Source organism: Somniosus microcephalus, chromosome 5, assembly GCF_052327205.1.
Source record: "Somniosus microcephalus isolate GS21.2 chromosome 5, FLI_Smic_1.0, whole genome shotgun sequence".
Classification (NCBI taxonomy): domain Eukaryota; kingdom Metazoa; phylum Chordata; class Chondrichthyes; order Squaliformes; family Somniosidae; genus Somniosus; species Somniosus microcephalus.
In genome coordinates this window covers 244,486,505-244,623,237 of record NC_140991.1, presented here as the reverse complement: position 1 = coordinate 244,623,237, position 136,733 = coordinate 244,486,505, and the positions used below count along the sequence as shown (strand labels likewise).

Genomic DNA, 136,733 nt, shown 5'->3' with positions numbered 1-136,733 from the left:
CCCATTCTTCTTCATGAATCTCTGGAATTCTTCTGACACGAACTGCGGTCCGTTGTCTGAACATATTTGTTCCGGCAATCCATTTCTCGCAAATATCGTTCTTAACACCGCAATCGTCTTTTCCGAGGTAGTGGTAGTCATCTTAATCACTTCTGGCCATTTAGAATGTGCATCCACCGCAATTAAAAACATGGAGTCCATGAATGGACCAGCAAAGTCAATATGTACACGTTGCCATGGGGTTGAAGGCCATTCCCATGGATGCAGCGGTGCAATCGGAGGTGCATTTTGAACTTTTTGGCACCCTGAGCAGCTTTTCGGCAGCTCCTCTATCTGTTGGTCGATACCCGGCCACCACACATAAGCCCTAGCAAGGCTTTTCATCTTGACTCCCCCCAGATGACCTTCATGCAGTTCCTTTAGAACTCTCTCTCTTAACTTAGGAGGAATAATCACCCTTGTTCCATACATCAATGTTCCTTGACAGACGGACAGCTGTTCTCGTCTTGCTGAGAATGCCGGTAACAGTGGATCACCATGTGCTGGCCATCCCTTCACTGTCACTTCGTAGACCCTGGACAGTGTCGGGTCGTTCCTGGTTTCTCTTTCAATACTTGCATTGGTGACTGGTAAACATTCGATGATGGTCGAGTGAAATAACTCAACAGGGTCAACCGTCGGTGCCTCCTTCTCTGTAGGTAGTGGCAGGCACGACAGCCCATCAGCATTACCATGCTGCTTTGTACCTTTGAATTCTATCTGATATTGATGTGCCCCTAGGAAAAGGGACCATCTCTGGAGTCTCTGTGCTGTCATCACCGAAACACCCTTCTTAGGGTTAAAAATGGATACCAACGGCTGGTGGTCTGTCAGAAGCGTAAACTTTTGGCCCTGCAGGTAATGATTAAACTACTTTACTCCCCACACAAGGCTGAGAGCCTCCCTATCTATCTGAGCATAGTTGCACTCAGCGGAGGTCAATGATCTGGATGCGAACACAACTGGCCTCTCCTGGCCATTTGGCAACTTGTGTGAGAGTACTGCCCCAATACCATATGGAGAAGCATCACAAGCCAAACGAATAGGCAGCGTTGGGTTGAAGTGAGCCAACACTTCCTCTGAGGTGATCAATGCCTTGCTTTCGCGAAAGGCCCTCTTACAGTCCTCGCTCCACTTCCATGGTACTCCCTTCTGCAAAAGAGCGTTCAGCGGGTGCAGCACCGTGGATAAATTTGGCAGAAACTTATGGTAATAGTTAATCAACCCTAGAAACGACCTCAATTGGGATACATTATCCGGAGCGGGAGCCTTCACAACAGCTTCGATCTTGTCAGGAGACTTATGAAGCCCCTCCTGGTCAATGACATGACCACAGTACGAGATCCGCTTCTGAAAGGATTCACATTTCTGGCGATTAACTCGAAGACCATATTCTTTCAATCTGGTGAGCACCAGTTCCAAGTTTGCAAGGTGTTCCTCGTCATCATCTCCTGTAATCAGAATATCGTCCAGGTAACATTGTGTACCTGGAATTCCCTGTAATACCTGCTCCATGGCCCTCTGCCAAATTGCTGGAGCCGATGCCACTCCAAAAACCAGTCTATTATACCGGTACAAGCCTCTATGCGTGTTGATCGTGAGATACTGGCGTGACTCTTCCTCAACTTCCATCTGTAAGTACGCCTGCGCCAGGTCTATCTTGGTGACGTGTTTCCCGCCAGACAATGAAGCGAAGATATCCTCAATCCGTGGAAGCGGATACTGCACCGTGTGAAGCACCGGATTAACAGTGATCTTGAAATCACCACAGATGCGAACCTTCCCCGGTTCCCCCGGCTTGTTGCTCGATGAACGCTTCATGACTGGGACAATGGGCGTGGCCCACTCACTCCAGTCTACCTTAGACAGTACTCCTGAACGTTCTAGCCCTTCCAGCTCAGCTTCCAGAGCAGGTCGTATGGCTTTGAAAAATTTCGGGTTTGCATGTTCTTCAATCTTGATGTTTGCCGTAATTCCTCTCAGTGTTCCCAGTCCTTGTTGGAACAGCTCTTTAGCATCGTCCAATATTCTGGACAATCGTTTAGGTTTGACATCTTTTGTACCGGAATCTACCGTTAGTGCTTTTAAGGAATGCCAGTCCATATTTATTTTCCTAATCCACTCCCGTCCCAGTGGTGGTGGACCTCCCTCAGGTAGCACATATAAGTCCATTCCTCAGCTTTCTTTGCCCTTGTGGACCACCTTTACCTCTATCTTCCCGATGGGGTATACTCTTTGCCCCATGTATGTTTTCAATACAATCTCCGTATCCCGTAGGGGAATATGTGGGAATAACCTTTTGTAATCTTTCTTATTCATGACCGTCAATGCCGATCCAGTGTCCAATTCCATCTTCACTTGGACTCCTGCTATCTGAAGTGTGACCCAAATTGTTTGGAGGTCTGCTTCCTTACCAACATTGTGTACTCTTAGACTACCCAGTTCATTACTGCTGGAGTCTGAATCTGACTTCTGTTCGTTCGAACTGTTCTCTGTCACCTTGTGTACCTTTTTGTACTTTTCCTGCGGTGACTTTTTGTTGCTGGTCTTCTTTCCTGACCGGCATACTTTAGCTATGTGACCAAGCCTGCCACATTTTCTGCATTCCCGATTTTTGAACCAGCACTGGTTCTGATCGTGCGTTGTCTTTCCACAACGATAACATTTTGCTGTACTCAAGACCATTTGATTGGTGCAGAGTTCCGGTGACCGTAGCTGCATTTCCGCAGTGCCTCTTGCTGTGGCTTCTTGCGATGCTGCAATAGTGACAGCTTTATCAAGCGTAAGATCATTCTCTTCAAGCAGTCGCTTTTGTGTTCCTTCTTTTAACAATCCACACACAAATTTATCTCAGCGCATCTGCTAGCCCTGTCCCAAACTGACAGTACTTCGATAGCTTACGTAGTTCAATTAAAAATTCAGCGTTGCTTTCGTCTTTCAACTGTGTTCTTCTGTAAAATTTAAATCGCTCCGCTATCATCAGCGGCATGGGGTTTAAATGATTTTTCAGGACAGTAACAATATTCGCGAAGGTCTGATCCGCTGGTTTATTTGGTGATAGAAGGTGCTTCAATAGCCCGTATGTCTTCGCCCCCATTGAGCTTAATAAGGTTAATGCTTTCTCATCATCTGGTACCCTTATTTGCTTTACAATAAACTTCCAGGCGTTCTACATACGTGGTCCAATCTTCGACATCACTATCAAAGGTATTAATGCTCCCATGTTTAGGCATCCTTGCAAGTTTTTAAAATTTTTAAAGTTTTTTTTAAAAATAGCGGCTTCCCGCGCTTGTCTTCTTCCCCCGCCTACTAAAATGGCAGCTTCCCGCGCTTGGCGGTCTTTCCCGCGCTCATCTTCTTCCCCGCCGACTACAATGGCGGATTCCCGCGTTTGCCTCCTTCCCCCACTGGCTGCAATGGCGATTGCCTTGCTGCTGCCGTTCTCGCCTCCCCAGCGGTTCTCACTCCCCGACGCTGCTTTGCTTTGCAGCCCCGCTTGCAGCCCGGTCCTTTACACCAGCTGCGTTTGAATTCTCCGCGGCTCTCGTGCCTTAAGCTGCCCCAGTCGCTGCGCCTCTCGGCCTCGATTGCAGCCCGGCCCTTTCTACCGGCCGTGGTCGAGCTCTCCGCCCTTATTCCTCCGTTTTCCCTCCCCTACTCCACAGTCAACGCGGCCGACTTTCTGCTCGTGTCGCTGATCGGCTTCCCTTCTACCACGGTGGTGGGTATGATCACTGCCTGTCGCTGCTGGAGGGCTTCGTGGTCAGAATTCTTTTTCTTTTTAACCCAGGTTCTCGATGCCTCCCGTGCGATGGTGCTCAGCAGGATGATGAGGGCGGATGCCTCTTCTTGACGTCCGTTTTGAGGACGAAGCTGCCTTGGATGTAAATTTGCCGCAGGGTAAGATCGGACTCGTCGCCACTGTTGAGTCTGTATGTTCCAGTTATGTTTAGGATCAATCACTGGACACAGACAACAAGAATAACTTTTAACAGGTCTTTACTATTCGGAGGTCAGGGCTGAACTGCCCAGCAACTCCTTGCACAACACTTATATACCGGTGTGGTCACCACCGGTATTACAGTATACAGCAGCCAAGAGAAAGTAGTACATCTCTTAAGGTAGTTCTCTTAAGGTGGAACAGGTTGCGTACACCACAGGGAGGCCCTTGGATTTTAGGGCGAGCATGGTGGTCTTCCACACCGTTGCGTTCTCCCTCTCTACCTGTCCGTTACCCCGGGGGTTGTAGCTGGTAGTCCTGCTCGTGGCTATGCCCTTCTCGAGCAGGTACTGGCGCAGCTCGTCGCTCATGAACGACGAGCCCCTGTCGCTGTGGATGTAATTGGGGAAGCCAAATATGGCGAACAGGTCATGGAAGCACCTGATGACTGTGGCACTTGTCATGTCCGGGCAGGGGATGGCGAAGGGGAAATGGGAGTACTCGTCAATAATATTGAGGAAGTACATGTTGCGGTCAGAGGAGGGAAGGGGCCCCTTGAAATCAACGCTGAGACGTTCGAAGGGGCGGGTGGCTTTAATCAGGTGTGCCCTGTCTGGCCTATAAAAATGCGGTTTGCATTCAGCGCAGACCTGGCAGTTCCTGGTCATGGTCCTGACCTCCTCGATGGAGTAAGGCAGGTTGCGAGCTTTAATAAAGTGGAAGAACCTGGTGACCCCCGGGTGGCAGAGATCATTGTGGAGGGTCCAAAGCCTATCGACTTGTGCGTTGGCACATGCCCCACGGGATAGGGCATCTGGGGGCTCATTAAGTTTCCCGGGCCGGTATAAGATATCGTAGTTGTAGGTGGATAACTCGATCCTCCACCGCAATATCTTATCATTTTTGATTTTCCCCCTTTGTCTGTTGTTAAACATAAATGCTACTGACCGTTGGTCAGTGAGCAGGGTGAAACGTTTACCGGCCAGGTAATGCCTCCAGTGCCGTACAGCCTCCACTATCACCTGGGCCTCCTTCTCGACTGAGGAGTGTCGAATTTCGGGGCCCTGGAGGGTCCGTGAAAAGAAGGCCACGGGTCTCCCCGCCTGGTTAAGGGTTGCGGCTAGGGCGAAGTCGGATGCATCGCTCTCCACTTGGAAAGGGATGGACTCATCCACTGCGTGTATTGTGGCCTTCGCAATGTCCTCTTATGAGGGTGAAGGCTGCACGGACCTCTGCCGTCAGGGGGAAGGAGGTTGACTTGATGAGGGGCCGGGCTTTGTCCGCATAGTTGGGCACCCACTGGGCGTAGTAAGAGAAGAACCCTAGGCATCTCTTCAGGGCTTTTAGGCAGTGGGGGGGGGGGGTAGTTCCAGGAGGGGGCGCATTCGGTCAGGGTCGGGGCCGATGACTCCGTTTTCCACCATGCAGCCAAGAATAGCGAGGCGCACGGTGCGGAACATACATTTTTCTCTGTTGTATGTCAGATTCAGCCGTTGGGCCGTACGGAGGAATTTTTCTAGGTTGGCGTCATGGTCCTGCCGGTCATGGCCGCAGATGGTGATGTTGTCTAGATAGGGGAAGGTGGCCTGCAGCGCGTTCACAGAATCACAGAAACCCCACAGTGCAGATAGAGGCCATTTCGGCCCATCGAGCCTGCACCGACACATATCCCACCCGATCCCTGTAACCCCTACACCAACACATATCCCACCCTATCCCCGTAACCCCACATATTTAATCCCCCTAACACTAAGGGTCAATTTATCATAGCCAATCAACCTAACCCGCACATCTTTGGACTGTGGGAGGAAACCGGAGCACCCGGAGGAAACCCACGCAAACACGGGGAGAATGTGCAAACTCCACACAGACAGTCACCTGAGGCCGGATTCGAACCCGGGTCCCTGGCGCTGTGAGGCAACAGTGCTAACCACTATGCCTCCATGTTGGTCAACCATCCGGTCCATCTCCCTTTGGAAGACCGAGACCTCGTTGGTGACGCCGAAGGGGACTCGGAGGAAGTGGTAGAGGCGACCGTCAGCCTCGAAGGCCGTGTACTGGCAGTCCTCAGGCCTGATGGGGAGCTGGTGGTATGCCGACTTCAGATCAATCGTCGAGAATACCCGGTATTGTGCTATCTGGTTGACCATGTCAGATATGCGGGGAAGTGGGTATGCATCTAATTGCGTGTATCGATTGATCGTCTGGCTGTAATCAATAACCAGGCGCTGTTTTTCGCCGGTCTTTACTACCACCACTTGGGCTCGCCATGGGCTGGTGCTGCCCTCGATAATCCCTTCCCTCAGGAGTCTTTGTACTTCTGATTTAATAAAGCTCCTATCCCCGGCACTGTCCCGCCTGCTTTCAGTAGCAATTGGCTTGCAGTCTTTGGCGAGGTTAGCGAACAACGGGGCGGGGGGGGGGGGGTTTGACCTTCAGGGTGGACAGGCTGCATACTTTGCGCGGCGCCGTGCTTAAATTCTGCTGGCTGCAGACTGTAAGTGGGGGCAGGGGCCCGCCATATGCCATCGTGACGCTCTCCAGGTGGCACTGGAAGTCTAATCCTAGCAGTACGGGAGCACAGAGCTGTGGCAGGACGAGGAATTTAAACTCTCTGTACTCCACGCCGTTCACTGTCAGAGTCGCTACACAGTAGCCGCCGACATCCGCCGTATGGGACGTTGAGGCCATAAAGGCCTGGTGGCGTGTGCGCATAACCGATAGGGAGTAGCGTCGCACCGTGTCGGGGTGGATGAAGCTCGCCGTGTTTCCGCAGTCGAAAAGGCAATTTGTGGCATGGCCATTTACCTTTACGTTCATCATGGACCTGGCTAGTTGATGGGGCCTAGATTGGTCCAGGGTGATGGAGGCCATCGTCGAGGTCGGTGGGTCGCTGTAGTATTCGCCCGCGCCAAGGGCCTGGTCCCAAGATTGTGTCCAAGATGGCGGCTCACCCTCGGCTGGTGGTGTCCAAAATGGCGGCCCGCACAGCTCACACGTGGTTGGTGGGGTCCAAAATGGCGGCCTGTACGGTTCACACGCGGCGCTGCTGGAATTGGGGGTCAATTTCGCCTTGCACACTCTCGCATAGTGGCCTTTCTTGCCGCATTTGGAGCAGGTCGCGTCCTTTGCTGGGCATTGCTGTCTGGGGTGCTTGGCCTGGCCGCAGGAGTAGCATTTCTGGCCTCTGGTCATTGCAGCTGTAGTTGGGCTGCTGGCGGCTTGTGGCCTTACCGGGTCCCAAGATGGCTGCTCCCGTGGCATCCACGTGGCCATCCGGTCAGGGGGGTAGGCGTCCATGTTCTGGAGGGCCACGTCTAACGAGTTAGTGAGGGCCACCGTCTTCTGCAGGTCGAGCCCCCTCTGTTCCAGCAGCCTCTGCCGAGTATAGTTGGACCTGATGCCGGCTACGTAGGCGTCTCGGATCAGGTCTTCCGTGCATTCCTTGGCCGTCACCGCTTTGCAATTACAGTCCCGGCCGAGGACTCTCAGTGCCAGTAAATATTCAGTGCCCGATTCCCCGGGGCGCTGTTTTCGGGTAGCCAGGAGGTGTCTGGCATAGACCTCGTTAACAGGCCTCACGTATTGTTCCTTTAGCGTCGCGATGGCGGCCCCGTAAGTAGTAGCGTCTCGGATGATCGAGTAGACTCGGTGGCTCACCCGTGAGTTCAAGACAAGCCGTTTCGCGTCATCTGTAGTGACAGTAGTGCTGGAGGCCTCCAGGAAGGCTTCGAAACAGCTCAGCCAGTGTTCAAAGTTATTGGCTGCATCTGCTGCTTGAGGATCCAGGTCTAAATGTTCCGGCTTCAAGATTTGCTCCATGTTGAAAATTAGTCAATAAAATTGATGCGCTATCAACAATACCAAAGACTATGAAATGGACTTATATGAAGTAGGCTTTTATTGACTAAGAACTAGAGCATGCCTCTGCTAGTGAATCCATCCTAAGAGCTCCCGGGAAAAGGGTGGTGAGTCACCTTTATACCCGGGCTTAGGGGTGGAGCCAGGGGCTGAGACATGCCTGGACTTGTACAGGGTTAACAGTGGTTTACCACAACAGTAGAGGACACTAAGAATATCTGGACAAACAGGGGGCTCTCGGGGGAGGAGCTAAATACGATTAAAATCACGAAGGAAGTGGTACTCGGTAAAATAATGGGACTCAAGGCGGATAAATCCCCTGGACCTGATGGCTTACACCCTAGGGTCTTGAGGGAAGTGGCGTTAGGGATTGTGGATGCATTGGTAATAATTTTCCAAAACTCCCTGGACTCAGCAAAGGTCCCGGCCGATTGGAAAACTGCTAATGTAACACCCTTATTTAAAAAGGGTAGTAGGCAGAAGGCTGGAAACTATAGACCTGTTAGCCTAACATCTGTGGTTGGTAAAATGTTAGAGTCCATTATTAAGGAGACGGTAACGGGACATTTGGATAAACATAATTTAATAGGACAAACTCAGCATGGTTTCATGAAGGGGAAGTCATGTTTGACAAATTTGCTTGAGTTCTTTGAGAAAGTAACATACAGGGTGGATAAAGGGGAATCAGTGGACGTAGTGTATTTAGACTTCCAAAAAGGCATTTGACAAGGTGCCACACAAAAGATTATTGCTCAAGATAAAAAATCACAGGATTGGGGGTAATATTCTGGCATGGGTGGAGGATTGGCCTCTCTAACAGAAAGCAGAGAGTTCGGATAAATGGTTCGTTCTCAGACTGGCAATCAGTAACTAGTGGTGTTCTGCAGGGGTCAGTGCTGGGTCCCCAACTCTATATTAATGATTTGGAGGAGGAGACCGAGTGTAACATATCAAAGTTTGCAGATGATACAAAGATGGGAGGGAAAGTAGTGAGTGAAGAGGACATAAAAAACCTGCAAAGGGACATGGACAGGCTAAGTGGGCAGAGATTTGGCAGATGAAACACAATACTGGAAAGTGTGAGGTTATGCACTTTGGCAGGAAAAATCATAGAGCAAGTTATTATCTTAAATGGCAAGAAACTGGAAAGTACTGTAGTACAAAGGGATCTGGAGGTCCTGGTGCACAAAACTCAAAGTTAGTATGCAGGTGCAGCAAGTGATCAAGAAGGCCAATGGAATGTTGGCTTTTATTGCTAGGGGGATAGAATATAAAAACAGGGAGGTATTGTTGCAGTTGTACAAGGTATTGGTGAGACCGCACCTGGAATACTGCATACAGTTTTGGTGTCCATACTTAAGAAAATACATACTTGCTCTCGAGTCAGTACAAAGAAGGTTCACTCGGTTAATCCCGGGGATGAGGGGGTGGTCATATGAGGAGAGGTTGAGTAGATTGGGACTCTACTCATTGGAGTTCAGAAGAATGAGAGGCGATCTTTTTGAAACATATAAGATTGTGAAGGGGTTGGATCGGGTGGATGCTGTAGTGTATGTGCTTTTAAGAGCCCCCTGTGTACTGTAATGCCGGTAATGGCCACTCACAGAATCACAGAAACCCCACAGTGCAGATTGAGGCCATTTCGGCCCATCGAGCCTGCACCGACACATAACCCACCCGATCCCCTTAATCCCTACACCAACACATATCCCACCCTATCCCCGTAACCCCACGTATTTAATCCCCCTAACACTAAGGGTCAATTTATCATAGCCAATCAACCTAACCTGCACATCTTTGGACTGTGGGAGGAAACCGGAGCACCCGGAGTAAACCCACGCAAACACGGGGAGAATGTGCAAACTCCACACACACAGTCGCCCGAGGCCGGATTCGAACCCGGGTCCCTGGCGCTGTGAGGCAACAGTGCTAACCACTATGCCACCGTGCTGCCACTCGGGCTATATAAGCCTGTATATTGTGTTGTATCAGTTAGTTCACCTCCAGACTTTGTTCAGTAAACACCTGTGAAACCAACTCCTGCCTTCAGTGTCTCTATTAACACACGGACACAACAGTGGCGATGAATTGGAAACGGACTTACCTGCAATTCGGCAGCACCTCAAGGACATCGATTCCTCAGATGTCCAAAGTTGAAGAAAAGCAAGAAAAAAAAAGCTGTGGACTCACCAGCTAGCCGAACTGGTGGCAGGTACTGCAATAATCCTTCCTGGGCGGCAGGCTGGGGCTCCATTGGCTGGCTCTGCAGCGAAGCCAAGCAGCGAAGGCGGAGGCAAGCAAAAACAGACGGGGGGGGGGGGGAGCACTCGGAAGACGGCCGGCGCTGCAAAGCAGGTCGGCGTTTGGACCTAGCAGAGAGTGTCCGGCGGGAACAAGTCTCCACCTGTAAATAAAAGAAACCAGCAGCGGCGGGAAAGCGCCATATCTTTTCTGCAGGAAAGAAAGAAAAGCGCGGGAAGCGCCATTTTTTTTCCAGGATGCCTAAGGCTGGCAATATTGATGCTTTTGATAACGATAGAGAGGATTGGACCACATATGTAGAAAGAGTGGAGGTATATTGCACCACAAATGGAATAGAAAATGATAAAAATGCGTCAGTACTTCTAAATCTAATGGGCGCAAAGACATACGGGCTGTTACGAAACTTAATCACTCCAGCCAAACCAAAGGACAAGAATTTTAAGGAAATTGTTGATACCCTACAGGAGCACTTAAACCCAACACCGCTGCCGATAGCGGAACGATTCAAATTCTTCAAGAGGAATCAACTCAAGAATGAAAGTAACGCTGATTACCTCACCGAATTAAGAAAGCTATCAAAGCACTGCCAATTTGGGGCAGGACTGGCAGATTATCTTCGAGACAAATTCGTCTGCAGTCTCCTAAGTGAAGGAACACAGAAAAGGCTGCTTTCTGAGAAAGATTTGACACTGGACAAGGCTTTCAGTATGGCTGTATCATACGAAGCAGCCACAAGAGGAGCTGCAGAGATACAGCAAAAGACACAGGACTTCGGCACCCATGAAATGTCACAGGGTTTCGAGAGATGTTATCGCTGCGGCAGATCCACCCATGACCAGAGGGACTGCTGCTTCAAGGACAAAGCATGCAGGCAATGCGGAAAGATTGGACACATTGCACGGGTATGCCGATCTGGACAAAAAAATTCACCGACAGGAAAAAAAAAAATCAATAAAGAAACGTACAGAAAGGTACAAATGATGACGGACAGTAGCTCCGAAGACCAGAAGAGCGATAGCAACTCCGGAAACAAGAGACTAAGCTGTCTCAAATTACATAATGTAATTGCCAAAGAAGATTACCAGACCATTTGGGTTACCCTCACAATAGCAGGGTCCCCAGTTAAAATGGAGCTAGATACAGGATCAGCTCTGACCGTCAGAAATCGACGGGATTACGAGCGGCTATTTCCGCATATACCTTTAAAAGACACATCCATTATCTTGAAAACATATACGGGGCAGAAAGTATACCCCAAAGGAAAAATAAGGGTGCCTGTTGTATACAACGGCAAGGAAATACAGAAGTTGTATTTATACGTTCTACAAGATGGTGGTCCACTGCTGTTGGGACGTGAATGGATCAGGAAGATACGTTTAGGCTGGCACTCCATTCAGGCACTGACAGTGACCAGTAAGGAAAAAAATGATGACGTCATACCTGAACGATTAAAAGACATCTTGGCCAACGCCAAGGAAGTGTTTCAAGAGAAACTAGGAACCTTGAAAGGCATCACCGCCTCAATAAAAGTGGAAGATGCGGCAATTCCCAAGTTTTTTAAGGCAAGGCCGGTGCCATACGCAATTCGTCCAGCAGTCGAGGCAGAGCTGGAGAATTTGGAAAAGGCAGGCGTATTATCCAAGATAGATTGGAGCGAGTGGGCAACACCCGTCGTCCCGGTCATGAAGAAAATGTTGAATAATAATAAATCTGAAGAACAGAGAAAAATTCGCATCTGTGGAGACTTCAAGGTGACTGTTAACCCGGTCCTTCACACATTACAGTATCCTCTTCCGCGGATAGAAGATATTTTCGCCTCACTATCCAGAGGGAAACGTTTCACCAAAATTGACTTGGCACAGGCATATCTACAGATGGAAGTTGAAGAGGCCTCTAAAAAGTATCTCACGATAAATACACACAAAGGCCTGTACCAGTACAATCGACTGGTTTTTGGAGTAGCATCAGCTCCAGCTATCTGGCAAAGAGCTATGGAGCAAGTCTTCCAAGGGATTCTGGGGACTCAATGCTACCTAGACGACATCCTTGTAACAGGAGAAAACGACAACGAGCACCTTGCCAATTTGGAGCAGGTGCTCACTAGGCTGAGAGAACGGGGCCTACGAGCAAATCACCCCAAGTGTGAATTTTTCCAGAATCAAATATCATATTGTGGCCACATAATTAATAAGGAAGGGTTGCATAAGTCACCTGAAAAAATTGAAGCGGTCATAAAAGCCCCAGCACCTGAAAATGTTTCACAATTAAGGTTGTTCCTGGGATTAATAAATTACTATCATAAATTTTTACCGAACTTATCAACTCTTCTGCACCCTCTTAATGAACTGCTACAAACAGGAGTAATTTGGAAATGGAGCGAAGACTGTAAACGTGCCTTCCATAAATGCAAAGACTTAATCACGTCGAAGGAAGTTTTGGCTCATTACAACCCATCACTGCCAATCAGACTGGCGTGCGATGCATCCCCTTACGGAGTAGGAGCGGTATTATCGCATAGATTCCCTGATGGCTCGGAACGGCCGATAGCTTTTGCGTCACGCTCATTGAACTCAGCTGAGCGTAACTATGCCCAAATCGACAGGGAAGCACTCAGCCTGGTATGGGGAGTGAAGAAATTCAACCATTACCTACACGGACAAAAATTTACCTTGTTGAATGACCATCAACCCCTCATCTCCATATTCAACCCTAAAAAGGGTGCTCCCATTATGACAGCGCAAAGGCTACAGAGGTGGTCCCTTTTTCTAGCGGCACACCAATATAACATAGAATACAAAGGATCAAAACAGCATGGGAATGCTGACGGTTTATCGCGCCTACCGTTGCCAACGGTAGAAGAGGCACCTACAGTAGACCCAGTGGAGATGTTCCACTCTACCATAGTCGAATGTCTACCAGTAACAAATTCTGCCATTGAAAGGGAAACGAGAAATGACCCGACTCTCTCACGAGTCTACGATTTAACAGTGAAGGGATGGCCAGCACATGGCGAACCACTGTTGCCAGCATTCTCGCAAAGAGAACAGCTGTCAGTGTGCCGAGGAACCTTGATGTGTGGATCCAAAGTGGTGATTGCACCCAAACTCCAGGATAAAGTTCTAAAGGAGCTTCACGAGGGGCATCTGGGTGGAGTGAAAATGAAGAACCTAGCCAGGACGTTTATATGGTGGCCAGGTATCGATGGAGACATCGAAGAAATGACCAAGAGCTGCCTCGGATGCCAGAAGGTCCAAAACGCTCCACCACAAGCCCCTCTACATCCATGGGAGTGGCCCTCATCTCCATGGCAAAGGGTACACATCAACTTTGCTGGTCCATTTATGGACTCAATGTTCTTAATCGCGGTTGATGCACACTCCAAGTGGCCGGAGGTAATAAAGATGTCCTCCACCACCACGGAAAAAACCATCACAGTATTAAGGACCATATTTGCCAGGAATGGGCTGCCTGAACAGATCTGTTCTGATAATGGACCGCAATTTGTGTCCGAAGAATTCAGGAAGTTCTTAAAAAACAATGGGGTTAAGCACTACACGTCCGCCCCATACCATCGCGCCACCAATGGATTGGCTGAAAGGTTTGTCCAGACCTTCAAGAAGGCCATGGGTAATGAAGACATAAAACTTCAGCATAAGGTGGATAACTTCTTGTTTGCATACAGGAATGCAACACATATGGTTACAAACCAAACTCCCGCCATGATGTTCTTCAATAGAAGCCTAAGATGCCGGCTGGATTTGATCAAGCCAAACTTCAGAAGGGACGTGGAGAACCGGCAATTTCAAGGCATGAATGAAAGGACAACTAGAACCTTCCAGATAGGTCAACAAGTTTTGGCCCGGGACTACCGTACCGAGAAATGGCAGCCTGGAACTATTTGCACACTAGGACCGCTGATGTATACCGTGGACATTGGAGAAAGCATAATAAGGTGCCATGCTGACCAGATCATAGTCATCCGAAAAGGGACAACCTACACCACAACTCTATACGCCTAATGATGAAGTAGAGATACCCATAGTATCTACCTCCGATCCGGTGATACTGGAACCAGATGAACCCGACACTGGCATTCAAGCCGAATCAGCCTTGCCAAAAGAACCTACAACACCACCAGAAACTACTATACCACCGAGGCGTTATCCGGACTGAGTCAGGAAGCCTCCAGAGAGACTGACTTATAATTGATTAACTGCAGCAATGTGTAGATTATTGTTCTTGTAACATGTAATTAATTACTTAAAATATTATGTACTGGTTGGCTAAAAGGGGAGGAATTGTAGTGTATGTGCCTTTAAGAGCCCCCTGTGTACTGTAATGCCGGTAATGGCCACTTGGGCTATATAAGCCTGTATATTGTGTTGTATCAGTTAGTTCACCTCCAGACTTTGTTCAGTAAACACCTGTGAAACCAACTCCTGCCTTCAGTGTCTCTATTAACACACGGACACAAGAGATGCGGTGAGGATGTTCCCAATGATGGGTGAAACTAGAACTAGGGGGCATAATCTTAGAATAAGGGGCTGGTCTTTCAAAACTGAGATGAGGTGAAACTTCTTCACTCAGAGGGTGGTAGGTTTGTGGAATTTGCTGCCCCAGAAAGCTGTGGAAGCTACATCATTAAATAGATTTAAAACAGAAAGATAGTTTCTTAGAAGGGAATTAAGGGTTACGGGGAGCGGGCAGGAAATTGGACAGGAGTCTAGGTTCGGAATGGTCATGGCCCTATGGGTAGTGGAGCGGGCCCAGGGGCCATGTAGCCTGGTTCTGCTCCTACTTCTTGTGTTCTAATTCTGTGTTAGATTTCAGGAGATGGTTTTATTCCTGTTCCTGGCTGGGGTGGAGATCGCCTTTACAGAAGGTAAGTACTGTAGAAAATATAGGGACAGAGTGATCGCCTGGACGAGTTTCGATCGCCTAGATGGGTCGAAGAGGAATTTCCCAGATTTTTTTCTCCCAAATTGGCCATTGGGTTTTTTATCTGGTTTTTCACCTGTCCCGGGAGATCACAGGGGTTCGGGTGGATGGAGAGTGATAGAAGATTTGAGGTTAGGATCAGATCAGCCATGATCTTATTGAATGGTGGAGCAGGCTCGAGGGGCCGATTGGCCTACTCCTGCTCCTATTTCTTATGTTATGATCAGCTCCGATGGGCGGGTCACATTGTCCGCAGGCCCGATACGAGACTCCCAGAACAAGCGCTCTACTCGGAGCTCCGGCACGGGCAGAGAGCCCCAGGTGGGCAGAGGAAACGCTTCAAGGATACCCTCAAAGCCTCCTTGAAAAAGTGCAACATGCCCACCGACACCTGGGAATCCCTAGCCCAAGATCGCACAAAGTGGAGGAGAAGCATCCGGGAAGGCGCCGAACAACTTGAGTCTCTTCGCCGGGAGCAAGCGGAAGCCAAGCGCAGGCAGCGCACCCCACCCACCCCTTCAACCACCGTCTGCCCCACCTGTGACAGAAACTGTAGGTCCCGCATTGGACTCATCAGTCACCTGAGAACTCATTTTTAATGTGGAAGCAAGTCATCCTCGGTTCCGAGGGACTGCCTAAGTAGTTACTTATACTAGTACCTACTCACTTCTGAGTTACATTGCAACTATGCCATTTTGAAACTAGCACTGAAGCTACTTCAACTAGTGGAGTCTAAAGGATCGATTGAATCTCGAGATGCCATGTCAACGTTCAATGAAAAACCAATTCAGGATCAACTCGGAGGTTAAAAAGCAACTAGCATATACCCTGTTCAATTTAGAACCTAGTCAGATCAGTGAAATTAACTTTAAAAGACCAGAATGAATAAAATCACAAATTTCAAACATTATCAGTCCAAGAGCTAGATTGAAAGGAAAAAAGCATGAACTTTTTTTATAAAATAGGAGTCTTTAACCACATGTGAATACAACAAGCAAATGCTACTGAATAATTATCTATTTGAGGTTTCTAATTTTGAATTCAGGATTTGAAAGGAGAACGGCGTTCAAAGAACATTTGCATCCAATACTATTCTAGCTATACCCCTCTTGAAACTTCTATTTACCCACAATAGGCGAGGTAAAAAGACTTGCATTTATATAGCGCCGTTCACGACCACCGACGTCTCAAAGTGCTTTACAGCCAATGAAGTACTTTTTGGAGTGTAGTCATGGTCAACGCAGCAGCCAATTTGCACACAGCAAGCTCCCACAAAGTGTTGAGGGATAAATATTGGCCAGGACACCAGGGAGAACTCCCCAGCTCTTTTGAAATAGTGCCATGGGATCTTTCACCTGAGAGAGCAGACGGGGCCTCGGTTTAACTTCTCACCCAAAAGATGGCATCGCCGACAGTGCAGCATTCCCTCAGCACTGCACTGGAGTGTCAGCCTAGATTTTTGTGCTCGAGTCCCTGGAGTGGTCTTGTCTTAAAATACTCCTGTGCAGCCCCTTGGGACGTTTTACTACGTTAAAGGCGCTATATAAATACAAGTTGTTGTTGTTGTGGGACTTGAACACACAACCTGACTCGGAGGAGACGGTGCTACCCACTGATCCCCAGCTGACACAGGTATGGGGGTGGGAATAGAATCAAAAGAGCTGGCCCTTAGCACAAACACTAAATTCACCACCAATGTCATATGTTGGACCCCAAAGCATATTTCAGAATTTTCTTTTGGTCAATTTTCTTTTTCTCCACCCCACCTCTTCTTTCCTCTCCTGACCAAACCGACTTGCTGGATTAGTTCCACAAGTGCCAGCAGCCCTCTATTACTTCCCTCAAGTGGCTATTCTTCATGGGTAAGCCTACACAGTAAATGTCAACGGTCTGTTTAACCATTAAAAGCATCACAGCTGATTTGATCAGACATGGAAAACCAATTCTGATTCTTTTCCTCCCCAGCCCATAGCAGCTACCTTATCATGGGAAGATGGCAATTGAAACTAAACAAAGGCAATTCTTCAGAGTTAAGAAATGTTAACACGGAGGGCGTATGTGCCACTAGAGGCTTAGTTCCTTATACAGAACTCCATTTCAGAAACATAACAGATTTTACACCTTTTAACAAGAATTATTTTCCACACATAGTGAAGTGCAAACTCCTACCTATTAAAGCAGGACTTTGCCATGAGTTTGAAAACTATAATTTGATAATTGCACTTAAAATTCCTAACATGACAGTAATGGTCTAGCCAGTTACCATCTTAATATTCTGGGTTTGTGCTCCCAAGGGACTAACCCTAAGAAAGAAGTCTGTTCAGAGAATATTAATATATCTCAGTATCCTCCACATGTCCACTGTACAAACATGAAACCACAAAATAGGTCTTCTGATCATCCATAGACAACATATGGCTGCATATTATAGTCACACTAGAGGGAAGGGCTCATTTCAATCTGGTTTATTGTTTCTTTTTCTTCCTCCTCTCCTTTGTTTCAGCACCCATTTTCCTCTTATGTAGAATTTGGCGCTCTGTCTTTTTTGGGTGTTCAGCTCCATCCAAGGGTGTCAATTTTATTTTATTTTTATTTTCTTTACAATGTTTATTGGTAGCTGCATCTTCTGTAACAGAACAAAGGCAGGGAAATAATTAGAAGCACTCAGCAATCAGACAGCCATGAAATACCAAATGAATATTCAGTGACAGTAGTATTCTAGCTCTTCACATTTGGGATGCAAAGATCATATACAGTAGGATTTTGTATTAAAGCTGAAATGTAGGTTTGTTATTTTGGTGATCAGACATTTATGGAAATACAGATTATAATAACTACAAATTACTTTCAATTTATAAAGCAATAAATCACAGATCTAATTTTCATTTGTTATGGCTTTGGTAGTAATAATCATGGGAGAAGTGAAAAAGAGAGGAAGCATTTTAGACTTTCACCAGGAAATTATTTCTGTTCACGAAATTAAATACCAAATTTAAAGTGTGAAACACTGGTTGAGTTCACAAAATTTACTATTAAACAATTATAAAACAGTTATATAGCAACAGGAATAGGCCATTCAGCCCCTTGAGCCTGCTCCACCATTCAATATCACTGATCTGTACCTCAACTCTATTTACCCGCCTTGGATTCATATCCCTCAATACCGTCCCCTTTGGGTAAGATGGAGGGGGTCTGGGGATGGTAATAATTCCTCAATTCCACTAACCTTTGTGAAAGACAGAAAGAAAGATAGAAAGAAATACCATAAGAACATAAGAAATAGGAGGTCAGTCGGCCCTTCGAGCCTGCTCCGCCATTCAATGAGATCATGGCTGATCTTCTGCCTCAACTCCATTCATTGGCCCTATCGCCATATCCCTTGATGCCTTTACTAGTCAGAACTCTATCGACTTCTGTTTTGAATATACCCAATGACTGAGCCTCCACAGCCCCCTGGGGCAGAGAATTCCAAAGACTCACCACCTTCTGTGTGAAGAAATTTCTTCTCATCTCAGTCCTGAATGGCCTACCCTTTATCCTGAGGCTGTGGCCCCTGGTTCTAGACTCCCCAGCCAAGGGAAACATTCTCCCAGCATCCATCCTATCAAGCCCTGTAATAATTTTGTATGCTTCAATGAGATCCCCTCTCATTCTTCTGAATTTACGAGAATACAGGCCAAGTTTACTCAATCTCTTCTCATACGACAGTCCCGCCATCCCAGGAATCAATTTCTTGAACCTTCGTTGCACTCCCGCTATGGCAAATACATCATTCCTTAGGTAAGGAGGCCAAAATTGTACACAGTACTCCAGATGTGGTCGCACCAAGGCCCCATATAATTGGAGTAAGACTTCTTTACTCCTGTACTCAAATCCTCTTGTAATGAAGGCCAGCATACCATTTGCCTTCCTAATGGCTTGCTGCACCTGCACATTCACTTTCAGTGACTCGTGTACAAGGACACCCAGGTCCCTTTGAGCATCTGCATTCCCCAATCTTTCACCATTTAAAAAATACTCTGCCTTTCTGTTTTTTCTACCAAAGTGGATAACTTCACATTTATCCACATTATATTCCATCTGCCACGTTCTCGCCCACTCACTGAGCCTGTCGAGATTCCCTTGAAGCCTCTTCACAACTGACACTGCCATCTAGCTTTGTATCATCAGCAAATTTGGAAATGTTACATTTAGTCCCTTCAACCAAATCATTGATATAGATTGTGAATAGCTGGGGCCCAAGCACCGATCCTTGCGGTACCCCACGAGTCACAGCCTGCCATCCTGAAAAAGATCAGTTTATCCCTACTCTTTGTTTTCTGTTAACCAATTCTCAATCCTTGCTAGTATATTACCCCCAATTCCATGTGCCCTCATCTTGTTCACCAACCTCTTGTGCAGGACCTTATCGAAGGCCTTCGGAAAATCCAAATACACCACATCTACCTGTTGCCCTTTGTCTACTCCACTAGTTACACCCTCAAAGAACTCCAATAGGTTTGTCAAACAGGATTTCCCTTTCATAAATCCATGTTGACTCTGCCCAATCTTACTATTAGTTTCTAAGTGCCCAGTTATTGCATCCTTTATAATAGATTCCAGCATTTTCCCAACTACTGATGCGAGGCCAACAGGTCTGTAGTTCCTCGTTTTCTCTCCCGCCTTTCTTAAATAGCGGGGTTACATTTGCTATCCTCCAATCTGCACGAAACGTTCCAGAATCTATAGAGGCAGAAAGAAAGACTTTCATGACCACCGGACGTCCCAAAGTGCTTTACAGCCAATGAAGTACTTTTGAAGTGGAGTCACTGTTGTAATGTAGCATACGCGGTAGCTAATTTGCACACAGCAAGGTCCCACAAACAGCAATGTGATAATGACCAGATAATCTGTTTTTGTTATGTTGGTTGAGGGATAAATATTGGCCAGGACACCCTGCTCTTCTTCGAAATAGTGCCACGGGATCTTTTACATTCACCCGAGAGCAGACGGGATCTCGGTTTAACGTCTCACCCGAAAGACGGCACTTCCGACAGTGCACTCTAGCTTTATGTGCTCAAGTTCTTGGAGTGGGACTTGAACCCACTACCTTCTGACTCAGAGGCGAGTGTGCTACCAACTGAGCCACTGCTGACACTGAAAAAATGCTTCCTGATTTCACTCCTAAATGGCCTAGTTCTAACTTTAAGATTGTGTCCAGTGTTCTGGATTCTCCCACCAGAGAAATTAGCTTCTCTCTATCGACTCTATCAAATCCTTTTATTATTTTAAACACCTCAATTAGATCACCCTAATCTCAAGGCAATACAACCCAAGATTATGAAACCTGTCCTCATAATTTAACCTCTAAAGCCCTGGTATAATTCTGGTGAATCTGCACTGTACTCCCTCCAAGGCCAATATATCCTTCCTAAGGTGTGGTGCCCAAAACTGAACACAGTATTCCAGATGGGGTCTGTCCAAGGCTCTGTACAACTGAAGCATAACTTCCTCTGCTTTGTATTCCAACCCCGAGATAAAGGCCAACATTCCTTTTTGTAGCTGGACACCCAAATCAATTTGCTCCTCCACAGTTTCTAATCTCTTGCCATTAAGAAAATATTCTGATTTGTCTTCTTTGGATCCAAACGATTTACTTTACTCTTCCCCACATTGAACTCCATCCGTCAGAGTTTTGTTCACTCACTTAATCTGTACGTCTCTTTGCAACTTTCTGCTCCCATCTACACACCTTACTGTGTTTCCTAATTTAGTGTCATCTGCAAACTTGGATATACAACTCTCTATTCCTGAGTATATATGGTAAAAAACTGACATCCCTGTAAAGATCGCTGGGGAACACCACTTGTCACATCCCGCCAATCAGAGTAGATTCTCTTTATCCCTAGTCTGTATCCCAACTAATTATCAATACATGTCACAAGGTTACCATGGGCTCTCATTTTTGCTACTGCCATTTATGATGTTTTTTTAAATCGAGTATTTATGGTCAATGTTGATGAATGGAACACATTTCTAATTTGAGCAACCAAGCATTTCCAAGTCAGATATGGTGGAGACCAGACCCAAAATAAAATCTCTTCTAGGCTTCCAACAACCACCTCCCTTAATCTGAACCTCTGGAGAGTCACTTGAATTGTACAATTAAAGAGAGTCCATTTCCCAGACATCTGCCGCCTTTTCTAAGTTAGCAATGGGCATCGGTTATCATAGAATAACACAGCTTAGAAGGAGGCCATCCGTTCTGGCTCTTTGAAAGAGCTCTCCAAATATTAGTCCCAATCCCCCACTCTTTCCCTATAGCCCTGCAGTTTTTCCCCCTTCAAGTATTTATCCAATTTCCTTTTGGAAGTTACTATTGAATCTGCTTCCACCACACTTTCAGGTAATGCATTCCAGATCATCATAACTCGCTGCGTAAAATTAATTTTCCTTAGGTCACCTCTGGTTCTTTTGTCAGTTACCTTCAATCTGTGTCCTCTGGTTACCGACCCTTCTGCCACTGGAAACAGTTCCTCCTTAGTTACTCAACCATTGATAATTTCAAACACTTATTAAATCTTCTCATAACCTTCTGCCCCAAAGGGGAATAACCCCAGCCTCTCTAGTTTCTCCACATAACTGGATACTCGCATTCAAGTGCCATTCAAGTGAATCACCTCTGCATCCTCTCCAAAGCCTTGACATCCTTCCTAAAGTGAGGTGCCCAGAATGGAACACAATACGCCAGCTGGGACGCAACCAGTATTTTATAAAGGTTTAGCATAACTTCCTTGCTTTTGTATTCTAGGCCTCGGTTTAGAAAGCCAAGGATCTAGTATACCTTTTTAAACAGCCTTCTCAACTAGTTCTGCCACCATCATAGATTTCTGTATGTACATCCCCAGGTGTGTCTGTTCCTGCACCCCCTTTAAAATTGTACCATTTAGTTTACATTGCATCTCCTCATTCTTCCTACCAAAATGACTCACTTCACATTTCTCTGCGTTAAATTTCAACTGCGATATGTCTGCCCATTTCACTGGTCTGTATGTCCTCCTGAAGTCGGTTACTATCCTCCTCACTGTTTTACTACATTTTAGAATTTTGTGTCATCTGCAAACTTTGAAATGATGCCCAAGTCCAGGTCATTAATATATATCAAAAAGAGCAGTGGTCATAATACCAACCCCTGGAGGGCACCACTGTATACTTTCCTCCAGTTTGAAAAACAACCATTCACCACTCTGTTTTCTAACCCGTAGCCAATTTTGGATCCACATAACATTTAATCTTATGGGCTTCTAATTTTACTAACAAGTCTATTATGTGGCATTTTATCAAACACCTTTTGAAAGTCCACGTACACAACATCAACTCTCATTAATCCTCTCTGCTACTTCATCAAAGAACTCAATCAAGTTAGTCAAACACAATTTGCCTTTAACAAATCAGTGCTGGCCTTCATTTATTAACCCATATTTTTCCAAGTGCTAATTAGTTTTGTCCCGGATTCATGTCTCTAAAAGTTTCCCCACCTCCGATATTGGGTTGCCTGGCCTGTAGTTGCCTGGATTATCCCGCTCCTTTTTTTGAACAGGGGTGTAACATTTGCAATCATCCACTCCTCTGGCACCACTCCTAAATCTAAGGAGGATTGGAAGATTTTTTTTTTTTTTTTTTTTTTTATATTCGTTCATGGGATGTGGGCATCACGGGCAAGGCCAGCATTTATTGCCCATCTCTAATTGCCCTCGAGAAGGCGGTGGTGAGCCGCTTTCTTGAACCGCTGCAGTCCGTGTGGTGAAGGTACGCCACAGTGCTGTTAGGGAGAGAGTTCCAGGATTTTGACCCAACGACGATGAAGGAACGGCGATATCCTTCCAAGTCAGGATGGTGTGTGACTTGGAGATGGTGGTGTTCCCATGCGCCTGCTGCCCTTGTCCTTCTAGATGGAAGAGGACGTGGGTTTGGGAGGTGCTGCTGAAGAAGCCATGGCGAGTTGCTGCAGTGCATCTTGTAGATGGTACACACTGCAGCCACGGTTTGCTGGTTTTGGAGGGAGTGAATGTTTATATTTATCGATAGGGTGCCAATCAAGCGGGCTGCTTTGTCCTGGATGGTGTCAAGCTTCTTGGAGTGTTGTTGGAGCTGCGCTCATCCAGGCAAGTGGAGAGTATTCCATCACACGCTTGACTTGTGTCTTGTAGATAGTGGAAAGGCTTTGGGGAGTCAGGAGGTGAGACACTCGCTGCAGATTACCTAGCCTCTGACCTGCTCTTGTTGCCACAGTATTTATATGGCTGGTCCAGTTAAGTTTCTGGTCAATGGTGACCCCCCCCCACCCAGGATGTTGATGGTGGGGGATTCAGCGATGATAATGCTGTTGAATTTTAAGGAGCGGTGGTTAGACTCTCACTTGTTGGAGGCCAGAGCCTACGTAATTTCCACCTTTACTTCTCTCAGCAACCTAGGATGCATCCCATCTGAACTGGGTGACTTTTCTACTTGAGTGCTGCCAACCTTTTAAGTACCTCCTCTTTATCTATTTTTAACCTATCCAATTTTTCCACTACCTCCTCCTTTACTGTGATATTGACAGCATCCTCTTCTTTCGTGAAGACCGATACAAAGTACTAATTTAGTACCTCAGCCATGCCCTCTGCCTCCACAAAAAAATCTCTTTTGGTCCCAAATCGACTCCACCCTTCATTTGACTACCCTTTTACTATTTATATGTTTATAAAAGACTTTTGGGTTCCCTTTAATGTTAATCTATTCGCTCACACTCTTTGGGCCCTTATTTCCTTTTTCATTTCTTCTCTGTACTTTCTGTATTCAGCTTGGTTTGCAACTATATTATCAACCAGACATTTATCATAAGCCTCCCTTTTCTGTTTAATTTTAATCTCCATCTTCCAGGGAGCTCTAGCTTTGGATGGCCTTCCTTTCCCCTTCAAGGAGCTAATCTGTACCCAAACTATATCCACTTTGAAGGCCTCATTGCTCAGTTACTGTTTTACCTGCCAATCTTGATGCCAATCACCTGGGCCAGTGCCCTTTTCAACTCACTGAAATTAGCCCATCTCCAGTTGAATACTTCCACATTTGATTTTTCCTTTTCCATCTACTCTAAACCTAATGATAGTGATCACCGTTTCCCAAATGCTCCCCTACTGATACATGCTCCACTTCATTCCCCAGAACTAGATCCAGCACTGTTTCCTTCCTTGTTGGGCTGGAAACATACTGATCAAGAAAGTTCTCTTGTACACATTTCAGGAATTCCTCTCCCTCTTTGCCCTTTACACTGTTATTTTCCCAGTGTATATTAGGATAATTGAAGTCCCCCATTATCATTACTCTAATATTCTTGCACCTTTCTGAATTTACCTGCAAATTTGCTCCTCCATCTCATTCCCACTATTTGGTGACCTCGCATACACCCAGCAACAGAATAGCTCGACTTCTCCTTAATTCTAACCAAATAGATTTTGTCTTTGAACCCTCAAGTGCATTACCCCCTTCCAGCGCTGTAACAATATCTTTGATCAATACGGACATCCACACCTCCGTTTTTCCTTCCTTATCTTTCCTGAATATCTTGTAGCCAGGAATATTAAGTTCCCACCCCCACCCTGGTTTGAGCCAGGTCTCCGCTATTGCCACTAGATCATAATCCCACGTGCCTACAGTTCACCAACTTTATTTACCATGCTCCCTGCATTTACGCACATGCATTCCAAATCCACCAGTGTGCTTTGCCATTCTCCCCTGTCTGATCCCGACTATTTCTGAACTACTCTTTATTCTAATGCTGTTTGACTCTCTGGTCCTCTGTGCACCTTGTTTCCCTTCTCTAATGCTTCATCCTGATTTCCCTCCCCTTGCCAAATTAGTTTAAAATTGTGACTCCAAATTAATGCCCGTTGATGATGTCGAGGGCCCATGGCCACAAAGAACTGAATTAAAGATGCCTAAACTCATTTGTAAAAGTAATTTAAATAAATGCCATTCAAAGTTTTTTTTCTTCTAATAACAACCCTTGAGTATTTTAGAAGTCAAAAGACCTGAAGTGTATATATTTATGGCTCCGTGAATATTCTGTAAACAAGGACTGAGCACCATCTTTGTTAGCTGCGCAGTCTAGCAAGATTGTTACAGGGTTGTTAACCATGAGGTTGTCAGTAGGTCCAGGGAAATGCTACCATGGGCCAGTCTCTGAAGTTTTCAGCTTATGCACTGATGAAACAAACACTAAAATTGCAGTAATTGCGGTCCCCGCCACAAACTCCGTTCCCTAGTCACTGACTCCATCCCCCTCCCTAACATCTGTGAGGCTGAACCACACTGTTCACAACCTTGGTGTCATATTTGACCCTGAAATGAGCTTCCGACCACATATCCGTGGCAGAACTAAGACCGCCTATTTCCACCTCCGTAACATCGCCCGTCTCCGCCCTTGCCTCAGCTCATCCACTGCTGAAACCCTCAACCATGCCTTTGTTACCTCTAGACTTGACTATTCCAACGCACTCCTGGCTGGCCTCCCACATTCTACCCTACGTAAACTTGAGGTCATCCAAAACTCGGCTGCCCGGGTCCTAACTTGTACCAAGTCCTGTTCGCCCATCGCCCCTATGCTCGCTGACCTACATTGGCTGCCCGTTAAGCAATGCCTTGATTTCAAAAATCCTTGTTTTCAAATCCTTTTAGGACCTCGCCCCTCCCTATCTCTATAACCTCTTCCAGCACCCCCGCCCAGAGATATCTGCGCTCCTCTAATTCTGCCCTCTTGAGCATCACGAATTATAAATCGCTCAACCATTGGTGGCTGTGCTTTCTGTTGCCTAGGCCCCAAGCTTTGGAATTCCCTGCCTAAACCTTTCTGCCTCCTTTAAGACGCTCCTTAAAACCTACCACTCTGACCAGGCTTTTGGTCATCTGCCCCAATTTCTCATGTGGCTCAGTGTCAAATTGTGTGTCTTTGGGACGTTTTACTACATTAAAAGCACTATATAAATGCAAGTTGTTGTTGTTGTTGTTACCAAAATGTTGAGGGTAGTTTAATTACTTCAGTGGTAATTCTTTACAGGGCTATGGGGAAAGAGACAGGGAGTGGGACTAATTGTATAGCTCTTTCAAAGAGCTGGCACAGGTACAATGGGCCAAACTGCCTCCTTCTGTGCTGTAGCATCCAAGAAATAACTTGAAACAAAAAAGTCTCTTCAGACTGGTGTTAGAATAACTGGATACACTTCTTATTTGCTCATGCTCTTGGTTCCCTGCGGATGTTATAACATTCTGCACCGTGGCGGTGACCGAGCTGTCTGCGTGCTAGAAAAGTTGTTGACGGACTCTGATAATCTACCCTAGGCTCACCCCTAAAGAAAGTAAAAGATATCTAAAGAGCTTTTAGCACAGACGGTGAAGGGAAGGGAAGAGCTGTTCGCACACGCCAGCCGTCTGTCCGACTGGGACGGATACCAGCTGCTTGTCACAGTCATATGTCTACTACGTCTATCTTGATTGCGTGTTGTACTTAACTTAAACTGCTGCGCTTTAATAAAACGCCTCGCAACTCCCAAGACCCTCTGGGTAATGTGTGTGTGACCTGTGATCCAAAATCTTACACATCCAATGATTCTATGAAAATCAATACTAAAAATAAAAAGAAACATTTCTTCTACTTGCCCTTTTTGTGCATATCCTTTGAACCATTGGAAGCAAGACTGTAAAAAGTGGCCTCTAACTGGCTGAAAACCAGCACTGAAGACCACTTCATGACCATTTAAGACCTAGAACTTGGAAGGGTGCCTTGGTTGCATTTCACAGCCAGGTTAATCTTTTGACAAAATGTTCTTGCATCAAATGGATGAGTCACTTCATCCCCAACACCAGTAGTATAACTGTAACTGCATGCGATAACTTGCCCATAACAGTGTGTTAAGCATAATTTTTCCTAATCACTAATGCAATGTTTAAAGGATGATAACTTTTAAAAATCTATGATCCCAGGTACATAGAGTTCACTGTCCCAAGTAAAACTGCCAGACTGTTATTTAAAATAAGTGTAGTGGAATTCCCCCCCCCGTACCTTTACAGTGTGTGCCTTGCTCTTCAACCTCTTGTGCAATACTTGCAGGGTTTGACAGCCACACAGCCAGACAGGTCAGCCGGGCTGAAGTATTTACTTCACTCAGCAGTAAGGGACAATTCTGAACCTGGAATGTACACAACAGACAAGAATATAAATTGCATGCATTATCTACAAAAGTAGCTTTAAACTAGCAATTCTGTTTCATATTTAAACATCACTTCCTCAAGCCTGAGGGGGGGAATGATATGCAACTTTTACACATCACACCTGAAACATTGACCTTTTTCAGATGCTGATCACCTTGCTGAGCATTTTCATCTTGTATTTTTTGCTTTTATCCTAGATTTTTTATTTTCACTTTTTCCTTTTGATTTCTGCAGTCTTAAACAAGTTTTACAATTTCATTTCATTACAAGTCCATTTCAGGTAAATTCCTATTGCTTTTGAATTTTTTAGCCCGTGATCTTTAAATTCTGATCTGGTCAGCCAGAGACTCAAAAGTAGTGAAGAGTGTCTTTACTTTCATCACTCTACTTTGAAACTAGACAAAATCTTAAGTTTTAATGAGGGTCAATGCACAGAACACCGTTGAGACAGCTGACCCGAAGTTCTGCATGAACTGAACATACTAAAGTGTAATGCTCCATATCCTTAATTTCTGTTTTACAGATTGAACACGTCGGTCCTCACTTGCAATACCCAAACACCCTACTTCAAAACAATCAATTCCATTTGCTTGGTACAGATTCTGGTATAGTCCATTCTTAAATTAGGATTGTTCCCTTTGACACATCATTTTAATTGTCCACAAAATGGTGCAAATTTCTGTGTTAACTTCCTCTGGACCTTTGTGATAAGATGCCTTGCACTCATTGGTGTAGCAAGTCTCCATTCTATAAACAGAGTTCTCTCATGTGTTTCCCCAACTGATTTTAAAATTAATCTGGTTTAAAATACATTAAAACATTGCTGAGGTCTAGGCTGGTTAAAAGGATGTTGATTTTATGCTTGATCTACAATTGCCACAAACTATGAGTAAGCAGATGTGAATTTTTCTTCATAAAATAGTAAAAAGATTTCAATCAAATAGAACCTAGTCAGCGTGGATCGCTGGAAAGCAATCAAGGGCAGGAACTCTGATCAATTCTCCCATTGTAACCTGGGGTGCTGATCCCTACCACTGATCACAGAGGTCACCTAGTCCAGCACAGACCCAAGAATCAAGCATGGCACTTTGCCTGGCCTATACAGTTCAGACGTTGACTGGAAAAACAGGGGAGCTCAAAAACTATAGTTCATATGCAGGTTGATTTAAAAAAATATTTGTTTATGGGATGTGGGAGTCGCTGGCAAGGCCAGCATTTATTGTCCATCCCTAATTGCCATCGAGAAGGTGGTGGTGAGCTGCCTTCTTGAACTGCTGCATTCCGTGTGATGAAGGTACTCCCACAGTGCTGTTAGGTAGGGAGCTCCAGGATTTTGACCCAGCAACGATGAAGGGATCAGCGATACACTTCTAATTCACAATATATATTAATGATGATCTAGACGAGGGAACTAGATGTAATATCTCCAAGTTTGCAGATGACACAAAGCTGGGTGGGCGTGTGTGCTGTGAGGAGGATGCCGAGAAACTCCAGTATGATTTGGACAGGTTGGGTGACTGGGCAGATGCATGGCAGGTGCAGTATAATGTGGATAAATGCAAGATTATCCACTTTGGTGGCAAAGGCAGATTATTATCTGAATGGCAATAGATTGGGAGAAGGGGAAGTGCAACGAGACCTGGGTGTCCTTGTGCACCAGTCGCTGAAGGTAAGCATGGAGGTGCAGCAGGCGGTTAAGAAGGCAAATGGTATGTTGGCCTTCGTAGCGAGAGGGTTCGAGTACAGGAACAAGGATGTCTTGCTGCAGTTGTACAGGGCCTTGGTGAGACCACACCGTGAGTATTGTGTGCAGTTTTGGTCGACTTATCTGAGGAAGGATGTTCTTGCCATGGAGGGAGTGCAGCGAAGATTCACCAGACTGATACCTGGGATGGCAGGAATGACGTATGAGGAGAGACTGTGTCGATTGGGCTTATACTCGCTGGAGTTTAGAAGAATGAGAGGGGATCTCATTGAAACTTATAAAATTCTAACAGGACTAAACAGACTAGATGCAGGATGTTCCCGACGGCCGGGGAGTACAGAACCAGGGATTACAGTCGAAGGATAAGGGGTAAGCCATTTAGGACAGAGATGAGGAGGAATTTCTTCACCCAGAGAGTGGTGAACCTGTGGAATTCTCTACCACAGAAGGCAGTTGAGGCCAATTCATTAAATATATTCAAGGAGGAGTTAGATATATTTCTTAAGGCTAAAGGGATCAAGGGATATGGGGAGAAGGCAGGGACAGGGTACTGAATTTAGATGATCAGCCATGATCTCATTGAATGGCGGAGCAGGCTCGAGGGGCTGAATGGCCTACTCCTGCTCCTATCTTCTATGCTTCTATGTTTAATTCGGGATAGTGAGAGAGATTTGGAGGGGAACTTGGAGGTGGTGGTGTTCCCATGCACCTGCTGCCCTTGTTCTTCTAGGTAGAACAGGTCATGGGTTTATGAGGTGCTGCTGAAGAAGCCTTGGTGAGTTGCTGCAGTGCATCTTGTAGCTGGCACACACCGCAACCACGGTACGCCGGTGGTGGAGGGAGTGAATGTTTAAGGTGGTGGATGGGGTGCCAGTCAAGTGGGCTGCTTTGTCCTGGATGGTGTCGAGCTTCTTGAGTGTTGTTGAAGCTGCACACATCCAGGCAAATGGAGTGTATTCCATCACACTCCTTACTTGTGCCTTGTGGAAAGGCTTTGGGGAATCAGGAGGTGAGACACGTGCCACAGAATATCTAGCCTCTGACCTGCTCTTGTTGCCACAGTATTTATGTGGCTGGTCCAGTTAAGTTTCTGGTCAATGGTGACCCCCCCCAGGATATTGATGGTGGGGGATTCGACGATGGTAATGCCATTGAATGTCAAGGGATGGTGGTTAGACTCTCGCTTGTTGGAAACAGTCATTGCCTGGCACTTGCGTGGCGCGAATGTTAACTGCCACTTATCAGCCCAAGCCTGAATGTCGTGCAGATAATGTTGCATGCGGGCATGGACTGCTTCATTATCTGAGGAGTTGTGAATGGCACTGAACACTGCAGTCATCAGCGAACATCCCCATTTCTGACCTTTCTACTGGCCATAATCTTTCAATCCTCCTTGGATACAGGTGGTGGTGCCAGAGGACTGGAGAACTGCAAATGTTACACCCTTGTTTAAAAAAGGGTGCAAGGATAAACCCAGCAAATACAGGCCGGTCAGTTTAACCTCGGTAGTGGGGAAGATTTTAGAACTGATAATCCGGGACAAAATTAACAGTCACTTGGACAAGTGTGGATTAATTAAGGAAAGCCAGCAAATCGTGTTTAACTAACTTGTTCGAGTTTTTTGTTGAGGTAAGAGAGGGTTGATGAGGGCAATGCCATTGATGTGGTGTACATGGACTTCCAAAAGGCGTTTGATAAACTGCCACATAAAATAGGCTTGCCAGCAAAGTTGAAGCCCATGGAATAAAAGGGACAGTAGCAGCATGGATACGAAATTGGCTAAATGATAGGAAACAGAGAGTAGTGATGAATGGTTGTTTTTCGGACTGGAGGAAGGTATAGTGGTGTTCCCCAGGGATTGGTACGAGGACCACTGCTTTTCTTGATATATATTAATGGCTTGGCCTTGGGTGTACAGGGCACAATTTCAAAATTTGGAGATGACACAAAACTTGGAAGTATAGCGAACAGTGAGGAGGTTAGCGATAGACTTCAAGAAGACTTGTGCAGAACACCGCATTCAATGGGCAAAATACTACCAATGTGTCTCATGGCCACCCCACTCAACAACGGATGTTTCCCATACCAGGCCATGACTGGCAGGCTAATGCGCACCTCAGGACACCTGTTGTTATCCATGGTCAGATCGTTTCTAATGGGAATGGCCAACGACAACTGGGTGAGAGAAATAGTGGCATTTGTGTTGTTGTTGAATTAAACTAATTAGTTTGTAGCTAGAAACACAAGTAAAAAGAAAACAGATTAAGAAGTATTTCAATAAAAAGGTATGTCTCTCGGAATATCATGTCAGAGACGCAGTAATAGTATTGAACTATGGTAAGAAAGAACAGTTGTTCGACCCTTAAATGGAAGGCGTCTTCCAGATTGTGGACAGGGTAAGCCTAGCTCTTTACCTAATTTGATTCATATGTAAAGGCAACAAAAAGATTACCAAATGGTACTACATCAGCTAAAAACGGTAGAACTGCTAACTAAAACATACTCTGCTTGATCGACAGGTTCCGTGAAACAGCATCATCATAATGATCAGACTATTCAGTCTGTGGTACTCCATGCTGGCAACGTCTGCCGACGTGAGCAGAGGAGGTTTGGATGAGAGAAAGTACATGTGTGGATCGCTTTCAAACCACCAGGACCTGATACAAGGAGCAGTATGATCTGGATGCAGAGAAAGGACGATAGCTCCGGTGGCTGTCGATACCCCACAATGGAACAGAACCACGTAGTACTAGAGGAGAAAGGGGTATGCCGGAAATGTACCTGCCAGGTAGAGCAGGGTACAGCTATTGACTGGTATGCGAATAGAGGCGAGGACCAATGGGTGAAGGTGGGACAGGAGGGGTTCAGCACCAAGTATAAGTTGCGCTGGCCTAGGTTTTGGCATTATAATAATGGGACGTATACATGCTCAACGACTGAGAGCATCCTTCATCTGGGGAGGAAAAACAGCTCCTGCAGGTGTTGGCAGACAGCAAATCATCCAGGAACGTGGTCTTACTCCAAGGTCACCAAAGGACAAAACAAAGGAGAACAGTACAGACCACCAACAGGAACAGGCAGGATGCCCCACTTTAGAAGAAGGATCCACCAACGGACTGGTTGTCTATGACTCGGGACAAATGTACAACAATGTGCCCTAGGAAATTTTCCATTTTGTTTGATTTTAGTAATGCAAGTCTGCCGACCTTGCTATGTCCAATTACCATCCCCCTTTGCCTTGCACTATCATCCCTTTTGTCATTTAATCTCTCCTGCCTTCCATTACAGATCCCCTCTTGTGTTCTTTCCTCTCCTCCCCCCTTTCCCTGCCTCTGTACTTGCTTACTCGGTTACATCTCTTAACATTTTCCATTTCTGATGAAAGGTCATTGGCCTGAAATGTTAACTTTGCTTCTCTCTCTACAGATGCTGCCTGACCTGCTGAGTATTTCCAGCATTTTCTGTTTTGATTTCAGATTTCCAGCATCTGCAGTATTTTGCTATTGTAGTAGTGATATCAGGAAAGGGTTCTTCTTGCAGAGTGACCAACATATGAATCAACTTACAGATCAAAACACCTTAGAAGCTTCTCAGGAACAAGTGGATCTTTCTGGAAGGATGAATTTAGATGCTGAATGACCTTCCTTAACTGTAACTAACTTATGATCCCTCGACCCCCATAGAGGCAGAACGTTAAACAGCTCTTTTATGTTTCTGGACTAGCATTTCTCCCCCTCATCCTATTCCAGGGTGCAAATTAAGCATTCATAAAAACCAAGATGATTGCCTACCTTTTTAATATCCAGTCGCCATAGTTTAATGTAACCATCACTGGATGCTGTGGCAAGAACATGATTCTGTGCCACTTGGAAAAAGTGCATCACTTTCACTCTACAGAAAATTTAAAGAGTTGAAGTTAGATGTTTAGTGTCTGAAGTACAAGACTCATTTATAATAGTAACCAAATAGAGCATCCAGTGCAATGAAGATATTCCCACCACTGTGCAGGTTTGATAGATTTTGTTTGAAAATATCCTCTTTGCAAAGCTGATTCTCTCTCCCCCGCTCCCCAATGTTATCAAAGTCATAATATACCCAGGAGAGTGTACAGCACCCACCCTCAAACACAGAGGCCAGAATTTTGCATACCTGGGCAGGTCGGGTGTGGGTGGTGGCCATGACGGGTCGCGAGCCCGCTGCTGAAAATGGCTTTCCCTTAATAGGGCCTATTAAGCCCGCTCTGCGAGTTACCCGGTCCAATTAAATGGTGTAGGTAGGGCGACGTTGTCGATGATGAGTTTTCAGCTGGGGTCTTTAAAGGGGCTGTGGCCACATTACATTTGAATGTCAATGTAACATGGTGCTGTCAATGCACTACAGCATTGGGGTGCTGCAAACACTGACAATGACTGCATGGAGGCAGAATGGTGCTGAACACTGCAGTCATCAGCAAACATCTCCATTTCTGACCTTATGTTGGAGGGAAGGTCATTGATGAAGCAGCTGAAGATGGCTGGGCCTAGGACACTGCCCTGAGGAACTCCTGCAGCGATGTCCTGGAGCTGTGGTGATTGACCTTCAACCACCACAATCATCTTCCTTTGTGCTAGGTATGACTCCAGCCAGTGGATCAGGCACCTCCATACAGCAGCTAACAGTGGCACACTGATTGTGGTTGATAATTATTAAAATTCGAGTAAGTGTCCGCAGAGCATCTTCCTATCACAAGTCCCACCTGACCATTGCGTATTAATTGTAGTAGTACCTCCTCCAACGAGAAGCAAGTACTTTGCCTGGGATCTTACAATTAACATTCAGCAATGAGGTAGACAAGTAACTTTAAACTCCTCGCACCTGGTATTGGAGGTGAAGATGAGGGAAGTAGAGGAAGTGGGTTAAAGGAGGTGTTTAACATCAAGGAGCTTGGGATTGTCCCTACCCTCCTGGAGTAGAAGGATTTGCCCATGGGGAGGGAGATGCAATTTTGCTTAAGGTAATCCAGCCAAGTCTAGTAATGAATGACCAACGCCCAGTCATGTGTCAGGTACACTCAACCTGCAGCTCTCAAATTTAAAGATGCCGAGTTGGGAATTATAGCAGAGGTACAGTGGGAGTCTGTCTTGGAGGGCACAAGGGCATCAAAGACAGAGGCAAGAGAGTGGCTGAGCCGGTTAACAGCTGCAGCAATGTCTTGGTGACTGGCGGGCCAGAGAAGAGGGCATTTAGAATTTGAGAGGGCGTTGGACAGGCAAATTTCCCAGGGCAGAAGATGATTGTAAAGAGATTGGAGGTGGACACGGAGATGTTGAATTTGCAGGATATGAGGAAATGATCAGAGAGGCCTTGTCGGTAATGGAAACTTCAAGTGAAATGCTTAGCGGGTGGCCATGGTTGGGGAAGTTGATGTGAAGCATGAAGTTCAGCAAGGACAAGAGTGCAGAGAAATTAGAGGATGGGCGATAGGGAGGGTACAGCCAGGTGGGTTGTGCTCAGTCCAAATGGTAATAAATACCAATGAACTTCTAGTCCGACAAAAATTCACACCGTACCTGGTGTCATGAGCCTTGAATTCAGAAAGACACTTTTTTGAGTTTGTATCGTACAGTCTGACATACTCTTCATCCCCAGCTACAGCAATGATAGAGTCCTGAAGACAAAAACATGCTTAATTTTAATGACACTGAACACAGCCAACACAATTTTATTGCAGGACTTCCTCTAAAATAATGCCCATCAACCATAATGGCCCGGAATTTGCTCTCCCGATGACGGTGTACGCTTGCCTTCAGAAAGGTCCCACAAGTTCCAGGTTTCCGCATGTGCTGCTTATGCGCGAAAACCCGGAACTTGTGATTTGTCAGGTTACGCCTTGACAGATCCACCGAACAAGAAGTCAACTCAGTTTCGCTGGCGCAGAGTTGGGTATTTGCCCAACTACTGCCCAGGAAATTCTTATGGCTGTTAAAAGCAGACGTAGGGCCGGCTTTCACCAGTGTATGGGTTAATACCAATCTTAAATAAAAAATAAAAAATGCACAAACACTTAAAATTACTTTATGCAAACTTTGGTCCTGATTAAAATCTTTAAAATGATTTTTCAAAAAATTATTTTTTATTGTACTTGATGCATTGAAGGGACTTTTGATTAAATTTGAAAATGACAACATTTATTTTTATTAGAATTGTGTAAATACAGGAAACTTTCTGGTATCCGGCACCGATGGGACCGAGCTGGTGCCGTTAGATCAAAACTGCCATCGAAACCAGCGCTAATGTTAAAACATGTGAAGCAACAAACCCTGCTTCAAAACAGTCGGCGCAGCTTGCAAGCATCTAGCTGAAGCTGTTGCTTAGCTACAGAGACGCTTGCAGAGCCAGGACTGGAGAAAAGAAGCAACGAAAAGATTTTTTTTTATCTGAACCGACTCCTGAATTTTGCCGGTAGATAGAGCTTTCCGGACATTTAACCTCCGGATAAACGAAAGTTTCCTGTACTTTAATTATTTGGAGATTCCATTGCTCGTCATGAGGGGATTCAGTTCGGAAATTACAGCAATGGAATCCACCTTTCTCATTAGACAACCTGGCTCATGTGATCCCAGGGATGCTTCCGAACTGCCTGCGTCCCTGGGCCTTTACGCAGGCGTACACCTGCAGGCTGAAACTCGAACCCTCCGCAGCCTGGGAGCCTGAAGGTAAGCTTGTACCTTTTTAGCGGGTCGGAGGCGTACTCTGGAGGTTTGCCTCCGACTGCAAATTCCGGGCCATAGTTACAATGAAACCATGACTACCTTTTGTGGCAACCAAGAAAAATATTTGTCTATATTGCCATTTTCAGTTCTAGATGGATGCTCCAATGGCAGCAATTAATAGAAAGTGCATGGAATTGTTTTGCTTTGGTTAATGTAGCCATTCCTATTCACCTCAACTGTTGGTTGCTGTATTTTTGCAGACACTAACTCCTCACATTAAAATCCAATGGTGCTAACAATCTTATTGGCTCGGAGTTTGCAGTCAGTGGCGAAGGAACGGTGCTTTCCGTTCACCTCGCTGACAGCTGCTCACCAGGTTTTTGTGGGCTTCTGAGCAGAGACGTGCTCTAATCCGGCGTCTGATCCAGCACAGCTCCCTCTAAAGGGCATCTGCGAGCAAGACAAGCAACAGCAAGACTCTTCAACCAACCAGATTGAAGAATCCTCATTGAGACATGCAGTCTAACCAGGAAGTATAAAGCAGGAAGTATAAATTAGATTTAAATCATGTACAGAAAGCAGAATAAAAATTAGGAAAGACAGATGGGATTGAGAGAGAGAGAGAATGTAATTTTACTTTTTATTAAATCTCCAACACTAATTAACTTCTGAAGGAATGAGACTCCACACTTGTAAAATTTAATTTTCAGGGCCAGAGAGCTTGTTTGGCAGTAATTATCACGCCGTTAAAAATTCACTTACTTCTGAATGTACCAGCCCTAACTTTCTACGGTCTTTAATGGGAAACTAGTGGGTAAGTACCCCAAGTTCACGCCATTGCATAGATTTCAATGCCGAGTCTATTGGCAAGGGCTTTTATAGCGCAACCTATGGAGGAGCAGGGTATCTCTGACAGCAACTACCAAATTTCTGCATTTAACTGCACATATGTGGACACCAGAAGTTGCTGTCATATTTTCTCTGTTATAACAGTGAGCGCCGTTAGTCTCACCATTTACATTGGCATTACCGTTATTAGCTATGCAAAATCCGGGCCAAAATGTTCCAGTAAAGAAACAAGCCATTCATCCCACCAGGTTTGTGCCGGTGTTTTTCTCAACATGAGCCACCCAGTCTAATCATACTGTTACAAATTTCAGGTCTGCATTAGACATTATCAGCATCCATGGGCTTTGCCGTAAGCAAACGTCTCATCCCTTACGATCAGGAGTTTACCATTACTGCCCAATGTGTGTGCATTTCTCCTTTCTTTCAGAAGATTGACTTATGAGCACTAGTGAGACAAGGCCAATTATAAACCAACAGACTATACTAGGTGAATGAACAGAGTAATATTTACAGTGAATTTTAACCTATTTCATGATGCTCTTCGTAATATAGAAAATAAAACCTTTTTAATGGAATTTCTCTGAAATCAGTTAGCACTAAGCTTAAGCAAGGCGTATTCACTTGCCCTTGTCGCCCTTACCAAATATCTGCAGACTGTCTGTGAGTGTTCTTTCTCAGCTGGATAGGAAGCCAAAGGCTTGGCTGCTAACCCTCTCCCAGCTCCTCATGTCTGGGTATTGGCCAATAGAACTGCCAAACTTACAACCTGGAATCAGAAACCTCCCCTATCCACAGGAACTACACGGCCTGCTCAGCCAACCCCTGCTGGGAGTGTAAAGGAGGCCATTCCAACATATCGTGTGAATGTGTACTGGAATGATTTTAATGAACTTTCCATTGTTTCAAATGGATGTGGTTTGCAGGAAACACCAGCTGGTTTGTCTGGGCCCGATGACTTGTGTGCTGAATTCCAATCTGCGTTCCCAACGTTGTACGATGTGGATTTAACCTCTATTGAGCTGAAATTAATTTAATAGCAATATCTGAATATAAATTACCTGAAATCCCTCCTGTTAAATAGTGACTCACTCCTGTGTGCTTCCAAACCCATTAATATTTATCCTTTTCAAGCATCATCCCTTTTTATGGACTTTGCTGCAACATCAGTTTATGGCAAAGAATTCCATGTGTAAAGAATTGTTTTCTAATCTCGAATTCTTTTTGTAGCTTAAATTAACTGCATCACCAACCAGTGAAACAATAAATCACTACTTAACTTACCAGAACGGTTATATAATTAGGCTTTAAAGTAGACATTAGACTCTGGTTCATGGTCACTGACAATGCCTGTAAGCCAGCCTCATGTCCCCTATGATCTGAAGCATGCCTTTAACTGCCCAATATCTCGGTAAATGACAACAAGACCCAGGGATTGAACAGAGAATCCTTGGTAATGTATCCTGCTTTACTGGAACATACCACATGCCACCATGTGATTCTCCCATCAGAGATAGAGGCCCAGGCTTTGAACAAAGACAAGTTATTTACAAATAGAACAGTAAACAAACACTAAATCGGTACAAAACAGTGAATTTAGTCATTTTAAAATCTGGTTATCCTTCACAAAAATCAAACAATAAATACGCTTTCCCTTGGCCATCACTCAACATACACAGAATCTTGAAAATGGATATTCATTTATGTGGTGGAACAATACCACCGAGTCAAACCAATACAGTTTCTCTCTTGGCCACACTGTAGGCTGACTTATGGGGCAAACTGACCCACAAATATCATTCCAAATCCTTCAGACAGTGTACTGAACCAAAGCCCATTCACAAAACTGCATTTCCCATAAATATTAGATGGTTAGCCATTCTTTGTTAATTGCACTAGGATGTTTGGCCCCAGTTTGAAATATCTGAGATAGCTGGAGCTTAACTTTTCTCCCATCCAACCATCATCAGATACTATAAAACAGGTACAACCCAATGATTCTTCATTCAGTCACTATTTACTCACTCTGGATATTAAAATATGCCTATTAAAAACACCTTTTGTTTCAACAGGAACCAGTCAGACCTTTGAATACATGCACAGTCTCGCTCAGTCTGTAAAAGTCCTGCAGTTATAAAGCATTGCTTGAAGCTATGGCCTTCACCTCACTGGCCTTTACAATGCCATCATTGTAGTGGTATTGTTTCGTGGGGACAGAAACCAAGGAAAATAGCAGGATCAAGTAAACCAGGTCCAGCTTCCGCCCTTTACATATGGTGAGGCAGGCTCAGGGAGGGGAAGACCTCAGCAACTAGCAGGTTCACTGGAGGAAAATTTTGACGGGCTCATTTTTGGCCAGAGTTTGGGCTGTGCGTCTCACCCTCCCTTTTACCTTCAATTACTGCCACTACACTGCACAAAAATGGGCAGTTTTACCAAGGAAAATCCAGACCATTTTCTACTGCTCTGTGCATATATCCCAACATTCTAGTAGCTGTTTTATTTGCTTCGTCACATTAGCTGGCACTGAATGTATTACAAGCCAAATAACTTGGCAGGGGGATAGGATACAGAGGGGAGCTGAAATAGGGGGTGATGTGCTGCCAATTATAGAGGAAAAAAAACAAGTCAGCTTGGTAGACAGGGCAAATATATAAGGGCAAGGCTGGATAGCATCTATTTTAATGCAAGGAGTCTTGCAAGTAAGGTGGATGAACTGAAGGTGTTGATAAACACATGGGAGTATGATATTGTTGCTATCACGGAGACCTGGTTGAGGGAGGGGCAAGACTGGCAGCTCAATATTCCGGGGTACAGAATCTTCAGGCGAGACAGAGGGGGAGGTATAAGAGGAGGGGGTGTCGCAATATTAATTAAGGAGTCAATTACTGCAGTAAGGAGGGATGATATATTAGCAGGTTCCTCTAATGAGGCCATATGGGTGGAGCTTAAAAACAAAAAGGGGGCAAGCACTTTGCTGGGAGTGTACTATAGGCCTCCAAACAGTCAGGGGGAGATAGAGGAACAGATATGTAGGCAAATCTCAGGAATGTGCAAATAATTGGATAATAATGGGGGATTTCAACTTCCCCAATATTAACTGGGATAGTCAGAGTGTGAAAGGCTCAGAGGGTGTAGAATTCTTAAAGTGCATCCAGGAGAGCTTTTTGAGCCAGCATGTAGAAAGTCCTACAAGAGAGGGGGCGGTACTGGACCTAATTCGAGGGAATGTGGCCGGCCAAGTGGAAAAAGTGCTAGTAGGTGAGCACTTTGGTGACAGTGACCATAATATGGTAAGGTTTAAGGTGGTCATGGAAAAGGACAGGGATGGGCCGGAAATAAAGGTTCTAAATTGGGGGAAGGCCGATTTTAATAGGATAAGGCAGAATCTGGCCAAAATGGACTGGGATCAGCTACTTGTAGGAAAATCCGCATCAGAGCAATGGAAGGCTTTCAGAAGGGAGATTGGGATCATACAATGGCAACATGTTCCCGTAAAGGTCAAGGGTGGTTCCGAAAACCACAGGGAACCTTGGATGTCAGGGGATATACGAGAATGGATTAGGAAAAAAAGGAGGGCTTTTGGCAGATACAAAAGGCTAAAGACGGAGGAAGCCCTAGAGGAGTACAAAAAGTGCAGGGGGATACTTAAAGAAATTAGGAGATCAAGGAGGGGCCATGAAATAACACTGGCGAGCAAAATAAAGGAAAATCCTAAGATGTTTTATAAATATATTAAGGGTAAGAGGATAACAAGGGAAAAAATAGGGCCCATTAGGGACAAAAGTGGCAATCTGTGTGTGGAGCCGGAAGGTGTAGGAGGGGTTCTAAATGAATTTTTTGCATCTGTTTTCACTTTGGAGAAGGACGATGTAGACATAGAAATAGGGCGGGGGGACTGTGATATGCTCGAACATATTCACATCGAGAGGGAGGAGGTATTGGCGGTTTTAGCTGGCCTAAAAATGGATAAATCCCCAGGCCCGGATGAAATGTATCCCAGGCTGCTGTGTGAGGCAAAGGAAGAGATTGCGGGGGCTCTAACACATATATTCAGGACCTCTCTGGCCACAGGGGATGTGCCAGAGGACTGGAGAACCGCTAATGTACTACCATTATTCAAGAAGGGAAGTAGGGACAAACCGGGGAACTACAGGCCAGTGAGCCTAACATCAGTGGTAGGAAAATTATTGGAAAAAATCCTGAGGGACAAAATTTGTCTCCACTTGGAGAGGCAAGGATTAATCAGGGATAGTCAACATGGCTTTGTCAAGGGAAGATCACGTCTGACTAATTTGATTGAATTTTTTGAGGGGGTGACTAGGTGTGTGGATGAGGGTAACGCAGTGGATGTGGTATATATGGATTTCAGTAAGGCCTTCGATAAAGTCCTGCACAGGAGACTGGTCAAGAAGGTAAGAGCCCATGGAATCCAGGGTGCCTTGGCACATTGGATACAAAACTGGCTTAGTGACAGAAGGCAGAGGGTGATGGTCGAAGGTTGTTTTTGTGACTGGAAGCCTGTGGCCAGTGGGGTACCACAGGGATCGGTGCTGGGTCCCTTGCGGTTTGTGGTCTACATTAATGACTTGGATATGAATGTAAAAGGTATGATCAGTAAGTTCACAGATGATACAAAAATTGGTAGGGTGGTAAATAGCGAGGAGGGTAGCCTCAGTCTGCAGGACGATATAGGTGGGTTGGTCAGATGGGCGGAACAGTGGCAAATGGAATTTAACCCGGAAAAGTGCGAGGTGATGCACTTTGGGGGGACTAACAAGGCAAGGGAATACACAATGAATGGTAAGACCCTAGGCAAGGCGGAGGGTCAGAGGGATCTGGGTGTGCAAGTACACCGATCCCTGAAGGCGGCGGAACAGGTGGATAAGGTGGTAAAAAAGGCATATGGGATACTTGCCTTCATTAGCCGAGGCATTGAATATAAGAGCAAGGAGGTTATGATGGAACTGTATAAAACACTGGTTAGGCCACAGCTGGAATACTGTGTGCAGTTCTGGTCGCCACACTACAGGAAGGATGTGATCGCGTTGGAGAGGGTGCAGAGGAGGTTCACCAGGATGTTACCGGGGCTGGAGCGCTTCAGCTATGAAGAGAGACTGGGCAGATTGGGTTTGTTTTCCTTGGAGCAGAGGAGGCTGAGGGGGGACATGATTGAGGTGTACAAAATTATTAGGGGCATAGATAGGATGGATGCCGAGGAGCTTTTTCCCTTAGTAGAGGGGTCAATAACTAGGGGGCATAGATTCAAGGTAAAGGGCGGGAGGTTTAGAGGGGATTTGAGGAAGAACTTTTTCACCCAGAGGGTGGTTGGAGTCTAGAACTCACTGCCTGAAAGGGTTGTGGAGGCAGGAACCCTCACAACATTTAAGAAGCATTTGGATGAGCACTTGAAATGCCATAGCATACAAGGCTACGGACCAAATGCTGGAATATGGGATTAGATCAGACAGGGCTTGATGGCCGGCGCGGACACGATGGGCCGAAGGGCCTCTATCCGTGCTGTATAACTCTATGACTCTATGACTAAATGTATGTTGAATGTTTAAATGTCTTAATCTAAATGTACACTCTCGGGAGCCGCAAGCCTACATTTCGTTGTACTGCACTTGTGCACTAACAATGACAATAAAGTTGATTATGATTATGAAAGTGATAATATTTATTATTTCCAAGTGTCCCAGTGCGAATTCAGTTACGATGTGTCTCCCCAACTGCTAATAGAATTTGTGTTTGCTTTGCACTAATGATAAATATTGGCACTGAATACTTATAGACCAGGCTTGAGGGAGTCTGTTACTGATCAATCAAGAACAAATGATCAGTATCCAAGGAGACAAAAAGGGTGAAAATAGCAGAAATGTTATTAAACAGAATTATATCCTCAGACACTCTGCTTTAAAGCCATGTGTCTCCATGATTTTGCTAGTGGGTCCTACTTAAGAAAAAAAACAAGCATGCTCCTGTTCTTCACTGAGGAATTTCAAACCAAAGCAGTTCGGGAGCATTTAAACTAGTATGGCAGGGGGCTAGAAACCTATGTAGTGAAATAGAGGAAAGTGAAAGGCAGACAGAAATAAATGGTAAAAGGGTGAGGAACAAAAAACAAAGGGCCAAACTAATTCATAAAAAATGTGAGCATAAAAAAAGCCTGAGGGTTTTATACCTTAATGCGAGAAGCATCAGGAACAAGGTAGATGAATTAGCTGTGGAAATAGAGGTTAATAATTATGATCTAATTGGGATTACGGAAACATGGTTGCAGGGTGAGCAGGGCTGGGAGCTTAACATACAGGGGTATTCAGTATTTAGGAAGGATCGACAAAAAAGAAAGGGAGGAGGGGTAGCATTGCTAGTAAAAGAGGGGATAAATGCAATTGAAAGGAAGGATATTAACTCAGTTAATACAGAATCTATATGGGTGGAGCTAAGAAATAGCGAGGGGCGAAAAACATTAATAGGAGTGGTATATAGGCCTCCAAATAGTAAAATAGAGGTTAGGGAGGGCATCACGAGGGAAATTAGAGAAGCGTGCAATAAGAGCACAGCTGTCATCATAGGTGACTTTAACTTACATATAGATTGGACTAGCCTAATCAGTAAAAATAATGAGGAGGAGGAATTCCTTGAGTGTTTAAGGGATGGTTATCTGGATCAATATGTCGAGGAACCAACTCGGGAACAGGCTATATTGGACTGGGTACTGTGCAATGAGAAGGGACTAATCAGTAATCTTGTTGTACGGGGACCCTTGGGTCAGAGCGATCATAACATGATCGATTTCTCACTCGAAATGGAGAGCGAAGAAATTGACTCAGAGACTAAGGTCCTGAATTTAAACAAGGGGAATTATGATGCCATGAGACGGGAACTGAGTAGGTCTGATTGGACAACGTTCCTGGGAGGACTGGAGGTAGATAAACAATGGCAAACATTTAAAGATAGAATGACAAAATTGCAAAAATTGTTTATACCAATCTGGCATAAAAGGAAATCTAAAAAGGTGACTCAACCGTGGATAACAGGGGAAATTAGAGACAGCATAAAATCCAAAGATAGGGCGTATAAAATAGCCAAAAAAAGCGCCAGAGCGGAAGATTGGGAACAGTTTAAGATAGAGCAAAGGAGGGCAAAGGGCATGATCAAGAGGGGCAAAATAGCTTACGAAAACAAGCTGGCGGAAAATATAAAAACTAACTCCAAAAGCTTTTATAAATATATCAAAAGGAAAAGACTGGTGAAAACCAAAGTTGGTCCATTGCAGTCAGATACGGGGGAATATATAATGGGAAATAAGGAAATGGCAGATCAACTAAATGCATACTTTGGGTCAGTCTTTACGAAGGAAGACACAAAAAACCTCCCTGGGATATCGGGAAAAATAGGGACATTGGCAAAGGAGGAACTGACGCAAATCAATATCTCTAAGGATATGGTGTTAAGGAAGCTAAAGGGATTGAAGGTGGACAAATCCCCAGGGCCTGATAACATGCATCCTAGGGTACTGAAGGAGGTGGCCCTAGAGATAGCGGATGCACTAAGGATGATTTTTCAGAATTCATTAGACTCGGGAACAGTGCCGATGGATTGGAGGGTAGCTAACGTTACCCCACTATTCAAAAAGGGGGGTAGGGAAAAAGCAGGTAATTACAGACCTGTAAGCCTTACATCAGTTGTGGGCAAAATGCTGGAGTCCATCATTAAGGATGAAATAGCGGAGCACTTAGCAAATGGGGACAGGATAGGACAGAGTCAACATGGATTTACAAAGGGTAAATCGTGCTTGACTAATCTATTGGAATTTTTTGAGGGAGTAACTGGTAGAATAGATGGGGGAGAGCCAGTAGATGTGGTGTACCTGGACTTCCAAAAGGCCTTCGATAAGGTCCCACATAAAAGATTAGCATGGAAAATTGAGGCTCATGGGATAAAGGGGAAAGTTTTGGCGTGGATAGGGAACTGGCTGTCAGATAGAAAACAGAGAGTTGGAATAAACGGCTCATTTTCTGAATGGCAGGCAGTAACAAGTGGGGTACCACAGGGATCTGTCCTGGGCCCCCAGCTGTTCACAATTTACATTAATGACCTGGATCAGGGAGTCGGATGCAGCATTTCCAAATTTGCAGACGACACTAAACTAGGAGGTGGGGTGGGCTCAGAGGAAGAGACCAGGAAGCTCCAGAGCGATTTGGACAGACTGGGCGATTGGGCGGATAAATGGCAGATGCACTATAATGTGGACAAGTGCGAAGTTATCCACCTTGGGTGCAGGAACGGGAGGGCAAATTATTATTTAAATGGCAATAGATTGGGAGAGGGGGAAGTACAGAGAGACCTGGGTGTTCTTGTACACCAGTCACTGAAGGCGAGCATGCAGGTGCAACAGGCGGTCAAGAAGGCAAACGGTATGCTGGCCTTCATAGCAAAAGGGTTAGAATACAGGAACAGGGATACCTTGCTGCAGCTGTACAGGGCACTGGTGAGACCACACCTCGAGTACTGTGTACAGTTTTGGTCGCCTCATCTGAGGAAGGATGTTCTTGCCATGGAGGGGGTGCAGCGGCGATTCACCAGGCTGATACCAGGAATGGCGGGAATGACCTATGAGGAGAGACTATGTAGTTTAGGGATGTACACACTGGAGTTTAGGAGATTGAGAGGGGACCTCATAGAAGTGTATAAAATTCTGACAGGTCTAGACAGACTGGATGCAGAAGGAATGTTTCCCTTGGCGGGTGAGAACAGAACTAGAGGACATAATTTAAGGATAAGGGCTAAACCATTTAGGACAGAGATGAGGGGGAATTTCTTCACTCAGAGAGTGGTGAACCTGTGGAACTCATTGCCACAGAGGGCAGTGTACGCCAGCTCATTAAATATATTTAAGAGGGAATTAGATATATTTCTACGGGCAAAAGGGGTTAAGGGTTACGGAGAGAAGGCGGGGACGGGATACTGAATTAAAGGATCAGCCATGATCTCATTAAATGGCGGAGCAGGCACGAAGGGCCGAATGGCCTACTCCTGCTCCTATCTTCTATGTATCTATGTATCTATGTATCTATGTATCTATGTATGTAGAACTTCAGTTTTGTTTAAAAAAATCCTGGATATCAGCCAGCAATTCATTCTTAGTCACTTGCACACCCAGGGTTTGTAGGGTCGTTTAAGAACATAGGAGCAGGAGTAGGCCATTTGGCCTGCTCCGTCATTCAATTAGATCATGGCTGATCTTCTAACTCATCTCCAGTTTCCTGCACTATCCCCATAATATTCAAAAATAAGCCACTTATTCATAAGATTTATGAAAAAATATATTGCTTGCTTTCCCACTTTGTATGGGATGGAGGCGTGAGAGGTAAGAAAGAGCCAGAGAAAGAAATCACAAGGCAAAAACAGGACAGAGAAAAAGGGAAAGAAACTAAAAGAACAAGGTAACAAAGGTTAAATTGAGAAATTAAAGCCACAAAGAAACCAACAGGAATAAAAAATAAACCTGAAGGAGAGACCAAGACGAAGGAAAACTATTAGTTTCCCATCCATTTGTCACAAGATTATGGATTGCAGATTCAATGAACCTTTATTCATTTGGGTTTTTTTTTAAGAAAACGAGTTGAAAAAGGTAAATAAGCGGCTTACTAATCGAGTTCGGTTCCGATACAGAAACTTCAAATGTTATACTAAGTCACGGAAGGCTGAATACCAATGCAAACATACGGTTATAAATTTCACCGATGAGATCCTCTTTTTGCACATGATGGTACCATTGATGGAGGCGGTCTTCAGAGTGTAAATGTCCAACTGGTTATTTGAAACCACAATATAATTATCTCCACTTGGGGACCACTGGACAATGTGAGCATCTAAGACAACAATATAAAAATAAAGTCCATGTACAATATCCATTTACCCACTGGCATTTGTAACAAACATAAATGTGTTTTGAAATATGACAATATTGATGTCAGTCAAAAGTATCTGCCATAACTGGGCTTGTGTACACAATTAATAACTTCAACAGCAACTTGTATTTATATTGCGCCTTTAATGTAGTAAAACGTCCCAAGGCGCTGCACAGGAGTAATTTAAGACAAAAAAATTTGACACCGATCCACATAAAGGATAAATTAGGGCAGGTGACCAAAAGCTTGGTCAAAGAGGTAGGTTTTAAGGAGCGTCTTAAAGGAGGCAAGAGAGGTAGCGAGGCGGACAGGTTTAGGCAGGGAATTCCAGAGCTTAGGGCCTAGGCAACAGAAGGCACGGCCACCACAGGTTGAGCGATTATAATCAGCGATGCTCAAGAGGGCAGGATTAGAGGAGCGCAGATATCTCGGCCGGGGGGGGGGGGGGGGGGGGGGGGGGAGGCTGAAGGAGATTACAGCGATAGGAAGCGGCGAAAGGAAGGACTTTCGTCAGTGGATATGGAGGATTGGATGGTGAAGTGGGCAAGTACACCGTTTCAGTTCTGAAGTCTTAGCTTGAAATATTTCCAGGCTGATGGGATGAAGTGTGTGTGTGTCTGTGTGTGTCTGTGTGCTCTTGCTCTGTTCAGTGTGTGCGTGTGTCTCTGTTCTCTCAATGTGTGTGCGTGAGCTCTTGCTCGGTTCAGTGTGAGTGTGTGTCTCTCTGTTCTCTTGGTCTGTTCAGTGTGTGTCTCTGTTCAGTGTGTGCTCTTGCTCTGGCACACACGCACGCACGCAACAGAGCAAGAGAACAGTGTGTGCGTGTGCTCTTGCTCTGCGTGTGCTCGTGCTTCTGTTCTCTTGCTCTGTTCAGTGTGTGTTGCTCTGTTCTGAGTGTGAGTGTGTGAGTCTCTCTCTTTCTTCTGTTTGTTTGAGTGTCTCTCACTCCTCCTCTCCACTCCCCTGCTATAATACCAAGCCACGCAGACCAGAAGATCACACATTTGATTTCTGGTCTGTGCTGATGTCAGCTGTGCTAACAGTAGGGGCACTACAACTGGCCCAAGTACCTGGGCTTTGAAGAGGAGTTGGGAACAGCGAGAGTTCCTGATCCTCATTGCTATCCAGTGAGTATTGCTGGAAAGGGTGTGTCACATGAAAACAATGATGCTATTCACAACTAAATAGCCATCTGACATGAAGAACGGCCACTTCAAGATATCAAAGGGTTGCTGCTATCCTTGGAACTGTACCTTACCTTCGGGGAAGCCGAAGCAGGCAGGAAGAGAGAGAAAACTGGAACAGAACACCTATTCCCAGCTTTAAGGGTTCTATGAAATATGTATGGGCAATCTCATATCAAATCTCTGTAGGCCCCTAAATTCACAATGCAAAACTAATTGGAATTCAACATTATTGGCAGTCTTACTAAAAGAGACCATAAGTATGGCTGATATGGGAAATGGAAGCATTTCTCCCATCTTATCTCTCTTTCCTCCTTTAAGATGCTCCTTAAAACCTACTGCTCATCTGCCCCAACATAATCTTATGCGGTGTCAAATTTTGTTTTAGAATGCTCCAGTGTCGCACCTTGGGATGTTTTAATACATTAAAGGTGCTATATAAATACAAGTTGTTGTTGTTGGTGCATTGGTGCTCCTTCACTGTTAAAGATTAACAAAACCTCACCCACAGACACTTATGTATTTGCCCATGCTAATTAATATTGGCTATTTTACATGCAAGATGGCAACAAAGTTGAGAGAAAGACTTCAAAAGGTGACTTCACAGAACCACCTAGTAGCAGGAGCCTGTAACTACATTGTGACAGTTGACAACAAAATTGAATGAGAACTGTTAACACAGCCATTTACAATGGTAAATGTTGAAACAAAAGCACAACCAAATATTGTGACAACAGGAAGTAAAGCTTGCAGTCAGGAAGTGCATGACCTGCACAAGGTAGAAAAATGAAAAGAAAATCAAATTCAGTCAGACCACTAAGCAAATTGTTGAGGTGGAGTTTACTCTGTTCTCTGCTTTTATCAGAGCTGGAACTGCATAACACTGGACATAAAACAAACATCAATTCCCAGTCCTTTCATCTTCATAACCATAAAAATATTTTAAATAAATTGCAGATTCAACTTACTCTGCTTTATATTTTTGATGAATGCAGATTTTCCATCGATCAGATTCCATGTTCTGTAGAAATAAAAAGGCAGTATATCTGTTACAAACTACTTCAGGACTTGCCAAACAGCTATGCAAAGTTTGGACTAAGCTTTTACTATTGAGTCTGCTCTAGTAAATTTCTAGTTATCTTGCCAGTAAATATCTAGAATGTATAGTACTACCCTGCTTTAGAGACCGTCAGATTACACCTCAGCTGCTGGAGTACATTCGTGGAAAATCAGCCAAACATCCACAGCTGAAAAGTATTGCATCGATGCTCTTCTTTTCAAAACAGACACCGTGACAATGTCAGTTCTGTGGACTAACGCTCCAAAAGTCTGTCAATCAACTACAGAGCACAGTACAATAGAACCCACAGCTGGATTCACAAGCAGTCTAAAACAGAAACAAGCACTCACCATTTCTAAAATCCTGCTGTATTACCAGGGCATGAAATTACTTCCCAGCCCCCTCACCTTGCTCACCCTTTCAGTCCCCACATTTCTATCCAATCAACTGCAAAGTTTTTGACAACATAGATTGAGCTTGTTCTGAGGGGGCTGAATCAGATGTGTTAGCTCACATGGAAGGGAAGCACGTCCTCCAAACAGCCCAGGTGAGACTGTGGGGAATTGTAAGAGAAACTGTGCACTACCACTTTGTAATGCAGTACATGAAGCCATTCTTGAACAAGAGCTGATGCCACAGTATTCCCTGCAAAATGAATGGAATCGCAGAATGCAATCCTTGAGAAACCAGTTAAAATAACATTACCCCATGTAATGAAAATTGAATTCAGTCACTGTAAACTTGAACCTCTGATAATAGCTTACAGTATTTATTATTCATTAGAAACAGGGAAGTGGAAAGCTACCTTACCCTAAGAGAGAGCAGGTGGTTAGTATTTGTTCATTGCACCAGAAATAACTTGGAAGAGATGCAGGCCCTACATAATGGAATGTGGGTGTTTTAATTGAAGAATAGAAAGCACCATACCCATAATGACTCTGTACTACATCAGTCTATGCATTAAAGAAGATTATGAAGACCCATTCGCTACTGGTCTATCAGATGCAACAGTTTAAACCACCAAGTCATTTCCAGTGGCAATTGTTCCGCAAAATAGCAGAAAAATAAAAATTGGAAAATAAATGATCTGCTCACACCACCATTCTCTCCATTTCTCCAGCATGTTTTCAGGCAGCAGCCAAGGTAAACAGGAGTAAAAGCACCCAGGTAAGAAGCAATGTTCCCACAAATTTCAAATTTGGGTGCGCGGTCCCTTTAACGGGCTGCATGGCCCAAGGTTTCACACATGTGCAAAATTTCACATTGTAAAAGTCGGTCCTGGGCTTCATGGGATCGCAACCGCGCAGCTTAGGGGCAACGTTGGTAAGAAGGCAGGAGATAGACTATAAAGAAACAGGCATGGAGCCTATAATCCATGTACAGCCCAGAACTGCAAACTGGCCTGGCTCAGGTCTGAACTATTTTAGTTGTTCCGCAGTTTGCAACCAGTTCAAACAGATGTGAAACCTTACGGACTCATTTAACCAAATCAGCCATTCACTAAAACACTTAAGAGCTACAGCTCATCACAGTCATAAAGCAGATTTAAGGATAAAATTTCCACTTTTACTTTACTACCACAAAGCCCTGCTCACAGATTTTGGGAAGTCGCACAATGCGCAGCCCCTGATCTTTCATCCATTACCAGAGAGCAAGTTGTACGTGTGATAAACCAACGCGCACACTATGAAGGCGAGACTTCACATTGGGAATGCAAAAGTGGAAAATTACCCCTTTGCTGGCACACCATCACACCAAATTGCTTATACAGGTAGACTATCCTTTATCCAAAAACCTCGGGACCAGCCGTGTTTCGGTTTTGGGAGAATTTCGGATTTTGGAAGGTGGGTCGGCGGGGGTCGTGCACACGACTTACGCTGACGCGCAGCGTAAGTCGTGCGCACGACCCCCCCGGACCCGACCCCCGCCGGTCGGAGTCGGCGGGGGTCGGGGCCGGCGGGGGTGTCGGCGCCGACGGGGGTCCGCGGGGGGTCGTGCGCACGACTTACGCTGACGCTCAGCGTAAGTCAGCGGGGGTCGGGGTCCGCGGGGGTCGGGGCCGTGCGCACGACTTACGCTGAACGAAAAAACCTTCGGTTTTTAGAGGGTTTCGGTTTTCGGAAGTTCGGATAAAGGGTAGTCTACCTGTACTGAATTTCAGATCTGCTGACATGCAAGGAGTCCCATTATAATGTGCCAGAATTATTTAGCTGTTAGCATTTAAATTATTTTTAAAATTCAACTATATTTTCTTCCTGAAGATAAAGAAAAATTAAATGTTACCTTGCATAGGCATCATTATGGAGAAGTTGTCATTTGTACAACCTTAATCAGATATACTTTATCCTGGAAGTAGCTACATACCTTAATGTTTTGTCTGTTCCTACTGATAAGGCCAGCTTTCCAGATGGATGTACCGAGAGTGATGACACATGGCCTCTGTTTAAACAAAGCAACCAATTTATCACATATAATCCTCCACAGTTATTTCATTTACAAGTGTCCGCTTGATCGGCAGCCCATCCACCGCCTTAAGAACATAAGAAATAGGAGCAGGAGTAGGCCAATTGGCCCCTCGAGCCTGCTCCGCCATTCAATAAGATCATGGCTGATCTGATCCTAACCGCCAATCCACAATGACAGGACTATCTCCTGAATCTAACAGAATTAGACACACGAAACAGGAGCAGGATCAGGCTACACAGCCCCTGGGCCCGCTCCGCTACCCACAGGGCCATGACCGATCCGAACCTAGACTCATGTCCAAATTCCTGCCCGCTCCCCGTAACCCTTAATTCCCTTTTCTTCTAGGAAACTGTCTATTTCTGTTTTAAATTTATGTAATGATGTAGCTTCGACAGCTTTTTGGGGCAGCATATTCCATGGACCTACCACCCTCTGAGTGAAGTAGTTCCTCCTCATCTCAGTTTTGAAAGAGCAGCCCCTTATTCTAAGATTATGCCTCCTAGTTCTAGTTTCACCCATCATCTGGAACATCCTCCCTGCATCCACCCGATCCAACCCCTTCACAATCTTCTATGTTTCAATAAGATCGCCTCTCATTCTTCTAAACTCCAATGAGTAGAGTCCCAATCTACTCAACCTCTCCTCATATGTCCATCCCCTCATCCCCGGGATTAACCGAGTGAACCTTCTTTGTACTGACTCGAGAGCAAGTATGTGTTTTCTTAAGTATGGACACCAAAACTGTATGCAGTATTCCAGGTGCGGTCTCACCAATACCTTGTACAACTGCAGCAATACCTCCCTATTTTTATATTCTATCCCCCTAGCAATGAAAGCCAACATTCCATTGGCCTTCTTAATCACTTGCTGCACCTGCATACTAACCTTTTGAGTTTCGTGCACCAGGACCCCCAGATCCCTTTGTACTTCAGTACTTTCCAGTTTCTTGCCATTAAGATAATAACTTGCTCTACGATTTTTCCTGCCAAAGTGCATAACCTCACACTTTCCAGTATTGTATTCCATCTGCCAAATCTCTGCCCACTTACTTAGCCTGTCTATGTCCCCTTGCAGGTTTTTTATGTCCTCCTCACTCACTACTTTCCCTCCCATCTTTGTATCATCTGCAAACTTTGATATGTTACACTCGGTCCCCTCCTCCAAATCGTTAATATAGATTGTAAAGAGTTGGGGACCCAGCACTGACCCCTGTGGAACACCACTAGTTACTGATTGCCAGTCTGAGAATGAACCATTTATCCCAACTCCCTGCCTTCTGTTAGATAGCCAATCCTCTATCCATGCCAGAATATTACCCCCAATCCCGTGATTTTTATCTTAAGCAATAATCTTGTGTGGCACCTTGTCAAATGCCTTTTGGAAGTCTAAATACACTACGTCCACTGGTTCACCTTTATCCACCCTATATGTTACTTCCTCAAAGAACTCCAGCAAATTTGTCAAACATGACTTCCCCTTCATAAAACCATGCTGACTTTGTCTTATTAAATTATGATTATCCAAATGTCCTGTTACTGTCTCCTTAACAATGGACTCCAAAATTTTACCTACCACAGATGTTAAGCTAACCGGTCTATAGTTTCCAGCCTTCTGTCTACTGCCCTTTTTAAATAAGGGTGTTACATTAGCAGTTTTCCGGTCTGCCGGGACCTTTGCTGAGTCCAGGGAGTTTTGGAAGATTATTACCAATGCATCCACAATCCCTACCGCCACTTCCCTCAAGACCCTAGGATGTAAGCCATCAGGTCCAGGCGATTTATCCGCCTTGAGTCCCATTATTTTACCGAGTACCACTTCCTTAGTGATTTTGATCGTGTTTATCTCCTCCCCCCCTATAGCCCCCTGCTTGTCCAGTGTTGGGATATTCTTGGTGTCCTCTACTGTAAAGGCTGATACAAAATATTCAGTGTTTTTGCCATCTCCATATTTCCCACCATTAATTTCCCAGTCTCATCCTCTAAGGGACCAACATTTACTTTAGCCACCCTTTTTCTTTTTATATAACTATAAAAACTCTTACTATCTGTTTTTATATTTTTTGCTAATTTACTTTCATAATCTATCTTCCCTTTCTTAATCAATCTTTTTCTGTCTTTTAAAGTTTTCCCAATCCTCTATCCTCCCACTAGATTTGGCTACCTTATATGCCCTTGTTTTTAGTCGAATACTATCCTTAATTTCTTTACTTAGCCACGGATAGCTGTCTTTTCTTTTACACCCTTTTTTTCCCCTCAGTGGAATATACTTTTTTTGGAAGTTGTAAAATAACTCCTTAAATGTACACCACTGATCATGTATCGTCTTACCCTTTAATCTATTTTCCCAATCCACTCTACTCAATTCCGCTCTCATACCTTCATAGTCTCCTTTATTCAAGCTTAGCACGCTTGTTTGAGATCCAACCTCCTCACCCTCTAATTGAATATGGAATTCAACCATGTTATGGTCACTCATTCCAAGGGGATCTTTTACTAGGACATTTTTAATTAATCCTGTCTCGTTACACAGGACCAGATCTAAGGTTGCTTGCCCCCTGGTCGGTTCAGTTACATACTGCTCAAGAAACCCATCCCTAATACACTCAATGAACTCATCCTCAAGGCAGCCCTGCCCAATTAATATGATAGTTAAAATCCCCCATAATTATAGATGTTCCCTTATTACAAGCCTCAACTATTTCCTGATTGATACTCCGTCCAACCGAGTTGCGACTGTTCGGAGGCCTATAGACTACGCCCACTAGTGTTTTTTTCCCCTTATTATTCCTTATCTCCACCCAAACTGTTTCATTATCCTGATCTTTTGACCCAATATAATTTCTCTGTATTACAGTGATTCCTTCCTTTATTAACATAGCCACCACACCTCCCCTTCCTTCCTGATTGTTAAATAACCTGGTATGTTTAATTCCCAGGCATTGTCACCCTGCAGCCATGTTTCTGTAATGGCCACAAGATCATACTCATATGTAGCTATTTGTGCCATTAACTCGTCTATTTTGTTACGAATGCTACGTGCATTCAGATAGAGAACTTTCAAATGTGTTTTGTGACACTTAGTTCCTGCTTTTGCCCTTTTTATTACTTTACCTTTTACTCCATACCTTCTGCCCCTTCCGGACACGCTCTGGTTTTTAATTTCCCCACTGCTACCTAAGTCTATGACCTTCTCTGTTGCCATTTTTATTATTTGTTCTCTAGGAACCTCCCCCCCACTAGTTAGTTTAAAGCCCTCTCTACAGCCCTAGTTATATGATCCGCCAGGACTCTAGTCCCAGCACTGGCCAAGTGAAGCCCGTCCCAACGGAACAGCTCCCTCCTGCCCCAGTACTGGTGCCAGTGTCCCAGGAAGCAAAACCCATTTCTCCCACACCAGTCTTTGAGCCACGCATTTAACTCTCTTATTTTATTTCTCCTAGCCAAATTCGCTCGTGGCTCAGGTAATAATCCAGAGATTATTACCCTTAAGGTTCTTTTTTTTTTTTTTAATTTGACCCCTAGCTGCTCATACTCCTTTAACAGAACCGGCTTCCTAGTCCTATCTATGTCGTTTGTACCAACATGGACCACGACGACTGGATCCACCCCCTCCCCACTGCAAGTTTCTTTCCAGCCCAGAGGAGATGTCCTTAACCCTGGCACCGGGTAGGCAACACAGCCTACAGGACTCTCGCTCTTGGCTGCAGAGAACTCTATCTATCCCCCTAATAATACTATCCCCTACCACTACAACATTTCTATTTACTCCCCCGTCTTGAATGGCCCCCCGCTCCACAGTGCTGTGGCCAGGTTGGTCATCCTCCCTGCAGCCCTTGCTCCCGTCCCCACAGGGAGTAAGAACCTCGAACACTCACTCCCTCCACCACTGGCATACTGTGGCTGTAGTCTGAACTATCTACAGGATGCACTGCAGCAACTCGCCAAGGCTTCTTCGACAGCACCTCCCAGCCCCATGACCTCCACCACCTAGAAAGACAAGGGCAGCAGGTGCATGGGAACACCACCACCTCCAAGTTATATGCCACCCTGACATGGACATATATTGCCGTTGCTTCAGTTGCTAGGTCAAAATCCTGGAACTTGCTATCCAACAGCACTGTGGGAGCACCTTCACCACATGGACTGCAGCAATTCAAGAAGGCCCACCGCCACTTCTCAGGAGCAACTGGAGATGGATAATAAATGCTAGCCTTGCTAACGGCTGTATCGCGAGAATGAATTAAAAAAGCAAAGATACTCAAAAAGCAGGTGATTATTAAATCAACAGGCTGCAGAAACGTACTGTTATGGTATTAGGGCTTATCAGATATTTTGCTCGAGCTTAAAGCCCTCATTCTCTACTAAAATCTGACTTTATACACACAATATCTAGTACTATACCTTTGTCCAGTGGTCAAACAGAACACCCTTGTTACTCTAATTGGCTCAGTGAATTGATAGGAGACTTGCGTCTCTTCGTCCTCGGTCAGCAGAAGAATAAAAACACCGTGACTTACGCAATGTACCACAAAGCAGGTTTGTTAAAAGTCAAAATTAAATAGGAGCAGAATGTCAATACAGCAGATTTTATTTGATTCCAGAACTTTTAACTTGCAACTGCTCTAATGCAAAAATAATAATAGTGACCCTTTGTTTAGTAATAAACCTGGACCAGTGTCCATAACATAAACTTATACGCAAGGTTTAGATTATCTTCAGGAGTCTTCAGGTATTCACCTCTATCTCAATGGGACGAAAGGTGTTCTTCACAATGGTACAAACCTATCAAATTAAAGTGCTGCTTCCTGAACCTCAACCAGATGCTAGACACAAATCCATTTGTAAATAGGAACATAGGCTATTCAGCCACTCAAGCCTGTGAGATCATAGCTGATTGTATCCCAACTCCATCCACCCACCTTTGCGCCATATCCCTTGATGCCCTCAGCTAGTAAAAAATCTGTATCTCAGATTTAAAATTATTAATTGAGCTAGCATCTACTACTTTTTAATGGGAGTGTTCCACACGTCTACCACCCTTTGTGTGAAGAAGTGTTTCCTAACTTCTCTCCTGAACGGCTTGGCTCTTATTTTAAGGTTATATCCCCCGTCCTAGAACCCCCCACCAGCAGAAAAAGTTTATCCCTATCTACCCAATCATCAACTCCTTTCCAAATCCAAAAAACCTTAATCAAATAACCCCATAAGCTTTTATATTCCAGGTTAGTTTATTTAATCTCACCTCATAATTTAACCCTTGGAGCCCCAGTAACATTCTGGTGAATCTGTGCTGCACTCAGCTTCCAAGGCCAATATATCCTTTCTAAAGGTGCGGTGTCCAGAACTGTACACAGTACTCCAGAGGTGGAGTAATTAGGGTTTTGTATAGCTGTAGCCAAATTTCCTCCTGTTCATATTCTAGCTCAAAGGCCAACATTCCAGTAGTCTTCTTGATTATTTTTTGTACCTGACCACTACATTTTAGTGATCTGTGTACATGGACCCTAAATCTCTTTGGGCCTCCACAGCTCCTGGCTTTTCACCATTTAAAAAATATTCGAATCTATCCTTTTTTGGTCCAAAATGGATGACCTCACACTTAACCTGCATTGAAATCCATCTGCCACAGTTTTGCCCACTCACTTAATCTATCAATATCTCTTTGCAATTTAATGGACTCATCTATACTACTTACTATGCCATCGATAAACCTGAATATAAGGCTCCTTATGTTATCCAAGTCATAAATAAATATAGCGAATAGTTGAGGCCTCAAGCACAGATCCTTGTGAGACACCACTAGTCACTTCTTTCCAATTTGAGTACATATCCATTATCCCTACTCTGTGTCTTCTACTGCCTAACCAATCTCCTAACCAGGTCAATAACTTGCCTTCCATTCCATGAGCTCTAATTTTAGCTAACAGTCTCTTATGTGGAACCTTATCGAATGCCTTCTGGAAGTCCATATAAACTACATCCATAGACATTCTGATGAAAGGTAATCAACCTGAAGCGTTAACTCTGTTTCTTTCTCCACAGATGCTGCCTGACCTGCTGAGTATTGCCAACGTTTTCTGTTTTTATTTCAGATTTCCAACATCCGCAGTAGTTTGCTTTTGTTTAGACATTTCCCTGTCTACTACTTTAGTTACTTCTTCAAAAAGATCAATTAGGTTCATTGGACCCTTTACAAATTCATGTTGGCTCTCTCTAATCAGCTCAAATTTCATTAAGTGCTTAGTCGCTCTGTTCTTGACTTAAAGATTCCAATATGTTCCCCACTGTAGGTGTTAGACTAACAGGTCTCTAATTTCTTGTTTTCTCTCTCTCACCATTCTTAAATATAATAGTTATATTTGCAATTTTCCAATCTAAAAAAAGGGACAATTCCTGAATTGAGGGGGCTTTGGAAGATATGGCTAATGCATCTGCAATTTCCTCACCTACTTCCTTTTTAAAACCTTGGGGTGGAAACCATTTGGTCCTGGGGATTTGTCAGTCTTTAGTGTCATTATTTTTTTCAATAGTGTTTTCTTGTTTACGTTAATGTTAGTGAGCGCCAGTCCTTGATTACTTATTAGTTTCCCTGGAATGTCAGGTATATTATCCGCTTCCTCTACTGTGAAGACTAACCCAATGTGGGTAATTTCAAACCCAACCCCAACCCACTCACTTCAGGGTTTAACAAAGGCAGGACAGGGGCAGGCAGCCAATCCAATCCCAAGAGGCAGGCTGGCCACTCAGATAACAATGAGGCTGGGAGGCGCACATTTACCCTGTTTTACAGGTTTAACCCTGGCCAGCCAGGTTTCCCAGGCCTTGGAAAACCCAGTAGCTCAAGGGAGATGAGAATAGCTTCGGGGAAAAGGCAAGTGCCTTTACAACACTGTGGGCCAGGAGGAGCAGGAGTGCGTCCTCCCAGCCCGCTAAGCTACCTGCTTCCCTGCCATCGGATCCACACACATCCCAATCCAAAGACCCTCCTGGGATCGGAGATTGGACTCTCCCCCAAAACTCCACAGCATGCGAGGAAACCCAGACTTCCCAACAAACTCCTTTTAAAAAAATCTGTAACATTAATTTTCTTCTGAGGGAATAAGACTCCACACTTGTATAAGTATTTTTTATGAGCCGGAGAGGTTGTTCAGCAGTAATGATCACTTGCTATGCTGTTAAAAACTCACTCTTGATTGTACAAGCCCCAACGTTTTCATCTGTCTTTAGAATAGTGGGTAATTAGCCTAAATTCAAGCCATTAGCGATCTCTGTGCAGATTCTATCGGCGAAGACTACAAAACCACAGCCTGTGGATGAATAGTAACTTCTGGATTTCCGCATTTAACTATGCATGTGCGAACGCCAGAAAGCAGACAGTCAGAGACAGGGTAGCTATTCACAGTGGCAGAAGGTGGGTAGTGGTATTCCACAAGGATCAGTGCTGGAACCACTGCTGTTCACAATTTATATTAACGATTTAGACTTAGGAATCAAAAACACAATTTCTAAATTTGCAGATGACACCAAATTGGAAGGGATAGTCAATACTGAGGAGGACAGCAACAAGTTACAGGAGGACATTAATAAACTTGCAGAATGGGCATATAATTGGCAAATGAAGTTCAACACAGATAAATGTGAGGTATTACATTTTGGTAGGAAGAATAGGAAGGTCGCATCACTTGGAGGGTGCGAGTCTAGGTGGGGTAGAGAAACAAAGGGATCTCAGAATACAAATACACAAATCACTAAAGGTTGCAGCACAGGTTAGCAAGGCCATAAAAAAAGCAAACTAGAGGGATAGAATTGAACAGTAGGGAAGTTATGCTGAACCTGCATCAAACCTTGGTTAGACCACACATGGAGTACTGCGTACAGTTCTGGTCGCCATATTATTAAAAAAGGATATAGAGGCACTGAAGTGGGTGCAGAGAAGATTTACAAGGATGATACCAGAAATGCAAGGTTATACATATCAGGAAAGGATGAACAGGCTGGGTCTCTTTTCCCTTGAAAAAAGGCTGAGGGGTGACCAAATAAAAGTCTTTAAAATTATGAAAGGTTTTAATAGAGTGGGTACAGAGAGAATGTTTCCACTTGTGGGGAAGAGCATAAGAGGCCATCAATATAAGATAATCACCAAGAAATCCAATAGGGAATTCAGAAGAAACTTTTTTACCCAGAGTGGTCAGAATGTGGAACTCACTACCACAGGGAGCAGTTGAAGCGAATAGTATAGGTGCATTTAAGGGGAGGCTGGACAACCATATGAGGGAGAAGGGAATAGAGGGTTATGCTGATAGATTTAGATGAGGAAAGACGGGAGGAGGCTCGAGTGGAGCATAAACGCCGGCATGGACTGGTTGGGCCGAATGGCCTGTTTCTGTGCCGTGTATCCTATGCAATCCTATGTAAATTGCTGCCAGTTTTACCCAGGAATAATGGCAAGCAGACAGCCTCGCCATTATTAGTACAGTAAAATCCTGGTCTGTGTGTTAATTTTGATATTCCTTGCAAATTTCTTTTTGCTTTCCCTTACTATCTTTTTTGTCTTCCTTTGCTGTTCTTTATATCTCTCCAAATCCCCTGGATCTACACTATTCTTTGCACTTTTGTATGATCTTTCCTTTAGTTTTGTTATCTCTCACCTCTTTTGTTGGCGATGGCCATTTTAGTTGGTAAGTAGAGCTCTTGCCACTTAGGGGTATATACTGGTCCTCTTTTAAGCTAAATTCTTTTTTGAACACCTCCCACCATTCATCAGTAATTTAACCCATTAACAGTTTTGACCAGTTTGTCGTCATCAGTCTCTGTTTCATCCCATAAAAATTAACCTTAAAAAAAAAAAATCGAGAATCTTAGTAATTGTGTTACGTTCTTCCTTTTCAAACCGAACATGGAGTTCAATCAGCTGATGATTATCTAATAGTGAATGTTCTCTTACTGTTAGATTAACTAATTCTGACTCATTACTAAATTTAGTATGGCCTGCCCTCTTGTTGGTTCCAGAACATATTGCTTCACTACCTTTCTGTCTTGAGCTACTCTGCTCTTCATAATCTACATGAAAATTAAAGTCCCCCATTAAAATTATGCTTTTGCTTCTCTAGTCTCTGACTGTATACATTCTGCACTTCATTGCTACCATTAAGCCAGTAGACAACTCTCATTACAGTTTTAAGTCTTCTCATTCCTCAATTCTAACCAAAGTCTTCTCCGATTGCTTTCCTTTTACTATATTCTCTCCCACTAATGTGATAGTATCTTTAATCCATAAGGCTATCCCTCCTCCTCTTCCAGTTTCCCTATCCTTTCTAAAAGTCATTCAATAAGATCATGGCTGATCTTCAACCTCAACTCCAATTTCCCGCTCGTTCTCCATATCCCTTGATTCATCTACAGTCCAAAAATCTCTTCTCAGCCTTGAACATACTCAATGATTCAGCATCCACAGCCTTTTGGGGTAGAGAATTCCAAAGATTCACAACTCTGAGTGAAGAGATTCCTCCTCATCTCAGTCAAGGGAACAACCTCTTAGCACCTACCCTGTCAATCCCCCTCAGAATCTTACATGTTTCAATGAGATCACCTCTCATTCTTCTAAACTCCAAAGAGTATAGACTCAATCTCTCCTCAAAGGACAACTCGCTCATCCCAGGAATCAATCTAGTGAACTTTCATTGCACTGCCTCCAAGGCAAGTATATCCTTCCTCAGATAAGGAGACCAAAACTGTGCACAGTACTCCAGGTACAGTCTCACCAAAGTCCTGGACAATTGTAGCAAGACTTCCTTATTCTTGTACTCCAACCCTCTTGCAATAAGAGCCAACATGCTATTTGCCTTCATAATTGCTTGCTGCACCCGTTTCTCTGTGAACAAGGACACCTAAATCTCTCTGAACACCAACATTTAATAGTTTCTCACAATTTATAAAATATTCTGTTTTTCGATTCTTCCTACCAAAGTGAATAACCTCACATTTCCTAACATTATACTCCATTTGCTACCTTACTGCCCACTCACTTAACTTGTCTCTATCCTGTTGCAGGCTCTTTGTGTCCTCCTTGCAGATTACTTCCACCTAGCTCTGGATCGTCAGCAAACGTAGATACATTACATTCGGTCCCTTCATCCAAGTCATTAATATAAATTGTAAATAGCGGAGGCCCAAGCACTGATCCTTGCAGCACCCCACTAGTTACAGCCTGCCAACCGGAAAATGACCCATTTATCCCTACTCTTTGTTTTCTGTCTGTTAACCAATCCTCTATCCATGCTAATATATTATCCCCAACCCCATGATCCCTTATCTTGCGTATGTTATGTGGCACCTTATTGAATGCCTTTTGGAAATATAAATATACTACAACCACTGCTTCCCCTTTATCTACCCTGCTAGTTACATCCTAAAAAGAACTCTAATAAATTTGTTAAACCCGATTTCCCCTTCATAAAACCATGCGGACTCTGCCTAATCATATTATGATTTAAGTGCCCCGTTACCACTTTCTTAATAAATGGATTTCAGCATTTTTCCGATGACTGATGGCAGGCTAACTGGCCTGTAGTTCCCCATTTTCTCTCTTCCCTCCTTTCTTGAATAGTGGGGTTACATTTGCTGCCTTCCAATCTGCTGGGACCGTTCTAGAATCTAGGGAATTTTGGAAGATCGCAACCAATACATCCACTATCTCTGCGGCCACCTCTTTTAGAACCCTAGGATGTCGGCCTTCAGATCCAGGGAATTTGTGTCCTCCTTTGTGAAGACAGAACCAAAGTATGAATTTAGTTGGTCTGCCATTTCTTTGTTTCCCATTATAAATTCCCCTGATTCTGACTGCAAGGGACCTACGCTTGACTTCACCAATCTTTTTCTCTTCACATATCTATAAAAGCTTTTACAGTCAGTTTTTACGTTCCCTGCTAGCTTACTCTCACTCTATTTTCCCTTTCTTAATTAATCCCTTTGTCCTCCTTTGTTGAATCCTAAACTGCTCCCAATCCTCAGGATTATTACTTTTTCTGGCCAATTTATATGTCCTCTCCTTGGATCTTATGCTATCCCTAATTTCCCTCGTTAGCCACGGTTGAGTCACCTTTTTTGTTTTATTTTTATGCCAAACTGGGATGAACAAATTCTGTAGCTCATCCATTTGAATGTTTGCCATTGCCTATCCACCGTCAACCCTTTGAGTGTCATTCCCCAATCAATCCTACCCAACTCGCTCTTCAGACCATCGTAGTTTCCTTTATTTAAGTTGAGGACCCTAGTCTCTGAGTCAACTACTTCATTCTCCACCTGAATGAAGAATTCGATCATATTATGATCGCTCAGACCCAAGGGGCCTCGTACAACAAGATTGCTAATTAATCCTTTCTCGTTACATAATACCCAGTCTAAGATGGCCTGATCTCTGGTTGGTTCCTCGACATATTGGTCCAGGAAACCATCCCGTAAACACTCCAGGAATTCCTCCTTCACAGTATTGTTACTAATTTGGTTGGCCCAATCTATATGTAGATTAAAGTCACCCATGACGACTGCTGTGCCCTTATTGCACACTTCTTTAATTTCCCTTTTCATGCCATCCCCAACCTCCGCCTTACTGTTGGGAGGTCTATATACCACTCCCACTAATGTTTTTTCCCCATAGTATTTCTCAATTCTACCTATACAGATTCCACATCATCAGAGCCAATATCCTTCATTACAATTGTATTAATCCCTTCTTTAACCAGTAATGCTACCCCACCTCCCTTTCCTTTTTGCCTATCTTTCCTGAATATCGAATACCCCTGGATGTTGAGTTCCCAGTCTTGGCCATCCTTGAGCCACGTTTCCGTAATCCCAACCAAATCATATTCGTTTACCTCTATTTGCGCAGCCAATTCGTCCACCTTATTACAAATGCTCCTCGCATTAAGACACAAAGCCTTCAGGCTTGGTTTTTAATGCTCTTAGACCTATTAGAATTATTATTTGCTGTGGCCACGTTTGATTTAAACCGTTGATTTCTCTGACTGCCACTTTTGTTTTTCTCCTTCCTATCTTTTGTTTTTATCCCTGTTTCCCTTTCCTCTGTCTCCCTGCCCAACGTGAAATTCTATCATATGATGATCACCCTTCCCCACAGGATCCTTTACTAGGAGGTTACTAATTTACCCTGTCTCATTACATAACACAAGATCTAAAAAATCCAGTTCCCTGGTTGGTTGCACGTATTGTTCTAAGAAACTGTCTCAAATGCACTCTATGAACTCGTCCTCCAGTCGACCTTTGCCCAGTCTATATGAAGATTAAAGTCCCCTACGATTATTGCATTACTTTTGTTACAAGCTCCTGTTTTTGTTGATGAATACTCTGTCCAACGGTATAGCTACTTCCACCAGTGTTTCCTGCCCCATGTTATTTCTCATCTCCACCCATACGGATTCTACTGCCTGATCTTCCGGGTCATGATCCTTTCTCAATGTCATCATCAGGGCTACCCCGCCCCCCCCCCAATCGCTTCCATTCTGCCCATCTTTTCGAAACATCTAGTACCCTCGAATATTTAGTTCCCAACCTTGGTCAGCTTGCAACCACATCTTGTAATGGCTATTGTAATGCCCCTTCCTGTCATACTCTGCTTATCTTTACCCAAATTTCTACACTGCTCCATTGCCTTGACTTTTCTCTTTAGATTTCTAAATTTCCCCATACCTGACCCCTCCCCATCCACCCCGTTTTGGTTATAGCCCTATCTGCAGCCCTAGTTATTCGATTCGCCAGGACACTGGTCCCAGCCCAGTTTAAGTGGAACCCATCCCAACAGAACAGCTCCCTCTTTCCCCAGTACTGGTGCCAGTGCCAAATGAATCTAAACTCCTTCCTCCCACATCACTCTGAGCCGTGCATTTAACTCTCTGATCTGCTTGTCCCAATGTCAATTTGCACGTGACTCAGGTAACAATCCAGAGATTATTACCTTTGAGGTTCTGCATTTTAATTTTATCCTAGCTCCTCAAACTCGCTCCACAGAACCTCATTCCTAGTTCTACCCATGTCATTTGTTCCTACGTGGACCACAACTGGATCCTTCTCCTCCCACTCCAAATTATTCTCCTGCTGCGAAGAGATATCCTTAACCAGGCAGGCAACACAGCCTTCGGAACTCCCTGTTGCAGCATCTATCCCCCTTATTGTACTGTCCCTTACCACTACAACATTCCTTTCACTCCCCCTATCTGAATGGCCTCCTGTACCATGGTCAGTTTGCTCATCGACCCTGGAGACTCTGCCCCCATCCAAAGAGGCAGCAAGATCCTGCCTGAATGGTATTTAACCCTGAAAAGTGTGAGATGATGTATTTTGGGAGGTCTAACAAGGCAAGGGAATACACAAATGAATGGTAAAACCCTAGGAAGGACAGATAATCAGAGGGACCTTGGTGTGCATGTACATAGATCCCTGAAGGCAGCAGGGCAGGTAAATAAGGTGGTTAAAAAGGCATATGGGATACTTATATTCTATGCCTCGGCTAATGAAGGCAAGAGCAGGGAGGTTATGATGGAGCTGTACAAAACACTAGTTAGGCCACAGCTGGAATACAGTGTGCAGTCCTGGTTGCCACACTATAGGAAGGATGTGATTGCATTGGAGAGGGTGCAGAGGAGATTCACCAGGATGCTACCTGGGCTGGAGCGCTTCAGCTATGAAGAGAGACGTGACAGGCTGGGGTTGTTTTCCTTAGAGCAGAGAAGGCTGAGGGGGGGACCTGATTGAGGTGTTCAAAATTATGAGGGGGATAGATAGAAAGTAACTTTTCCACTTAGTAGAGGGGTCAATAATCAGGGGGCATAGTTTCAAGGTAAGGGGCAGGAGGTTTAGAGGGGATTTGAGGAGTAACTTTTTCACCCAGAGGGTGGTTGGAATCTGGAACTCACTGCCGGAAAGGATGGTAGAGGCAGGAACCCTCACAACATTCAAGAAGAAACATTGAAGATAGGAGCAGGAGTAGGCCATTCGGCCCCTCGAGCCTGCTCCGCCATTCAATTCAATCATGGCTGATCATTCAAATTCAGTACCCGGTCCCTGCTTTCTCCCCATACCCCTTGATCCCTTTAGCCTTAAGAAATATATCCAACTCCTTCTTTAATATATTTAATGAACTGGCCTCCACCGGCTTCTGTGGTAGAGAGTTCCACAGGTTCACCACTCTCTGGGTGAAGAAATTCCTCCTCATTTCTGTCCTAAATGGCCTACCCTTCATCCTTAGACTGTGTCCCCTGGTTCTGGACTCCCCGACCATCAGGAACATCCTTCCTGCATCTAGTCTGTCCAGTCCTGTCAGAATTTTATAAGTTTCAATGAGATCACCTCTCATTCTTCTAAACTCCAGTGAGTACAAGCCCAATCGACCCAATCTCTCCTCATACGTCATTCCTGCCATCCCAAGTATCAGCCTGGTGAATCTTTGCTGAACTCCTTCCATGGCAAGAACATCCTTCCTCAGATAAGGCGACCAAAACTGCACACAATACTCCAGATGTGGTCTCACCAAGGCCCTGTACAACTGCAGCAAGATATCCTTGTTCCTGTACTCAAACCCTCTCGCTACGAAGGCCAACATACCATTTGCCTTCTTAACCGCCTGCTGCACCTGCATGCTTACGTTCAGCGATTGGTGCACAAGGGCACCCAGGTCTCGTTGCACTTCACCTTCTCCCAATCTATTGCCATTCAGATAATAATCTGCCTTCCTGTTTTTTTACACCAAAGTGGATAACCTCGCATTTATCCACATTATATTGCATCTGCCATGCTTCTGCCCAATCACCCAACATGTCCAAATCATCCTGGAGTTTCTCAACATCCTCCTCACAGCACACACGCCCACCCAGCTTTGTGTCGTCTGCAAATTTGGAGATATTACATCTAGTTCCCTTGTCTAGATCATTAATATATATTGTGAATAGCTGGGGTCCAAGGACCGATCCCTGCGGTACCCCACTAGTCACTGCCTGCCACTCGGAAAAAGACCCGTTTATTCCAACTCTTTGCTTTCTGTCTGCCAACCAGTTCTCTATCCAAGTCAATACCTTGCCCCCAATCCCATGTGCCTTAAATTTACACGCTAATCTCTTATGCGGGACCTTATCGAAGGCCTTCTGAAAGTCCAGATACACCACATCCACTGGTTCTCCCTTATCAATTTTACGAGTTACATCCTCAAAAAATTCCAGTAGATTAGTCAAGCACGATTTATCTTTTGTGAATCCATGTTGACTTTATCCGATCCTGTCACTGTTTTCCAAGTGCTCTGCTATTACATCTTTTATAATGGACTCTAGCATTTTCCCCACTACCGATGTCAGGCTTACCGGTTTGTAATTCCCCGTTTTCTCTCTACCACCTTTTTTGAATAGTGGGGTAACATTAGCTACCCTCCAATCCATGGGTACTGTTCATCATCCAACATTCGATGGAATCTGGATCAGCAATGCATCTACTATTTCTAGGGCCACTTCCTTAAGTACCCTAGGATGCAGATTATCAGGCCCTGGGGATTTATCAGACTTCAATCCCATCAATTTCACGAACACCATTTCCCGACAAATACCGATTTCTTTCAGTTCCTCCCTTTCATCAGGCCCTATGTTCCCCGGCATCTCTGGGAGGTTATTTGTGTCCTCCTTTGTGAAGACAGAACCAAAATATGTATTTAGTTGGTCTGCCATTTCTTTGTTCCCCATTATAAATTCCCCTGACCAGACTGCAAGGGACCTACGCTTGACTTCACCAATCTTTTTCTCTTCACATATCTATAAAAGCTTTTACAGTCAGTTTTTATGTTCCCTACAAGCTTACTCTCATATTCTATTTTCCCCTTCTTAATTAATCCCTTTGTCGAATCCTAAATTGCTCCCAATCCTCAGGATTATTGCTTTTTCTGGCCAATTTATATGTCCTCTCCTTGGATCTTATGCTATCCCTAATTTCCCTTGTTAGCCACCTGTTTTGTTTTATTTTTATGCTAAACTGGGATGAACAAGTTCTGTAGTTCATCCATGCAGTCTTTGAATGTTTGCCATTGCCTATCCACCGTCAACCCTTTGAGTGTCATTCCCCAATCAATCCTACCCAACTCGCTACTCAGGCCATCGTAGTTTCCTTTATTTAAATTGAGGACCCTAGTCTCCGAGTCAACTACTTCATTCTCCATCTTAATGAAGAATTCGATCATATTATGATCGCTCCGACCCAAGGGGCCTCGTACCACAAGATTGCTAATTAATCCTGTCTCGTTACATAATACCCAGTCTAAGATGGCCTCGACATATTGGTCCAGGAAACCATCCCGTAAACACTCCAGGAATTCCTCCTCCACAGTATTGTTACTAATTTGATTAGCCAAATCTATACGTAGATTAAAGTCACCCATGATGACTGCTGTGCCCTTATTGCACGCTTCTTTAATTTCCCTTTTAATGCCATCCCCAACCTCCGCCCTACTGTTTGGAGGTCTATATACCACTCCCACTAATGTTTTCTGCCCCGTGGTATTTCTCAATTCTACCCATACAGATTCCACATCATCAGAACTAATATCCTTCCTTACAACTGTGTTAATCCCTTCTTTAACCAGTAATGCTACCCCACCTCCCTTTCTTTTTTGCCTATCTTTCCTGAATATCGAATACCCCTGGATGTTGAGTTCCCAGCCTTGGCCATCCTTGAGCCACGTTTCCGTAATCCCAACCAAATCATATTCGTTTACCTCTATTTGCGCAGCCAATTCATCCACCTTATTACGAATGCTCCTCGCATTAAGACACAAAGCCTTCAGGTTTATTTTTTTTTAACTCTCTTAGACCTATTAGAATTATTATTTACTGTGGCCATGTTTGATTTAAACTGTTGATTTCTCTGACTGCCACTTTTGTTTTTCTCCTTCCTTTCTTTTGTTTTTCTCCTCGTTTCCCTTTCCTCTGTCCCCTTGCTCAGGTTCCCAACCCCCTGCCATCTTAGTTGAAACCCTCCCCCAGAGCACTAGCAAACACTTCCCCTAGGACATCAGTTCCGGCCCTGCCCAGGTGCAAACTGTCCGGTTTGAACTGGTCCCACCTCCCCCAGAACCGGTTCCAATGTCCCAGGAACTTGAATCCCTCCCCCTGGCACCATTCCTCTAGCCACGTATTCATCTGAAATATCCTTCTATTTCTACTCTGACTAGCACGTGGCAGTGGTAGCTATCCTGAGATTACTACCTTTGAGGTCCTATTTTTTAAATTTACCTAACTCCCTATATTCAGCTTTTAGGACCTCATCCCAGTTTTTACCTATATCGTTGGTACCTATATGCACCACAACTGGCTATTCACCCTCCCCTTCCAAAATGTTCTGCAGCTGCTCTGAGACATCCTTGACCTTTGCACCAGGGAGGCAACACACCATCCTGGAGTCTCGTTTGCGGCCGCAGAAACGCCTATCCATTCCCCTTACAATAGAATCCCCTATTACTATAGCTCTACCTCTCTTTTTCCTCCCGTCCTATGCAGCAGAGCCACCCCTGGTGCCAGGAAGTTGGCTGCTGCTGCCTTCCTCCGATAAGCCATCCCCCCAAACAGTACTCAAAGTGGTGTATCGGTTTGAGGGGGGGATATCCATAGGGGACCCCTGCACTACCTGCCTGCGCCTAGTACTCTTGCCTGTTAGAAGCATTTAGATGAACACTTGAAACGCCATAGCATACAAGGCTATGGACCAAGTGCTGGAAAATGGGATTAGAATAGATAGGGCTTGCTGGCCGGCGCGGACACGATGGGCCGAAGGCCCTCTTTCTGCGTTGTATAACTCTATGCTCATACCTTTGGATAAGGGCAAAGGCCAACGCTCCTCCAGAACTGCACCTGGGGTCCCCTTACCTGCCTGAGTCGCAGTCACACCCTCCTGTCCCCGACTACTAACCAGACCTGTACCACTATCTAACCTAAGGGGCGTGACTGCCTCCTGGATCCAAGTAACTCTCTCCTTCCCTGATGCCCTGCAACGTCTGCACCTCGGACTCCAGCTCAACAACTCTGAGCTGAAGTTCCTCGAGATGCAGACACTTACTGCGGACATGGTTGTCCGGGATCGCGATGCTGTCCACAAACTCCAACATGTTGCAGTTGCAGCACACCACCTGTACTGCCATCCCTATATATGTTTTATCTATTTAATTAATCAGAGTTTACGTATTTAATTAACTTAGTTTATACTTTAGTTTTTTTTAACTAATTACTTGATCTAGTTTAAGTTATAGGTAGCTTAAATTAAATATTTACTTTTAACACAAATCACAACATGTACTGGAGGTAAAAAGCGGCACCTCCTCCCCCCCCCCTTCTCCAAATTGCCAACTTTAACACTCTGCTTAGAAGCACTCCGTTTAAGACGACTCTTGCGCATCAGCAGACACTGTTTGCCATCCAGACCGGGTGACGTAGCTACTTTAAGTACTGCCAGCCTTCGTAGTACCTCCTCTTTATCTAGATTTATCCCATCATAGATTCTGGCAACCTACTCGTTTACCATAGCCGTGGCAAAGTCCTCTTCCTTGGTAAACACCAATGCGAAGTACTCATTTAGTACCTCAGCCATGCCTTCTGTCTCCAACAATAGATCTCCATTTTGGTCCCTAATCGGCCCCACCACACCTCTGACGACCCTTTTTTTTAAATTCGTTCATGGGATGTGGGTGTCGCTGGCAAGGCCAGCATTTATTGCCCATCCCTAATTGCCCTCGAGAAGGTGGTGGTGGGCCTCCTTCTTGAACCACTGCAGTCCGTGTGGTGAAGGTAGTCCCACAGTGAGTACACTTCTTTGTAGCGGTTTGGTAGAGAGAGCAGTTAAGAATCAACCACATTGCTGCGGGTCTGGAGTCAAATATAGGCCAGACCAGGTAAGTACAGCAGATTTCCTTCCCTAAAAGGACATCAGTGAACCAGATGGGTTTTTACAACAATCTAGTAGTTTCATGGTCACCAATGCTGATACTAGCTTTATATTCCAGATTTATTTAATTGAATTTAAATTCCCCAGCTGACGTGGTGGGATTTGAACTCATGTTCATTAGTCCAGGCATCTGGATTACTAGTCCAGTAACATTACCACTATCCTACCGTACCCTTTTACTGTTAATATGCTTATAGAAGACCTTTGGATTTCCTTTTATGTTAGCCACCAATCTATTCTTGTACTGTCTTCTTGCTCCTCTTATTTCCCTTTTCACTTGTCCGCTGTACTTTTTATATTCAGCCTGATTCTCCCTTATGTTATCAAGCTGACATCTGTCATATGTCCTTTTTCTGCTTCATCCTACACTCTAACTCCAGCATTCAAGGAGCTCTGGTTTTCATTGTCCTCCCTTTCCCCCCTTGTGGGAATGTACCTAGACTGTACCTGAACATTCACCTCTTTAAAGGCTGCCCATTACATTTCTGTTTGCAGGAAGTGATCTCTACTTTGTATTATCTCTGACTCCAATTTAGAATCCAAAAAAGATCAGAGAGAGATGAATGCGTGGCTCAAAGATTGGTGTGGGAGAAATGGGTTTCGATTCATGGGGCACTGGCACCAGTACTGGGGAAAGAGGGAGCTGTTCTGTCGGGACGGACTTCACTTGAACCATGCAGTGTCCTGGCGAATCGAATAACTGGGGCTGTAGATAGGGCTTTAAACTAAATAGTTGGTGGGGGGGGGGGGGGGGGTGGTCAGGGGGAGGGTTCAGGTGAGGGGAAATTTAAAAAGTCAAAGAGGAAGGAGAAGGCAATAGTGCAAGGTAGCGATAGAGATAATGATATCCAGTGTGTAACACGAAGGGACAGAGCATCAGATAGTAGAGTCAGAGTAGGGAAAAATGGTAAAAAAACATTAAAAGTGCTTTATTCGAGTGCACGCAGCATTCGTAACAAGATAGGTGAGTTGACGACACAAATAGAAATAAATGGGTATGATCTGATAGCCATTACAGAGACATGGTTGCAAGGTGACCAAGACCGGGAACTGAATATTCAAGAGTTATTTGACATTTTGGAAGGATAGGCAGAAAGGAAAAGGAGGTGGGGTAGCTCTGTTAATAATGGATGAGATCAGTGCAGTAGTGAGAAATTATATTGGCTCAGAAGATCAAGATGTAGAATCAGTTTGGGTGGAGATAAGAAATAATATGGGAAAGAAGTCACCAATGGGAGTAGTCTATAGGCCCCCTAACAGTAGCTACACTGTAGGGCAGAGTATAAATCAAGAAATAATAGAGGCTTGTAAGAAAGATACTGCAATAATCATGGGCGATTTTAATCATCATATAGATTGGACAAATCAAATTGGCGAATGTAGCCTTGAGGAAGAGTTCATAGAGTGTATTCGGGATGGTTTCTTCGAACAATACGTTGTGGAACCAACCAGGGAGCAGGCTATTTTAGATCTGGTAATGTGTAATGAGATAGGATTAATTAATGATCTCATAGTAAAGAATCCTCTAGGGAAGAATTTCAAATTCAGCTTGAGGGTGAGAAACTTGGGTCTCAAACTAGTGTCCTGAACTTAAATAAAGGCAATTACAAAGGTATGAAGACAGAGTTGGCTAAAGTGGACTGGGAAAATAGATTAAAGGGCAAGACGGTAGATAAGCAGTGGCAGATATTTAAGGAGATATTTCATAACTCTCAGCAAAGATATATTCCAGTGAGAAAGAAAGATTCTAAGAGAAGGATGCATCATCCGTGGCTAACTAAGGAAGTTAACGATGGTATTAAATTGAAAACAAAGGCATACAATGATGCGAAGATTAGTGGTAGGCCAGAGGATTGGGAAATTTTTAGAAACCAGCAAAGGACAACTAAAAAAAGAGAAGTTAGATTATGAGAGTAAACTAGCAAGAAATGTAAAAACAGCCAGTAAGAGCTTCTGTATATAAAAAGAGTAGCTAAAGTAAACATTGGTCCCTTAGAGGATGAGACTGGGGAATTAATAATGGGAAACAAGGAAATGGCAGAGACTTTGAACAAATATTTTGTATCGGTCTTCACGGTAGAAGACACTAAAAGCATCCCAATAATGGATAATCACGGGGCTATAGTGGGGCGGGGGGGGGGGGGGGACTTAAAACAATCACTATCACTAGAGAAAAAGTACTAGGCAAACTTATGGGACTAAAAGGTGGACAAGTCCCCTGGACCCAATGGCATGCATCCTTGTGTCTTAAATGATGTGGCTGCAGAGATAGTGGATGCATTGGTTGTAATCTACCAAAATTCCCTGGATTCTGGAGAGATCCCAGCGGATTGGAAAACCACAAATATAACACCCCTAATTCAAGAAAGGAGGGAGACAGAAAGCAGGAAACTATAGATCAGTTAGCCTAACATCTGTCATTGGGAAAATGCTGGAGTCCATTATTAAGGAAGTAGTAGCAGGACATTTAGAAAATTATAATAGTCAAGCAGAGACAGCATGGTTTTATGAAAGGGAAATCATGTTTGACAAATTTGCTAGAGTTTTGAGGATGTAACGAGCAGGGTGGATAAAGGGGAACCAGTAGATGTAGTGTATTTGGATTTCCAGAAGGCATTCGATAAGGTGCCACATAAAAGGTTACTGCACAAGATAAGAGCTCATGGGGTTGGGGATAATATATTAGCATGGTTAGAGGATTGGCTAACTAACAGGAAACAGTGCCGGGATAAATGGATCATTTTCCGGTTGGCAACTGGAGGTAACTAGTGGAGTGCCATAGGGATCAGTGCTGGGGCCTCAGCAGTTTACAATCTATATTAATGACTTGGACCGAGTGTAATGTAGCCAAATTTGCTGATGATACAAAGATAGGTGGGAAAGCAAGTTGTGAAGAGGACACAAATAATCTGCAAAGGGATATAGATAGGTTAAGTGAGTGGGCAAAAATTTGGCAGATGGGGTATAATGTGGGAAAATGTGAGGTTATCCACTCTGGTAGGAAAAATAAAAAAGCAAATTATTTAAATGGAGAGACTCTACAAAATGCTGCGGCAGAGGGATCTGGAGGTCCTTGTACATTAAACACAAAAAGTTAGCATGCAGGTACAGCAAGTAATTAGGAAGGCAAATGGAATGGAGTATAAAAGTAGGGAAGTCTTACTACAACTGTACAGGGCATTGGTGAGACCACACCTGGAGTACTGCGTGCAGTTTTGGTCTCCTTATTTAAAGGAGGGATGTACTTGCATTGGAGGCAGTTCAGAGAAGGTTCACTAGGTTAATTCCTGAGATGAAGGGGTTGTCTTATGAAGAAAGGTTGAGCCTATATTCATATTGGAGTTTAGAAGAATGAGAGGTGATCTTATTGAAACGTATAAGGTTCTGAGGGGGCTTGACAGGGTAGATGCAGAGAGGATGTTTCCCCTCATGGGGGAATCTAGAACTAGGGGGCATAGTTTCAGAATAAGGGGTCATCCATTTAAAACGGAGATGAGGAGGAATTTCTTCTCGGAAGGTTGTGAATCTGTGGAATTCTCTTCCCCAGAGAGCTGTGGAGGCTGGGTCATTGAATATATTTAAGGTGGAGAGAGACAGATTTTTGGACGATAAAGGGAATCAAGGGTTATGGGGAGCAGGCAGGAAAGTGGAGTTGAGGCCAAGATCAGATCAGCCATGATTTTATAGAATGGTGGAGCAGGCTCGAGGGGCCAAATGGCCTACTCCTACTTCTTGTTACCCGGACCAGATCCCTCCTCAAATTGCTGAAATTAGCCCATCTCCAGTTAAGTACTTTTACTCCAGATTGCTCCTTGTCCTTCTCCATAACTAATCTAAACCTTACGATACTATGATCACTATTTCCAAAATGCTCTCCAACTGTGACATTCTCCACTTGACCCAGTTCATTCCCCAGGACTAGATCCAGCAATGCCTCCTCCCTCATTGGGCAGAAAACATACTGAACATGAATGTACAAATTTATGCTGAAAATACACAAATAAAAGGCAAAATGTATGACTTGAAAATGGGGAGTGAATTATACAACCCTCTATTCCCACTTTACCCCAAAACTGTACTGGGTCTTGGCTCCCCATGTGCAATGCCATGAGAAATTGACTAGTTAGTAAGTAAAATATAGAGACTTTATTATGATTTGAAATGTGACAGAACTCCCTCTGTCACATGCATTAAAAGAAAATTACCAGTGCTAAACTGCATGAATGATTCTTACTTATGAGCGCGAATAGACTTCAGGCACTTCCACTTTTTTATGTTCCACACACAGATGAGTCCATCTTCTGCTCCACTGAGCAAGTGTGTATTCCCATAGAATTCTAGGCAGGTTATTGTACCTTCAGGAAAGGAAGGCCAAGATTAGTTCAATACCAAGGCACACATAATACAAAGTAGAAGTCACTTACCACAAATAGATGTCCATTACCAACATCCAACATCAGTCAGGTTTCAGTCCCAGACAGAAGTGAAAGCACTTTGGCAGCAAATCATTAAAATAAGGAAGCCAATCATGCATTGACTGATATTTTCAAAATTTATTTTACGCCGCCCCACACTGTCTTAGCTCTCGGCCCAATGTGGAACTGAATCGTGTAGACTAGTAAGGTCCCAGGTATGACCCCCAATTTGTGCAGTTAGCTGATTCCAGCTAGAGCAGTAATGGGGGGGGACAAGACCACAGGAAAGAGGCTCTAATTTCCCTCAGTATCCCTAGGCTAGAAATAAAAAAGATAGCCAGTATTCTTGCTTCTGATTGCTATGGAGTGACGCCTGCTGGAAAATTCACTTTTGTGGACATCAGTGAGGGCAGGATTGACTCAGCTGTGATGACCCCCACGGCTGACACTTGCAATTGAGCTCACATCTGAAGAATGAATAACCATTTGGACAAGTCTCAGTAGTGGTGAGACAGCCCACCAAGGCCGGAGTTCGAGGCCAAACGTACAGCGCACCTGACCCCACCCACGTAAAGTCAGGAGGTGGGTCATCGTCTCCGAGGTAGCAGGACAGTCATAACCAAAAACAGAGGCAGGCAAATCAAATCTGCCTTTCGTTGTAATGTGTTGTTTTCACTCCCGAAACCTCAGTTACTGCTAAGTCACTGCAATGTGAAAGGTTAAGTTACTCACAGTTTGTGGGCTCAGTTTCCATAAATCTGTGCAAACTTTCCAGATAAATGCACAATAACAAATACTTTAAATATATAAAATAACGCCATTGGCAGCACAACTTGGGAACTGACACAATCGAATCAATTGGAAGATTGTTTACCTGGAACATTTTATTAAAACTTGCAATGAGTTTTTAGTCTCAACTCGTCTGAAGGAATTTTAGTGACTAATTGAAAAATTAGTCCTGGGCTTGACTTCATTCCAGTGAGTTATAAAATGCTATTTTTGTCTATTGGTGCAATAGGGTGAATTCTGCGGGGGTATTGCCAGTCTCCCAGCGTAACTTTGGCGCAGACCCAGTTACGTCGGGGTCCCTGCCATTTCTGAGAGTTTCCTCAGTAAAAAAGCAGGGGAGCTTCTAGCCCAGTGGTGGGCAAAATACAGTCCAGGGCCGTATCCGGCCCGCCAGTTCATTCTACCTGGCTCGCTGGACAGGACAGAAATAGAACGTGAGCTGGAGCATGAGCTGCACATTAAACTTAAGTTGAGTCATGGCTCCTCATCTCGATACGTCTTTCCTCTCACGGTACCCAGAGTATGACAGCAGGGGGGGGGGGGGGTTCTCATCGCTGTCTTAGACATGGGACTGGATTCCGGAGCACAAGGACTCCAGTTAATGGTATGGGATTGTAGTTCAGGCCTTGCGAAGCCTCGGGCTCCCATACACAGCATACTAAAATGAGAACACACCTCACATTGGAGGTCCCACAGATTTGAGTCGCTCTGCCAAACAGCCACGTAGACTTTCAGTACAACATATAATCGATCGATCATTTCATTCATTTAGTAATGGAAGATTTTAGACTACATTTTGTGTAATTAAGATAGTATCTGACTACTATCTGAATTTATGTTTATTAATTATTGGGAGGGTTGAAGTGGGATTTTTTTTTTTTTTTTTTTTTTAATTCATTGATGGGATGTGGGCGTCGCTGGCTGGCTAGGCCTGCATTTAGTGCCCATCCCTAATTGCCCTTGAGAAGATGGTGGTGAGCCGCCTTCTTGAACCGCTGCAGTCCATATGGTGTAGGTACACCCACAATGCTGTTAGGGAGTTCCAGGATTTTGGCCCAGCGACAGTGAAGGAACGGCGATACAGGTCCAAGTCAGGGTGGTGTGTGGCTTGGAGGGGAACTTGTAGGTGGTGATGTTCCCATGCGTCTGCTGCCCTTGTCCTTCTAAGTGGTAGAGGTCGCAGGTTTGGAAGGTGCTGTTGAAGGAGCTTTGGCGAGTTGCTGCAGTGCATCTTGTAGATGGTACACACTGCAGCCACAGTGCGCCGGTGGTGGAGGGAGTGCCAATCAAGCGGGCTGCTTTATCCTGAATGGTGTCCAGCTTCTAGTGTTGTTGGAGCTGCACTCATCCAGGAAAGTAGAGAGTATTCCATCACACTCCTGACTTGTGCCTTGTAGATGGTGGAAAGGCTTTGGGGAGTCAGGAGGTGAGACACTCGCCGCAGACTTCCCAGCCTCTGGCCTGCTCTTGTAGCCACAGTATTTATATGGCTGGTCCAGTTCAGTGTCTGATCAATGGTAACCCCCCAGGATGTTGATAGTGGGGGATTCAGCGATGGTAATGCCATTGAATGTCAAGGGGAGATGGTTAGAGTCTCGCTTGTTGGAGATGGTGATTGCCTGGCACTTGTGTGGTGCGAATGTTACTTGCCACTTGTCAGCCCAAGTCTGAATGTTGTCCAGGTCTTGCTGCATATGGACACGGACTGCGTCAGTATCTGACGAGTCTCGAATGGTGCTGAACAGGGTGCAATCATCAGCGATCATCCCCACTTCTGACCTTATGATGGAGGGAAGGTCATTGATGAAACAGCTGAAGATGGTTGGGCCTAGGACACTGCCCTGAGGAACTCCTGCAGTGATGCCATGTGATTGAGATGAATGACCTCCAACAACCACAGCCAACTTCCTTTGTGCTAGGTATGATTCCAACCAATGGAGAGTTTTCCCCTTGATTCCCATTGACTTCAGTTTCGCTAGGGCTCCTTGATGCCACACTCGGTCAAATGCTGCCTTGATGTCAAGGGCAGTCACTCTCACCTCACAAGTTCAGCTCTTTTGTCCATGTTTGGACCAAGGCTGTAATGAGGTCAGGAGCTGAGTGGCCCTGGCGGAACCCAAACTGGGCGTCAGTTAGCAGGTTATTGCTGAGTAAGTGCCGCTTGATAGCACTGTCGACGACACCTTCCATCACTTTGCTGATGATTGAGAGTAGACTGATGGGACGGTAATTGGCCGGGTCGGATTTGTCCTGCTTTTTGTAGACAGGACATACTTGGGCAATTTTCCACATTGCCGGGTAGATGCCAGCATTGTAGCTGTACTGGAACACTATGATTAACACTATGAGCTGGCCTGTTTCAAATTTAACAATTTAACACTTGGCTCTCACCAACATGCACAGTCCCTTTAAATTTGCTGCGCGGCATCTCTTCCAGCAGCAGGAGCTGGTGAGCGGCCTGCGCAGGACCATTGGTGTGCGGCCCTCAACAGCTCACCAAAACTTGTTAAGTGGCCCTCCAGCCCAAATAATTGCCCACCCCTGAGTTACAGAATGGCAGGCAGTGTCTCTGAAATCGTACCCAGTCAGCACCTCAAGAGGGAAATCTGCTCAGAAATGACAAATTTGTAACATGCATGTATAGCATGAGAGTACATCAATGGAAGATATGTCCAAACTCCCTGTACTCTGCCCAACAAAATTAATTACTCAAAACTTAAGTGTTCCTGAGTATACAAATGTGATATTCCATTACCTTTTGGCCTTCATGAAGACTAATTTAGTGCCAAGTTATAGATAGCCAAGAGTTGTGGACTCTAATCCACTAGGAAGTGGCTTGGCACTGCTGAAACACATTCAGATAAGATTCTTAAAATCGTCGACAGAGACTTTCATCCCATCACCAACGTTGGACGCAAGCCCTGGTTCCAGAGTTGAAAGGATAGTATTCAGTGTATTTCCACCCAAAATATACTGGGATAAACAAGTCAAAAAAATGGCGGGAAAAGATATTAGACAAATAGGAATCTTCAAAAACCTCTATTAACCGTGCATCAGTAATGGTGCCAGTGAAGGAATATTATAGCTCCATTCAGCAGGCTTCTAAAGAACACCATGTCCGATTCCTGGACTCAGCAAAGTCCAAAGTTATGTAGCTTTCCTAAAGATGCCTTACTCCATATCAAAGTCCATCTTCTACAACATCAAAGAAATGTACCAGGTTATCAACAAGAAGCTGGAAAGACTGAAGTCACACCAGTATTTATCCCAGGAACTGAAGAGGTGTTCCAACTGTACCTACATTCTGTATCAAATTGAAAAAGTCAGCAGCAAATGCTAGTAGAGAAGCTTCATATACGAGTTCTGATGAAAGGCCATCGATCTGAAATGATAACCGTTTCTCTCTACCTGACCTGCTGAGTGTTAGTAGCATTTTCTGTTTTAAGCTTCATATACTACTTGCTTTTAGAATCTGAGGCATCAGCATCTGGAATTCTGACCCTTTCATAAAGAAATCAAGACCCAAAGATAACCATAATTTCAAAAGCAAAATACTGCAGATGCTGGAAATCTGAAATTAAACAGAAAATGCTGGAAATACTCAGCAGGTCAGGCAGCATCTGTGGAGAGAGAAACAGAGTTAACATTTCAGGTCGATGAGCTTTCGTCAGAACTGAAAAAGTTAGAGAATAACAGGTTTTAAGCAAGTGCAAAGGCAGGGAAAGGGGAGGGGAGGAAAGAACAACAGGGAAGGTCTGTGATTATAGCATAAGAATTAGGAGCAGGAGTAGGCCTATGGCCCCTGGAGCCTGCTCCACCATTCAATAAGACCACGGCTGATCTTCAATCTCAACATCCCTTGATTCCCCATGAGTCCAAAAATCTTTCTATCGCAGCCTTGAACATAACGACTCAGCATCCTTTGGGGTAGAGAATTCCCAAGATTTATAACTATCCGACTGAAGAAATTCCTCCTTTTCTCAGTCTTAAATGGCCGACCCCCTTATCTTGAAACTATGCCCCCTAGTTCTAGACTCTCCAGCCAGGGGAAACAACCTCTCAGCATCTACCCCTCTCAGAATGTTTCAATGAGATCACCTTTCATTCTTCTAAACTCCAGAGAGTATAGGCCCAATCTACTCAATCTCACCTCATGGGACGAACCCCTCATCCCAGGAATCAATCTAGTGAAACTTCGTTGCACCACCTCTAAAGGCAAATATGTCCTTCCTCAGATAAGGGGACTAAAACTGTGCACAGTACTCCAGGTGTGGTCTCACCAAGGCCCTGTACAATTGTAGTAAGACTTCCTTACTCTTGCACTCCAACCCCTTTGCAATAAAGGCTAACATGCTATTTGCATTCCTAATTGCTTGCTGTGCCTCCATGGTAACTTTGTGTTTCCTGAACGAGGACACCTAAATCTCTCTGAACACCAACATTTAATAGTTTCGCACCATTTAAAAATATTTAGTTTTTCTATTCTTCCTACTAAAGTGAATAGCCTCACATTTCCTCACAGTATACTTGAAACTTCTTTGCACTACCTCCAAGACAAGTATATCCTTCCTCAGATAAGGAAACCAAAAGGCAGGAGAGATTAAAAGGCAAAAGGAGATGGAAATGGGACAAGTAAAGGAACAAAAGATGGGTCTAGAAGGTGTAAATGGGAATATCAGAATCATTAACAGCTGCCATCGAAAAAATGGGGGCAAAGATTATGATCTGAAATTGCTGAACTCAATGTTGAGTCCGGAAGGCTGTAAAGTGCCTAATCGAAAGATGAGGTGCTGTTCCTCGAGCTTACGTTGAGCTTCATTGGAAAAGTGTAGGAGGCCGAAGACACGTCAGAGTGGAGCGGAGAATGAAAGTGACTGGCGACCGGAAGCTCGGGGTCACGCTTGCGGACTGAACGGAGGTGTTCCGCAAAGCAGTCACCAAATCTGTGTTTGGTCTCCACAATGTATAGGAGACCGCATCGTGAGCAGCGAATACAGTATACTAAATTGAAAAAAATACAAGTACAGGAAACTTTGTGCTATCCGGCACCCACGGGACCGAGCTGCTGCCGTTGCCTAAAAAGTGCCGTACTCTCCAGAGTTAATGTTGAGAGATACGGAGATTCTTATCTCTGTATTTGACAACAAACGCTGTTGCTTAGCAACAGCTTCTAAACACTCGGGTGTGGCCCTAAAGCTCTGTAGCTGAAGCTGTTGCTATAGCTACAGACCTTGCACAGCTTGACTGTTCAAACAAAGCAAAAAAAAACAAACAAAAAGAATAAAAAACGGCTGCTGATTTTTGCCAGTGGCTCCAGATTGCCGAATAGCTCACCTCCGGATAGCACAAAGTTTCCTGTAAATTGCTGTTTCGCCTGGAAGGAGTGTTTGGGGCCCTGGAGGGTGGGAAGGGAGGAGGTAAAAGGCCAGGTGTTGTATCTCCTGCGCATGCACGGGAAGGTGCTGTGTGAAAGGGAGGGGGTGATTGGGGAGTGGACCAGGGTGTTATGGAGGGAACGGTTCATTCTGAATGCTGAAAGGGGAAGGGAAGATGTGTTTGGTGGTGGGATCACGCTGGTGATGGTGGAAATGGCAGAGAATGACCCATTGAATGTGGAGGCTTGTGGGGTGGAAGGTGAGGACATGGGGAACCCTATCATGGTTCTGGGAGGGAGGGAGGGGAAGGGGTGAGGGCAGAAGTGCAGAAAATGGAGGGCCCCGTCAACCACGGTGGAGGGGACATCTCGGTGGAGGAAAAATGGAAAACATTAATTTGCTAATCCAAGGCCGTTGGTACAGGTCATAGAGAGAGTCAGAGTTATACAGCACAGAAAGAGGCCCTTCGGCCCATCGCGTCCGCGCCAGCCATCAAGCCCTGTCTAATCTAATCCCATTTTCCAGCATTTGGTCCGTAGCCTTGTATGCTATGGCATTTCAAGTGCTCATCCAAATACTTCTTGAATGTTGTGAGGGTTCCTGCCTCTACCATCCTTTCAGGCAGTGAGTTCCAGATTCCAACCACCCTCTGGGTGAAAAAGTTCTTCCTCAAATCCCCTCTAAACCTCCTGCCCCTTACCTTGAATCTATGTCCCCTTGTTATTGACCCTTCTACTAAGGGAAAAAATTCCTTTCTATCTACCCTATCTATGCCCCTCATAATTTTGTACACCTCAATCAGGTCCCCCCCCTCAGCCTTCTCTGCTCCAAGGAAAACAACCCCAGCCTGTCCAGTCTTTCTTCATAGCTGAAGCGCACCAACCCAGGTAACATCCTGGTGAATCTCCTCTGCATCCTCTCCAAAGCAATCACATCCTTCCTATAGTGTGGCAACCAGAACTGCACACAGTATTCCAGCTGTGGCCTAACCAGCATTTTGTACAGCTCCATCATAACCTCCCTGCTCTTATATTCTATGCTTCGGCTAATGAAGGCAAGTATCCCATATGCCTTTTTAACCACCTTATCCACCTGTTCTGCTGCCTTCAGGGATCTATGTACATGCACACCAAGGTCCCTCTGATCCTCTGTCTTTCCTAGGGTCTTACCATTCATTGTGTATTCCCTTGTTAGTCCATCCAAAATGCATCACCTCACACTTTTCAGCGTTAAATTCCATTTGCCACTGTTCTGCCCATCTGACCAACTCATCTATATCGTCCTGCAGACTGAGGCTACCCTCCTCGCTATTTACCACCCCACCAATTTTCGTGTCATCTGCGATCTTACTGATCATACCTTTCACATTCACATCCAAATCATTAATGTAGACCACAAACAGCAAGGGACCCAGCACCGATCCCTGCGGTACCCCACTGGACACAGGCTTCCAGTCACAAAAACAACCTTCGACCATCACCCTCTGCCTCCTGCCACTAAGCCAGTTTTGGATCCAATGTGCCAAGGCACCCTGGATCCCATGGGCTCTTACCTTCTTGACCAGTCTCCTATGCGGGACTTTATCGAAAGCCTTACTGAAATCCATGTATACCACATCCACTGCACTACCCTCAGCCACACACCTAGTCACCCCCTCGAAAAATTCAATCAAATTGGTCAGACATGATCTTCCCTTGACAAAGCCATGCTGACTATCCCTGATTAATCCTTGCCTCTCCAAGTGGAGACTAATTGTTTCAGAATTTTTTCCAATAATTTCCTTACCACTGATGTTAGGCTCACTGGCCTGTAATTTCCTGGTTTATCCCTGCTACCCTTCTTGAATAATGGTACTACGTTAGCTGTTCTCCAGTCCTCTGGCACATCCCCTGTGGCCGGAGAGGTTCTGAAAATTTGTGTCAGAGCCCCTGCAATCTCCTCCTTTGCCTCACACAGCAGCCTGGGATACATCTCGTCCGGGCCTGGGGATTTATCCACTTTTAAGCCTGCTAAAACCACTAGTACCTCCTCCCTCTCGATGCTAATATGTTCAAGTATATCACAGTCCCCCTGCCCGATTTCTATGTCTACATCGTCCTTCTCCATAGTGAACACAGGTGCAAAAGATTCATTTAAAACCCCACCTACATCTTCTGGCTCCACACACAGATTGCCACTTTGGACCCTACTCTTTCCCTAGTTATCCTCTTGCCCTTAATATACTTATAAAACACCGTAGGATTTTCCTTTATTTTGCTCGCCAGTGTTATTTCATGGCCCCTCCTCGCTCTCCTAATTTATTTTTTAAGTATCCCCCTGCACTTTTTATATACTCCTCTAGGGGGAAGTTGAAATCACCCACTGTCTTTAGTCCCTTATATCTGCCAAAAGCCCTTTTTTTCCCTAATCCATTCTCGTATATCCCTTGACATCCAAGGTTCCCTGGGCTTGTTGGTCCCACCCTTGACCTTTACGGGAACATGTTGCCATTGTACTCTCAATTTCTTTTCTGAAAGACTCCCATTGCTCCGATGTGGATTTTCCTACATGTAGCTGATCCCAGTCTACTTTGGCCAGATCCTGCCTTATCATATTAAAAATCAGCATTCCCCCAATTTAGAACCTTTATTTCCAGTCCATCTCTGTCCTTTTCCATGACTACCTTAAATCTCACCGAATTATGGTCACTGTCACCAAAGTGCTCACCTACTAACACTTCTACCACTTGCCCGGCCACATTCCCTAGAATTAGGTCCAGTACCGCCCCCTCTCTTGTAGGACTTTCTACATGCTGGCTCAAAAAGCTCTCCTGGATGCACTAAGAATTCTGCACCCTCTAAGCCTTTCACACTCTGACTATCCCAGTTAATATTGGGGAAGTTGAAATCACCCACTACTATTACCCTATTATTTGCAGGTGTTATGCTTTCAGAAGACAGTACTTTACAGGACCACAGTAATACTTCTCCAGGTCTTTTTGTGCTGTCAATAACCTTAATGGTCAATTCTTGACAATTACCTTTGGTTAGACACTGCCCTTAAGAATAGACATCCTGTACCACCAATTATACCATATCAGCCTGCAAAAAGATAAATGTCAAAGTGTAAAAGCATATTTTTACTCACCATCATGGTGCAATAATGATCCCTGATCAATTTTCTTTTTCATATTATACAGCTGAATAGTTTCATCTTTACTGCCTGTTGCCACATATTGATCATTTACAGCCACAATAGTTAAAGAGGCTGTGTGAGCATGATGGGTAAAGTCAGCTTCTGGATCCCAGCTCTAAAGAGGGCAAACAGCACAATTTCAGTCACCAATTTACAAGAGTACTCAGTACTTAACAGCAGTGGACACTTCCAGATCAAAGTTCTTCAAGTTATATAATAATACATACATCAACATGTATGTAGTGTTGTTAATGCTGTATATATGGACTTTCAAAAAAGGTGCTTATAAATAAAGTAGCACATAATAGACATATTAGCAAAATCGAAGCCCATGAGATTAACGGAGCAGTGGCACCATGGATACAAATTTGGCTAAAAGACAGAAAGCAGAGAGTAGTGGTGAACGACTGTTCTCAGACTGATGGGGAGTATAGTGCTGACCCTCGGGGGTTGGTATTAGGACCACTGCTCTTTTAGATATATATTAATGACCTGGAAATATTGGGCACAATTTCAAAGTTTACAGATGACACAAAACTCAGAAAGGTAGGAAACAGTGGCGAGGATAGTAACAAACTTCAGGAGGACAGACAGAAATGAGCAGACACATGGCAGATGAAATTTAATAGAGAGAAATGTGAGTGACACATTTTGGTAGGAAGGTGGTGGCAGGACAAGTTGAGAAAGCTGTTAAAAAATGGGATCCTTGGCTTTATAAATAAAAGGCAGAGTCCAAAAGCAAGGAGGTTATGCGAAACTTCTGTAAATCACTGGTTAGTTCCAGCTGGAAGACTATGTCAAAATCTAGACACCACATTTCGACATCAACGGCAGACGCAGTCTCACCTGTCCCGGCCTCTTTATCCGATAACCAAACATAATTTGCTCGTAGCAACCGCCGACCAGCACCGCTTCACAGGCGGTCACGGCCTCCGGCACCGGCTCCATCTCACACTGCCTCTGACACGCCACCGGCCAGTGAGGAAGGACCTCCTTCACCGGGGTCCTGCAGCATTTCGTTGGTGCGAGTAAATGACGTCAATAGCTGGCCAATCCAGGTCTCGCCGAAGGTTTATTTGACATATTTATGGGGTGACCAGCTGCTTCGCCTGCTGCAAACCGTGGGTACTCATGGTGACAGTGGAGACACCTCTGCTCTGACTGGTCTGTGAGTGAGGAAGGAGTAGGGTAGGCTAGGCTCAGGCAGTCACGGCGGACGGAATAACGCTCCCCCCTCCCCCTCGGATAGAGCGCGGCTGGATCCGGGACGCTTTGGGATAGACGGGCGGCGGCAATGGCCACCCTGTGGATGGGCGACGTGAGTGCTGTTTCTCCCTGTAATCGGCAGATGTGGCGGGTGGGTGGAAGGAAGGACATGCAGCGAGAGTGAGGTCCGTGACAGATACAACGGGCCGAGTGCAAGTCGAGCAGGAGCTGTACTGGGATCAACGCCCAGGCTCCTCTGCCCCAGCTTGGCCCAGTGGTAGCACCCTCGTTTCTGTCAGAAGGTTGTGGGATCAAATTCCACCTTGCTGAACGTTTCCCTACATGATCCAGACTGACACTTGAGTGTCATATTGAAGGAGTGCTGCACTGTTGGGGAAAAAAACTTGCATTTATATAGCACCTTTCACGACATCAGGTCGTCCTAAAGTGCTTTACCGTGTACTTTTGAAGTGTAGTCACTGTTGTAATGTAGAAAAAGCGGCAGCCAATTTGCGGACAGCTAGCTTCCACAAAGAGCCATGTGCTAATGACCAGCTAATCTGTTTTTTTGGTGACGTTGATTGAGGGATAAATATTGGCCAAGGCACCAGGAAAACTCCCCTGTTCTTCTTCGAAATAGTGCCGTGGGATCTCTACATCCACCTGAGAGGGCAATGCAATACTCCCTCAGTCCTGCACTGGAGTGTCAGCCTAGATTTTTGTGCTCAAGTCTACCTTAGTGGGACTTTGAACCCACAACGTTCTGGCTCAGGCAAGAGTGCTCGCCACTGAGCCACAGCTGACACTGTTGAAGGTGTCGTCTTTCAGTGAAGTCTTAAACTGGAGGCTCCCGATCTGTTCAGGAGGAGGTAAAAGATCCTACAGCACTTTTCAAACAACACCAGGTTATAGTCCAACAGTTTATTTGAAATCACAAGCTTTCGGAGCGCTGCTCCTTCATCAGGTGAAGTGGAGAGATGCATAAAGACACAGATTATATAGTCAGAGAATAATGCCAGATGATTACAGGTAATCTTTCTAACTGCCATTTATCACACCTCGGCAGAGAGTTAATCACAGCAATCAAGGTGTGAATGGTGTCCAAACCGGTTAGTCAGGAAAACATTACATCAAAGAACAATGAGGTGGGGTCACAAGGGGTTAAATGTTGCAGATGCTGGGGTCTGAATGAAAAACAAAAAACAGACAAAAAAACATTTTTTTTGCTGGAAATCACAGCAGGTCCGGCCGCATCTGTGAGAGATGGCATTATTCTCTGATTATATAATCTGTGTCTTTATGCATCTCTCCACTTCACCTGACGAAGGAGCAGCGCTCCGAAAGCTTGTGATTTCAAATAAACTGTTGGACTATAACCTGGTGTTGTGTGACTTCTTACATTTGTCCACCCCAGTCCAACACCGGCATCTCCACACCACTTTTCAAAGAAGAGCAGGAAATTTGTCCAGTATCCTAATTAACATTCATTCCACCCCCGCCAACCAACATGCCCAAAAACATTAACAGGTTATTCATTTTCTGTTTGTGGGACTGTGCTGTGTGCATATTGTCTGCTGTATTTACCTACATAGCAACAGTGACTACACGTCAAAAATAATTCATTGGTTGTGAAGAGCTTTGGGATGTATTGAGGACAGGATCAAATTGGTGCAGTCGCAGTTTGAGTCAGAAGGTTGTGGGTTCAAATCACACACCAGGGACTTGAGCATATAATCTAGGTTGACACTACCGTTTAGTACTGAGGGGGTGGTGCACTGTTGAAGATGCTATTTTTCGGATGAAACATTAATCCAAGGTCACACTTGCCCTCTCGGGTGGACATAAAAGATTCTCTGGCACTATTCAAAGAAGAACAGGAAGTTCTCTGTGTTCTGACCTTTATCCTCCAACCAACACCACCAAAACAAATTATGTGATCATTTATCTCATTGCTGTTTGTAGGACTTTGCTGCACATTTCCCTATATTGCAACTTCAAAATACTTCATGTCTGTGAGAAGTCCTGAACTCATGAAAGGTGCTAAATGCTAGTTCTTTTCTATTAATTTTAGTCCTTACTAATGCAGTGTTATGCTCACCAACATTGTTATCCTCTCCCTGTCCTCTGGTACAGTTCTCATTTCTTTCAAAACTGCCTTTTCCTTAAAAAAAAAAGCCAACTCTTTACTCTCCAACAATCTCTAACCTGCCCTTTCTCCCAACAATTATTGAATGGGCATTGCCTCTCAGCTTATCATCCATTTGAGTATTTACTTTTTGAGTCCCTCCAGTTTGTTATAAACAAGACCCTGTCTATGACTGTAGTTTTTTGTCTCTCCTCCTCCTCCAGTCCTCCGAAGTTTTTCCTCACATTCTGTCCTGACTCCATTCCTATCTTTTACAATGTAGCCATTACTACATCTTGAAGGGTTTCTCCTATATCCAGACAAACATCTATGGATTGCCCCAAGGTTCTATCCTTGTTCTCCTCCTGTCCATACTACTATTAAGTAACAGCAGCTGCACACTTTGAAACATATGGCATTTACTCCTAACTCTAGCTTTTTTTGTCATCAGCAAGGCTGCCACTGTGCTATATGTATGTCTGTGCGACATAAAATCTTGGACGAGTACAAATTTCCTTTAGAGCAACATTGGGAAAATCAAAGCCTTCCTTTTTCATTCCCACCAACATGCCTGTGGCCCCATCATTCTGCCTGGTTGCCCACTCAGATTGAACCAGGTAATGGGCAATATTAATATTCCACTGAACCCTGCAATATCTTCCTGATCCAACATCTAGTCAGTCACCCAGACTGCATTTTTTCAACTCTTGAATATTGCCTACCTGCACCCCTACCTCTTTCCCCCCCCACAGGCAAAACACTAGTCCATGCCTGCATCACCTTTATAATTGATTGCTGAAATACTGTCCTCACTAAACTTCATAAACTCCAGTGAATTCAGAGCTCGATTGCTCAGTCACCTCTCACACAAAGCCCACATTCCCATCACCGCTCCACTGGCTCTCTAGTCACCAGTGGATTTACTTTAAAGTTCCTTGTTTGCATGTTCAGTTCACTCAAATGCTTTGGCAACATCTAATCTGAACAAACCTGTCTAGATGTATATCATTGATGCATTTTGTCCTTATCCTTATCCCAATATTCTTTTAGATATATGTTCCTGCTGTTTGTAATTCTGCATAACCAACTTGGCTGTCTACCCTTCCCTCCGTTCAAAAGCCTCTTCAAAACCTATCACCTTGTGCATCGGATTCTTCCCCCCCCCAAATCTTGCAACTTGCTCGACATCTGACTGTTCCTTGTAAAATGGTCTAAGACCTTCCCCTATGTGAGAGGTTCTATAAAAATGTAAGTTGTTGCTGTAAAGTCCATGCAGCATGTCTCTGATTTAAGCTGTTTCCACAATTCAAAGTTTCCCCTGGTATGTAGAAGATTAAGATAATCATGCATTTAAATTTGTCCGAATATCTTTTAAAAATAACTACCTGGAATTCCCTTTAATCATTCAGTGGTAAAACAGTTCACACATTAATTTCTGAAACTTGGCAGCTCTTTAGTGTATTTTTTTTAAATATTACTTCAAGCGACTGTTTTGGTACATACCTCAAACTCTTGTGGACATTAGGAAATGAATTTCTCACTTTCTGTTCCTCCTTTTTAGCTGGAACAATACATGGATGAGACTTTTATCAAGCAAGCCTTTTCTGCTATGGGTGAGCCAACTGTTAATGTGAAAATCATTAGCAACAGAATAACTGGGTAAGAAAAAGTTATAAAATGCAGTTTAACGTTGTGGTGCAGAAAGTCCCTGAAGTCTAAATTGCTGCAGTATCACTGTCTTGATGCCTTCTCCATCCCTTATTAAAACACAGAATAATTAACTAGTGATTTGTTTGCAAGCCTGTCACGGAGTCCAGCCGAGAGTCCTAAAGAGGCAAATTTCTTGTGAGAAATGTTTGAATATACAGTGCTTTTTCAGCTGTTCAGTTTTTCAGATGTCTGATGGGTAAAAGTCTCAAAATACTCACAGTAAAACCCCAACTACCAGTTCTTATTTTCATTCTGTGAAGTTCATAGAAATTTCAAGGCTGATTTTCCTGACACTTGCCCGCTCCCCTCCAGAATGACCATTTCCCAGGGCACAAAGGTCAACAACAACAACTTGCATTTATATAGCGCCTTTAACGTAGTAAAACGTCCCAAGGCACTTCACAGAAGTATTATAAGACAAAAAATTTGACACCGAGCCACATAAGGAGAAATTAGGGCAGGTGATAAAAAGCTTGGTCAAAGAGGTAGGTTATAAGGAGTGTCTTAAAGGAGGAAAGAGAGACGGAGAGGTTTAGGCAGGGAATTCCAGAGCTTAGGGCCTAGGCAACAGGAGGCACGGCCACCAATAGTTGAGCGATTATAATCAGGGATGCTCAAGAGGGCAGAATTAGAGGAGCACAGATATCTCGGGGGGCGGTGGGGGCTGAAGGAGATTACAGAGATGGGGGGGCGAGGCCATGGAGGGATTTGAAAACAAGGATGAGAATTTTGAAATCGAGGCGTTGCTTAACCGGAAGCCAATGTAGGTCGGCAAGCAGAAGGTTGATGGGTGAACGGGACTTGGTGCGAGTTAGGACACGGGCAGCCGAGGTGTGGATCACCTCAAGTTTACGTAGGGTAGAATGTGGGAGGCCAGCCAGGAGTGCGTTGGAATAGTCAAGTCTAGAGGTAACAAAGGCATGGATGAGGGTATCAGCTGCGGATGAGCTGAGGCAAGGGTGGAGACGGGCGATGTTACGGAGGTGGAAATAGGAGGTCTTAGTTATGCTCCGGAAGCTATGTGGTTGGAAGCTAATTTCAGGGTCAAATATTGGTTGCGAACAGTGTGGTTCAGCCTCAGACAGTTGTTAGGGAGAGGGATGGAGTCAGTGGCTAGGGAACGGAGTTTGTGGCGGGGACAGAAAGTAATGGCTTTGGTCTTCCCAATATTAAATTGGAGAAAATTTCTGCACATCCAGAACTGGATGTCGGACAAGCAGTCTGACAATTTAGAGACCATGGAGGGGTCGAGAGAAGAGGTAGTGAGGTAGAGCTGGGCATCGCCAGCGTACATGTGGAAACTGACACTGTGTTTTCGGATGATATCGCCAAGCGGCAACATGTAGATGAGAAATAGGAGGGAGCCAAGGATAGAGATAATGATGTGGGAGTGGGAAGAGAAACCATTGTAGGTGACTCTGGCTACGATTGGATAGATAGGAATGGAACCAGGCGACTGCAGTCCCACCCAGCTGGACGATGGTGGAGATGCGTTGGAGAAGGATGGAGTGGTCAACTGTCAAAGTTCACAGAGATTTCAAGGCTGATTTTCCTGACGCTTGCCCGCTCCCCTCCAGAATGACCATTTCCTGGGGCACAATGGTCATGAAAAAGAGTTGGCGATCTGTTTTACAAGATTTTAAATTGTCCTAGGATTTCCAGGGTTTTGAGGGGTGGAGTGGCAGTCTCATCCCAGTTATGTTAATAAGGTGGGAGGGGCATTTCCAATCTTCCATCTCGTTTGCCTGAAGCAATGTTTGCTGAGTGCTCCAGCGATAGGGCGCCTAGTAAAGCATGGTACCCCAGCGTGCCTTCAGACTGCTGCCAACTGGTCGGTGGGGCCTGAACAGCGGATAAGTAACATTTTAAACTCCTCCCCTGGTGTCTAGAGGCATCTGGGGTTTTCTGGCTGCTGATCTCCAGCAGTAGCCAGAAATCTCCAGTCTGAGAGGCCTGCAGCTTTACTTAAACTTCCTACCCATACTGCCTGCTGGGGTTGGCCTTTGCCTTGGTGCCCTTGGGCCAGGTTAATGACCGTGGACAGAAATACCAGCATTCCTAGCCCTGGACAGGAGCAGCACAATTGGGTTTGCTGCTCCTGTCCACTGCCAGGAAAGTCTACCCTTTCATTTCTAATGACTGACATATTGGCCACTATTACACATAGTAAATTTCTAGTACCTTACTTTTTTATCAATTTTCCTGAGTGTGCTGATTGTTTTCATCAACTGAAGGCTTTGCTAAAACATAGATTTCAACAACCCGGTGGGAGAGACGTGCTGTGCCAGCGTAGCAGCACACATGTCTTCCCCATCCGAGCTGCACATTGAGTGACCCTGAGTTGCTTCTGAAGGAGGAGGAAAAATTTCATGCTGACCTATCTCATGCCTCTCCTGTGCATTTTCGCACAGCTGGTTGAGGTGTGGCAATGGTGAGCGAAAGTGCCTGCCCTTTTGATTAGGGAGTGTTGCACAGATGAAGAAATAGATAATAACGATAAATTCCAAAAGGATAAATCAAAGGGTCTGAGTTCCTCACTACAGCTCAGTCCCACAGTAGAACAATGAAGTTCTTCAGTGCATTTATTGTGCTTCAAGATGCAACAGAAGATGTCATAAATTCATGGAGTCCTTGAAAGGATAGTACAAGTTTGGAGTTTATCCAATGCTGAGTCATAAGGACCAGGAATGCCCCAAGGATATGATCCCTACTTGTGCTGAATTGGTTGAACTCAGCCGGAGCAGCAGAAAGTGCACTGCAATTTTTATCAGTGCCCCTGGGTGTGGAATATGGGCTGGGGATCTCATTGCTGGTCGCTATCCAGTGATCCCTGCTGGAAAGTGTGCATATATTGACGTCAAGTGCAGCCATGATCAGCTTGGCTGTGCTGCCATCTATGTTTAAGTAGCCTGTCAACACTCACGTATGAGGAATAGCAATTTGGCCAAGTTAATGGAGAGTGTCTGGCACCTGTGAAATGGTACCCTAGCAAAATATTATTAGAATATTGTTACTGAAAGACTGCTAAATGCTGTTATCAGAATTATTGTGAATCATAAGTTGAAATTTGCTGCACAGCCCAATTAACATTCAGTGGCTTTGCCTTGAAGCCTTTTTAATTATTGCAGTGAATAAGATGTTGTGATTGTATTGCTCGCCATAGTCCTGTAGGTGATAGTACTCTGTACATTCATGTTTGGTTTGGTTTCAGGACACTAGCAGGATATTGCTTTGTGGAGTTAGCTGACCAAACCAGTGCTGATCGTTGTCTCCATAAACTGAATGGGAAGCCTTTGCCAGGTTCAAATCCGGTAAATCTCTTTCATAGACATTTAACATTATCGTGCTGTGTGTTTTTTTAATTAATATCTATATAATCATAATTTCCTTTGGTTTAAATGTGCAGCCCAAGAAATTCAAGTTAAATTATGCAACCTATGGAAAAAAAACAGATGCAGGGTAAGTCATTTTTCTGTCCCTTTTAACTTTGTTTTTTCTCCTTATTCTATTATTTTTCATTTACACAAAGTTTCATCGGGTGCAAGAGCAAACTAGTTGGAGACAACACACTTTAATTAATTCTAATAATGGAAGTCAAGAGAATTCTAATTCAAGTAATTATGAAATGACAGCCCTTAAAAGATTTGTAATTGATCTGTGCCTGTGATACAGGCATCCAGCATAATGGGCGAAGTTATTTTTTTGTTTAAAATGATCTTTGTGATATTATCTAGTCAATAAAATGTACTACTGAATATACTAACTAGCACTACACACTCAAAACTATAGACTAGCATTATACACTCTACAAACTACACTAGCACTATGCACTCTTAAAAACTATAAAGTAGTAATATACATTTTGCAAACTGGCACTATACAGTATATAAAAACTATAAACTAGCACTGCACATGATACAAATTATAGACTGGCACTACATATTATTTTTCTGTAGGAGCTAGAACATGCCAGTCCTGTTTTTCTGGCTGTCAGGGTAATGTGCCCTCCAAGCATTGTAGTTCCACAGGAGTGGAATGAGAAACAGAGTTAATCTTTGATGACCTTTTGTCAAAACTAGAAAAAGTTAGTTTTTAAGCAAGTACAGAGGCAGGGGAAAGGGGGGAGAGAAGGAAAAAACAAAAAGGAAGGTCTGTGATAGGGTGGAAGGCAGGAATGATTAAATGTACTTGCTTAAAAACTTTTACATCTAATTTTTTCCAGTTCTAATGAAAGGTCATCGACCTGAAAAGTTAACTTTGTTTCTCTCTCCACAGATGCTGCCTGACCTGCTGAGTATTTCTAGCATTTTCTGTATTTATTTCAGATTTCCAGCATCCACAGTATTTTGCTTTTATAATTTTTTAAGTTTATATTTTGTAATTTTAATGTTTTATTGGGTTATAAATGTTATTTCTAGCTCTATACGACCTGATTGAAATAGGAAAATGTTGACTAAAAGCAACATAAAATTAAAAGCTAGATTTGGTTGGATGATTCTATGATACTTGCTGGTTCATGAGTAGTTGCTTTAAAGAAAACAGTTGAGCTTGAGATTGCTTGATCTTCTGCTGTTTACTCATTCCCCATTGGTACTTTGTGCTATTTTTGATTTGTTCGAATTTAGTCACTTGAATTTTAGTAACTTAACAGATAAATATTTTTTTGAGCGAATCCAGTGTTTTTGCCCAATGGATATCTCATAAGGCCATTGAAAGTGGAATGCAATGGACATGTTAAAAAGTAGGGAGCCTATTTTCCTCCATCCTTCCAAGCACAGCTGGGATAGTGTGCTCTGGAAGTAGCTTCATCTGAACAGATCTGAACTCGTCCGCATTTCTGGATTCAGGTTATTAATCCCCCGGCGCAAGGACACCCTGGAAGTGATCGTGCACCTCAAATTGGGGAGGAAACTTGACCACTGCTGCAGGCCTGAGAGGCAATAATGGCCGCTGGCTGCAGGGCCTTTTGGCTACTGTCAGCAATTTAAAACATCAGCAATTGGCACCCAGGCTTCCTGATCGTTTATGCTGCTCCAGAAATATAAAAAAACTTCTCTATCTTGTAAGGCCCACTTGCACTGGAGCTACTACTGAAATGGTGCAGAAGGCATTCTGATGTCACTCCTGAATCATTTATACTTAATTTAAATGCTCCTGCCTGTTTGAGATGCGAGCTCTCTGCCCAGGGCAGGGGAGGTCCCTGGAAATGAGCACAAGGATTTAACCTTTGCTTTGTACCCCAGTAATAGTTGTACCAAGATGTAAAACAGAAGAAAATTAACCTTTATATACATATCAGTTTGAACCTGTGCAGAGAATGTTAGTGTATTAGAGACTTTTTATAGAATGTTTATAGTTACACTTTTAAAGAAACACTTCTAAAATGCATCGTCTTTCTAAGGTCCATTGTTGGAATACAGAATTTATAGCCCTTGACTCCAGCTGCGTTTTCACTGCAACATGTCTTATTCAACAGCCAGGAATATTCCATATTTGTGGGCGATCTCTCTTCTGAAGTTGATGATTTTCATCTGTATGATTACTTTGTGAAAAAATATCCATCTTGTAGAGGTGGAAAAGTGGTGACAGACACATCTGGGAACTCGAGGTACTGTAACTGCTGTGTGATATCAATGCTTAAAGCTCCTGCACACTTCTACAGAGGCCTTAGCAGGAAAGACTTCTCAGCAAACTGCAATTATTAGTGTAATTTATATGTCTTAGTATTAAGGACTGTGAAAGTCAGTAATAACATAATGATTATTAAATGGCCACTTTGTCATTGCTATGAAACAGCCCTTTATTTATAAACCACAATGGCTAATGAAAATCGTGCCACACATTGAATAAGAACGTTCTTTCTGTCCCAGCTAGGATTAACAAGGACACCAAATACTTGGACTGATGGTACCTCAGATGTAAAGTAATAACTCTAATATTACGTGGTTCAAACTATTTACAAACTGTTGATTCAAGCCAGTTCATATCATGAGATGGGCTGCAATGTTAACAGTGCTTTGTTATTTTTCTTTTGTCAGAGGTTTTGGGTTTGTCAGGTTTTCTGATGAAGCAGAACAGAAAAAGGCTTTGGAAGAATGTCAGAACAGCAAAGGATTAGGAGGAAAACCCATTCGAATAAGTATAGCAGTACCAAAAAGGTAAGCTGTACCATCCCAGCACGGGTAGTGGAACAACAAACCTTATGGGTTTGAAGAAGGAACTAAACAGATTCTGGTCAACAAATGGAATTTAAAATGATTAGAAATGAGCTTCCAACCCCATATCCTCTCCATCACCAAGACCGCCTACTTCCACCTATGTCATATTGCCATCTCCGTCCCTGGCTCAGCCCATCTTCTGTTAAAACTTTCATCCATGCTTTTGTTACCTGAAGACCTGACTATTCCAATGCTCTCCTGGCCGGCCTCCCATCTTCCACCCTCCGTAAACTTCAGCTCCTCTAAATCTCTGATGCCATATCATGATTCGCAGCAAGTCCCATTCACCTATCAACCCTGTGCTTGCTGACCTACACTGTCTTCTGATCCAGAAACACCTCAAATTTAAAACTCCTATCCTTGTGTTCAAATCTCTGCATGGACTTGCCCCTCTCTATCTCTGTAACCTCTTCTGGCTCTACAACCCTCCGAGAACTCTGTGGTCCTCCAACTCTGGCCTCCTATGCATCCCCAAAACTCTTCACCCCTCCATTGACCTTCGTGCCTTCAATTGTCTAGGCACTAAGCTCTGAAATTCCCTCCCTAAACCTCTCTACCCCTTTAAGATGCTCCTTAAAACCTATGTCTTTGACCAACTTTTTGGCCATCTGTCTTAATATCTCCTTGTATATCCTGATGTCAAGTTTTGTCTGATAATGCTCCTGTGAAGCACCTTGGGACGTTGTATTACGTTAAAGGTGCTATATAAATGCATGTTGTTGTTGTAGAATGAAATAGTAAACTGAGGTCAAGTGTTCCTATTCCTAGAGACAGAGTGACTGTGCTCTTGGTATCAGTTAAGCAAAGAGAGTCAGCATGGATTTCTGAAGGGTAGGTCATGTTTGATTAATCTAGTTGAATTTTCTCAGGAGATCACGAGCACTGTGGATAGGGGATGTTGTCTATATGGACTTCCAGAAGGCTTTGATAAGTTTCCACACAGATTATTAGCAAAAATGTTTTTAAATGGTGAGAAACTATTAAATGTCCGAGTACAAGAAACACAGAAAGTTAACATTCAGGTACAGCAAGCAATTAGGAAGGCAAATGACATGTTGGCCTTTAGGGTTGGAGTACAGGAGTAAGGAAGTCTTACTACAATTGTACAGGGCTCTGGTGAGACCACACCTGGAGTACTGTGCACAGCTTTGGTCTCCTTATTTAAGGAAGGACATACTTGTCTTAGAGGCGGTACAACAAAGGTTCACTAGATTGATTCCTGGGATGAGGAGGCTGTCCTATGATGAGTGATTGTGTAGAGTGGGCCTATACTCTCTGGAGTTTAGAACAATGAGAAGTGATCTCATTGAAACATACAAGATTCTGAGGTGGATTGACAGGGTAGTTGCTGAGTTTCCCCTGGCTGGAGAGTCTAGAACTAGGGGGCATAGTCTCAGGATAAGGAATCGGTCATTTAAGACTGAGATGAGGAGAATTTCTTCACTCAGAGGGTGTGAATCTTTGGAATTCTCTACCCCAAAGGGCTGTGGAGGCTCAGTCGTTGAGTATATTCAAGGCTGAGATAGATAGATTTTTGGCCTCCAGAGGAATGAAAGGATATGGGGATAGGGCAAGAAAGTGGAGTTGAGGTCAATGATCAGCCATGATCTTATTGAATGGCGGAGCAGGCTCGAGGGGCCGTGTGGCCTACTCCTGCTCCTAATACATATGTTCTTATGTGAGCTCGTGGAATCGGAGGTATAGTTGTGATATGGGTTGGTAATTGGTTGGGAGGTAGGAATCAGTAGGGATAAAGATTTTGTCTGATTGGTGGGTTGTGACAAGTAGTGTTCCCCAGGGATCTGTACTGAGGCACCAGCTTTTCACCATGCATGTTAATGACTTGGTTGAAGTAATAGATTTTTATATCCAAGTTTGCAGATGACACTAAATTAGCCGGCACAGGAAGCTGTGTGGATGGGAGGAGGAAGTTTCAAAGGGACAGAGACAGATTAAGTGAGTGGGCAGATGGAGTTCAATATGGGGAAGTGTGAGGTCGTCCACTTTGGATCTGAGAAAGACAAATCGGAATATTTTCTTAATGGTGAGAGACTAGGAACAGTGGAGGAGCAAAGGGATTTAGGTGTCCATGTACACAAAGCACTAAAAGCTAGCACACACACACAGGTACAAAAAGTAATCAAAAAGGCCAATGAGATGTTGGCCTTTATCTCAAAGGGAATGGAATTCAGAAGTGATGCTTCAGTTGTACAGAAGCAAAATACTACGGATGCTGGAAATCTGAAATAAAAACAGAAATTGCTGGAAATACTCAGCAGGCCAGGCAGCATCTATGGAGAGAGAAATAGAGTTAACGTTTCAGGTCGAGGACCTTTCATCAGAACCCCAGTTGTACAGAGCCTTGGTCAGACTACCTGGAGTACTGTGTTCAGTTTTGGGCACCAAACCTCAGGAAGCAAAATACTGCGGATGCTGGAAATCTGGGATGAGGGCAGAGAATGGTGGAGGTGCTCAACGGGTTGGGCAGCATCTGTGGCGGCAGAGGCAGAGTTAACGTTTCGGGTCGACGACCTTTCGTCAGAACCCCAGTTTCGTTAGTTCGGACGAGGGGTCATCGACCTGGAGCATTGGCTCTGTTTCTCTCTTCACAGATGCTGCCTGACCTGCTGAGCGTTTCCAGCATTTTCTGTTTTTATCTCAGGAAGGGTTTATTGGCCTTGTAAGGGGTATATTTTGGAATCACTCGAATTATTTCACTTTGTGCGGTCTTGGGCCAGGGATTCCCAGGTGTCGGTGGGGATGTTACACTTTTTCAAGGAGGCTTTGAGGGTGTCCTTGAAGCGCTTCAAGGACACCCTCAAAGCCTCCTTGAAAAAGTGTAACATCCCCACCGACACCTGGGAATCCCTGGCCCAAGACCGCACAAAGTGGAGAAGCATCCGGGAAGGCGTCGAACACCTCGAGTCTCTTCGCCGGGAGCAAGCGGAAGCCAAGCGCAGGCAGCGCACGTCAACTCAAGCACCCCGCCCCTTCAACCACCGTCTGCCCCACCTGTGACAGACGGTAGGTCCCGCATTGGACTCATCAGTCACCTGCGAACTCATTTTTAATGTGGAAGCAAGTCATCCTCGGTTCCGAGGGACTGCCTAAGAATAAGTAAAAGAACTAGAATTATACCAGGGCTTAAAGGCTTTGATTATGAGAACAGGTTGCATAACCTTGGCATGTATTCTCTAGAATTTAGAAGTTTGTTGAATGATCTAATTGAGGTGTTTAAACTAATAAGGGATTTAATAAAGTAGATGCAGAGAAACAGTTTCCTCTGGTGGGTTAACCCAGAACAAGAGGGCATAATCTTAAAATTAGAGCTAGGGCATTTTGAAGTGAAATCAGGAAGCACTTTCTCACACACAGGTGCTTTGAAATCTGGATTTCTATCCCCCAAAAGGCTGCGAATGCTGGGTCAATTGAAATTTTCAAGCCTGAGATTGATAGATTACCGTTGGGTAAGAGTATCAAGGGATATGGAGCAAAGGTGGGTAAATGGAGTAGAGCCACCGATCAGTCATGATCTAATTAAATGGCAGAACAGGCTCGAGGGGCTGAGTGGCCTACTCCTGTTCCTATGATTCTATTCAGGTGGATGTTAAAGATCCTATTGCACTATTGGAAGAAGAACATGGATTCTCCTGGTATCCGAACCAGCATTCATCCCTCAACCAAAATAGATTAACTGGTAATTTATCGTGGATTGCTTGATCATTCTAAAGAGTAAGTAGTGTTCTCCTGAGTCAAAGCTTTGGATTCAAGACCCGGTCCAGGACTTGAGCACATAATGTACGCTGACGATCCAGTACAGTTTGAGGGAGTGCTGCATTGGTAGAGCTGCTGTCTTTCTGATGATATTGAACCACGGCCCTGCCTATCTGCTCAAATGGACATGAAAGATCTTATGACACTATTCAAAGTAGAATAAGGAATTCTTCTAGTGTCCTGGCCAACATTTTGCCCTAAGTCAGAACCACTAAAAACAAATTATCTGGTCATGCATTAATTTGTTTTGTGTGGGACTTAGCCGCATACACGTTGATTGATGCGTTTGCTTAATTAACAGCAATGTCTGCAGTTCAAAGGTAATCCATTGGTTGTGAAGTGCTTTGAGACGTCCCAAGGACCTAATCAAATCCTATAAAATTCAAGCTCACCCTTACATTTTATTTTAGCTTTTTGCACTCAATGTCTGTCTCAATTACTCTCAGGTCAAGGGATATGGGGATCGGGCAGGAAAGCAGAGTTGAAGTCCAAGTCTTATTAAATGGCCGAGCAGGCTTGAGGGGCCATGTGGCCTACTCCTGCTCCTAATTCTAGTGTTCTTATGTCAGGTTTAGAATGCAACCTGTACTCTGCTTAAACAAATATGCCTTGTAATTCCAATTCCTGAAGGGACACCCCAGTTGGACAGATATAACATTTCTATTCCTTTCATGAGCCATTCAGCGATGTCTCTGAGTAAAACTAGCAGATTAGCACTAATTTGTACTGAATGATGAGCAGTTTTGCATCCTGTACCCTCGCCCACTCTGCATTGGATTGAGATTTTGCAAACCCATTTAAGAATTTGGAGAACAAAGGAGAATAGGTTTATAACCTTGCAATCAGAGTAGCTATAATTCTAATCGGGACAATATTTTTATAATTTGGAAGATCTGATGAGTTACTAGCCAAATAACAAGCAGCATCACCTTTGTCCTGACCCCATTACACACATTGCTTACAGATCAGACTTTTCTGGTTTGCAAATAATCCTTACATGTTCTGTTGAAGATTTAAGCTGCAGTGGTCTGTTTTTGTGGCTATTCAAAGAGCAGATCTGCATGTAAGTTGGCCTTAATGAACACAAGCTTGTTAGTTTACAAGTTAATGTGTTTGCTGGACTTTTTGTTGGAGGAGAAAGAACCAAAGCAGCTCAGCGCAGTATTTGCTCCAATGTTGTGATGCCCAAACACTGGACTCTTTTGGTTGGTGCTTAAACAAATTGACTGTAAATTAACAAAAGTTCAAATAAAACTTAAACAAATCAAATTAAAATTTGGTGGACCCAAACAGTGTAACAATTATTTGACATAGGTAATGTCATTGTTTGTATTCCTGAAAAAATGTCAAGGATAATTTGCCTGCCTCTCTTCCGCGGCTACGTTCGCACCCAGGTGGCCCTGGAGATGGAGCACGTGGTGTCCACCGGTAATGCTCAGGACCTTCCGTGACCGCTGGGCACCGGAGTGCATCATCACCCTGGCTATAGCATTTTCATTTAATTTGTTCCTCTTTTGATAGGACCAGTCAAAAATAAACAAATAGACTGTAACTAATAAAACTTTAAATAATCCTTAGCAAATCAAATTAAAATTTGGTTATAATTTAATTTGTTAAGTTTCCTTTAAACTTTTTTGTTAAGTTTTTATTGGTTGTGCCCCTTTAAAAAGGGGGCACATGTTTGACATTTAATAGGCAAGGATAATTTGACGTGCATTTGATCATCTGTTAATGATATCTGGGTTCTTTTAAACAACTCTGACTATTTTGATAGTTTGTTTATATAATTCCCAATTTAGATTAATAGTCTATGTCCTTCAAATAATTCACAGCTGCAACTGATAAAAATGGTTGTTAGTGAATTGTTCAATATTCATTAAAAGATGTGGGATTACAGCTGTTCAGTCTGTGCTTCATTGTGCACTTTGAGAATCAAACATGGCTTCTTACAACAATCAAGCAGAGCTTGTCGGAACCTCTCAAAATGTATGCTGGTACTGGCAGAGGTGAGCTACTATTAGACTGTGAAAGTTAGTTAAGATACTTCAGTACCTTATCTCTAACTAATGGTGAGGACACTTGTTTCTTTTCTAGATTAGGGTTCCTAGCTTTGAAGTACATGACTGAGATCCTAACCTCCTGGTTTTTGCAAACCATGTGGTCATGTGCTGCAAAATCAAATGAATGATTTAGAGGTGATTGCTCCTTCTGTCCTTACTGGACTGCAGTTAAGGGATGTGACTGTTTAATTTAGGAACTGTTTCTTATTTCAGTGCAAAAACAAAACCAGAATACCAAACAACTGCCACCTACAACTATACACAATACTATCAGCAGTATCAACAGTATTACTCTCAGTGGGGGTATGATCCCTACGCCGGCTACAGCTATGGGTACCAACAGTATGGCACCCCTGACACACCAGCAACAACCTCTTCGCTGATCACAGAAATGGCACAACTGTCTGAGGTAAAGTTCCTCTCGCTCTGGTGGGTTTTATTTTCTCTCGCTTGCTCGCGCGCGCTCTCTCTGCCTTCTTTCTTTCCTTTCTTAGATCTCGTGCCGTTCCCCTCTTTACTGAGTCTTGACATTTATAGATACTGGTTGTCTGCTTACATCTTCTGCTTCTTGATGTTACTGGTAAATATGTTTTCAGTTTCAGCAAAACTCCACAATTACTGAAGAAGCCGAAGAGGAGTCTGTGGAGGGTAAGAACATTTTAGTGTTGATTTTATATCTTGAGCTCACAAAGATAGAAATGCTTGATAATTCCATTGGTGAATATGTGACTTCTACATATAGACTTGGTATTTGTCACCTTTTATGATAAATGATTGAGAACCATTTCCACAGCTGGATCCTTGGGTCTGTGACTTGAATATGTACGCAATCGCGTAAATATTGGGAGAATGGGACTGTACTTGGGTCTGCTACCACTTGTGCCAATCTGCTGACTGTCATATGACTACAGTATTACAAACTGACCAATGGTAGCTCATTCAATAATAGTTAATTCATCAGTGATCAATTAAGAGCAGCAAGTGCTTGTGCCTATATAGTGGGGCTATTGGTTATCAAACTAAGGGATAAAACTGAATGGTGCTTTGAATTTAGCTCCTGATTTTTGCCGGTGGCTCAAGCTTGCCGGACATTTAGCCTCCAGATAACAAAGTTTCCTGTATTATAAGATTTGTTTTGGTTTAATGTGGAACTTTAATTATGTTTTTGGAATTGTACTTAATGGGCTAGAAGTATAGTCTGAAATATTCCATTAACATGGTGGTTGACATGTTGGAGAGAATGGATTGATTGTTTTCATTAGTCACCTTAGAACAAATATTGAATTAATTTACTGACTTTTTCCACTAATGTGTGCTTGTGGTGATAGTATTGGTTCATTGCTCCTAGTAGATAGTTGTGTGGCTGTATTATATTTGTTGTTGGTATATGCTCCAATTGGGGCTGGTAGGAACAGATTTACAAAGGATTCTGATGTGCCCTTGTCCTAAACTAACCAGCAGCAGCTTGGAAGTTTCTGCCATTCTAGGTCCTAATTAACTTTTCAAGTTAGGAATGCTTTATAATGGAAACTATATAATTGACCGAGTCACTTTAAAATTGAGGCAGGATTGCTGAATAGTGATTCCTAAAGCACCATAGGCCTCATGTAGGAGATAACTATCTTGACTATGGGGCCAATCAACCATTCTATACAACAGATGCAAAACAACAATTAAAAGGTAGCTTTAGTTGTATAATGTGACCATACGTCCCCGGATGAGGGACTGTGTACCCGGGCAAACGATGTCCCCCATTAAAGAAACACGTCCCCGAATACGTGCGGTTCAAATCCGGAGCAACGTGACCCCCGAGCTGCTGTGGTCGGACAATAAAGTGGGCGGGGCTGTGCAGTGGGACGGGTTCCGATTGGTGGCAGGGATGTCAATCTCTTGTTTCCAACCAGTAGAAGGGGTGGACTCACTGAGGGACTTTAATTTATGCAGAGATCACACTCTCTAACCGCAGTACGTGTGCTCCGTGGCCCTCTTTCCTCCCTTTCTCTCCCCCCCCCCCCGCCCCCGCCCCCGCCCACCGAATGCCTGGATAGTCCCGTGAAATGCAGTTGAAGAGGAATCGGCCCCGGAGCCAAAATGTCCGAATAACGGGCCACTGGTAATTGGACTAATGAGTGACAACTGGAGCCAGGCCGTGTGGATATCCAGGGAGCCGGAACATCCGCGGCCTCGGATGGTGTGGGTGAGTCAGGCTGCGAGGAGGGAGAGGAGCTGATGATTATGGCCAGCAGATGCTATGAACAGTGGCTGCATTATTCAGGCAGGAAGTTCTGGTGCTGCTTTTAACATTCAGTTTGCATCAAAATACCAAAATATTTTGCCTTGCTATGCTGTGCAACCTACATTTCGGCCCTGGCTACTTTGCTGTGTCTCACTGGATTCAGTTCAGAAAATATGGTCACCCTAATGTCCTCAACTGACTAGAATTAGTGGGCAATAAAGTGGCAATAATTTCTTTGTTCTGGAGAAATGCTCAAGTGCAGTCATATCCTTGCTTTAAATACTGAGCATTCTGAATCCCTTGTCAGCAGCTTGTGATGTAGTCCATGTTAAATTTTGTAGCTATCTATAGTTATTTTCACTTTCTTTTCTAAAGCAATAACTTTGTAATATGTCATGCAATAGTAGGAGAATGGTTGTTTGGTTACTGTTAGGATTTTTGTCCATTTTTGTTTCTGCACTAGCTTCAGTGAGCTGCAGGAGAAGTTTTGTTCACTGAATTTTTGAAGAGAATGCTTGTTTGGCAGGCAGTCTGCCTCACTACCAGATGGGAGTTGATCTAATTTTGGAATCCTGATTTCATGTGTTTTTTTAAAGAAAGCTTATACAAAATTGATGTAAAACAGGCCTGTGCAATTTGTGATGTGGAGGTTCATTAGGTTGCAAGGCAACTCATTTGAAATCTGTGAAATGACTGACCTGACTATCTTTTCCTTAAAGATCCAGATCCAAAGTTGGATATCGATGAAGTTAACAAACAATTCATGGAACAAAGTGAAGAACTGTATGACTCCTTAATGAATTGTCACTGGCAACCCCTGGATACAATCACATCAGAGATTCCCACTGCAGTATAAAAAAAAGCAGTTTGAAGTATATTTTTGTAAATGCTAATTCCTGAAAGTATCCCTTTTTAAAGTAGGGTTATTTTGATTTCCATTGTATGTTGAGTTGTCTGACTTCTGAAATATCAAATTACAGACATCTCAATGTCTTAAACTAAGACGGCCTGATTTCTTCTTGCAACTTATCTTCAATACACTTTCTGTTGTGAATTAATTTGGTTTGGATTTTATACCAGTTCTTTCATCTTGATCTTGCCTGCTGAATAAACAGTCATCTTCTGTCTTCATGTGTTCACTTTTGTTCATGTAACTAGTATCTGTAGGTTGACTAGCTGAGTCTCAATGGCTTGAGCATTGTCAAGTGGCAAGATGTGTTATAGGACTCTACCAAGCTTTCTAATTTCTACTGGATCTACACTGTTTCCTACCACATTTTCATAGCACACTAATGACTCCATTTACAAGGATGGTCCCAGTTCCCCTCCCTTGCAGGTGCTTTTGTTTGTTCTTAGCTCACGAGAGCAATCTGTTAGAGCTCTAATAAATTATGTTGCTGAGTTGAATGGTGCTTTCCCCATAGCGATATTTGATTGTGGATCAGGGTGATTGTGATTTCACTTCTTAACAGTTGTAGTAGGGAACCAAGAAAAGCCAGTGCAAAGGGTATATAAATTGTATCTGAAACCTGTGGCATAGGCCATTTTTGCTAGCTAATGATCTTCAGCTAAATCATAAAACACAATTACCTTGATAATATACACTCCTTGACTTGTAGTTTATCCACTTGTGGCTTTAGTATTCCTGTGCGGCCATGTACAACCGTGTAGATGGTATTGGGAGATATTATGCAACTATTAAATTTTGTAACTAACTTAACATGGAACAGTGAAAGTGAAGAAAGAACTTGCATTATGCAGTACATTTTAGAACCACAGAATGCCCAAAGAACATCATAGCTAGTCACTAATGTAGGAAAACACAGCAGCTTGTTTGTATACAAGAAAGTCCCACAAACAGTGATGAATGACTAGATTTTTTTATTTTTTATTCGATTATGGGATGTGGGCGTCACTGGCAAGGCCAGCATTTATTGTCCATCCCTAGTTGCTCTTGAGAAGGTGGTGGTGAGCTGCCGCCTTGAACCGCTGCAGTCCATGTGGTGAAGGTACTCCCACAGTGTTAGGGAATTCCAGGATTTTTGACCCAGCGACGATGAAGGATTGGCAATATACTAAGTAAGGATGGTGTGTAATTTGGAGGTGGTGGTGTTCCCATGCACCTGCTGCCCTTGTCCTTCTAGGTGGAAGAGGTCCCAGGTTTGGGAGATGCTGCTGAAGAAGCCTTGGCGAGTTGCTGCAGTGCATCTTGTAGATGGTACACACTGCAGCCACGGGTATGCCGGTGGTGGAGGGAGTGAATGTTTAAGGTGGTGGATGGGGTGCCAATCAAGTGGGCTGCTTTGTCCTGGATGGTGTCGAGCTGCTTCTGTTGTTGCAGCTGCGCTCATCCAGGCAAGTGGTGTATATTCCATCACACTCCTTACTTGTGCCTTGTAGATGGTGGAAAGGCTTTGGGGAGTCAGGTGGTGAGACACTGGCTGCAGAATACCTAGCCTCTGACCTGCTCTTCTTGCCACAGTATTGATGTGGCTGGTCCAGTTAAGTTTCCGGTCAATGGTGACCCCCAGGATGTTGATGAGGGAGGGGATTCAGTGATTTGAATGTCATGGGGAGGTGGTTAGACTCTTGCTTGTTGGAGATAGTCATTGCCTGGCATTTCTGTGGCGCGAATGTTACCTGCCACTTAGCCCAAGTCTGAACGTCGTCCAGGTCTTGTTGCATGCGGGCATGGACTGCTTCATTATCTGAGGAGTTGTGAATGGCGCTGAACAATGTGCAGTCATCGGCGAACATCCCCATTTCTGACCTTATGTTGGAGGGAAGGTCATTGATGAAGCAGCTGAAAATGGTTGGGCCTAGGACACTGCCCTGAGGAACTCCTGCAGTGATGTCCTGGGGCTGTGATGATTGACCTTCAATCACCAAAACCATCTTCCTTTGTGCTAGGTATGACTCCAGCCAGTGGAGAGTTTTCCCACTGATTCCCATTGACTTCAGTTTTACTAGGGCTCCTTGATGCCACACTCGGTCAAATGCTGCCTTGATGTCAAGGACAGTCACTCTCACGTCACCTCTGGAATTCAATTCTTTTGTCCATGTTTGAACCAAGGCTGTAATGAGGTCAGGAGCTGAGTGGAATTGGCGGAACCCAAACTGGGCATAAGTGAGGTTATTGGTAAGTAAGTGCTGCTTGATAGCACTGTCGATGACACCTTCCATCACTGCTGATGATTGAGAGCAGACTGATGGAGCGGTAATTGGCCAGATTAGGTTTGTCCTGCTTTTTGTGGACAGGAGATACCTGGGCAGTTTTCTACATTGTCGAATAGCTGCCAGTGTTGTTGCTGTACTGGAACAGCTTGGCTAGAGGCGTCGCTAGTTCTGGAGCACAATCATTCAGCATGATAGCCGGGATGTTGTCGGAGCCCATAACCTTTGCTGTATCCAGTGCGCTCAGCTATTTCTGGATATGTGGAGTGAATCGAATTGGCTGAAGACTGGCTTCTGTGATGGTTGGGACCTCAGGCGTAGGCCGATATGGATCATCCACTCTGCACTTCTGGCTGAAGATGGTTGCAAACACTTTAGTCTTGTCTTTTGCACTCACGTGCTGGGCTCCACCATCATTGAGGATGGGGATATTCATGGAGACTCCTCCCAGTAGTTGTTTAATGGTCCACCACCATTCACAACTGGATGTGGCAGCACTGCAGAGCTTTGATTTGATCCGTAGCTTGTGGGATTGCTTAGCCCTGTCTATAGCATGCTGCTTCTGCTTTTTAGCATGCATGTAGTCCTGTGTTGCAGTATCCCCAGGTTGGCACCTCATTTTTAGGTATGCCTGGTGGTGCTCCTGGCATGCTTTTCTACACCTTATTGAACCAGGGTTGGTCCCCTGGCTTGGTGGTAATGGTAGAGTGAGGGATATGCTGGGCCATGAGGTTACAGATTGTGGTGGAATACAATTCTGCTGCTGATGGCCCACAGCGCCTCGTGGATGCCCAGTTTTCAGCTGCTAGCTCTATTCTGAATCCCATTTAGCACGATGGTAGTGCCACACAACATGATGGAGGGTGTCCTCAGTGTGAAGACAGGGCTTCATCTCCACAATGACTGCGGTGGTCACTGCTACCTATGCTATCATGGACAGATGCATCTGCGGCAGGTAGATTGGTGAGGACGAGGTCAAGTAAGTTTTTTCCTCATGTTGGTTCTCTCCACCTGCCGCAGGCCCAGACTGGCAGTTATGTCCTTCAGGACTTGGCCAGTAGTGGTGCTATTGAGCCACTCTTGGTGATGGACATTGAAATCCCCCACCCAGAGTACATTCTGTGCCCTTGCTACTCTCAGTACTTCTTCCAAGTGGTGTTCAACATGGAGTACTGATTCATCAGCTGAGGGAGGGCGGTAGGTGGTAATCAGCAGGAGGTTTCCTTGCCTATGCTTGACCTGATGCCATGAGACTTCATGGGGTCCGGATTCAATGTTGAGGACTCCCAGGGCCACTCCTTCCCGACTGTATACCACTTTGCTGCCACCCCTGGTGGGACTATCCTGCCCGTGGGACAGGACATATCCAGTGATGGTGAAGTTTGGGACATTGGCTGAAAGGTATGATTCTGAGAGTGTGATCAGGCTGCTGTTTGACTAGTCTGTGGGACAGCTCTCCCAATTATGCCACAAGTCCCCAGATGTTGGTGAGGAGGACTTTCCAGGGTTGACGGCTGGGTTTGCCTTGGTCGATGCGGGGTGGTCCGTCTAGTTTCATTCTTATGTTTCGTGTAGCGGTTAGTTACAACTGAGTGACTTGCTAGTCCATTTCGGTGGGCAATTAAGAGTCAACCACATTGCTGTGGGTCTGGAGTCACATATAGGCCAGACCAGTTAAGGATGGCAGATTTCCTTCCCTAAAGGACATCAGTGAACCAGATGGGTTTTTATGACAATCTGATAGTTTCATGGTTACTATTACTAGTTTTACTCCAGATTTATTTTAACTGAATTTTAATTCCCCAGCTGCTATGGTGCGATTTGAACTCGCGTCTCTGGATCATTCATCCAGGCCTCTACATTACTAGCCCAGTGACATTACCACTACTCTACCGCAGGGCCCCCCACTACCACTACACTACCGTTTCCTCTGTTTTGGTGGTGTTGGTTGAGGGATAAGTATTGGGCAGGACACAGGGAGGGCTTCCTGGTCTTTTTTGAATAGTGCCATGGGATCTTTTACATCCACCTGGAAGGACAGGTGACTGTAAAAGTAGGAAGCCCATGGAATTAAGGGGAAAGGGCAGTATGGATACAAAATTGGTTCAGTGACAGGAAGCAGAGGGTGGTGGTGGATGGATGTTTTTCAGACTGGGAAGTGGTTTGCAGTGGTGTTCCCCAAGAGTCAGTTTTGGGCACATACTCTGTTTACAATTTTTATCAACGACCTAGACTCGGGTGTAGGTAGCAGCATTGCCAAGTTTTGTATTATCTGCAAACTTTATAATGTAGTAGACAGTGATGAGGATAGTTATAGGCTTCAGGATATCGTAGACTTGATGAAATGGGCAGAAGCATAGCAGATGAAGTATGGAGTGATGCACTTTGGGAAAACTAATATAGAAAGACAGTATAATATAAATGGCACAATTTTGAAAAATATAGATGAGCAGAGAGACCTTAGTGTCCATATACACACAACCTTAAAGGTGGCAGGGCAAGTTGATAAGGTGGTTAAAGCATATAGGTTACTTGGGTTTAAAAAAGAGGAATAGGATATAAAAGCAAAAAGATCAAGCTAGATCTTTATAAAACACTGGTTAGGCCTCAACTGGAGTATTGTGGAAAATTCTGGGCACCACATTTCAGGAAAGATATAAAGGCCTTAGAAAGGGTACAGAGGTGGTTTAACAGGATGTTACCAGGGATGATGGACTTCAGTTATGAGGAGAGGTTGGAAAAGTTAGGACTGTTCTCCTTGGAACAGAGAAGGTTAAGAGGTAACCTAATGGAGGTTTTCAAGATGATAGACTTTGATAGAGGAAAACTATTCCCTCTAGTGAGTGGATCAATAACTAGAGGTCATAGATTCAAAAATCATTGCCATCTCCTCTCTAGATCTTTTGCCAATGTTTTTACATTCCTGGGATGTGGGCGTCACTGGCAAGGCCAGCATTTATTGCCCATTCCTAATTGCCCTAGAGAAGGTGGTAGTGAGCCACCTTCTTGAACAGCTGCAGTCCGTGTGGTGAAGGGACTCCCACAGTGCTGTTAGGAAGGGAGTTCCAGGATTTTGACCCAGCGACGATGAAGGACCGGTGATATATTTCCAAGTGAGGATGGGTAACATGGAGGGAAACTTGCAGATGGTGTTCCATTGCGCCTGCTGCCCTTGTCCCTCTAGGTGGTAGAGGCTGTGGGTTTGGGAGGTGCTATCAATATTCAGGAAAGACAGGCGAAAAGGAGGTGGGGTACCATTGTTAGTTAAAGAGGAGATTAACACAATAGTAAGGAAGGACATTCGCTCTGATGATGTGGAATCTGTATAGGTAGAGCTGAGAAATACCAAGGGGCAGAAAACGTTAGTGGGAGTTGTATACAGACCCCCAAACTGTATTGCTGAAGTTGGGGATGGCATTAAACGGGAAATTAAAGATGCGTGCAATAAGGGCACAGCAGTTATCATGGGTGACTTTAATCTACATATAGATTGGGCTAACCAAATTAGTAACAATACTGTGGAGGAGGAATTCCTGGAGTGTATACGGGATGGTTTCCTGGACCAATATGTTGAGGAACCAACTAGAGATCAGGCCATCTTAGACCGGGTATTATGTAATATGAGAGGATTAATTAGCAATCTTGTGCGAGGCCCCTTGGGGCGGAGCGATCATAATATAGAATTCTTCATTAAGATGGAGAGAGAAGTATTTGACTCAGACTAGGGTCCTGAATTTAAATAAAGAAAACTAAGATGGTATGAGGCGCGAGTTGGGTAGGATGGATTGGGGAATGTTACTTAAAGGGTTGACGATGGATAGGCAAAGGCAAACATTTAAAGATCGCATGGATGAACTACAGAATTTGTTGATCCCTGTTTGGCATAAAAATAAAACAAAAAAGGTGACTCAACCGTGGCTAACAAGGGAAATTAGGAATAGCATAAGATCCAAGGAGGACATCTAAATTGGCCAAAAAAAGCAGCAAACCTGTGGATTGGGAGCAGTTTAGGATTCAGCAAAGGAGGACAAAGGGATTAATTAAGAGGGGGAAAATAAAATAAGAGAGTAAGCTTTCAGGGAACATAAAAACTGACTGTAAAAGCTTCTATAGATATGTGAAGGGAAAAAGATTGGTGAAGTCAAGCGTAGGTCCCTTGCAGTCAGAATTAGGGGAATGGGGAACAAAGAAATGGCAGACCAATTAAATATATACTTTGGTTCTGGGAGGACACAAATAACCTCCCAGAGATGTCGGGGAACATAGGGTCTAATGAAATCCGTATTTGTAGGGAAATGGTGTTAGGGAAATTGACGGGATTGAAGGCCGATAAATCCCCAGGGCCTGATAATCTACATCCTAGGGTACTTAAGGAAGTGGCCCTAGAAATAGTAGATGCAGTGCTGGTCATCTTCCAAAATTCTATTGACTCTGGAACAGTTCCCATGGATTGGAGGGTAGCTAATGTTACCCCACTATTCAAAAAAGGTGGTAGAGCGAAAACGGGGAATTATAGACTGGTAAGCCTGACATCGGTAGTGGGGAAAATGCTAGAGTCCATTATAAAGGATGTAATAGCAGAGCACTTGGAAAACGTGACAGGATCGGACAAAGTCAATATGGATTTACAAAAGGTAAATCGTATTTGACTAATCTACTGGAATTTTTTGAGGATGTAACTGGTAGAATAGAGAAGGGAGAACCAGTGGATGTGGTGTATCTGGACTTTCAGAAGGCTTTCGATAAGGTCCTGCATAAGAGATTAGCATGTAAAGTTAAAGCACAGGGGATTGGGGGCAAGGTACTGACTTGGATAGAGAACTGGTTGGCAGACAGGAAGCAAAGAGTTGGAATAAACGGGTCTTTTTCCGAGTGGCAGGCAGTGACTAGTGGGGTACCGCAGGGATCGGTGCTAGGACCCCAGCTATTCACAATATATATATAAATGATCTAGACGAGGGAACCAGATGTACAAGTTTGCAGATGACACAAAGCTGGGTGGGCGTGTGTGCTGTGAGGAGGATGCCGAGAAACTCCAGTATGATTTGGACAAGTTGGGTAATTGGGCAGATGCATGGCAGATGCAGTATAACATGGATAAATGCGAGGTTATCCACTTTGGTGGCAAAAACAGGAAGGCAGATTATCTGAACGGCAATGGATTGGGAGAAGGGGAAGTGCAATGAAACCTGGGTGTCCTTGTGCACCAGTCGCTGAAGGTAAGCATGCAGGTGCAGCAGGCGGTTAAGAAGGAAAATGGTATGTTGGCTTTCGTAGCGAGAGGATTCGAGTACAGGAACAAGGATGCCTTGCTGCAGTTGTACAGGGCCTTGGTGAGACCACATCTGGAGTATTGTGTGCAGTTTTGGTCACCTGATCTGAGGAAGGATGTTCTTGCCATGGAGGGAGTGCAGTGAAGATTCACCAGACGGATGGCAGGAATGATGTACGAGGAGAGATTGGGTCGATTGGGCTTATACTCGCTGGAGTTCAGAAGAATGAGAGGGGATCTCATTGAAACTTATAAAATTCTAACAGGACTCGACAGACTAGATGCAGGAAGGATGTTCCTGATGGCAGGGGACTCCAGAACCAGGGGTCACAGTCTAAAGATAAGGGGTAAGCCATTTAGGACAGAGATGAGGAGGAATTTCTTCACCCAGAGAGTGGTGAACCTGTGGAATTCTCTACCACAGAAGGCAGTTGAGACCAATTCATTAAATATATTCAAGAAGGAGTTAGATATATTTCTTAAGGCTAAAGGGATCAAGGGATAGGGGGAGAAAGCAGGGACAGGGTACTGAATTTGGATGATCAGCCATGATCTGGTTAAATGGCAGAGCAGGCACGAGGGGCTGAATGGCCTACTGCTCCTATCTTCTATGTTTCTATGTATGTTTCTATCGAGGAAGCCTTGACAAGTTGGCGGCACGGTGGCATAGTGGTTAGCACTGTTGCCTCACAGCGCCAGAGACCCGGGTTCGAATCCGGCCTCGGGTGACTGTCTGTGTGGAGTTTGCACATTCTCCCCGTGTTTGCGTGGGTTTTCTCCGGGTGCTCCGGTTTCCTCCCACAGTCCAAAGATGTGCAGGTTAGGTTGATTGGCTATGATAAATTGACCCTTAGTGTTAGGGGGATTAAATACGTGGGGTTACAGGGATAGGGTGGGATATGTGCTGGTGCAGGGGTTACGGGGATTGGGTGGAATATGTGTCGGTGCAGGCTCGATGGGCCAAAATGGCCTCTATCTGCACTGTGGGGTTTCTGTGATTCTGTGAGGTTGCTGTAGTGCATCTTGTAGATGATGCACACTGCAGCCACGGTGCGCCGGTGGTGGAGGGAGTGAATGTTTAAGGTGGTGGATGGGGTGCCAATCAAGCGGGCTGCTTTGTCCTGGATGGTGTCGAGCTTCTTGAGTGTTGCTGGAGCTGCACTCATCCAGGCAAGTGGAGTCATACCAAGCACAAAGGTGGTTGTTGGAGGCCATTCATTTATCGCACTTCTGACTTGTGCCTTGTAGATGTTATTTGTTACATTAAAGGCCAGTTCGATACTGTAGCAAGGGCGAAAACTTGATTGAAGAGGTTTACCATGGAGTTGTGGAAAAGTTGTGTATGAATTTGGGAGGTGACAACACGTTCAAGGACTTGAGAGGATAGAGCAAGGGGCAAGGACATAAGAAATAGGAGCAGGAGTAGGCCATTCAGCCCCTCGAGCCTGCTTCACCATTCAATAAGATCATGGCTGATCTTCGACCTCCACTCCACTTTCCTGCCCTATCTCCATATCCCTTAATTCCTCTGGAGTCCAAAAATCTATCGATCTCAGCCTTGAATATACTCAACGAATTCGTTTCTTGTCCTATTACCATTCCTTTTGTCTTTTAATCTCTCCTACCTTCCATCCTATCACAGACCTCCTCCTTTGTTGAATTCTAAAATTCTCCCAATCCTCAGGCTTACTGCTCTTTTTGGCAACATTATAAGCCTCTTGTTAGTCACGGTTGAACCACTTTTCCTATGGGGTTTTTGTGCCTTAAAACAATGTATATTTGTTGTAAATTATGTATTAATTGCTTGTCTACCGTTATACCTTTTAATGTAGTTTCCGAATCTACCTTAGCCAACTCACCTGTCATACCTATGTAGATTGCTATGTTTAGATTTAAGACCCTAGTTTCGGATTTAACTTGATCACTTTTGAACTTAATATAAAATTCTATCATATTATGGTCACTCTTATGCCCCTTTACTGCAAGGTTATTAATTAACCCTTTCTCATTGCACAGTACTAGTTCTAAAATAGCCTGTTCCCTAGTTGGTTCCTCAACATACTGATCTAGAAAACTATCTTGCATACATTCCATGAACTCGTCCTCTACACTATTACTGCAAATTTGGTTCGTTCAGTCTATATGTAGATTAAAGTCCCCCATGATTACTGTATTACCCTTGTTACATGCGCTTCTAATTTCCTGATTTATACTCTGTCCTACATTACAACTACTGTTTGGGAGCCTATAAAATAACTCCCATCAATGTTTTCTGCCCCTTGCTGTTTTAGCTCCACCCAAACTGATTCTACTTCTTGATTTTTGGAGCTAAAGTCCTTTCTCTCTACTGTCTTTATCCCATCCTTTATCAGGGCTACCCCTCCTCCTTTTCCATTTTGCCTATCTCTTCTAAAAGTTAAGTATCCTGGAATATTCAGTTCCCAACCTTGGTCACTTTGCAACCATGTCTCCGTAATGGCTATTAGATCCAACCTATTAATTTCTATCTGCGCTATTATTTATCTATTTTGTTGCGAATGCTTCGCGCACTCAGATATAGTGCCTTTAGCTTTGACTTTTTTCTGTTTTTCCCTGATGTCACCTTAGTCACTGATGCCCTATTACCTTTGTTACTCTCTCTGTCCCTTCTTGACCCACTGCTTATTTTCACCCAAAACTCTGCTCTGCTCCAGAGCCTTGACATTTCTCTCGCTGCTTTAAAATTTACTCTTTCCTGAATCCTCCCACCCCTCCCTTCATTAAGAACATAAGAACATAAGAAATAGGAGCAGGAGTAGGCCAATCGGCCCCTCGAGCCTGCTCCGCCATTCAATAAGATCATGGCTGATCTGATCCTAACCGCCAATCCACTATCACAGAACCATCTCCTGAATCTAACAGAATTAGACACACGAAATAGGAGCAGGATCAGGCTACACGGCCCCTGGGCCCGCTCCGCTACCCACAGGGCCATGACCGATCCGAACCTAGACTCATGTCCAAATTCCTGCCCACTCCCCGTAACCTTTAATTCCCTTTACTTCTAGGAAACTGTCTATTTCTGTTTTAAATTTATGTAATGATGTAGCTTCTACAGCTTTTTGGGGCAGCATATTCCATGGACCTACCACCCTCTGAGTGAAGTAGTTCCTCCTCATCTCAGTTTTGAAAGAGCAGCCCCTTATTCTAAGACTATGCCCCCTAGTTCTAGTTTCACCCATCATCTGGAACATCTTCCCCGCATCCACCCGATCCAACCCCTTCACAATCTTATATGTTTCAATAAGGTCGCCTCTCATTCTTCTGAACTCCAATGAGTAGGGTCCCAATCTACTCAACCTCTCCTCATATGTCCATCCCCTCATCCCCGGGATTAACCGAGTGAACCTTCTTTGTACTGACTCGAGAGCAAGTATGTCCTTTCTTAAGTATGGACACCAAAACTGTACGCAGTATTCCAGGTGCGGTCTCACCAATACCTTGTACAACTGAAGCAATACCTCCCTATTTTTATATTCTATCCCCCTAGCAATGAAAGCCAACATTCCATTGGCCTTCTTAATCACTTGCTGCACCTGCATACTAACCTTTTGAGTTTTGTGCACCAGGACACCCAGATCCCTTTGTACTTCAGTACTTTCCAGTTTCTTGCCATTAAGATAATAACTTGCTCTACGATTTTTCCTGCCAAAGTGCATAACCTCACACTTTCCAGTATTGTATTCCATCTGCCAAATCTCTGCCCACTTACTTAGCCTGTCGATGTCCCCTTGCAGGTTTTTCATGTCCTCCTCACTCACTACTTTCCCTCCCATCTTAGTATCATCTGCAAACTTTGATATGTTACACTCGGTCCCCTCCTCCAAATCGTTAATATAGATTGTAAAGAGTTGGGGACCCAGCACTGACCCCTGCGGAACACCACTAGTTACTGATTGCCAGTCTGACAATTAACCATTTATCCCAACTCTCTGCCTTCTGTTAGATAGCCAATCCTCTATCCATGCCAGAATATTACCCCCAATCCCGTGATTTTTTATCTTAAGCAATAATCTTTTGTGTGGCACCTTGTCAAATGCCTTTTGGAAGTCTAAATACACTACGTCCACTGGTTGCCCTTTATCCACCCTATACGTTACTTCCTCAAAGAACTCCAGCAAATTTGTCAAACATGACTTCCCCTTCATAAAACCATGCTGACTTTGTCCTATTAAATTATGATTATCCAAATGTCCTGTTGCTGTCTCCTTAATAATGGACTCCAAAATTTTACCTACCACAGATGTTAGGCTAACCGGTCTATAGTTTCCAGCCTTCTGTCTACTGCCCTTTTTAAATAAGGGTGTTACATTAGCAGTTTTCCAGTCTGCCAGGACCTTTGCCGACTCCAGGGAGTTTTGGAAAATTATTACCAATGCATCCACAATCCCTACCGCCACTTCCCTCAAGACCCTAGGATGTAAGCCATCAGGTCCAGGTGATTTATCCACCTTGAGTCCCATTATTTTACCGAGTACCACTTCCTTAGTGATTTTGATCGTGTTTAGCTCCTCTCCCCCTTTAGCCCCCTGTTTATCCAGTGTTGGGATATTCTTAGTGTCTTCTACTGTAAAGACTGATACAAAATATTCATTCAGTGTTTTTGCCATCTCCATATTTCCCACCATTAATTTCCCGGTCTCATCCTCTAAGGGACCAACATTTACTTTAGCCACCCTTTTTCTTTTTATATAACTATAAAGACTCTTACTATCTGTTTTTATATTTTTTGCTAATTTACTTTCATAATCTATCTTCCCTTTCTTAATCAATCTTTTTGTTATTTTTTGCTGTCTTTTAAAGTTTCCCCAATCCTCTATCCTCCCACTAGATTTGGCTACCTTATATGCCCTTGTTTTTAGTCGAATACTATCCTTAATTTCTTTACTTAGCCACGGATGGCTGTCTTTTCTTTTACACCCTTTTCTTCTCAGTGGAATATATTTTTTTTGGAAGTTGTAAAATAACTCCTTAAATGTACACCACTGATCATGTATCATAGAGTCATAGAGTAATACAGCACGGATAGAGGCCCTTCGGCCCATCGTGTCCGCGCCGGCCATCAAGCCCTGTCTAATCTAATCCCATATTCCAGCATTTGGCCCGTAGCCTTGTATGCTATGGCATTTCAAGTGCTCATCCAAATGCTTCTTAAATGTTGTGAGGGTTTCTGCCTCCACAACCCTTTCAGGCAGTGAGTTCCAGACTCCAACCACCCTCTGGGTGAAAAAGTTCTTTCTCAAATCCCCTCTAAACCTCCCGCCCTTTACCTTGAATCTATGCCCCCTAGTTATTGACCCCTCCACTAAGGGAAAAAGCTCCTCAGCATCCATCCGATCTATGCCCCTCATAATTTTGTACACCTCAATCATGTCCCCCCTCAGCCTCCTCTGCTCCAAGGAAAACAAACCCAATCTGCCCAGCCTCTCTTCATAGCTGAAGCGCTCCAGCCCTGGTAACATCCTGGTGAACCTCCTCTGCACCCTCTCGAACGCGATCACATCCTTCCTGTAGTGTGGCGACCAGAACTGCACACAGTATTCCAGCTGTGGCCTAACCAGTGTTTTATACAGCTCCATCATAACCTCCTTGCTCTTATATTCAATGCCTCGGCTAATGAAGGCAAGTATCCCACATGCCTTTTTTACCACCTTATCCACCTGTTCCGCCGCCTTCAGGGATCGGTGTACTTGCACACCCAGATCCCTCTGACCCTCCGTGTTGCCTAGGGTCTTTCCATTCATTGTGTATTCCCTTGCCTTGTTAGTCCCCCCAAAGTGCATCACCTCGCACTTTTCCGGGTTAAATTCCATTTGCCACTGTTCCGCCCATCTGACCAACCCATCTATATCGTCCTGCAGACTGAGGCTACCCTCCTCGCTATTTACCACCCTACCAATTTTTGTATCATCCGCAAACTTACTGATCATACCCTTTACATTCATATCCAAGTCATTAATGTAGACCACAAACAGCAAGGGACCCAGCATCGATCCCTGTGGTACCCCACTGGCCACAGGCTTCCAGTCACAAAAACAACCTTCGACCATCACCCTCTGCCTTCTGCCACTAAGCCAGTTTTGTATCCAATGTGCCAAGGCACCCTGGATTCCATGGGCTCTTACCTTCTTGACCAGTCTCCTGTGCAGGACTTTATCGAAGGCCTTACTGAAATCCATGTATACCACATCCACTGCGTTACCCTCATCCACACACCTAGTCACCCCCTCAAAAAATTCAATCAAATTAGTCAGACATAATCTTCCCCTGACAAAGCCATGTTGACTATCCCTGATTAATCCTTGCCTCTCCAAGTGGAGACAAATTTTGTCCCTCAGGATTTTTTCCAATAATTTTCCTACCACTGATGTTAGGCTCACTGGCCTGTAGTTCCCCGGTTTTTCCCTACTATCCTTCTTGAATAATGGTACTACATTAGCGGTTCTCCAGTCCTCTGGCACATCCCCTGTGGCCAGAGAGGTCCTGAATATATGTGTTAGAGCCCCCGCAATCTCCTCTTTTGCCTCACACAGCAGCCTGGGATACATTTCATCCGGGCCTGGGGATTTATCCATTTTTAGGCCAGCTAAAACCGCCAATACCTCCTCCCTCTCGATGTTACTATGTTCGAGCATATCACAGTCCCCCCGCCCTATTTCTATGTCTACATCGTCCTTCTCCAAAGTGAAAACAGATGCAAAAAATTCATTTAGAACCCCTCCTACATCTTCCGGCTCCACACACAGATTGCCACTTTTGTCCCTAATGGGCCCAATTTTTTCCCTAGTTATCCTCTTACCCTTAATATACTTATAAAACATCTTCGGATTTTCCTTTATTTTGCTCGCCAGTGTTATTTCATGGCCCCTCCTTGATCTCCTAATTTCTTTTTTAAGTATCCCCCTGCACTTTTTGTACTCCTCTAGGGCTTCCTCTGTCTTTAGCCTTTTGTATCTACCAAAAGCCCTCCTTTTTTTCCTAATCCATTCTCGTATATCCCCTGACATCCACGGTTCCCTGTGGTTTTTGGAACCACTCTTGACCTTTACGGGAACATGTTGCCATTGTATGATCTCAATCTCCCTTCTGAAAGCCTCCCATTGCTCCGATGCGGATTTTCCTACAAGTAGCTGATCCCAGTCCATTTTGGCCAGATCCTGCCTTATCCTATTAAAATCGGCCTTCCCCCAATTTAGAACCTTTATTTCCGGCCCATCCCTGTCCTTTTCCATGACCACCTTAAATCTTACCATATTATGGTCACTATCACCAAAGTGCTCACCTACTAGCACTTTTTCCACTTGGCCGGCCACATTCCCTAGAATTAGGTCCAGTACCGCCCCCTCTCTTGTAGGACTTTCTACATGCTGGCTCAAAAAGCTCTCCTGGATGCAGTTTAAGAATTCTACACCCTCTGAGCCTTTCACACTCTGACTATCCCAGTTAATATTGGGGAAGTTGAAATCCCCCATTATTATTACCCTATTATTTGCACATTTCTCTGAGACTTGCCTACATATCTGTTCCTCTATCGCCCCCTGACTGTTTGGAGGCCTATAGTACACTCCCAGCAAAGTGCTTGCCCCCTTTTTGTTTTTAAGCTCCACCCATATGGCCTCATTAGAGGACCCTGCTAATATATCATCCCTCCTTACTGCAGTAATTGACTCCTTAATTAATATTGCGACACCCCCTCCTCTTATACCTCCCCCTCTGTCTTGCATGAAGATTCTGTACCCCGGAATATTGAGCTGCCAGTCTTGCCCCTCCCTCAACCATGTCTCCGTGATAGCAACAATATCATACTCCCATGTGTTTATCAACACCTTCAGTTCATCCACCTTATTTGCAAGACTCCTTGCATTAAAATAGATGCCATCCAGCCTTGCCCTTATATATTTGCCCTGTCTACCAAGCTGACTTGTTTTTTTCTCTATCGTATCGTCTTACCCTTTAATCTATTTTCCCAATCCACTCTACTCAATTCCGCTCTCATACCTTCATAGTCTCCTTTATTCAAGCTTAGCACGCTTGTTTGAGATCCAACCTTCTCACCCTCTAATTGAATATGGAATTCAACCATGTTATGATCACTCATTCCAAGGGGATCCTTTACTAGGACATTTTTAATTAATCCTGTCTCGTTACACAGGACCAGATCTAAGGTTGCTTGCCCCCTGGTTGGTTCAGTTACATACTGCTCAAGAAACCCATCCCTAATACACTCAATGAACTCATCCTCAAGGCAGCCCTGCCCAATTTGATTTGTCCAATTAATATGATAGTTAAAATCCCCCATAATTATAGATGTTCCCTTATTACAAGCCTCAAGTATTTCCTGATTGATACTCCGTCCAACAGAGTTGCCACTGTTCGGAGGCCTGTAGACTACGCCCACTAGTGTTTTTTTCCCCTTATTATTCCTTACCTCCACCCAAACTGTTTCATTATCCTGATCTTTTGACCCAATATCATTTCTCTGTATTACGGTGATTCCTTCCTTTATTAACATAGCCACCCCACCTCCCCTTCCTTCCTGCCTGTCCTTCCTGATCGTTAAATAACCTAGTATGTTTAATTCCCAGGCATCGTCACCCTGCAGCCATGTTTCTGTAATGGCCACAAGATCATACCCATATGTAGTTATTTGTGCCATTAACTCGTCTATTTTGTTACGAATGCTACGTGCATTCAGATAGAGAACTTTCAAAGATGTTTTGTGACACTTAGTTCCTGCTTTTGCCCTTTTTATTACTTTACCTTTTACTCCATACCTTCTGCCCCTTCCTGACATGCTCTGGTTTTTAATTTCCCCACTGCTACCTAAGTCTATGACCTTCTCTGTTGTCATTTTTATTATTTGCTCTCTAGGAACCTCCCCCCCACTAGTTAGTTTAAAGCCCTCTCTACAGCCCTAGTTATATGATCCGCCAGGACTCTAGTCCCAGCACTGGCCAAGTGAAGCCCGTCCCAACGGAACAGCTCCCTCCTGCCCCAGTACTGGTGCCAGTGTCCCAGGAAGCAAAACCCATTTCTCCCACACCAGTCTTTGAGCCACGCATTTAACTCTCTTATTTTATTTGTCCTAGCCAAATTCGCTCGTGGCTCTTACCCTTGTGGTTCTGCTTTTTAATTTGGCCCCTAGCTGCTCAAACTCCCTCAGCAGAACCTCCTTCCTTGTCCTATCTATGTCGTTTGTACCAACATGGACCACGACAACTGGATCCTCCCCCTCCCACTCCAAGTTTCTCTCCAGTCCAGAGGAGATGTCCTTAACCCTGGCACCGGGCAGGCAACACAGCCTTCGGGACTCTCGCTCTCGGCTGCAAAGAACTCTATCTATCTATCCCCCTAACGATACTATCCCCTACCACTACAACATTTCTTTTAACTCCCCCCACTTGAATGGCCCCCTGCTCCATGGTGCTGTGGCCAGGTTGCTCATCCTCCCTGCAGCCCCTGCTCCTGTCCCCACAGGGAGTAAGAGCCTCGAACCTGTTGGACAAGTGCAAGGGCTGCGGCTCCTCCAACACTACCTCCTGGATCCCCGTACCTGCCTCACTTCTAGTCACACCATCCTGACCCTGGCCACGGACTACATCTGAATTAATTAATCTAATTGGTGTGACTACCTCGTGATACACAGAGTCCAGGTAACTCTCCCCCTCCCTGATGTGTCTCAATGTTTGAAGCTCGGACTCCAGCTCTTCAACACGGAGCCAGAGTTCCTCGAGCAGCCAACACTTACTTAGTTTAAAGAGGGGTGAAGGGTGTTTTTTTTTTTTTGAGGAAGAGGGTCTTGATGGCAGATTTGAAAGGGAGGGGGAACAGTACCAGAGTAGAGGGAACTGTTTACAATATCAGCTAGCACGTAACAGCAGTAATAGGTCACTTTTCTTTCCTGTATTACTGTTTAATCTTTTGCTGCTTTTTCTTGACATCGTAAAATGTAAAATCAAACAAATTTAATTACTAACATTTACAGTATGGGCCTCTGCCAACTCTGCAACAATTACATTTCTGTAAGCAGTCTCGCACCACTGAAAGAATCCTAGAATGATGCAGCACATTTGGTAGAACTATCCAATTAGTTACACTCTCCTGCTCTTTCTCTATAGTCTTGTAAATACTTTTCCTTAAGTATTTATGCCATTCCCTTTTGAAAATTACTATTAAATCTGTTTCCACCACCCTTTCAGGCAGTGCATTTCAAATCCCAACTCGCTGTGTAATTCTTTTTCCTCGTGTCGCATCTGCTTCAGGTGAGTGACCCTTCTGCCACTGGAAACAGTTCCTCCTTATTTACTCTATAAAAACCCTTCATGATTTTAAACATCTCTATCAAATCCCCTCTTAACCTTCTCTGCTCCAAGGACACCAAACTGGGGGATGTGGCAAACAGTGAGGATGATACCAATCGACTACAATAGGACATAGAAAGGCTAGCAGAATGGGCAGACAAGTGGCAGATGGAATTTAATACAGAGAAGTGTGAGGTGATGCATTTTGGCAGAAGGAACAGGGAGAGGCAATATTCACTTAATGGCACAGTTTTAAAGAGTGTGCAGGGACAGAGGAGTTAATGTGCATAGGTCCATGAAGGTGGCAGGACATATTGAGAGAGTGGTTAACAAAGCATATGGAATCTTGGGCTTCATAAATAGAGGTATTGAGTACAAAAGTAGAGAAGTTATGCTGAACCTTTATAAAGCGCTGCTTGGGCCACAACTGGAGTATTGCGTCCAGTTCTGGTCACCACACTTTAGGAAGGATGTGAAGGCACTTGAGAGGGTGCAGAGGAGACTTGCCAGAATGGTTCTGGGGATGGGGGATCTTAGCTACAATGACAGGTTGGAGAAGCAGTACTGGACCTAATTCTAGGGAATGTAGCCAGGCAAGTTGTAGATGTGTCAGTAGGAGAGCATTTTGGTGACAGTGACCATAATTCGGTGAGATTTAAGGTAGTCATGGAAAAGGACAAAGATGGACCGGAAATAAAAGTTCTAAATTGGGGGAAGGCTGATTTTAATATGATAAGGCAGGATCTGGCCAAAATGGACTGGGATCAGCTACTTGTAGGAAAATCCACATCAGAGCAATGGGAGTCTTTCAGAAAGGAAATGGAGAAAGTACAACGCCAATATGTTCCCGTAAAGGTCAAGGGTGGGACCAACAAGCCCAGGGAACCCTGGATGTCAAGGGACATACAAGAACAGATTAGGAAAAAAAGGGAGGCTTTTGGCAGATACAAAGGACTAAAAACAGTGGAAGCCCTAGAGGAGTATAGAAAGTGCAGGGGGGTACTTAAAGAAATTAGGAGAGGGAAGAGGGGGCATGAAAAAACACTGGCGGGCAAAATAAAGGAAAATCCCAAGGTGTTTTATAAGTATATTAAAGGGAAGAGGATAACCAGGGAAAGAGTAGGGCCTATTAGGGACCAAAGTGGCAATCTGTGTGTAGATCCGGATGATGTAGGTGAGGTTTTAAATGAATATTTTGCATCTGTGTTCACTATGGAGAAGGGTGATGTAGGCATAGAAATCAGGCGGGGGATTGTGATATACTTGAACAAATTAGTATTGAGAGGCAGGAGGTACTAGCGGTTTTAAAAATGGATAAATCCCCAGGCCCTGATGGGATGTATCCCAGGCTGCTGTGTGAGGCAAGGGAGGAGATTGCAGGGGCTCTTGACACAAATTTTCAGAACCTCTCTGGCCACAGGGGAGGTGCCAGAGGACTGGAGAACAGCTAACGTAGTACCATTGTTCAAGAAGGGTAGTAGGGATAAACCAGGGAATTACAGGCCAGTGAGCCTAACATCAGTGGTAGGGAAATTATTGGAAAAAATTCTGAGGGACAGAATTAGTCTCCACTTGGAGAGGCAGGGATTAATCAGGGATAGTCAGCATGGCTTTGTCAGGGGGAGATCATGTCTGACCAATTTAATTGAATTTTTTGAGGGGGTGACTAGGTGTGTGGATGAGGGTAGTGCAGTTGACGTAGTCTACATGGACTTCAGTAAGGCATTTGACAAAGTCCCACATGGGAGACTGGTCAAGAAGGTAAGAGCCCATGGGATCCAGGGCAATTTGGCACATTGGATCCAAAATTGGCTTAGTGGCAGGAGGCAGAGGATGATAGTTGAAGGTTGTTTTTGTGACTGGAAGCCGGTGTCCAGTGGGGTACCGCAGGGATCGGTGCTGGGTCCTTTGTTGTTTTTAGTGTACTTTAATGATTTATATATGAATGTAGGAGGTATGATCAGTAAGTTCGCAGATGACACGAAAATTGGTGGCGTGGTAAATAGCAAGGAGGGAAGCCTCAGGCTACAGGACGATATAGACTGGATGGTTAGATGGGCAGAACAGTGGAAAATGGAATTTAACCTTGAAAAGTGTGAGGTGATGCATTTTGGGAGGATTTACAAGGCAAGGGAATACACAATGAATGGTAGAATCCTGGGAAGGACAGAGGATCAGAGGGACCTTGGTGTGCATGTACATAGATCCTTGAAGGCAGCAGGACAGGTAGATAAGGTGGTTAAAAAGGCATATGGGATACTTGCCTTCATTAGCCGAGGCATAGAATATAAGAGCAGGGAGGTTATGATGGAGCTGTATAAAATGCTAGTTAGGCCACAGCTGGAATACTGTGTGCAGTTCTGTTCGCCACACTATAGGAAGGATGTGATTACATTGGAGAGGGTGCAGAGAAGATTCACCAGGATGTTACCTGGGCTGGAGCACTTCAGCTATGAAGAGACTGGACAGGCTGGGGTTGTTTTCCTTAGAGCAGAGAAGGCTGAGGGGGGACCTGATTGAGGTGTACAAAATTGAGGGGCATAGATAGGGTAGATAGAAAGGAACTTTTCCCCTTAGTAGAGGGGTCAATAACCAGGGGGCATAGTTTAAAGGTAAGGGGCAGGAGGTTTAGAGGTTATTTGAGGAAAAACTTTTTCACCCAGAGGGTGGTTGGAATCTGGAACTCACTGCCTGAAAGGGTGGTAGAGGCAGGAACCCTCACAACACTCAAGAAGCATTTAGATGAGCACTTGAAACGCAATAGCATACAAGGCTACAGACCAAGTGCTGGAAAATGGGATTAGAATAGACAGGGCTTGATGGCCGTTGTGGACACGATGGGCCAAAGGGCCTCTTTCTGTGCCGTATAACTCTGTGACTCTATCTTTCTAAGCTGGATTTGTTTTCATTAGAGCAAAGGAGGTTGAGGGGTGATTTGATAGAGGTGTACAAGATTATGACGTGTTTGGATAGGCTAGACGGTGAAAGGCTATTCCCACACGTTGATGGTACAAGGACCAGGGGACACAGATTTAAGGTTTTGGGCAAGAGGGGCGATGTGAGGAAAAACTTTTTTATGCAGCAAGTGGTGAGGACCTGGAACTCGCTGCTGATGGAAGTGGTGGAAGCGGAGACACGCAATGTTTTCAAAGGGAGACTGGATAAGCACTTCAGGGAAATAAACTTGCAGGGCTACGGGGATAGAGCGGGGGAATGGGACTGACTGGATTGCTCTACAGAGCTGGCATGGACTCGATGGGCCGAATGGCCGCCTGTGCCATTATGACTGAGATAAACCCCAACTTCTCTAGTCTCTCCACATATCTGAAGTCCCTCATATCTGGTTCCATTCTATTAAATCTCTTCTGCACCCTCTCCAATGCCTTGACATCCTTCCTAAAGTGTGGTGCCCAGAATTGAAGACAATACTCCAGCTGAGGCCTAACCAGTGTTTTATAAAGATTTAGCATAACTTCCTCGCTTTTGTATTCTATACCTCTATTAATAAAGCCAATGGTCCCATATGCATTTTAATAGCCTTCTCAATTTGTCCTGCTACTTTCAGCGATCTGTATACATACACCCCCAGGTCTTACTGTTCCTGGACCCTGTTTAAAATGGCACCATTTAATTTATATTGCCTGTCCCCATTCTTCCAACCAAAATATCATTTCACGCTTCTCTGCATTAAATTTCATCTGCCATGTGTCTGCCCATTTCGCCTGTCTGTCCTCCTAAAATCTGTTACTATCCTCCTCATTGTTTACTACATTTTTGAGTTTCGCGTCATCTGCAAACTTTGAAATGATACCCTGTACTGATTTTGTGCTCAGAGTAAATGGGTTGGCGGTCACAGGGCTAACAATTGACCCACTTTTCAAGTTACACACGGGCAAGATTTATGGAATGACACTTGGACCTTCTTGGTTGCTTCAATAGGTGGAAAAGCAAACTGACACTATATTTTCAGGTTAACACAATTTTGTATAATCAACATAAGTTTGACAAAACAAATTAGTACTCAACTATTTCTTGATAGTTTACATTCTTTTCTGTAGCCAAAATAAATGTTATAATGAGCTTTTTATGTAAGCACATTCTGGTTAGATGCAGTCACCCAGAGAAGTGGTTCAACTGTGTGAACTGAAAACACTTCAGAAGACTGTCTAGTCTGCAATCCTTCTCGCATTGCCATGCAAAATGTTTTTTGCTCATCAATAAGTGTCTTTGAAGTAGCCCCTATTTCACAACATCAACCTGCAATTATACATAGTAAAGCATCCCAAGACGCTTGTGTGTTTTCAAGGAAAATGTGACACCAAACCACATAAGGAGATATTAGGACAAGTGACCAAAAGCTTGGTCAGAGGTAGGTTTTAAACAGCGTTAGAAAGGAGGAGAGCGAGGTAGAGGGGTTTTGGGATGGAATTCTAGAGCTTAGGGTCTCAGCAGCTGAAGGCACGGCTGCCAACAGTGGAGCGCTGCAAACTGGGGATGTGCAACAGGCCAGAATTGGAAGAGCGCAGAGATCTCGGGTGGTTATAGGGCTGGAGGAGGTTACAGAGATAGGGAGAGGGGTGAGTCCATGGAGGTATTTGAAAACAAAAATGAGAATTTTAAAATCAAGGTGTTGCGGGACTGGGAGACAGTGCAGGTCAGAGAGCATGGGAGATGGGTGAATGGGACTTGGTGCGAGTTAGGATATGGGTAGCAGAGATTTGGATGAGCTCAAGTTTAGGAAGGGTGCAAGATGGGAGGCTGGCCAGAAGAGCATTGGAATAGTCAAGTCTAGAGGTAACAAAGGTAGGTAAATAAGCTTGTCAGGCGAGGTGTTAAAGATTTGATAGGATGGATACAGAGAAACTATTTCCTCCACGGGGGGAATAAAGAACAGGGGGACATAATAAAATTAGAACTAGGCCATTCAGGAGCAAAATCAGGCTGACATTTTTGCAAAAAAGGGTAGTAGAAATTTGAAACTCTCCCAAAAGGTTGTGGATGCTCGGACAATTGGAGATTTCAAGACAGAGATAAATAGATTTTTGTTAGGTAAGTGTATCAAGGTATATGGAGCAAAGGCAGGATAAAGGAGCTGAGGGGCAAATCAGCCATGATCTAATTGAATAGTGGTGGATTAGGCCAGTGGGGCTGAATGGCCTACTCCTGTTCCTACGTTCATCAACATATTTTCCAGGCAGAGTGTGAAACCACTGGGTTTTGATACCTGGATGGGTTTTAAATCTTCTAACACTTGGAGAGTATTAATAATATAGCTTAGTCTAGAGTGCCCAATATAAATCTCCTCATAGTAGCAGCCTTGCATAAGATTAACATTTCAGAAGCCTGAGCTGTTGGACCAGCCAATCTGAACCTTGTGAGGGTTTATTTACAGATAATCAAGCGCAAAATGACATAATAAAGACACAAACAAAGGTGAACTTGCCATCTTTGCACTTCTAGTCAAATTTAGACCAGCATACACGTAATCACTCATTCATTTCACAAGCCCTTACCATAAGATAATCTTATTGGAAACTATGGCTCCCATTTAAACATTCCAGTATCTAGACCAAGCTACTATTTAAATGGAAAAAGTACAATCTAGACACCAGAAATATTTTAGAACTTGAAATTGAATGGAATCCTCTATCACAAACATTTATTGCCCCAGCATTTAAAGAGAGCACATTGTCCTTACAATGAATTTGTCTCACCTCCTGACTCCCCAAAGCCTTTTCATCATCTACAAGGCCCAAGTCAGGAGTGTGATGGAATACTCTCCACTTGCCTCGATGACTGCAGTTCCAACAACACTCAAGAAGCTCGACACCATCCAAGACAAAGCAGCCTGTTTGATTGGCATCCCTGCCACCACCTTAACCATTCACTCCCTCCACCACCGGCATACCATGGCTGCAGGGTGTACCATCTACTAGATGCACTGCAGCAACCTGCCAAGGCTTCTCCGACAGCACCTCTCAAACCTGTGACCTCTACCACCTAGAAGGACAAGGACAGCAGGTGCATGGGAACACCGCCACCTGCAAGTATCCCTCCAAGTCGCACACCATCCTGGTTTTTAAATATATCGCCGTTCCTTTGTTGTTGCTGGGTCCAAATCCAGTTACTCCCTCCCTAACAGCACTGTGGGCGTACCTTCACATTATAGACTACAGCGGTTCAAGAAGGCGGTTAACTACCACCTTCTCAAGGGCAATTACGGATGGACAATAAATGCTGGTCTTGCCAGTGACGCCCACATCCCATGAATGAATTTTTTAAAAATGACTTGGCCTGTAGGGGGTGGTGTGGGGTGGTGCCTCTGAATGTTTATGAGCGGTTCAAATCGCTCCCACGCCCCTGGGTTCTAGACACCGGACTTAGGTACAGGCGGCGATACAGAAAAGACTCGAGTAGACAGGTGGTTTGGATGTGAGAAAACCAAGATTTTATTGAAATAGAAAGTAACACAATCTTACGAAAAGTTACTGGTATAAAATTCCAGGCAAATACAAAATAACTATACTTATACAGGGAATGGGGAACACACGGCACATCGAGGGAAAACGATTTTCTTAACAATCCCCTTATCCTTATCCCACCCCCTATACCTAACTAGATTAAGCTATGAGGGGCCAGAATTCATGCTTACCAATCACAGATCTGCTGAATTCAAACAGCGGTGGGGCTTGGGGTTCGCTCCTTGTGCTCTGGGGCCTGCCGCCGTCATGTGGTCTCGGGGTGCTGCAAGGGCATAGTCCAGGTACAAGTACCCCAAAGTTAAAGTCTCTGCTTGGGTACTTTACCTCGCAGGGATGATGGTTCCTCTTCCTCAGCCGGCAGTTGGAGTTTGCATGAAGATAGTCGCAGGTCAACTGGATTGAAGGCCCGATTATTCAAAGCTTTTCTTCAATCGTCTTCCCATTCATCTCGCATCCCGCCTCGCCTGGCCTGGTTTGTCTGTGTCCGCCTGGTGCAATGCTGGGCGTTCCTGATGGGATGGAAAAGGCACGGGCAGTGGCCGGGCGGTAAGCGTGGGACGGGGGAAGAGCAGCAGCCACGAGGGCAAGGGGCCGGAGCAGGAGCCAAGAGCAAGGGCAGAGAGCAGAGAGAGAAAGTTGCCAGTGGGCCTACAATTATACTCCTTCGGATGGCCCTTATCTGCGTGCCAAATCAGGTTAGTTCATTGTCCCAATCTTGGCGGGCTAGTTTAAATAATTGTTGCAATCTAAACTAACTGTTTTAGATGGCTGGTGATCGCACCTACTGGCCTGATTCCTGAGTTGCTTTTGTTATTAATGCATCTTAATCGGCCTGCCCAGCTTCGATGGCTTCCCTAAGCTGTTTTCGATTATTTTTGCAAACAACTTGATGGCCTTACATATAGGCCTCACTGGTTTTTGATCTGTCTCCGATTTGACTTAATGCATAATTCAAAGTCCTGTCTGCTTTCAAAATACAAAAGTCTCTCTCCACAGAAACTGCAGCTTGGGTTTCGATTTCCCCAAAAGCTGCTTGTGCCACAGAGTCCAAGCTTTTAAAATCTTGCAGGCTTTTGGCCACGAGGTGCGGACGCCATCTTTGGGTACCCTTTTTAAAATGTCCACGCAGGGTCCCTTTTATTAATAATAACCTTTGGGGAAATGTAGAAATTTTGCAAATCTTACAGGCCCCATCCTTCCGTTGATATTTATATGGCTAAGTTAAGAAATAATAGAGGTGCTATTACACTACTAGGTGTATTCTATAAACCCCCAAATAGTGGGAAAGATATGGAGGAGCAAATTTGTAGAGAAATTAGAGAGGTGCAAGAACAATCAAGTAGCAATAATGGGGGACTTCAACTATCCTAATATAGACTGAGATCATAATAGTGTTAAGGGCAGAGAAGGGGAAGAATACCTGAAGTGTCTTCAGGAGAACTTTCTTGATCAGTATGTTTCCAGCCTGACGAGGGAGGATGCATTGCTGGATCTGGTTCTGGAGAATGAGGTAGGTCAAGTGGAGCAAGTGTCAGTAGGTGAACATTTAGATAACAGTGATCATAGCATCATAAGGTTTAGATTAGGTATGGAAAGGACGGGAAGCAATCTAGAGTAAAAATGTTTAACTAGGGGAAGGCCAATTTCAGTGGGATGAGAACGGACCTGGCCTGGGTAAACCGGAATCAAAGATTGGCAGCCAAAACTGTAATGGAACAATGGGCTGCCTTTAAAGAGGAAATAGTTCAGGTACAGTTGAGGTACATTCCCACTAGGGGGAAAGACAGGGCAACTAAAGTCAGGACTCCCTGGATGACGAAAGAGATAGAGAATATGATGAAGCAGAAAAAGAGCGGGTATGACAGAGGTCAGGTTGCAAATACATCGGAGAATCAGGCTATATATAGAAAGGTCAGAGGAGAAGTGAAAAAGAAAATAAGGGGGGGGGGCAAAGAGAGGGTATGAGAATAGAGAGAAAAAACTACGTGACCTCGTCCTCACCAAACTACCTGTCACAGATGCATCTGTCCATGACAATATCGGTAGCAGTAACCACCGCACAGTCATTGTGGAGTCGAAGTCCCGTCTTCACACTGAGGACACCCTCCATCGTGTTGTGTGACCATAGTAAATGGAATAGATTCAGAACAGATCTAGCAGCTCAAAACTGGGCTTCCACAAGGCGCTGTGGGTAATCAACAGCAGCAGAATTGTATTACACCACAATCTGTAACCTCATGGCCCAGCATATCCCTCACTCTACCATTACCATCAAGCCAGGTGACCAACCCTGATTCAATAAGGAGTGTAGAAGAGCATGCCAGGAGCCGCACCAAGCGTACCTATAAATGAGGTGCCAACCTGGGGAAGCTGCAACACAGGACTACATGCATGCTGAAAAGCAGAAGCAGCATGTTCTCGACAGGGCTAAGCGATCCCACAATCAACGGATCAGATCAAAGCTCTGCAGTCCTGCCGCATCCAGTTGTGAATGGTGGTGGACCATTAAACAACTAACGGGAGAAGCAGGCTCCATTAATATCCCCACCCTCAATGATGGTGGAGCCCAGCAAGTGAGTGCAAAAGACAAGGTTGAAACGTTTGCAACTATCTTCATCCAGAAATGCCAAGTGGCCTACTCCCGAGGTCCCCACCATCACAGAAGCCAGTCTTAAGCCAATTCGATTCACTCCACGTGATATTAAGAAATGGAGTGGATACAGCAAAGGCTATGGGCCCCGACAACATTCCAGCAGTCGTGCGGAAGACTTGTACTCCAGAACTAGCTGCGCCTCTAGCCAAGCTGTTTCAGTACAGCTACAATATTGGCATCTATCCGACAACGTGGAAAACTGAAGTATGTCATGTCCACAAAAAGCAGGACAAATCCAATCTGGCCAATTACCGCCCCATCAGTCTACTCTCAATCATCAGCAAAGTGATGGAAGGTGTAATCGACAGTGCTATGAAGTGACACTTACTCACCAATAACCTGCTCACTGATGCCCAGTTTGGGTTTTGCCAAGACCACTCTACTCCCAACCTCATTACAGCCTTGGTCCAAACATGGACAAAGGAGCTAAATTCCAGAGGTGAGGCGAGAATGATTGCCCTGGACATCAAGGCAGCATTTGACCGAGTGTGGCATCAAGGAGCCCTAGTAAAACTGAAGTCAATGGGAACCGGGGGGAAAACTCTCCATTGGCTGGAGTCATACCTAGCACAAAGGAAGATGGTTGTGGTGGTTAGAGGTCAATCATTACAGCCCCAGGATGTCGCTGCAGGAGTTCCTCAGGGCAATGTCCTAGGCCCAACCATCTTCAGATGCTTCATCAATGACCTTGCCTCCAACATAAGGTCAGAAATGGGGATGTTCGTTGATGACTGCACATTGTTCAGCGCCATTCACAACTCCTCAGATAAAGAAGCAGTCCATGCCCGCATGCAACAAGACCTGGATGACGTTCAGGCTTGGGCTGATAAGTGGCAGGTAACATTCGCGCCACACAAGTGCCAGGCAACAACCATCTCGAACAAGCGAGAGTCTAACCACTGCCCCTTGACATTCAACGGCATTACCATCACCGAATCCCCCACCATCAACATCCTCGGAGGTCACCATTGACCAGAAACTTAACTGGACCTGCCACAGAAATACTGTGGCAACAAGAGCAGGATAGAGGCTTGGTATTCTGCAGCAAATGTCTCAACTCCTGACTCCCCAAAGCTGTTCCACCATCTATAAGGCGCAAGTAAGGAGTGTGATGGAATACTCTCCACTTGCCTGGATGAGTGCAGCTCCAACAACACTCAAGAAGCTCGACACCATCCAGGACAAAGCAGCCCGCTTGATTGACACCCCATCCACCACCGGCGTACCGTGGCTGCACTGTGTACCATCTACAAGATGCACTGCAGCAACTTGCCAAGGCTTCTTCGGCTGCACCTCCCAAACCCGCAACCTCTTCCACCTTGAAGGACAAGGGAACACTACCTCCTCAAAGTTCCCCTCCAAGTCACACACCATCCTGACTTAGAAATATATCGCCGATCCTTCATCGTCACTGGGTCAAAATCCTGGAACTCGCTACCTAAAAGCACTGTGGGAGTACCTTCACCACACAGACGGCAGCAGTTCAAGGCGGTGGCTCACCACCACCTTCAAAAGTCTTCTAAAGGCATATAATTAATAAAATGGTAGTAAGACGAGGGGGGAGGCCGACTAGGGACCAAGAAGGAGACCAATGCATGGAGGCAGAGGGTATGTTTGAGGTACTAAACGAGTACTTTGCATCCGTCTTCACCAAAGAAGAGGATGCTGCCATAGACATAGTAAAGGAGGAAGTAGTGGAGATACTTGATAGGATAAAAATTGATAGAGGAGGTATTAGAAAGGCTAGCTGTACTTAAAAGTAGATAAATCACCAGGAGCAGATGGGATGCATCCTAGGATGCTGAGGGAATTGAGGGAGGAAATCGCGGAGGTACAGGCCATAATATTCCAATCCTCCTTAGAAATGAGGGTGGTGCCACAGGACTGGAGAATTGCAAATGTTACACCATTGTTCAACAAAGGGTGTAAAGATAAACTCAACAACTACAAGCCAGACAGTTTGACCTCAGTAGTGGTAAACAGTCACTTGGACCAATGTGGACTAATTAAGGAAAGCCAGCATGGATTTGTTGAAGGCAAATCGTGTTTAACCAACTTGATTGAGTTCTTTGATGAGGTAACAGAGGGTTGATGTGGTGTACATGGATTTCCAAAAGGCATTCGACAAAGTGCCACATAATAGGCTTGCCAGCAAAGTTGAAGCCTATGGAATAATAGGGACAGTGGCAGCATGGATACAAAATTGGCTAAGTGATAGGAAACAAAGTATTGGTGAATGGTTGTTTTTCGGACTGGAGGAAGGTATACAGTGGTGTTCCCCAGGGGTTGGTACTGGGACTGCTTTTCTTGATATATATTAATGGCTTAGATGTGCGTGTACAGGGCACAATTTCAAAATGAACAATGAGGAGGATAGTGATAGACTTCAAGAGGAAATAGACAGGCTGGTGGAATGGGCGGACATGCAGCAGATGAAATTTAAACGCAGAAAAGTGCGAAGTGATACATTTGGTGGAAAGAATGAGGAGAGGACATATAAACTAAACTGTACAATCCTGAAGGGGGTGCACGAACAAAGAGACCTGGAGGCATGTGTGCATAAATCATTGAAGGCGGCAGGGCAGGTTGAGAAAGCAGTTAAAAAGGCTTATGGGATCCTTGGCTTCATAAATAGAAGTATAGAGTACAAAAGCGTGGAAATTATGATGAACCTGTATAAAACACTGGTTCTGCCCCAACTGGAGTACTGTGTCCAATTCTGAGCACCACTCCTTTTAGGAAGGATGTGAAGGCCTTAGAGAGGGTGCAGAAAAGATTGACGAGAATGATTCCAGGAATGAGGTACTTCAGTTACGTTGGTAGACTGGAGAAGCTGGTGTTGTTCTCCTTGGAGCAGAGAAGATTGAGAGGAGATTTGACAGAGGTGTTCAAAATCATGAGGGGTCTGGAGAGAGTAGATAGAGGGAAACTGTTCCCATTGGCAGAAGGGTCGAGAACCAAAGGACACAGATTTAAAGGTGCTTGGCAAAAGTACCAAAGGCGACGCAAGAAAAAACTTTTTTACGCAGTGAGTGGTTAAGATGTGGAATACACTGCCTGAAAGGTTGGTGGAGGCAGATTCAATCACAGCTTTCAAAAGGGAGTTGGATAAGTATCTGAAGGAAAGAAATTTGCAGGGCTACGGGAAAAGGGCAAGGGAGTGGGACTCGCTGAAGTGCTCTTGCAGAGAGCCAGCATGGGCTCGACGGGCTGAATGGCCTCCTTCTGTGCTGTAATCATTCTATGATTCTATTCTGTACCCAAACCATAAGAACATAAGAAATAGGAGCGGGAGTGGGCCATTTGGCCCTTCGAGCCTGCTCCGCCATTCAATGGGATCATGGCTGATCTTCTGCCTCAACGCCATTCACCGGCCCTATCGCCATATCCCTTGATGCCCTTACTAGTCAGAAATCTATCGACTTCTGTTTTGAATATACCCAATGACTGAGCCTCCACAGCCCTCTGGGGTAGAGAATTCCAAAGATTCACCACCCTCTGTGTGAAGAAATGTCTTCTCATCTCAGTCCTGAATGGTCTACCCATTATCCTGAGGCTGTGGCCCCTGGTTCTAGACTCCCCAGCTAAGGGAAACATTCTCCCAGCATCCATCCTATCAAGCCCTGTAATAATTTTGTATGCTTCAATGAGCTCCCCTCTCATTCTTCTGAATTCAAGAGAGTACAGGCCTAGTTTACTCAATCTCTTCTCATACGACAGTCCCGCCATCCCAGGAATGAATCTCATGAACCTTTGTTGTACTCCCTCTACTGGAAGTATATCTTTCCTTAGGTAAGGAGACCAAAATTGTACCCATCTCCTCTTTGAAGGCCTCTCATTGTTCAATTACTGTTGTGCCTACCACTTTTTGATTCCAATCCACCTGGGCCAAGATCCCCTTTCCACTCACTGAAGTTAGTCCGCCTCCAGTTAAGTATTTTTATGCTTGATGGTTGCTTGTCCTTTTCCATAACTACTCTAAACTTGGTGACAATATGATCACTGTTCCCCAAATGCTTTCCCACTGAAACATGCTCCACTTACCCAATTTAATTCCCCAGAACTAGATCCTGCACTGCTTCTTTCGTTGTTGAGCTGGAAACACACTGATCAAACAAGATCTCTTGTACACATTTCAGGAATTCCTCCCCTTCTTTTCCATTTACACTGTTACTATCCCCAGTCTATATTCGGATAATTGAAGTTCCCTGTTATCAGTAATCTGTCGTTCTTGCATCTATCTGTAATTTGCCTGCAAATTTGCTCCTCTTTCTCCTTCTCACTATTTGGTGGCCTATAGTACACTCAGTAGTGTAATAGCTGCTCTATTTTTCCTTAATTCTAACAAAATAGATTCTGTCTTTGACCCCGCTCCCTCATCCCTCTCCAGTGCTATAATAATTTATTTGATCAATAATGCCACCCCCTCCTTTTTTTCCCATTCCCATTATTCTTGAATACCTTGTAACCAGAAATATTAAGTTCCTAATCATTCCCTTCTTTGAGCCAGGTCTCTGTTATTGCCACTATATCATAGTCCCGCGTGGCGACTTGTGCCTGCAGCTCACCAACCTATTTTTCCATGCTACGTGCATTTATGTACATGCACTTCAAACTCATCTTAGACTGCCTCACATTTTCCCCGTCTGATCCCTCCTATTTCTGAACTGTTATTTACACTAGCACTATTTGTGTCTCCCATTCCTCTGTGCACATTATTTCTCCTCTCTAATGTTTTATCTTGGCGCCTAGCCCCCTGTTAAATTAGTTTAAACCCTTCCCCACAGCACTAGTTAACCTTCCCACGAGGACATTGGCCCCAGCTTTGTTGAGGTGCAATCCGTCCACCTTGAACAGGTCCCTCCTGCCCAGAACTGGTCCCAATGCCCCAGGAATCTGAAGTCCATCCTCCTGCATTATTTCTCCAGCCACATGTTAACCTGCCTTATCCAACTATTCCTATACTCACTTTTGCGTAGCACTGGGATTGATCCAAAGATTACTGCCTTTGAGGTCCTGCTCTTTAATTTCCTCCTGAGCTCCTGAAATTCTTCCTGTATGACCTCAACCTTTTTCTCACCTAGGTCATTGGTTCCCACGTGGATCACCGATTCTGACTGTTCCCCTTCCCCCGCAGCATGTTCTGCACCATCAGTGATGTCCTTTATTCTGGCACCAGGGAGGCAACACTCCATGTGGGGCTCACGTCAGCAGTTGCAGAAACACTTGTCTAGCGAATCCCCTATGGCCACTGAAATTCTACACTTTGCAGTATCCCCGTGCAGTCATTCGCCCCCTGGTGCCGTTGATGTGCTCTGGACTGCATTCCCCCAAGGTGACATCAGCCTCACTGGTATTCAACACTGAAAACCGGTTTGAGGGGGCCACACTCCCAGAAGATTTCTGCAATGCCCGTCTCTTCCTACACTGCCAGATGGCTACCCATTTACTATCCTCCTGAACTCTAGCTGCGGCGTGACCACCTCCTGGAACATGCACTCCAGGAAATTCTCAGCCTCCTATATGCCCTTCAGTGACTCCAGCTGCTCCTCACGCTCAGAAACCCTGTGCTCGAGTTTGAGCAGCTGGAGGCATTTCCTGCACACGTAGTT

General features: G+C 44.5%; 2 protein-coding genes across 4 annotated transcripts; one reads left to right on the top strand and one right to left on the bottom strand.

Moving 5' to 3' along the window:
• Positions 1 to 15,967: 15,967 nt before the first annotated feature.
• pak1ip1 (PAK1 interacting protein 1) lies at positions 15,968 to 84,955 on the bottom strand. 3 transcript variants are annotated; one of them, XM_085988782.1, is made up of 11 exons: positions 84,718 to 84,955; positions 83,824 to 83,986; positions 74,353 to 74,473; positions 51,037 to 51,111; positions 48,581 to 48,633; positions 46,244 to 46,389; positions 34,520 to 34,617; positions 32,762 to 32,861; positions 27,117 to 27,243; positions 18,163 to 18,261; positions 17,496 to 17,666 (listed from the first exon to the last, which is right to left on the bottom strand). In XM_085988782.1, the coding sequence occupies exons 1-10, from the start codon at positions 84,817 to 84,819 to the stop codon at positions 18,170 to 18,172; spliced, it is 1,077 nt and encodes a 358-aa protein (XP_085844908.1). In that variant the 5' UTR covers positions 84,820 to 84,955; the 3' UTR covers positions 17,496 to 17,666; positions 18,163 to 18,169. The 3 variants fall into 3 exon arrangements, with proteins under 3 accessions (XP_085844907.1, XP_085844908.1, XP_085844909.1); XM_085988781.1 differs by lacking the exon at positions 18,163 to 18,261 and having other exon boundaries at positions 15,968 to 17,666; XM_085988783.1 differs by lacking the exon at positions 17,496 to 17,666 and having other exon boundaries at positions 18,182 to 18,266.
• A 120-nt stretch (positions 84,956 to 85,075) lies between these two features.
• LOC147117631 (tRNA selenocysteine 1-associated protein 1-like) lies at positions 85,076 to 104,327 on the top strand. The gene is made up of 9 exons (XM_085988784.1): positions 85,076 to 85,189; positions 88,764 to 88,861; positions 92,124 to 92,223; positions 92,319 to 92,371; positions 94,389 to 94,520; positions 94,951 to 95,070; positions 101,178 to 101,373; positions 101,561 to 101,612; positions 103,920 to 104,327. Exons 1-9 carry the CDS (start codon positions 85,166 to 85,168, stop codon positions 104,054 to 104,056), a joined length of 912 nt encoding a protein of 303 aa, XP_085844910.1. The 5' UTR covers positions 85,076 to 85,165; the 3' UTR covers positions 104,057 to 104,327.
• Positions 104,328 to 136,733: the final 32,406 nt, after the last annotated feature.

Excerpts from the sequence above, each read along its gene's own strand:
- LOC147117631 (XM_085988784.1), top strand. The coding sequence starts at position 85,166 with ATGGCCACCCTGTGGATGGGCGAC. Across the intron at positions 92,224-92,318 it reads CTTTGCCAGGTTCAAATCCG|CCCAAGAAATTCAAGTTAAA; the intron begins GTAAATCTCTTT and ends TTAAATGTGCAG. Across the intron at positions 94,521-94,950 it reads GACACATCTGGGAACTCGAG|AGGTTTTGGGTTTGTCAGGT; the intron begins GTACTGTAACTG and ends TTCTTTTGTCAG.
- pak1ip1 (XM_085988781.1), bottom strand. The coding sequence starts at position 84,819 with ATGGAGCCGGTGCCGGAGGCCGTGACCGCCTGTGAAGCGGTGCTGGTC. Across the intron at positions 74,474-83,823 it reads ATCATTATTGCACCATGATG|GTACAATAACCTGCCTAGAA; the intron begins GTGAGTAAAAAT and ends CCTTTCCTGAAG. Across the intron at positions 46,390-48,580 it reads CATCAAAAATATAAAGCAGA|ATGCTCACATTGTCCAGTGG; the intron begins GTAAGTTGAATC and ends TTGTTGTCTTAG.